Source organism: Agelaius phoeniceus, chromosome Z, assembly GCF_051311805.1.
Source record: "Agelaius phoeniceus isolate bAgePho1 chromosome Z, bAgePho1.hap1, whole genome shotgun sequence".
In the NCBI taxonomy this organism is placed as follows: domain Eukaryota; kingdom Metazoa; phylum Chordata; class Aves; order Passeriformes; family Icteridae; genus Agelaius; species Agelaius phoeniceus.
In genome coordinates this window covers 18746946-18891124 of record NC_135303.1, presented here as the reverse complement: position 1 = coordinate 18891124, position 144179 = coordinate 18746946, and positions in this window count along the sequence as shown.

Genomic DNA, 144179 nt, shown 5'->3' with positions numbered 1-144179 from the left:
TGACATCTTGCACCTCACCACCATGAGCCAGCAATTCCAGAAAAGCTGGTGGGGAAGGTGCTGAAAACAAATTTTAATGCCTGGGGAGTAAGAGTTGATAAAATGGATTGCATACATTGACACTCAGTAAATTCTTGAGGTCCTGAATATTTCTCAAATGAAGGAAATCAAAGAAAATATTGCAGAGGTGCAAAATGTAGAAAAAGCAACAATATTCCCAGACTGATATTTTATCATATATTTTTGAAAATTTTCAATACTTCTAAGCCCCAAAAGCTAATTAAATCACCATCAATAAAAATATGTATCTGTGCAATATGTATCTTCTCCATCATGTTGATGGAGAAGAGTCAGTTTCTGGTATGAGCTACCAATCCAAAAGCTCAGGTATTCTCTAGCATTTCTCCAGAGCTACAATTTTATAAGTAGCAAAATAAAGTATTTAGACTTATAAATAGAATGTGGTTTTATACTCCATTCAGTATTGTTTTTCACCATTTATACTGGATAAATACTGACAAGGATCAAATATAGGTACTTGTTTAGAGGCAACAGTTGCTTCTTTATGATAAGTTCTGCCAAGAGATACTTAGGGAAGAGCAAATGACCAGCAGATACAGAGTTGGAATAACTGGGCAACACTCAGCATAGTAGAAGAGAATATTAGAAAGATTTTGAGGTAATGAGACAAATTCACTCATACAAGAATCTGAGCACTTTTATCTCATTACTTATTCAAACTCAAGAAATGTTCAGAGTTGCAAAGTAAAAATTGCAGTAGAATAGCTAGGACCAGAAAAAGGCAATAGATAGACATATATATTTAAATATGTACATAAGTAACCTGAACACCCAGCCATCCAGTCAAATAATTTAATTCTTTAAGAATAAGAAACAAAAAGAGAGATATTTTGCTACAAACATGTAAGAAGCAATATGTCAGGAGAACTTACTGTTGCTGCCCTTCACAATCAGACAAATCACACAGACAAATTATTGCTGCCCCTTCAGCTGAATTTGGCCTTGCATATTAGTCCTCATATTTGTACTGTTGTGCTAATGAGTACTACCTCCTTCTTAGGTATAAGCAGATTTATAATGGCAGGGCACCCAGTAATGCCATTTCAACAGCCTGCAAATGACTTGTCAAAGGATAAAATTGCTGTCTTTCCACTATTGTCACCTCTCAAAGGGAATCAATAGGCTGTTACTTGGTAGCACCAGGATTCAGGGAATCAACTAATTCGCAGGTTTTCAATACTCCACCAGGTAACACCACACCACATCTAGAGAGTACTGTTAGGTGCTGTGTGGTAGACAGGAGCATTATTCATTTGTTGGTTTCTCTCCCCTCTTCACGTAAGCGGAAAATGCCAATATTTGTCAGGGATTGGCCTATAAGGATCAATCAATTTCCTCTATGCCTCTCTGTACTGCATTCAGTGTCCATGTGTTTAAATTTCTTTTCACAGTATGGTGCTGCACTGCTGAGTACAGACTGTGTCATAGTTTCATAACTAATACATTAGTTAGTGGCAACCTAAACATTTCACTTATAATTTTTGAGCAATAGATATTTCCTCCAAAACGGAATTATTATATTTTGTCCTAACCCATTTCTCTTGTTTGATAAGGAGAGTACCAAAAAGACTGTTAAACGTGTATGGATTTCACCTCAGATCCTACTCTATGTTTCCTCTCTTCCCTTTCATTGACAAGTCTGCCCAGGTTTTTTTTCAGAGTTTTATTAATCAATATTCTGACTTACAGCATCTGTAACTGAGAGTCATGCTACATAGTGGCACAATATGGGATTTCTCCAGCTAAAAATATTTTCTACATATAGTTGCCCTTTTGCATTGGTATTATTTGCTTATTTCATAGCAAGCATAGCTCCCTCACTGAATTTCTCCATCAGGCGCATACCAGTTGACAATGGAAAATTCACTTGTCTTTATGACTTTATGATAATGTGTCTCCTATTATCTGCTTTATGCCCTGAAAGGGGTCCTGTAATTTTAAGTTAGGCCCTAAGTTAAATTTTTAAGTTAAGTTAGGGGGAAGGGGGGAAGCCAGCGGAATTCTTTTGGCAGTCTGCATTCAAACAGAAATACTATTCTTCTTTTTTTCAGTTTTTTTTCTCAGCAGAGAGAGGGACAGTTAAATTCTTTGCTTGTAGCTAGCTTCTTTTTGTTAGCTGAGGCAAGAAGTTTTTCCCGGGATTGTGGCTGCTTTTTCTGGAGCTGCTCAGCTTTGCTCCCGTCCGAGCACCAGAACATCACCATGAGTCCCAATGCCACGGCCCGGCAGGGGAAGCTGCAGGGTCACCGCATCCTAGCTACAGACCTCAGGAGAAGCCAAGCAGAACTCTCAATACACCAGCTTTCTCCACAGTGAGAAGATTCAAATATTAACACTTATACTTTTTTTTCCCCTGTGCCTGTGTTCATTCTGCTTGTTAAATAAACAGGTTTTTTTTCACTTTCCACCAAGAAATTCCTTTCCTTGCTGAGGTGGGGGAGGGAATGTTGAAACCTGCCTTCTTCAGAGGAGATTTTAGGACACTTCCTCCTGAACTTGTCTCAAAGCAAGACATCATTTAACATTTGGACCATGAGTATGGCCTGAAATCTTCAAGTGTCAATCAGAGCCTCATGATGAAATTTCTTGCAGTTCTTCATGGATGTACACTTCTGATCACAAAACAAGTAACAGCAAACACTGACATTTGAACTGCAGTATAACATACAAATGTACTACATTCTTGCCCTTTGTCTTCTTTGGAGTTACTTCTCATGCTTTGAATATCTTTCAGATCAAGTTAGAATGAATATATTGCCATTCTTTTCACAACTAGGTCTACTTCTTTTGTATGGGACCTGGGACAACTTCCTCTACAAAAAATCTTATAATAGGACAGTTGCTTCAAATATGTTATCCAAATGCAGCTAAAAATAAGACACAGTAGTTAGAGAAACAGTATTTATAGGCAGATCTCACTGAATGTCCACTGTAAACACTTCTACAATAAAATAATCTCAGAGGTTTTTTTCCTCTGTACACCCTGGCATTGAGCTATAGAACCTTTAGACACTTATTTGCTGCCATAAATCCATTACATCTCAAATTTAGACACTTCATATCTGTGCAAGTGCTTCTACAGTTATATCTATGGACTGTGCTAGAAAAGCTGAAGGATCTGTACTCCCTGTTTCATTGCATTTTGTCTTGTTTTCTTTCCAATGTCCAAAATATAGAATTGTATGTTTCAGAGTAAAGGTTTGATCTTGTTCAGATTTTGACAAAGAGGAAATATAATTTCTGTTTAAATCAACATAAAGCAATGCACTCTTCCACTTAGTTCCCACCCATGTAAAACAATGGCTTGGAGCTGTCCATTACTGCTCAAGAATAACACTTTGTATGTATCAAAACATTACTAGAGTGCCAGTAACAATTAAAAAAAAAAAGACATATTGCAGGGGAAACAAAACAGAGAATTCTGTTTTGTTAGTATGAGTCTTAACTCACCCACATTTGGAAAGTGTTCACACAAGAGCAGTGGGGATAATCACTGTCACAGGGTAGTGAGAGGCCAGCTCTTTATCAGCCCTTCCACTAAAAAGGCTCAGGTTGTTAAATAAAACATAAGGATGTGATTTCTCATGTAGCAGGTAGCAGGGATATGAAATGAATTATCTTCAAAAGCTTTTAATGCTAATGACTTTGGTTACCCATATTTTTAACAGAACAGAACCACTGGAGATTGCATTTTAATAGCAATCTTCAAGTTTCTGGCTTACCTTTTTGCTCCATGATAAAGAGAATACAAGTAACAATAACAGGAAGACTACTTGATCCATTACATGTTGCTAAGCCCCCACACTGTGGGGCTAATAAAAACCCTGCCTACAAGAAAATTGCTGAAATAATGAGAGTAACTGGTGAAATACCTGTACCCAGTAATGATTTGAATAAGTAAGCAAAAGTAGCCTACAACACCAATTGCTTCAAAGCAAAACAAGGACAGTGGATTGCTATAGAAATTATAAATCATATGTATTGAACTTTATATTGAAGCAGTGATTGACTTATATACCATGTAAAAAAATAGCTCTTCGTAGTACTACATGTTTTTACAATAAGTTAGACTTTGTGGCCATTTCAATAAATGATAGGTAAACATCACTAGGGAAATGGTGCCAGGCATCTTCCTTTTTACTGGAATTCTGTTTCATCTTTACATTTTAAGCAAAAATTAATCTACAGAAAAGATCCATAGCAATGATGGATGAAAGGCACTACTCCAGGTCTGCCTACTGAAATAGGTTGTGCTGTACGTATGTCTGTACAAAAATCCAAATAGGTGAGTTCCAGATACTTTCAGAATATGCACATATTTATTTTAAAACAAGGATCATGAGATGGTTTTAAATGGTCAGATGACATCTTCTATTCCCTTCAGAGAATACATGGAGCTGCTGTGCAAAGTACATGCTGGAACAAACTAGGAAGAAAACAACAACTACAACAACAGCAACAACCAGAAAAACTCCTAAACTAAAGGAGAAAAGATGACTCAGAAGTGCAAGTCTGAATGCTGCAGACATTTACATTCTCACTTACCTGCTGCTTTGAAAGATACCCTTTATGTTGTATGTTTTTCTGTTTGGCAGATAGAATGAGTTTTGTCCTAAGAAAAAGAATAGGGAAAATTATTGCAGCATACAGATTCTCTTACTAGACTGCACTAGTACCTGGCTATTTCCTAATACATTTCTTCTGAGATTAACAGAATAGAGATCTCTCAGGGTTACTGGTGAGAGTCTTGCTTAAACAAACACATCCAAAAATAAAATGATGATAAGTAAAAAAATAAAATTCTTAAATTTCATCTGTTCTTAAGACCATAAAAATTTTTTATTTCTATGTTTTTACCTAAAACCTATTATCTGTGAACTATGTCATGTGGTGGTAGCTAGTTATTCTACTAGTTGAAGACTAGAAGTTCTTCCAGTGAAGAAAGATCTAAATTTTAAGTTGGTAATCAAAATTAAAATAAAGAAAATATGTTTAGAAATTATAACTAGATTGATAGTGCAGAGTGCTTATAACATTTTAATCCAGCAAAAGTTGATTTTATAACTGATTTAGATTCACTATATCTAGACTAAATTTAAACTCAATTAAAAAAAAAAAAGACAAGTATTCAATCAAAATAATAATAATAATTTTAATTTTCCTTAAACTCCCTAGCAGAAAAGCCTAGAAGAGAAATTATATTATCTTAATATATAGGTAGAGCAGGTTTACAGGTTGTTAAGTATCAGACAGGCTTAGGATGAAGTAGAAATACATCTCTGTGATTAAATTATATGAAAAGACCATTATACAAAAACTTATTTCATCTGGAGCAATGATTACTTATTCAACCATTAACCTGTATGCACATGCTCCACTAGTTTCAGTTGAACAACTCTAGCAAGACAAAAGGAAAGAAATTTGGTGTTGGAAAAACAGTATGCAAAATTCACTGAAGTAAATGTTGACTAAATGTTATGGTTAGGCTGTGTACCTGACAAAAGATTTACATTCTCAAATAACGGCTCCTCAAGGGGCATATTGTACAACGATGCTGGTCTTGTCAAAGGGTAGAATTTGTTTTTAGAGGAAGGAGTAACCAGGGTAGTTACAGTAAGGTGACTTATAAATTAATAATATACAATTTAAATGACTGATAAATTTTCTGCTGTATTTGCTGCTGGTTCTGCAAAGTAACATTAAAATACAGGTAGATGTTTTCTCTACTAAATACTACAGTCTGTTAAACCAAAAAGAAAAAAAAAAGGAAAACCCAAAAATATTTTAAACCCTTTAAAAAATAACTTCAACTCTACATCAGACTTTCTTCTACTTTTTCCCTCTTTCTTTTCCAAAATGGGTGACCCTATTATTTTTTTTATACAATAATAAAAAAAAAAATTAAATGCACTCTTTTAATTCTTTCCCAGTAAAAAATATAGCATGAGAAAAAAATTATTCTGTCAGATACTTTGTTCCCCTTTTACTTTCTTCATCTTCAGTAGTAGTTCAATCCCAACTGATTTTCTCACTGACTTTTTAAGTAGTGGGGAAAAAAATCTAGAATGTACCACTTTTATTAGGACAATTGCATAACATAATTCTACCTTCTAAAAAGCAAAGAATTCAAAACCAAAGACACAGCAGGAGTTTTGTTGCAAAAGAGGAAAAAAGTCTATTGGTTGTACAAAGATATATTAGTAAATTATTATCTACATAGATTAATAGGTTATTATATGATGACCATTTGGTAAATCATTTAAAAGAAAAAAAAGAGGTGGTGGGCTGGTTTTCAGCAGGTCTTTGCCCCATTAGCATTCAGTTCTCATTAAGAAGCAAATTAGAGGAACATATATGGCAGGGGAGCCCCGGAGAACTGTTTTCCGTTGCGATAAATGGCTCTGTATAAAAATAATGACATCTCTCTCACAGTTCAGAATTTCGAATATATGGTGTTCTCTAGGACAAAAGTATAAAAATACTGTCCAGGAGCAAAAAAGTGATTTCAAGAGATTGCAACAGATTACTTGGCTGGGTTGTGTACTTGCTGCCATGGAACACAATAATTGAGGACACATTACAAGCACAAGAGCTAAGAGACCATAATTTGTTAACCTCTTCTGGATATTAGGTTTTTCAGAAAAGCCAGGGAAACCCAGATATCCTGGAATAGGAGGAATAGGAGATCTGGGACAAAGTATAGAGATTCAAAGGTAGTTTAAATATCATTTTGTTTTATCACCTTGCTTCCCATAAAAAAATGGCAGGAGAGTTGGTACAAGTCTCTGACACAACCACTTGGAGATGACCACAGCTAGCCCAATCTCCTGGCCTGTGCCAAGAGCGGCTGCCCCCTATCCGCCCCTTAGGCCGGGCTGGGTGGCAGTAGAGTAGGGCTGCTTAACTCTCAGAGGCAGTAAAGCTGCTCTGTGCAGCTGTTAGAAATCCTGAGTCAAGGAAACCAGAGCAAAGGAAGGAGAAGGATCACTTGTATAGGTTTTGAAGAGATTTTAATCTCCGAGAGGGTCCAGGAACAAATGACAGCAAATACAGGCTTACAATGGCTTAAGTACAGGCAAGGGAACAGGGGGGAGGACAGAAACTTGGACCAATGACAAGAAACTTGGGGAGGAGCACAAGGTGGGGTAGGCACTATGACAACCATTGGGGGCCAACAGGGGAGGAGAGTAAACTAAGCATACCAATGTTCGAGGGGTACAAGATGGACATACAAGTTTCTAGAGATAAATGTAGGGTTTCTGTAATGGACAAGGGAGGAGGGCAGGGTTTCCCTGGGTGGCAGGGAAAGATCTGGAATAAGGTGTAGGTCTTTAGGCAGATGGACAGAGGGATGGGAAAGTACATATCCAGGGCAAACAAATATGCACGGGGGACAACTGGAACAAACCATTTTTGAACTTATAGCACCACAATTTTATAACAAAGGAAGTCTCCATGTGCTTAAAAGGTAGTTTTATTTCTCCTGCAAATTCAAGTAACTCACACTCTACAGACATCTTACTATTTAATAAATATCTTCAGCTGATTTCTTCCTAGACTCCTTGATTCCATGAAGAGTACATATTCTTGCATAAATATATCTACTTCCTTCTACTTCCTTTCTTTTCTTAAAAGATACTTTATATGATATTTTATGGACTTACCAGAAGAAGTTCAGGTAGATGTTTGAACTTCTTTTCTTACAATGTCTACAACATAGACTGTGCCTTACAGTCTTACCTGTGGAATACTTCTTGCTCTAATATGCTGGTAAGACATGGCTGTAAAATTGAATAAATTATCCCAACACCTACAGTAGTAAACAACATTTGTTATAGCATTTTGAGAGCATGATATTCAAATTTATTTATTAATGTGAACAGCTATAGTTAATATAGTTAAATTTTTCATCCACTGTTATTTGTAACACATTTAATTTACAATCTTACCCTTGCTGAGTCAATGGATGTTTTCTTTATTTATTTTATTTAAGGCAAAATGTTTTTAATTTTATCAATAGGTTTCTAAGAGACCACAAGGGGAAAACCAGCCTGTCTTGTCTCACTTTTTCTACTCAGTTCAAGAAGGTTGTTAAGTATAATTAGTCTTCTACACATGAAGTTTTTCCATATTAGGCTCTTTGGCATTCAGCTATCCCCCACATTCTATGCAACACATGCAGGGTAAAAATAGGGGTCGAAACATGGACCATAGTGCCATTAGAAAACAGATGTGTCCGGCTCTATAGGAGTTCTAAAAAATGTAAAATTTCTGAAATTGTTATGAAAACCAGAATCTTTAGACAGAAGTGGCTTAATCTGGGTCTCAGGGAGGACTAATAAAATTTAAAGCTTTAAGTGCCAAGACCATCCTGGCACATTCATAGTCCAAAATAGCATTTCTTTAAAATAGCTTTAGGCATTTTTCTATAAAAGGTGGACTAGACAAGTTATAAAATACTTGCAGAATACTTGCTTCCATAATATAAACTCCCTCTCTCAGTGAAGTACTGATGGCTAAGAAGAAGAAGGAAGCCATTGCAGGAGTGATACCTACTTTGTACTATTTTCTATCAAAGGCAGTTTTGATGGATTCAGGCTTCATGAGTCTTGGGGACAGAGATTTTTGTGATTTTTTTTTTAATTAATCATCAAGTTCTTACTTTTGGCTCACAAGTCTCCCTCCTAAGAGAGTGGTCCCACTTCTGATAGATAGGAACTCTGCTTAATATACATATATGCTGTTGTAAAACCTAAAGATGAGAACAATTCATCTACTAGCACATTTTGTCAGGAACTGATTTATATATTGCTGCTGTCTTCTGAAACCTGGGTTTAAAATATGACCAAATTTCCATTTTATTTTGATGTTCATTACTACCCTCGTTGTAGCTATTCCTCAGGCTTGTAATTTTTTCATTGTCAGCCCTGATATACTGTCACTTCTGTATTTCCAACTCTTGCATTTGTAGTGATAATTCCTACTTACTATATGATTCCTTTTTTTAACTAAAGCCACAATTCTCTAAGTGTAGTTGTGCCCCCCTCACTCAGCTGAAATCTAGCAGTTATAACTGGGATGTATAAGAAGAGAAACAAAGATACCAGATTTCTAAGACAGTTTAACTTGCTCACTATTATAGTGATCAAATTCTAAAGAAACTAATCAGACAAGAATCCCTGTCCTAATCTTTATTACTCAACAACATGGCTGTTGCACTACATGGACAGACAAAAGTGATACTCAGTTCCCACTGTAAAGGTTATTTTATTTCAGAATAAACACTAGAGCTTCTTGATGTGGAGGAAATCATAGACTATTTTTCTCTTCTTTTGGATTAATTTAAGATTTGAGATGTCAGAGTATGTGTTTAAGAGCAAAAAGCAATCATTTTTTAACCACTGGTTGGAAAGCAATTTGTCAGTGGAGAAAGAAGTGTTGCAAGCATGCATTAATCAAGCATAGTTTGACCAATAAATCATCAACAGATATAAACGGTATTTGAAAAGTTTCATACTAAATTTAAACTAAGTTGTAAATTGATACCACAAGCAAGAACAGTTCTAATATCAACTCAAAATTAATCAGCAAAAGAATAACAACTTCAGGGACAGCAACCAGAAGCAGAAATTTCATTAGATCATAATGTTTAGCTGAAAAGCTTTTGTAGTGAAACTGTGTCTGGAAATAAAAAAGGATATGATTTAGCTCATTTTTCACAGCAAAAGTAAAAGTAACTGGATCTCAGCTCAATGTTCATTACAAGATTCCAATTTTTGGAAAAAAAAGTATTTAAATAGAAGAGTCAAATTAATGAAGTTTCATGGTTTGAACCCAGGGGAAAAATTGACCCTAAAATTCTACAGCAATTCTACAATCTATTTAATTTTATTTTAATGGATGATTCCAGAGGTTATTGAAACTCATGAAATACACTAAAGAAAGCATTCCAGACAAGATCCATAAATGTTTGAACGCTATATGTGCCTGCTGTGATTTCATTTTCTGTTTCATAAATTGAACATTTACATTTTTAGATTTTTCCTAATGAGAGGTTACAATTTTGAGTTCAATGCAAGGAAGTAAGAGCACAAGATCTCCTATGGTATTCATTTTTTGGTTTTTGACTGCAAGTTGATAGTTGCTTTTTGGTCAACACTGCAAGAACACAGCTGAAACCCTTTAAGAGAGAGAAAAGTTATACCAAGCATTAGAAATTGAAGGAAAGCCAAAACCATTAGTAGGTCATAAAGAATGAGTTCTTCAGGAGACCTGTGCGTGGCCGCACTTCTCTTCACAGAGAAAAGCAAGGCACAAATTCCCAAGGATATTTTCTGGGAATCACAGCGAGGAACCTCAGAGAAAGAAAAAACAATTCTTAACTCAGTTGCCACGCCTCTTGTTGTGCACAAGTGGAATGCATTGTGGAAGATTATTTACCTGAAGGGAATTGGTAGTTGGATTCTGGTGTGTTTTGATTCATTCACCAATTAAATCCACGTGTGTGTTGGGACTGTTGGCTGATAGTCACAGGATTCTCTTGAGTTGAGTGCTTGAGCAGTTTCAGTTTAGATGTAGTGTAATATAGTATAGAATAATATGGTATAATAAAGTAATTAATTAGCCTTCTGATATCAGTGGAGTCCTCCTCATTATTTCTCCCTGCCATGGGGACACCTTGAATCTGATACCTCTGCCTAAGTAACACAGAGTAGGGGTCAAGAAAACAAATCACAAGATCATTTTAAATGGTTTCAGGTATTAGACATGCACAAAAAAAAATATTTAAAAGCTTCCAAAAAATTTAGAAAGACAAAAAATCAAAGAGTGTGATTTTAACTCTGTTTAATGACCAAAACCCACAAAACTTCATTATTCTACTCTTTTTTTTTTTTTTTTTATGAAATCAACCCTTTTTACTGGGAAAAAAAGTTCATGTCTTTGTAAAAAAATATCCACTTTGAGACATTGTAAATAAGCTTTTGCTTTGATATTTCCTAGAGAAGACAGACTGTAAATATCACTTTAACCTTTTCCCTATTTTTTGTGTGTTCTTCATATTCCCTCAATCACATACAGCAATTTGCTTTTTAGCTAACTTCTTCCTGGTCAGCACAGAGAAACCAAACTCCCAAGTGGAGTTCAAAATGTCAAGAAAATCAGCAAAAGCAGAATTTCTCCTCTTATCTGCAAGCTACATTTTCCTACAGGTTTTTTATTTCATTGCTTATTCTTTTTAAAACAAAATAGCATCTTTATGCAAAGTGTCTGGTTTTGAAATATTTTGATACAATCAGAACTGAAACTGGTATTGCCATAAATGGATTGATTAAATAAAAAAACCAAAACTATTGACTGGTGTTTTTCAGAACACAAAACAGTAGTAAGGAGGCAGTATTGAAAATACACTATTGAATTTTAATAACAAGTACAATTTACTTTATCTTTGACCAGAGTGATATTTTCAATTGTATAAAGCCTGAAGATATCAATACATCAATTATAATCTCTATTTTGACACTCAAGTCAGAAAGGTAAAATGGCAAAGCACGTCAGCAGCACAGATGAGAATAGAAGCCAGACTTCCTTAGCCATTGTCACTTGGCTATCACACAGTGCTAACACTCACTTTTACAAGACCCTTCAATGCTACGTCACAGTGTCTGAATTAACTTGAATTTTGCTAGTTTTTGAAAAGTATTCAAGGCTAAATCCCTTCAGCTCTGAACAGTGAAATTAATATGTGGTATTAGCTTTGCTTATTCTAAAAACAGTAAAAGATCCCAGCAATCCTATGGATGCTATTGTAACCCTGTTCTGAAAATCCTGTCATTGTGGAAGAAATGTTCAACCTGGTTACATTCAGTTTAGAATGAGTCTCCTCCCATGCTCCAGCACCTCACCATCATTTGGCTGAGAGACCTCCAGTCAACTATACCAACATTGAGTGGCAGCAAACTGGTTCTACATCCTCACACAACAACTGGATTTTTAGATAATGTTAAACAGTGCATGTCTTCTGAAAAGAAACCCAGCTCTCTGAACAAAAACGTCTGTGCTTATCCAAACACCATGAGGAAAGACACAGAGAGGTAGCACCATTCAACCAGAGAAAAAGCCCTCACTGCAGGGCCATGCTTATGCCTCAGATATCGTGTTTTCTTCCTGAAGCTGTCACCAGTTAAGGTCACCATGGATGGGATGAGAAGACAGAAGAACAATTAATAGGACAAGCAGTAAAAGAACAAGTGGGAAGAAAATGTATTTCTTATGTTAATGACTGAAAAAAACCTCTTAATGACTTCATGTCATTGAGACAATCAAAATTCCAGTGTCCATAAATTAACTCACTCACAACTAAAATTATCTTTATCTAACATAAATATATTAATTCGCTTAAGACTCTAATTCCCTTCCCAACTTAAAACTTTCAAGTGAATCTGTGCCAATGTCTTCAATGCCTCAACAAATATGTTCCAACAGTTTGGGCTGCTTCTATTGAGTCTTTTGTAGTTATTTGATTATATACTCTTGGATTTAGCTCTTACAAATGTAGAAGTATACACTTTTCTCCTCCTATGAAAAATTTCAGATTTAATCCAAGAAATGTTACCAAAATTTTGATTTATATTGCTTATAAATTCACCCTAGTATTTTTGTTTTCTCACATCTAATACTTCTAACTAACTGGCTCCAGAATGCATAGCATGGGGAAGACTCCTGTAGCCTGAGACAACTAAAACACAGGACTTTGGTGCATATAGCTCTTCCTTTGATCCAGAGCCACTTTGATTTATGTATTGATTTTATAGTAGTCCCTGATATAGTAGCAACAGTGACAGTGGAATTAAACTTTGTGACTGGAAAATGGTTCCCTGCTTTGAAAAGAAATGTCTAATCTTCACCTAAGCACTTTTTGATATAACTTCACTTACAGTGCCTCAACATTTAACCTTCTGTTGGAGACTATTATCTGTTCACTGATCAATTCCACTTGCATCATTCCTCATTTGTGTCAAATAGAATTGACATCAGCCAAACAATCAGCTGGAGGCTAAACTGTCTTTATTGTTATTTGCTGCTCATTGTTTCTTAAAACACCTATAAATAGATAACTATTTTAGTTACAAAATCTGCCAATGTTTCTTGACTGGAACATGCAATAAGATTTCATCCTTTTTAATAATACTTTGGGAAGAAAAACTAAATTTAAAAAAATTAAAAGGAAAATTATTACTGAAGAAATATCTATCAAAAAGATGACAAGCAACCTTTGCAAAAAGCAAGATGAAAACATTTCAAATTATCACAGAGAAAATAATCTGCTCTAACATATGCTCTAATATTTATTGGGAAAATGATTTCTGTGGTTGGGATTATTTCTTTTAACCCTGTTGCATTCCACTGAGGAACTGCAAGGAGTTCTTTTAAAAATAGATGATCTGGAGTGAAATTAAGTCAACCGAGACAAGCATTGTATCTGAGAACCATTTACTGGTAACAAAAAAAAATGAAATAAAAAGCAGTTACCCTATGAAAGACGGCCAGAAAACACAGAGCAGGAGAACGGGAAATGGTAAAGGAATGGGCAGCACCCGCGAGACAGAGGGAGGGGGAGAGACAGAGGGGGGAGACAGAGAAAAATCAGGCATTACCACCAGTGGATCAGGGAGTGCCATCGGCGTCCACATGGTGGAGGGTGAATGGGCTGCCTAGCTCTGGAAAGATAGCTCTGGAAAGCTGCTCCTGCAGCACTGGGCAACAGCACACACTTTGAGTGGGTGCTTGGACAGGAAGTCCAGAACCCTGGACAGGGTGGTGGTGAGGATAGCAGGAACAGGCTGGACTGGAGCAGGAGGGATGAACAGAGGTAGCTCAGGCAGGGATGTGGGGGGTGAAGCAACAGGGTGATGGTCAGGGATAAAGGGGGGGCAGGAGAGGTGTGAGGGCAGGAGAGCCAAAAGACAGGTTGGTGCAAAAGGGGCTAAAAATGGGCTGAGGCTACATCAAAGGAGTGAGAGAGCCACAGCAGCCACAGCACTGAGGAGTCTCAGCAGCCTGGACCCAAAAAGCACAAGATTCAAAAGGTGTGGAGTTTGTGATGCAGTTCTTTTTATGCCCCCTGGCTCCTCCCAAAGTCCACTGCTGACCCGAGATCATTGGCCCAGTCCAACCTTCCACTGCAGTCCATTGGTGGAGACTTTTTGCCATCTGATTGGAGAATGTCTCTGGAGGGTACAGTTTCTCCTGCTGACTGCCTATCCCTTGTGAGGCAAAGTCTTCCAGAGAGACAAAGATTCTTCTAGTTCCTTCCTGCAAGAAGCACATCTGCACCCCTCCTCCACATGCCTCTGACAACCAGTGTGGAGACAAACCAAAACTAAATTGGTTCCTCACAAACCCATTAACTGTTTTTCACAGAATTCATAATTTTGTGCATGTTGTGAATCAGTGTGCATTAAAAATTGTGAGCTTTTTAGCCAGCATAAATTTGTGTCAGCAGTCAGCGTTTTTTATAAGATCAAGAGGAGCTCAGCCCAGGAGCTGTTCATCAAGACTCAGGCCTAAACAGGCATTTCTCAGATTTCAGTGCAGCCCAAGGAGGGCAGATATGCAGGATATGCACCACCACAATGTAACTCCTAACAAAAAAGAAAATAGCTTCAAGAATAGCTACAGAAAATCAGGACCTAATTTTCTTACATTTGTCTATTATGTGCCAGGACATAAATAGTGCCAGGAACTATTTATGTCAACTTGATATCTGAAATTATAATGATATTCCCTCAATCCAAGCCCAGAAAGACACTATCCAACATAATCTTCTGTTATAGGCTAGTTCCATAAATGTACAAATTGAACATTTTTTTGCTTTGTGTATAGTTAGATAGAGAAATTATTGGGTATTATTTGATTATTTCTGTGTATTACTTCAATTTTCCCATGCATTCAGTGTCTGTACATTATTGAGTTCTGAGGATGTGAAATGGAGAGCTACCAGTTAATTTGTTCTTTGTCTCTGCATTATTATTTTGTGTAAATGTTAAAAAGCATGTGCTGTGAGGAGCAATGGAGAACTCTCTGTCTAATTCTGAGAAAAGTAGGTTGAGAGATGTCCTCATTGCTTTCTGCATCTTAAGAAATGGAGAGGGAAATGCTGAACCCTTTTCCCTGGGATCCAGTGACAAGACATGTAGGAATGGCTCAGAGCTGCATCAGGAGAGGTGAAGTCTTACATTTGGAAGCATTTCTTTACTGAGAGGTTTTATGGATCTAAAACAATGGTACCTAAACTTTCAAAGTAAGCAGCATGAAAATGCCTGCTCAGCTGCTGCCTGAGTCTAGTGTTACATAGTGGTGGTTTCTGTCTTTTAAGGAGTCCTTCCCTGGACAGAAGCATATGAGTTTATTCAGTGCAAAGCAGTAGGGAGAATGTGCTCTGCATATTTAGACAACAGCCAGAGCAGTTAGACAGTTAGACATTTATTCTCAGCAGACTCCACAGAACAGTTCATTTTAACCCAAATCTATGCCAGCAAACTGCAGAAGATTCACTACTTGCCACATCTGTGTTTAAAAATGGGAAAAACCCCAAACAAACAAACAAAACCACCAACAAACCAACTTATCTTGTACTTTTTATAGCTTTCCTGCAGATGGAGACCCCTATCAAGCTAGTGAATCTGTGTTGCCATCTTGTTAAATGAAGTAGTGGTTTATTTTAAGCACAACAGTCCAATCTATATGTTCTCCAATCTGAGCGGGAAGACAGGAACACAGTCTATGAATAAAAGCTCTTCTCTGTGGCTCTTGATTGAATGTGATCTATAAGTTGCAGTGTATCTTTTACAATCCCTTCCAGAGAGGTTACAAGCCTACAAAGAGTTGTAAAACTATTGGGAGTTTGGATAATATTTGTAAAGAAAGAAGAGATATAAATTTTTATTTAACATGCACTTTTAACGTTTACAGCAGTTCTGATCCAGCAAGGAAAAGATTTGTTAATCCCTATAGTAATCATAATACTTCATTTATAAGAAGATAAAGGTCTCTAAACATGACACAGAAACACTTTAAATTCTCAATTATATATTGTTGTTATATAACTCAGAATTTTTTGACAGCTTGTCAAAAATCACTGAGGTTCCAAAATAGGGATATCTGCAGCCCAGGTACCCTCACCCTCAGATGGATTGCAGATACAGTTTTTCTGCTTGGACATTATTGTCTGACTGCCCCCTGATCTTCCTAGCAAACACCATGAAATTTTCATGCAACAAGGCATTAGTTCTCCTTCACATGAATCCTAGACTAATATTTTAAAGCAAAGTCTGTCAACACAAGCTATGCATGATGGTTCCAAAATGAGGGCAATGCTGGACGAAGAAATAAGGATGACATAGAGATTTATTCCACTTGCAGCTTTTTCCAACTACCCGAAACCAGTCAGAATAATTTTAAATCAATAATGATTTGTGAGAGAGTTTAACATTACTGCCAAACAAGGCAACCCTTGCTACAGTAGCATATAAATCTTGTTTAATTTTGTCAGACAAAAGGCAGTCCTTTAGAAAGAATTAAGAAAGATACCATAAACTTTTTTTTTCTGGCTTTTTTTTTTCATTCAGCTTTTTCACAGCCTCAGTATTTTCTTCTCATTAGAAAAGAGAGTGTTCATATAATTTTTTTGGATAAGATTTTATTGCAAATATAGGCTAAGTTCTCAGAATAAAGCTTACAATTACATTCTTTTAAAGTAATACCCACATGGGTCATGACAAAGAAGATGCAGAATTAGTGAATTTGTGAATAAGTGTCAAAAAAACTAGTTCAACTGTGATGGTCCTTTTTAAGATTCAGTTGAGTAGTTTCCATGTTACACATTATGTTTAAAGTTGACCTGAACAATATTTTGCAAGTCTGTGCTACCTTCTTTCACCTAAAAAGAAATATTGGACCTATTATTGGATTTCTTCTTACTTATTTTCCCTTTTGACTAATTTTTACCAAGGAATAATTTTAAGGTGAACTAGACAGTGCAGTAGTTTTTGACAATCCTTGCTGAAATTATAGGAGGATTACCACTAAATTGAAGAAAGGACTTAGCCTTAATAAATTAGGCCAAGCTGGACCAAATTTTTAATTACTTATGCCACAGAATGGAATCCAAATACAGGCATTTATAATGTTTCAGAACATAAACTATTCCCTTGAATGGGAATGGTTTATGGAAATGTTTACAGAAATATTTGTAGAATAGTTTATAGAAATGGGATTCCCTTGAAATTCCATCATATGGGCTTTAATTACCAGCTGACCCCTAAGTCCAGAATTTAGGCCTAGAAGTTAGAAAATTGTTCAAAAGATATAATGATGGCAGAGATCTTACTGACACTGCTCATTTTTTATTCAATGCCACGAAGAAAACAGGAAATTAAAACCTAACTTTGAGTCATTCCTTTGGCAGGAAGGAATTAAACCTATGTTTCTCCATTAACTGTAATATCTGAAAGGCTACTAGAAACTTTAAGGGAAAACACATCTTACTGCTGCTGTTGCGATTGTGGAAAAGCCAGTACAAAATTCCCTCTACAATGTTTACTAATTCTTGAGGTTACATCTATTTCAAAGATCACAGTGATGTATATAGAGCTACAAATTCAGATTAGCACACAGTGAGTTAAAGTTGCTCATTCCTTTTGGTGGGTAAAAACCCCTTCACTTTGTTGTATACTTTTCTTCTTAACATTACTGTTGGTATGTATGTTTTCCATTGTTTTGTACTTTTTAGTAAATTGCTATTTCAACACATAGTCTCTCCTTTTTTGTCCCTTCCTTACCAGAAGGGGCAGGGGAAAAAAAGTAGCTTATTTGGAGTTTAATTCCCTGTTGCTATTAAAACAAGCACACTGCATCATATTCTGGTTATGCATGCAGGACTCTCCTGCTCAAAAAGGAGTGGAGAGTTTGGCCTGATACTGTCTCTTAAAAGATAGACCTAAATCCTTCTTTAGATTAAATACTTTATATTAAGTTTCTTCCATTTTAATTAGGCTGCTGTACACACTGCTTCTTTGAAAATAGGATAAATAGGATGTTGGTTATATTAATTTTTCTTTTTTAAAATAAAGACTTTTTTTTTTTTTTTTGCTCAGGAGATAGGACAAACATTTCTACAACAGCCCAGAGATGAATGTCCAATTTTCAGAGAGTGGAAAAGGTTTGGGCACAGCTGTAGTGTTCCCTAAGGTAATTTTGGGCAGTGCCTCTCTGATAATACAAGAAATTATACTTCCCTTTCTAGGAATCCTTTTTTTTCTTGAGTAGGCAGCTTGATGAAAAACTGTAGTTTTTAGTCTGAATTCTGGTGCTTTAAAACAAAGAATTGCATTGCTCAGCCTTGCAAAGGATGTAGTTTCAAAGACTTTACACTTGCATTACAGCTCAAAAACCTTTTGTACTGGTTTTGCATTAATTGATATTTGGTGAGGAGGGAAGAAGCCAGTCACTGAAGAGATTTTCTAACAGAAGCCGCTAGCAGTTTCGTCCCTGACTGACAAAACCAATCAGTGACTAGTTTTGAATATTGACACTTTGTTAAACCACTAGAAAGCTGAACATGCCTTTGCGAACCCTCATGTTACAAACTAACAAACCCTCTTTTTCTTCTGGCCCGAGAGCAGGTAACGAGACTGGCCAGGCCCCCTGTCTTGGTCGGGCCGAGCGGGCTGTGCCGCAGGACCGGGCCCCTCTCCGGGGAGCCTGCCGGGCCCTGCCCCGGCCGGACAGGGCCAGGCCATGGCTGCTAACGTCTTGCCGCCAGGTTCCCTCCCCCCAGCACGGCCTGGTCGGCCCACGGCGTGTTGCAGCTGAGATCTTAGCACCTCCACGCCCCAGCGCGGCCGCAGCATGACATCATGCGGCTGAGGGCAGAGGCGGCCCGGCAGCCTGTGCGGAGAAATCCAGCCCTGCAGCTGGAGTTGAACGCAGCAGGGGCCGGAGACCAGTCATGCGGCTAATCCTGATACAGACCCCCATGGCCTGAAATACATCACTATAGTGCTCTAGCTGCAGCCTGGCAGAGATCGCCCAGCATCATCACCCACAGGCCTGGGCGAGATTTAATTCTTTCACTACACAGATGAAACTTGCAAAGCATTGCTCCTCTCTTGAGTGAAATAAAAGAAAGAGAACACAACATGAGACACTGAGGTCAGTAACTAAGAAGTCAAAATTCCAGATGGGAAGAAGAATGAGAGGATGCCTTAGGTTTGGGCTGAAAATCCCCTTGTAAGGCAATGGAGAAGAATGTAATTGATGCATCAGATGAGATGCATCAGATGCATCAGATCAGATCATACTCTTTTACCCTGTACCTCAATGAAAAGTATGGCGAGATGAAGCATTCAAATGGTATATATGAGTAAAGGCATTTTTGCTAAAGCAAGATGATGTTGAAGTAGCTGTGATTCCATGAGAAGTTTGAACAGAGAAAGAGAAGAGTGATGAAGACCCTTTGGCCCCAGGGAAAGAAGAAGGCCTCTCTTCCCAGAGATGAAGATTATCTCAGAGGCAGATAATGTTTGATCTTGAACAGCATATCCTTAAAATAGTACCCCATATGTTGTCACAGCCCATAAACGCAGCTGTGGGAAAGCTGTGAAAGATGGGAGGGACTCCACGATTGCAGATACCCGGGTGGCTGCTGTTCGTGGAAATTAAAAGCCATGAGAGAACTGTTTTCTTGTGGAAAAGTCTCCATAGCATTAAAAAGAGGGAGTTGTCTCCCTAAGAGAACTGAAGAAAGCCTATTCTAGAAGTGATAATCTGACTGAATTGTTTCTCTATGTTAGTGGGAAAGAAAAAGTTGTAGGCGGAGGAGAAGTGTTCTAAAGGTTTTATTCTGATTCCTATTATTATTCCTTTTAATCCTGTTAATAAAGTTTTCTTTATACCCTTTTAAAGTTTTGAGCCTGCTTTGCCTTCATCCTAATCCTATCTCACAGCGGGAAATGAGTAAATAATTTTAGAGGTTACATGAGCCTTGGCCAGCACTGAACCCACCGCATTTAATTGGTGCATTGGCTGGGAAATTTCATATTGACAAACCAAAACCAGTACAACTTTTAGAAGATACAAGCAACAGCAGAAAAGTATCCATTTCCATGAGTTTATCAGGAAAGGAGACACAAATATCTCAGGAAACTGAAGCAGGACGGAACCTGATACGATTTTGAAGTTTCAGACAAGGAATAAAACTTAATTTTAAGTCCTGAAAAATGTACTAGTAAATGTACTAGTTCCTTCATCTCTCCTTCGTAAGCTTTTCAAAACAAGATGTGAGGCATTGACTCTGTATAGTACACCAAGCTGTTAACCATCTAAAAATTAAGGGCTTAAAATTAAAAAAAAACCCCACAGTATAATAATAAAAAATGATAACTGAGATACTTTGATAAGAAAAAAACCTTCTACATTTTCTCAGTTACATCTATTAGAGTCAAAAATGTCTGCAGGGTATAATGTTTTCAAAAACATAATGGTCTGTTCTGGTTTTGACTGGGGTAGCGTTAATTTTCTAGCAGCTAAATGAGGATATATTTCTGATTTGTACTGATAACAGTACTGATAATTCAGGGATTTTTAAAAATTTCTTCTGAGCTGTTCTCAAACAGCATCAAGGCCTTTTCTCTTCCTCCCTCCACTACACCACTTAGTATGCTGGGAGTATGCAAGGAGATGAGAGGGAATGCAGCCAGGACAGCTGACCCCAGCTGACAACAAGCATATCTGAGACCATGTGGTGTCATGCTCAATACATAAAGCTGAGGGGAAGAAGAACGAAGAGTGATGGCATTTGTACCAAGTCATTCAGATTGATGGCATCTGTAATAAGTCATTCAGAGTGATGGCATTTGTAGCAAGTCACCGTTACCTGTGATGGAGCCCGTCCTCTTATGGAGATATGCCTGCCCATGAGTGAGAGATTAGTGAATTCTTTGTTTTGGCTTGATTATGAATGAATGGCTTTTGCTTCCCTTATTAAACTGTCTTTATCTCAACCAATAAATTTTCTCACTTTTACGCTTACAACTCTCTTCCCCATCTGAGGGGTGTGAGCAAGTTGTTGTGTGGGACATGATTATTGGCAGTGCTTAAACCATGACATTGTCTTTAAATGAAACCTAGATATTTGTCTTCATGGATAATTTTTTTTCCCTGACAGATTTTTTTCATACACAGATTTATTATTCCCATGGATAACTAATACACTCTGAAATTTTTACTGAACTAATCTAATCACATATCACATTTAGGTTATCTGAAGAACATACAAGAAACACATTTAAAATTTTAGAAAACTCACTGCCTGCTACTTGACAGCTTACACAAGTGTAAGACTACGTTTGTGAACCTAAGCAAAGCAAGTGCAAAGTATACATGAAGCACTGTCAACTCCTTCAGCTTACACTGAAACATTCTTCATCTTTGTTTTAACTACATGACACAAGGTGCTATGGAAATCTGTGCCACAGTAACAAGTCCCTGGATAGGTTGGATTCAAACCTACAGGGGTTTGAATCCAACCTACCTCAGCCAACCCTGTTCAAGCCTAGATGCAGAAGCACCACTGGCCAGAGATCTGGATGAAGAGAAATCCCAAACAATCAGCTGTTTAAACCCTAGAGTTTCAAACCCCTTATATAAGCAGGCCTCCAAAATAAACCCTCACTGTTGTCACATGGATTTCTGAAAGTTTGTGTCATCCCTGTCGCCAACCAATGACCCCATGTAACAAGTCTGAACCCAAATTTTTAATATTTCTGTAAGAATTTGTGAGATTATTATGGAAATTAAATAGGTGGTTTTAAGGTTTATGAATTTACTTTTGTTTAATTAGCCAATACTTCCTTCAAACTCGCTGTTTTATCTTTTTCACACCATGTCATTCTGTCACAAGCAAGGACATTTATGATCAGTGACTTGCATAAGACTGGAATAAAAAAGACGTTTAAAGCAAAGCAGTGCCTGAAAACTGAGCTTCCAAATGGCAAGTGACTTGCTTTTCAAAGAGACAGTGCAGGTATGTGGTTCAATCTTGGACATGGCTACAATTTATGTAGCAATGTGCAGTAAAGAACAAATGGCAGCTGAGATCTGGATTTGCAAAAAGCCTCCTGGGATATCTGCAACCAACATATATGTTAACCAAAGTAGCTGCAAAACTCCCTTACAGATCAATGGTCAGGACAAACATCCTCTCTCTTTCATATCTTTGTCCAGTAAGGCTCATGAATAAAATCCTTCTGTAGAGAATCTTGTTTGGACTTCAGCTGCAAAACAAATTAGTTCAGACCTAGCCATTGGGCTGGCTCATCATGTAAAACCTGAGAAACGATGAGTGTAATTATGTTGACAGGCAAAAGCCATTTGCATCTATAGCCTCTTATTTCCACCACCACCCCTCCCGTTTACTCAATCAGTAGAATGAGGACATCCTCACAGCTCTCTGTTTATGTGGCTGCTCACAGGCACTTGTTGTTGACAACAAATATTCATGTTGATGTTTCTTAAGCTGTAGTAGATGTTTCTGTTGTCCCACACCAAATATTTTGCCATTTGAGGGGATTTAGACCTTGCTCAAAATAGTAAAGCTTCATGAGTGCTCTGTTGTCTGAGTACACCAAGACAGAGCTAGGACATTGCATAAGGTCTTGCTCAATCAAGAGCTCCCACACTGCCAAGGTTTTCTCCCTTAGCTCTGCATCAAGAGCACAACTAAACCTATAAGCACGGATTGTATTATTCAGGCATTATGATTCAGGTAGTGAAGGAATTGAAGAGTGTGTTTTTATTTTTCAGGAGCATTTCTTTTTATTCTAGCCAGTGATTATTGCACAGTTGTTGCTTGGATGATTTCTGTTTTCTTCTGTATGCCTCAAAAGAGTCAGTTCTCATTTTCAAGGAGACTGTCTTCCCATTAAAAAATAGTTCCCCGTAAGTTGACATAGCCCATAAATGCAGCTGTGGGAAAGCTTCCTCTTATCCACCCCATGAGCAGCAAAGAGGAAAAACCCCATGTGATCCATTAGGTGCTTACAGAGAGAATATTCAAGTGAAGTGAGAGGTGAGTGATTGTTTTAGCCAAAAATAGTCTTGTAGAAAAAAAATATATTTTCTCCACATCCTCCAAACTGATACAAAAAAACCAGAGCACAATTTTTCTGTGATAGGAATAAGCTTTCAGTGTTGCCTGGAGGAGTTATACATAGGAGAAAATCTAGTGCCTTCTATGCAATATAGGAAAGAGCAAATGCTAGACTAAGGTTTGAAAACTACCTTAATGTGAACTGCACAAAGTGGACAGAAAAACTTTCCACAATGATGTGGCCCTGCATCACCAAAGTAAACTATAGAAAAATAAAACGGTCTTTTCTATTCACTTTTGTATTAGAGCTCTTGTCCATTTCAAAGTACCTATTGTGTAAGTGCTATAATAGCAATGAAAATATTGGTGCAGAAGAGAGTTTTCCAATGTGATTTCATACCAGGATAAATCTCTGTGGTTTGTTGAACTCTCCCTGCTAAGGAAAAAAAGAAGTTTAAACTGGAAGTGGACATAAATTTTTTATCTAGGTAAATCCTGAAGTGTTATCAAGTCAGCATCAGCTTGCAACCAATGTCTTTGCTAAAAGGTTATGTTATCTATAAAACTGTTTTTAGGTTAACTTTTCTACTGAAGTAGTAGATGCCTAATAGATTTCTTCTCCCCCATAAATTTAATAACAAGACTTTGGTTTGCCCTCATATTAGTGGGAGAATGCGTCAAAAGAGCTTTACTTATTAGATTTACTTTATTCCCTTTTTAAAGATAATAATCAGGAAACAGAAGCCAAAGATTTGGCAATCTTACTGGTCCACAAGCATTTTATTCAGCCAAATTGATTAAACAAGAGGGTTCAAATAGACTGCCATTTGGCTGCAAGCAACCTTTCTAAAGTTCAGACACTGCATTAAAAAGAGGATTATAAAGGGTGTCATTAGAATTGAGGAGGAAAACTGTTACTCAGAATTTAAATAACTGAGCTACATTAGTGGTAGTAAGAAAAAATAGGCACAAATTAGTACTATTGAAAAAAGTGATTATTTATATACTGTCATAAAATTTGTAACATTCAAATAAGTTCACTAATCTTTCTCTACTTGCTCAAAATTTCACTTCCAAAGAATTTTCTCAATACAAAATTGTCAACCTCCAATGTTGTCCTTATTAGTCTGATTACAGCTTCATTATCATATTTTGGCACTTTTTTCCTTGCTGTGTGCCTGAGTAATTTATCAAAAGCATTCTCACAATTTACAGTTCAAACCAATAAACAGCAAGGCACCTTCCAGATTTTTAAGAATTTTTAATTATCCCATAGAGACTGTGAGTACTGAATGCTGTATTTACTCAAAAAATTGCTTAGGTCATTCCATCATACAACATGGTAGTTTAACAGTATACATAAAATGATAGTTATGTGATCATCACTACAAAAAAAAGCCCATGTGTTTCTGATATGGTGAGTTCTAGAGATGCTATTGAACATGGATAGAACTTTTATCTAAATAGTAGAAGTTAATAATATTTATCTTCTTTCCTATATCTATGGTGAATAATGTTTTAAACCAAATTATATTTTTGTGTCTCTCTTAAGTGCTAACTGAAAGAAAATGTGGGGATAATGTCAAGAGGAAATTGTGGTTTTCATTGACTGTATTCTCAAAGACTACAGGAGCTAGAGACCAAAACATTCTTTTAACCATGGCTTTTATTTCCCCTGTCTCCTATAGTCTAAGTCTTGCTTTAAACAAAGCAAAACAAAACCACAGTCCAAAAGCTGCAACAAACCAGGCAGCTCATCTTTGAGACCAGGTTGCATTTATCATGGTAACAGAGATATTGCTGTATGGATTTCAGCAGTATTCAGCTGTCACATCTACTCATGTGAACTGATAAATCCATAATGAATGAAAGACAGCAACAGATTTATGAGTTTGTCAGAGTGAATGGAACCACTGAAAATGCACTTATTAAAAATCTGCAATTTTTCCCAAGGACTTGCTTGCCTTAATATATATGAGAATGAGTTTGATTTCACTCAGAATTAATATAGTTTTAAAATAGAAATGAGTTTCACCTGCTGCCTCCAGGAGGTCTGCAGTTGGGTCGGCGGAGGAAGAACAGCACTCAATATGAGTGAACAGAAAATCCCGAAGTTTATTGATAGTTCAAACACATTTATATTGGTGTTAATGAAGCTTATACGTATTGCAAAGCTGAGCTCATTATTGGTTAATTACTCATTGGGCAACCACGCCTACTTCTATTTTCTTATAGTTATTTTGTTATTACTTTTACATTCTTGTGGTTATTCTGCTGAAGCTATCTCCATATTTCTGGCAAAAGATCCTCTCCCCCATCCTCATGTTGCAGCAAGGTCGCATCAGTGATTGGACACTGACTGCTGACTCCTAGACTTGCTTTCTTCTCTCTTAATCAGCGGTATCATGTCTACATGCCCTTTCTCAGCTAGCCAGCTGTCCACAAAGCTCTCCACAGTCTGCTGACATTTTTAGTGTACCATCTAAGCCTACGGGGGAAAACCAAAAGAATATAAGATATTTTCCATATTTTGCACAATTAATATATTTGATGAAGTCAAAATAAATTAGATTTAGAAAAATGCCTAATTGGTATAAAGTGGGCCGAACTATTCATTTTCATACATCAATATCCACTATAATTACTGTAGCTGAAGAAATCTGAGTAATATCTTGATTAAGAGGTAAATTTCTTAAATTCCTGTTCATTTCAACAAACTTCTTCATTCCCTCCGTATGTCACCTACCCACACTGCAACTGAAAAGACAATCTCTGTGTAATATGAGGCTATTACACTAAACACATATACCCTGGATGACAATACAATAGACATACTCCCACCCCCAAAAGAGAAATACATCAAATTATAGAATTGCAGACTTCCACCTGATTTTGCAAAACTGCATGTAACATGAGATACTTACAATAATTGTAGACCAGTAGCAAAAACTCTTTTCTGTGGAAGAGAACAAATGCTTCATTTTTTATGCATAATGTCACACTTTTGCTGAAAGAAATAAAGAAAAGTTATGTTTTTTTTCTTATTTTCATATAATTCAGTCTTAACTTTCCCAATATTGCTGTAGCAACTTTTTCAGATTAAAGAACCCCCAAAAACCAAAAAAACCCCACAGATAAAATTAAGGGCAAATATGAAGGGATGGCTGATCTGAGGTATGAAACTAAAGTCTTGTGCATACTCTGGTACTGAAAACCAGAGCAAAAATAAAATAATCTTTGAAAAAAAATATGACATATCTTTAAGTGATAGCTTCTCATTCCCATAGTATTGTAAGTTTATGTTTACTTTGCACCAAAGACAATTAAGAAGTATTAAGCACAGTTCCTCTGCCATTTTTGTGGTGCACACGGAGACAGAACCAGTAGAAGATAAACAGAATAATCACTCTTGATATTAAATCAAAGCTTAATTTATACTGAAGAAATAAGACTACAAAGGAAATGGGGGAGGCAAAAATAGTCCATAACAGACCAGAGGCATATAATGTCAGTTCTTGTTGGCATGGGGGATAAGAAACCAAGTTCGTATGCCTGAGGTACTAAAATAAGCACTGCAATGAAAAAGACACAGGGTAGTATAGAATTACAAATGAGAGAGATTGCATCCACTTAAAGATTAATATAGTGGAAAAAAGATCTTCATTCATTAGAAGAAATCAGGTAGTATTTGGGCTGTATGCCACCTGAGACCGCAAAATACATAGATCTGGAGGCTAAAATGCCATTCAAAGACTCAATGCAGATACTTTGAAAATATGAAACTGAAATTTAGGCTGCCTTAAATTTCAATGGCTTAAGCATTTTTCGAAGCTAATTGTTGTCTGAAAGAATCTTAGTTATTTCAGTGTATCTTATGGTAGGCCTGTGCTTGGTGTACGTAAACCCTTGATTTGCTGAATGACTGGGTGAGATAAATCCATGTTAAAAGTTGTCTTCTCTTGGATAGCAACTGTCAGCCAGGGAGAAAAGCTCTTCCAGGCAGAGGGAGATTTTTTTATATGCAATAAGCAATCCTCAAAGCTGAAAAAGCCTCCACTGACAGATGTGTGTTCTGTCTCTATACCCTACAGACATTCCAGATTTTCCCAGTAGACTCTTCTTGAGCTTGAGAGGTATATTCAGCACATATAAGCATACATGGGGAAAAAAAGATAATCAAAAGATCTCAAAACCATTATCCAGATTAGCATGAAGACGAGCAACAGGACAGTAATCTAGTCCTTCTGTGTGCTGAAATCTATTTTGTTTACAATGTGAGTTGAGTTTTTATAGAGAGAAGAGCTGTTACCTTCATTGTCATGAAAAACATTCAGATGTCAGAGTAGTCTCTCATTTTATTTATTTTGGCATGGAAGCTTCAGGATCAGTAGGAAAGGAAGATGTATTTTTTTTTCTTTTATTCTGAATCTATTTATTTATCACAAACTTTATATACTAGGTATAGTATTCAAATAAAACTTAAAGCAGTATTTTTAGATTACAGCTATTTATTTTAATGTTCTTGTCTTTAAACTTGTGTGCTTGATTTAGTAACACATAGACTGTGAATATGCTATTGAAAATTTCCATGTATCCCTTGACATTCATGCTAATGTCTGAGAGGAGTTACCTATTCTCTAACATGATTACTCAGTGCACAAACACTATCTGGAGGACACTTCCTAGGTCATAAGATTAAGTTCTTTGACATCACAAGAAATCACAATCTATATTTTAATATAATTATTACCTTTTAAAGAAGTTTTGTGTTTCATTCACACTGCTTTGACTGAAAGATCACTTCAGAATCTCGTTCCCCTGAGGATCACAAATGCCCATCTCAATTTGTTCATTGCTTATTTATCCCTCCCACTGCATTCCTAAATATCTGTCACGTCCCTTCTTCGCCTTTGTTTGGCTAATCTAAACAAGCTGTCCTCCTTTACTTTCCAGTAGACTCCTTTTCCCCTCATCAAGTGGGATTGAATTCATTTTTCATGTGTATAGTATATAGAATTATGACTCCTTGGTACTTTGTAGAATGGTGAGATGGCCCAATTTGATTTTTATGTATATTTCAACATGTATTACACATGGGGTGAAAAATTACTCTAGGGACTGTACACGTAGGGAGAGCCCTGTTCTTGGGAGACTTCTCTGGACAGCCAATCAGGGGAGAGAAATCTTCCACAACTGGGCTGGAAGCGACCCCCTCTTGACAGTTAGGCAGAAGCCCGGATGCCCTGGAAAAAACGCCTGAGAAATCGGGCTATGGGAGAAGCCTTAGCACATAAAAGCAGTTAACTGCAATATAACCAGGGCCATTTTTCTCTGGGTTTCATGGTGGGAGAGGGGGCTTGCCCGGAGGTTCAGCTTGGCCCCCCTTGCCTTTTTCTCCCTTCGGTGCTGCTTCCTTGTCCACACCTGTCTGGCCCTGCTTTGCCACTTGCCCAAGGCAGGTCATTGCTGCAAGCTGCTCCACCAGTGCACCCGTAGCCACAGCAGCCTGTTCTCCAGCAATGGAATACTCATGTAGCCTGCTGCTGTTTGGAAATTATGCTCAACCTGCCACAGGAGACACGCACGCTCATTGCAGCTTGCAGCACACATGTTCTGTCTGCCGATCAGGCATTGACAGAGCACCCTGGCATCCCTGTGGTAATGCTGTCCCTGTCTTCTGTTTCTCCCTCCATCTCTCTTTCTCCCCCTTTGCTCCCTTTTCTATACCCCTTCAGTAGGAACGCTTGATCTTCTTTTATGAATAAACAGTTCTCAGACATAACATTGCCACATTTGTGCTTTATTTTTGTTGGAGAAATCAATCAAAAATAATCCTTCCTTACTCCCCCTTTGACAGCAGAACAGGACAAATGGCTTTAAAACTTCTATGTCTTTGCAAGAAATAGTTTATCTGAGACAGCTTAGGATTGCATTTGCCATTTTCTTATCAGCACTTCAATCATTCTGCATTTAATTATTGTAGCTGTGCTTTCTTCCCTGATATTTTTAACTGATGAACTTCCAGCTTCTGGAATAATTTTTAATTAGTCACAAAGAATAGAACTTTGTGTTTTGTGTTGCTTAATATCATCTACTTTCTACCTCACTTGTCACAGGCTTCTTAAGGTCTTTCCATATCCTTCCAGTCCTCTGAAAAATTCAAGCTCTTTCCTCCTTCATAAAGATTCACTAGGATATTTCCACTTGCTGTTTGTGAAAATGTAAATGAAACTTTTATAAACACATATAACTCTAGCCTAAACCTGCTTCTTACTAGTTTTTTACCCACTCTACAATTCTTCATTACTTGCACTGCATTTATTAATAAATTTTCTAAGTGATATCATAGTAAACACTTCTTGACAAACTAGATTAATTTCATGTTTTTAATCTAAAATACACTAAAATATCACTACATTTCACAACCTACCTACAAAAAATACAGAATGTAAATTTCCACAATTTTAATTTATCTGTACTTAATTAGTTTCCTTATTTGTGTTCAGTTCAAAGTAATGAGGTTTTAGTTACCAGCAGAGCAATAAAAGAATGCAAGCTTTTATGCACTTTCAAAAAATTCTGAGACAATTTTTCCCTCATTGATTTGAGGAGGGTCAGGCCTGAGTTCTAAGTTCCCTTTCTTTTTTAATTCTGTCAAATTTCCTTTTTGCATGTATCAGTCTCATTCTTACGCAATACTAGCTTTATCAATAACGTGCTTGTTATAATACTAATCCTAGAATAAAAGTCTGGATATAAGCAAGATGAGTATTTCCTTGTTACATAATTATTACCACGATGTTCTCTTGTGCAAACTCTGACAACCTGATGCTTTTCTAAGCATCTGCTTCTTGGTTTATAAGTTTCTGGAAACAGCATTAATATTGTAGGTCTGCCAACACATAGTGAATCAAAATATAACATTTTCATAGAAATTTCAAAAATATTTGTCTTAGTTTCCTTTGCTAATAACATACACATTGTTTGAGAATAAAAACCCATGACTACAATTAAAATACAACTGCTTTTTTCCCCCCTAAATCCCAGACTGGAATGCAATAGTTGGAGCTTATTTTCCCTTTTATATTTGGCTTTTTCAGCCATTTAGATGTCATAGAGAACATACTTATGTCTGATTTGAGAAGGACTTTAGTTATTTGGAAGTAAGTGGAATGACATTGTTTGGTTTACAATTTACGAAAATAGTAAATCAGGACTATCAGTACTTGTACTCTTCTATTTTCTCTTCATAAAAAATGTGTCTTAAAATTAAGATGGAAATTACTTAGCTACAATAGTCAAAGTTATAAAAGAGTATCATATTTGATACCTAATTGTTTTTCAGCTCCTTGTAGCACATGAAGAATATGTTTGCTTTTTCCATTTGCTTTGTTTTGGCAGGAAATGTGAAGCATTTTTTTCATTACTCCATTCATACATTGTAGAATAAATTTGACACAATCTAGTGATAAACAGTGCTGAGAATCAAAATAAGTGAGATGTCCCAAGTTACCAATGTTGTTTCACCACATATCCCTGAGCAAGATGGCTATTTTGCAGAGGGCCTGAGGCTTTATGAATGACATCAAATCTACTCCCTTTTGTAGATTCTGAGCAAATTTTCTTTCCATTGTATATGCACTGCAATGGAAATTTGATTTTTTTTCTTAATCTTTTAAATTTGAATCAGGAGATATGATGAATTAATCTTTAAAAAAGTCAGAAATATATGTATCTTCAAAAAGCAAGATGTCTGACTGCATCTAATTAAATTTCTTTCATAATCCTATGCAAACCAGCTACACAGCAATGTGTGGATTTGGCAGAAGATTAAATTAATCCCTGTTTACACATACCAAATAATTCTATCTGCTTTCCCTGAGGGAGGGCAGGGAGAATTTCAGAAGCATGAGCAAGCATGCTAATTTTGACAACAACGATGGAGATTTAGTTAATAAATGCTCTGTGTAACAATAATACTGAGAGAAAGGGCTTCAAGTACCATTCAGAATTCACCTCTTCCTCTCAGCCAGACAAGCAGTTCATCTTGAGTATCTTCATTTCAGACACTCTTCTGGGATCTGAATCAATCTACACAGCCATCTTTTTCCCTCCATAGGCACATAAAAGAACACAAGTCAAAGCCCTCTGTGCAATCTCTGCCAGTAATGCCATCGAATTCTCTGACATCCCCTTTACTAGCAGCTGTGGTTGCTAACAGATGGAAAATCTGGGAGCACAGTGCGCAAACACTCATGTATGCTCCTTGCTCTTGTCATGCTGAGTATCACAGAATCAGAGAAAGGCCTGGGTTGGAAGGGACCTTAAAGATTGTCTCATTCCAATCCCACTGAGTTGGGCAGGGATTTCTTCCATTAGATTAGGATGCTCAGAGTTCCATCCAGCCTGGCCTTGAACAATGCCACAGATACCACAGCATCTCTAGGAAACCTGTTTATGGGCCTCATCACTCTCACAGTGAAGAATTTCTTCCTAAACTCAAACCTAAATCAACTCTCTGTCAGTTTGAAGCCATTTCTCCTTGTTCTGTCACTACATGTAAAAAGTCTCTCTCCATCTTTCTGGGAGGCTCCCTTTAGATTCTGGAAGGTCACAATTACATCCCTTAGAAGCCTTCAGTGTTCCAGGCTAAATAGTCCCTGACCCTTTCCTCATAGCAGAGGTGCTCCACTCCTCTGATCACCTTGGTGCCTCCTCTGGACTCTCTCCAGCAGCTCCATGTCCTTCCTGTGCTGGGACCCCAGGGCTGGAGGCAGCTCTGCAGGTGGGGTCTCAGCAGAGCGGGGCAGAGGGGCAGAATCCCCTCCCTGCCCTGCTGCCCAGGGGCTCTGGGTGCAGCCCAGGACACACTTGGCTCTCTGGGCTGGGAGTGCCCATGGCTGGCTCATGTCCAGCTCTCAGCCACAGCACCCCCAAGTCCTTCTGGGCAGGGCTGCTCTCGATCTGTTCATGCCCAGCCTGGGCTGGCACCAGGGATAGCCCTGACCCAGGTGCAGCACCTGAGCTTGGCCTTGTTAAACCTCATGAGATTCCCATGGGCCACTGCTCGAGTTTGTTCAAGTCCCTCTGGATGGCATCTGTCCCTCAGGAGTGTCAACTGCACCACTCAGCGTGGAGTCATCTGTAAACATGCTGAGAGTGCACACAACCCCTTTGTCTACATCACTGATGAAGATATTAATTAATACTGGGCCCAGTATAGACCCCTGAGGCATACTACTTGTCACTGATGTGCATCAAGACTCTGAACCACTGGCCACTACCCTCTGGATATAATGTAGGCTTTAAGAGAAATTATGACAACTGATTTTACTCCTACTTCATTGGTTTATTCCCCTGAATGCCTGGTATTTAACATCTCAAATCTGTGCCTCTGTAAAAACAATATTCATAATTCTGGAGTGAAACGCTCAAACCATAGTCTAATTCTTTTTCAAAATTTTACACAGCAAGGAATATAGATGTAGTCTGTAAAAGTAAAATAAACCCAAAGACATGAACTTATGGAAATCCTTAAATAAACACAAACCTTAATTGTGTTTAAAGAAATGTCATAAAGTAATGACGCAATTCTCATTAATGCATAATAGTATTTGTGTTCCTAGACTAAATTAAACTACACTTCAATATAAAATTAATTTTCTCTCTCTATGAGGGTAACAATCAAAGGATTTAGCCTGTGTGTGACCTATTTCAAGGCTGTCTTTTAGAGTCCATAAATAGACTCAGTCAGTGTTGGTGAGATGTTCCTTTGTGCACTTTGTGGGCATGCAGAAGTTGGCAGGGAAGAGATTAATATTTCCCAGATATACAGCTTCAGTTGCAGGGGAACCTTGACAAAAGAGTTTTATTCTGTTCTCAACCATGATGAATGAGGTATCTCTTCTCCAGAGTAGAAAGAGGATAAGCAGTGTGTTAAAGATTAGACCCTCTTTGAAAGAGGGAAACTCCTATCAAAAAGAATCACAATATAGCAGTGTTTCATAATCTTCCTGCTTAATTTAGAAGTCAAGGTGGAGGTACCTTCTTGATCATCTCATGATTAAGACTGCGAGAAGGCTGTGCGGCTGTTTCGTGCAGGCTGTGAAAAGTTTGCTGGTAAATTCCTGTTTGTAACCTACAGTGTAACATAGAACTTTACATTAATGACTTAATTAAAGTGGCATGAAAATAAAATCTATTGTCTCCTTGAGGAGAAGACAATGTGCTAATGTCATACAAAATACAAAATTTCAGCCTAACATTCTAAAACCACACAATATCTTTTTTCAAGATGGTAATGTTTCGGAATTCTCATTAGAGAATGACTGAAGGGAACTGAAGTACATGGGAGTCAGAGAGCTTAGGTACAGGGCATAGAAAAACACACATATGTATTTATGCAGATAACTATTACCTCTAGGGCTGGTGTGCAGTAAAATCCAAGGATCCAGACAGTGAATTCTCTTTTTTGATGCCTCACAGATTCCTTATGATGCCCTTTGCTATGTATGAATAAAACTACACGTGGTTCCTCATCCAATAGCTCAACAGGACAGAGCAAAGACTGACAAGGACTTAACAATAATCAATGGGAAAAATAAACACAGTATCAGTATCATAAATAAACAGAGTATCATTTTATTAATGCAGTTAAAAGACATGGGGTAACTCAATGAGTCACATGGAACTAGCAATGGCTCTGCCACACCTGGCACCTAAACTCTTCCACAAGGTTTACTGGTTATCTCAGCGGGCTTTGATCTAAACTCTCATTCTGTCTCGCTTATGGTTTTCTGTCAGTACTTGTTCCCTACTTCTGTTAGTTCTGGTACTGTGCAGTGCAGGCTGGCTATGTAAAAATCTAATTTAGGTTATCCCTTTTAAAGAGGGAGAATACAGGGAAGAAGAGAAGAGAGACTTTGTGAGGTTGGGTTTTTAATATTCATAACACATGCTCAGTCCTTGTACTGGATGTCCATGCCCAGGCTCTGGCGTCAGGGGCCTTAAGGAGATCAGGACTGCACCTATGCCGGACTCAGCTGGCTCCTGCCCACTCCAATGGACCCATCACATGGCAAAGCTGAGCTCCTCAGTCAGATGGTGGTACTCTGAGAAAGTGTACTTCTGAAAATAACAAGAACATTTCACATCACAGAGAGAAGGGATGTGTGGAGGAAAGTGGAAGAAACTACCATAAGGACACTAAGTCAGAGAAAGAGGGGGAAAGAGAAAGAGGTGCTGCAGGTGCTGATGTAGAGGTTTCCTAATGGCCTATGGAGAGAGAATCATGCAAGAGCAGAGACCCATCATTAGAGACACTGAAGGACCCACTTAGAAGCATTATCTGGAGGAACCACAGCTCTTGGAAAGGAGTCAGACTGGAGGAGGGCAAAGCAGAAGGAGGAAGAACAGGCAGAGAGGACCTGTTCTAGACTAACACCAAACCCCCTTCCCCTGCACCAGGGATGAGATGGCAAAGTAATGAATGAGGGAGCAACAACAAACTTGGGCAGAAGGAGAAAAGAGGGAGGTGTATACGATTTCTCTCTTAGCTTCTCACCATCCAGCTCTGCTTCAATTGCCAAGAAAATTAATTCAAGTCATGTCCAGTTTTCCCAGGACAGTAACTGCTAAGTGATCTCCTTGTCTTTATTTTGACACACAATTTTGTTTTCTTTTTTTTCTATTTCCTGTTGAGGAGGGGGAATGAGGGAGTGGCTGGGTGTGGGGGCTGGAAGTCAGCCAAGTCATGTCACCATGGTCCCTCACCTCTTAAACCTGTATTGTGTGAACAGATGGCAAGCAAGTAATAACAGTAAGAAAATTTAATATTCAGGTGACAAAACTCCCTGGATCATACAAGTAGAAATAGAGGCTGTTTATTTTTTCAGGAATCAAATCACCATTAATTCCAGTGAGACTGAATTTTACTGTGCTATCCTTGTTACATTACCCCACCAGTTCTGCAAAAACTCAAAGTTAATAAAATCCATGTGTTCCTGATTATACAATATTTAAACAGATTCTAAGTACTCCAAGCTCAATCAGAAAGCAGATCACTACACATTTCATGTAGAAAACCTAAGTTATTAAAATACATTGTTCAAATCCAAAACATTTAGAATAAATTTAAACTTTTATCTTCCTTTTACTATTCAAAAGAAAACTATTGTTTTCTTTACAATTGGTAGTTTTGTCACTTCTTGTATGATGCCAACAGAAGAACATCCAGAAACAATCTCATAAACACAATTTCACAGAAAGTGAAAGTGCCACACAAATATGTATGGACATAGTTCATAGTCTTTTGGACAAAATATATTTGTCTCTGCAGTCAAAATAATAATTTAAATTTAAAGTAATAATCAAAGTGCTAGAACAACTTGCTGCATGAGCCAATAATGGAAATAGAAATTAAACTTTTGGTGGTAGTGGTTTTGACCATGCATAAGGTAGTTTCTGGTCCATGCAATACACATATAATGAGATAGACACAGATACAGACATAGGCATGGACACAGACAAACAGAGTTTTGCCTTGTATTAAGTATTGTAAACTATTCTTTAAACTAAACTGAGGTAACTTCTACCTGAGAAATTTGAGGATGAATACACTTAAGTTTAATTTAACCTGCTAATTGGCACTGGCTGTCCATAAAAAGAGATTTATGATGGCTAAGTTTGTTCCTTACCAAATAGTATGTTACCATGAAGGTTTCCTCTGGGAAAACAAAAACCAGGAAGACAGAATAAATAATAATTCATAAAAGAGGACTTAGTTTTTTATACATTAAGTCCTAGGAAGAGTGTCTTTCCTGATGGATTTATTTACATTTATCCAGTAGCCCTCTGGATAAAGTACAGACCAAGAAAATTTGCAAAGCCTGGACACTGCTGTGGAGCACACCCTCCTCTGGCTACAGTGAGCACTTGGAGTGGAGCAGAGGGACCTGGGACTGGGAAGAATTCTTGGGTCTGCAGCTCAGGCCTGGGTCCAAGAATCGCTACTGCCCTGTACTCTGCAGCAGCTGATCCCAAGCAGCTGCCGTGATGAAAACAAAGCTGTAACATGAAAACTAACAACTCATCAACACTGTGACTTCGCTAAACTAAAAGGATATCAGTTCAAGTTTTTTCCTACTTGTTTCAAATATCTGTATGGTAAATATTTTGCAATATTGTCTGTTGTGACATGTGATTTGACATTGTTATTTGAATTTTGATATAGTAATTACTTGGGTTACCTTTCAATACAGAAATTTTCCATTTCTATATGCAGTATGTGTGATTTCGTAAGCTTTCTGAGATTAAACTAACACATTTGCTGTTTATTCTTTATAGATAAACTTACTTTCCTCTCTTCACTAGCTTCTCTCTTCCTAAGAGGAAGATGCTGGCATGGCAAATCAAAGCAACAGTCAGCATCTAGGAAGCTGTTTCATATTTCAGAAGAAATGAGAGATTGGGAACTTAGGTTGCTGTTTTTTCAGTGGCATTATATATGAGATTCCTTAGTACAAAGTGATTAAGAAAATGTGTACTAAAAGCCACTATCTAGGTTGCAAGAAAAAACATGCTCAGAAATTGAAGTTCAATAAAGTTGCTCTTGAATTAACATTAATCTTTAAAAACCAGCTACTTGCTGTATGTACTGAAGCCTGCTCTCTTGCTTATAAGGTAATAAGAGTCCTAAGCCACTCTATTTTTCCAGACCAGAGCAGCTGTACCAGTTCCTCCACAGTAAGTCACAATATTTCCTGCACTCCTATACTATCATTATTAAAAGAGCAATGATTGTAATGGATTACAGATGTAGCTTCATCTGTTCTCAGAGCTTGAAAAAGCATCTGTTTTCTGGCTTGTGTCAAGAAAGGCAGTCAAAGTTCTGGAATTAATTCTCTGGTAGGTGTTTAGACCAGCCAATACATATTGCCTGTGAACAGAACTGTGGAAATTTCTTAGGAAGTCAAAAAGTGGCATTACCAGAGAATGAATCATCTCATCAGCCCACAAAGTTTAAAATTTTCTAACTTATCCATCTACATCACAGCATTTCTCATTTGCCTTAAAATCAGTACACAAAAATACGGGTCAATCAAAATAAATGGTCATGATTTTTGTGTTTTAAGGTCAGCCTAGGAACTTGTTTATGAAGAAAATATGTATTTGAATATTTAATCTCTTTCAATGATAATAAATCTCCTTAGAAGTAACTTTAATAGTGACAAGTTGTTTTAGAGCTTTCTCCACATCAAAACCACAAACAATTCAACCTTTCTTTTAAGTCTGGAGCACTACTTTCAAAATCAAAGTGACCTTTACTACAAGATAGTGAAGAAAGAAAAGACCAGGACTGAAAAACTATTCTGCTGTAGAAAAATTATCGAAGAAAGGCAATGATATCTGTACTCAACACTGTGTCAAGATAAATCATAAAAAAATGGCACTTTTTGATTTGAAAATTTAAATTTTAATTCCTAGGTAAGTTAATATATATGGTTCAGTCAATTAAGTCCTGTGTCAACCATGGGTCTATATTTTCCCACATTAGGGAAATTATTTTAGTGGTTGATAGTTGTATAAACACATTCAGAGGCATAAAGGAAATAGGTTTACTTAGAAATCTGAGTATAGATTAGAACCTCCACTATCAGTGAACAGAAATGTTATTGCTTGGTTTGCTTATTCATATTGATGAAGCATTATGTGCTGAAATCCAAGAGTTAAGAATACCACCTATGTGGAAGCAAGCTTACAGGAGCCAGAAAATAAGGATAAAGTTTTCTGTTAGCTTCAGAATAGTGTGAAAAAGTGCTGGCAAATTTGCATCATGCCCATTCAGAGTTATGCTGTGAAAAGGATCTAATAACTAGGTGAAGTAACTATAACTAGGAAAAAAAAAAGGAATATTCTTGGATGTATATGGATCCTGATTGTGCTGATTTACACCAGCATACCACCAAAGTACAAATATATGGAGTCACAAGACATGAAACTTTCGAATCATTCATGTGTTACACAACTGTCAGGTCTCTAGAATAGCTCTTATCATAGTATAAAATGTTATACTTAGGCCACTTCAGAAACCTTCAGTTTACTAAAGAACACTTTTTGATGATAGGAATTGCAATTATAATTATTTCACATAGTGCTAAAAAGAATTCTTCTGGAGGGAGGAAAGAAATAAAAGCTTTAAAATACAAAAAGGATTTTTTTTCCCCCCGTACTGAAGAAGCACTATCAGGTTAAAACAACTTTAGGGAAGCTTTTTTCCTATGCTTGATAATATATGTCAACTAATATTTTACTGTAGTTTTTTCAAATGACTGAATGGAATTATTTGTGATAGGATGTTTATGTGATTACATGGTGAACCAGGAAAGGTATCTTTTCTGGTTTTAACAACTGTATGAACAGAAGAGAGCTTCTGTGCTCTCATGCAACCATGTTGCTCATGCAAACAGAAAAATGAAGAAGAGAAAATTGACTTGCTTCCCTAAATGTGGAATGAAATTAGGTGGAATGAAGTCCACCTAAAATCCCCCCTTTTTAGGTCAATTTAATTCTAAATCACTACTTGTAGAATTGAATAGCATTAATTAATAGCATTGCTAAAAAACAGGGTTCATTCTTTCTTTTTGAAATTATTTCCTTTCAGTTACATTAATGATTATCATACTCTTATAAAACAAGACAGAGAAATGTAGTTTTCCATGTCTTTTATAGCCATTAGTTTTGTCTGTTTTTCTGTCCTTTAGGGACTTGAATTTGATTCTCAATGGGAAAAGAATCCCCTTTTTCACTTTTTAAAATTAATATTTCTCCACTACCCCCATGATTTTATCTGAACTTAGGTTAACCACATCTAGAATATCTGTTTTGAAATTATGTACTACAGACCAGACTCCAAATAATGCCAAGACATTTACTTGCATAATTACATTATTTAAAATTTTCAGTATTACATTTTGTTCTGTCCCTTACAGGTGTTGTCCTAACATAAAAGTTCCTGAGCATTGAGGAATATGTGCATGATGAAAGTGTCAATTAATGCCTTATTAGAGACAAACAAGTAGTATTATTTGCCATAATCAGGAGTGGTAAGCCCATACAATGGATTTTCTCCTTCAAGAATTTTAAATGTAGCACCCATGTGTGCATTGGTTTGATGTTTCTTATTAAAAAAAATGCACCATGTATAATAAAGAAGAATCATGTGCACCATGGTTTTAAGATCCATTAAGATCCATTAGATAAGCAAGATAAACAAGTTTGATGAAGAAAAAAACCTGACTAGTTTAGACTTGCCAATATGGAATACTTTCCAAGAGAAGTTCTAGTTCATAAAAATATGGTTTTGTCATTTGTATCATTAATCAAAGGATTGAGAGGAAAAAGGAGAAAGCCTTCTTTTCTACTGTAGTTAATCTATTAACTCTGTACTTTTTCTCTCCTTTCTTCTTCTATTACACCTCTCCTTCTTCTCTTACACCTCTCTTATTTCCTAATAGTCCACTATTAGGTCAGTCAGAAGGGAAGAAAATTCATACTACTTATTCCATCAGACTTTTATGGATCTGTTATGCTTCAGGTTTCTGTAATAGTTCTTAGCTTGCATTTTCATCAGGCTCATTTTTTCAAAATTTGCATTTTTTAAATTAATTTCCCCTATTCTCTTTAAGGCAAATTTTAGTAGGATTTCCATGAAGGTTATATATAATTTCTGACTGTGCAATAATGGGGGAATTTAATTTGTGCCAGCATGAACTCTAGTAATTATAGTTGGCACTTCCAGTAATTTTTCCGATTGTACTGGGTTTATTTGACCAGGATTTGGTAGGGTGCAGTGGGTTACAGGGGTGGCTTTTGTGAGAAGCTGGTAGAACCTTCCCGTGTGTTCTACAGAGACAGAGACAGCCACCTCCAAAGTGGCTGCTACTGACCAAGTCTGAGCCTACCCATTAGACAAGGTAGTGGAGCCTCTACGATAAAGGAAAAAAAGTTATACCACAGATATGATATTGCCCAGAGGAGTGAGAATACAGGAGAGGAAAAACTCTATAGTCACCAAGGTCAGTGGAAAAGGAACAGCAAGGGTGCTCCAGAAGCCTCAGCTGAGATTCCTCTCCAGCCCGTGGTGCAGACCATGGTGAGGCACCTGTGCCCCTGCAGCCCTATGGAGGAGCCCCACACCAGAGAAGTTGGACACCTGAAAAGAAAATTCTGAACCCATGAAAACCCCATGCTGGAACGGGCTCCTGGTAGGGACCTGCAGACTCACTGATAGAGGAGCCCACACTGGAGCAGGCTTCATGGTAGGAGTTGTGAGCCTGTGGGGTCCCAAGCTGGACCAGGCTGATCCTGAAGGACTGCACACTGTGGAAAGGGAGCCACATGGAGCAGTACATGTAGAACTGTAGCCCATGTGACAGACTCACACTGAAGAGGCTCATGGAGAACTGTCTCCTGTGGTAAGGACACCACATTGAAGCAGCAGCAGAAACAACGTGCGATGAACTGACCATAAGCCCCCTTCCATCTGCCTAGGCCTCTGGCAGGGGGGAGGTAGAGCCTGGGAAGGAGGGAAGGGGAAAGTTGTTTTTAAGATTTATTTTTTTTACTTATTATCCTGCTCTGATTCTGTTTGATAATAGCTTCAGTTAATTTTCCCAAGTCAAGCACATTTTGACCGTGATGATAAGCAGGACAGGGTTCTCCCAGTTTTTATCTTAAGTCATGAGCCTTTCCTTATATTTTCTCTCCCATCCACTTGCAGAAGGGAGTGCTAGAGCAGCTCTGGTGGGTACCTGGCATCCAACAACACATCACATTGATCAAATGTGGAGTTTTATGTAATAGATTGAAACATTGTGAGATTGGCAGCAGTACAGACAAAACAACTCCAGGAAGGGGATTTTGTTGTTAAGTCCTAGTTAAAAAAACATGAAACCAATAGCCCAAGTGTGGCTGCTAGGAGATACAGAACTAAATTTGGCAAACCGCCCAGAATAGGTCATTCAAAGACCTCACCTCTTCCAGGCCATTGTTTAGTAAGCACTACTCTAGAGAATTCAAATAGTACAGGAAAATATATGAGAGGCAAAACTTACACAGTGCTCAGAAATAGAATTCACAAAAGGGCAGTACATGGATCTGCACATGAATCAGCAGCAGTACAATACACTACAAAACACTACTACAATAACAGTATTTGGAGAAACAAGAAAGGACTACAGTGAAATGTATCATTTTGCAAGCCTCAGCAGACCATGCAGAGTGTGGACAAATCAGATAACAGGAACACTATAAGTACCAAAAAATTCTTCAAAAAAGCTGCAAGCAGTGGGGAAGCAGAACAAGGATTCTAGCAAGTTTGGCACAGGTAAATACAGTATGTTTGTAGTGGTGAACTAGTGCTAAAAAGCCAACAACCAAACCAAACCAAACCAACCAAACCAAAAAGTGGGCTGTAGGAAAGAAATAGATGGAACTCAAGGTCCGAAGGCTTGTCTTTCTGAAGGGATTCTATGTCAAGTCCCTGAGGAAGAACATGTATTCAATTTATAACAGCACCGAGGAAAAAGCATCAATTACTGGATTCAAAACTTGTCATGTCCACATATTTTTCAAGAGGTTGTTCTCACTGGTAGAATGATTCTACAGCTGTGGTAAAGTTTAAAGAATAATTGCTCTCAGAAGAAGCAAAGCTGTCAATAAAGTGTAAAAAAGAGCTAAAGGGGCCCAATTTTCTGTCCCCATGAAAATTCTTTTGACCTGAGGAAGGGGAATAAAAAAAGAACTTGGATAGGTTAACTTCTCTGGGAATTGAAGAGCAAGCAGAAAAAGATGAAAAGTCTTTTAAGTTAGTTGGTACTATAGTGAAAGTGAAGGAGGAAAGCGACTAAGAAAAAAGAAAGAAACTTTGGCTTCTAGTGTGCTAAACCACTGCCAAATAAAGAGGTGAAAAGACAAAAGTGTTTCTACCACTGGTAAGTAGAAAGTTCTGGAACACATCTTCCATGCCAAGTATTTTTTAGATTTCATGTGTCACAGTACAATAGGTTGAATTCAAGCATGTACAGGGGACCCTCAGCCAACCCTGCTCAAGCCTAGATGCAGAAGCACCACTGGCCAGACATCTGGGCAGAGAGAGATCCCAAACAATCAGCTGTTTTAACTGGGAGTTTCAAACCTCCTATATAAGCTATAAGCAGGTATCCGTAATAAATTGATGCTGTTGTCACATGGATTTCTGAGAGTTTGTGTCGTCCCTGTCTCCAATCACTGACCCCACATACCATTCATGAATCAGCTGAGTTCTGAACAACGAAACAGAAAAACAAAGTTTCCATTTTTGGATTTTCAAAATTTCTTTTGAGGAATGCTTTCTGCAGGTAAATGTCCAAGGTAAGTCACAGGAAAATATAAACATTATTTAGTTGTATAGAAGGCAGTAAAGTCCACTGAACTTTAAATGTGAAGGAAAAAAAATAGAGGTCTCTAAGCAGACATAAATAAACATGGAAAATTAGAAAAAAAAAAAAGCTGAAGTTTTTGGGCAAAGCTAAACCCCAGGTGTTATTTTATATAGCAAGGTGTTAACATAACAAGCTAATACAGCAAAAGAGTACAGAAGATCCTGCAAAACCTTTCAAGAACAGGCCAAGGCTGACTTAAAAGAGCTTGCTGGGAAGAAAAATTTCATGTCTCGAGCAGTCATCTAAGAATGGTATAATGCAGAGATGTCTAATGAACATGTTGTACAACTGTCAGTCACAAAATTGGACTGGTAGCTCAAAGAGATTTGCCTTTTTAGAGGAGCCTGCAACAAGTTAGGAAGAATCAGTAAGGAGAATATGAGATTTCTACAGTGTCACTGAAGAGTCTTCAAAACCTACATGGGTGCAAAAATGTAGTGAGCATATACACAGGTTATAGAGCTTCTGAAACAAAGCAACAGCAATATGGATTCTTTCTGTACAATCAGAAAATAATGCTCTGACCTTCCCTAAAGCTTTGCACATAGTTTTGAAGTTTATATCTAAGAAGTAAACACGAATATGAAAGCATCTCTTTTTATAACTGCCAGCAAGGGCAAACTTGACATGGCAGTCTTACAATGGAGAGCTACCCAGTATTTTCATTAGTTCTCACTGCAGTAGAAATTGAAAAATCTCATGGGAAATTTTCACTACAGTGACTCCTATGAGTTGTCTTTTGAAAAAAAGGGTTTGACACATGGACTCTTGTCGAGATTTTGCAGCAACAAATTACAGGCTAATATTAGGAAGCCACTGAATTCACCAGCAAACAACTTTTTCAGAGAACTGTAAGCAAAGGCACTAACTGGATACCCAGGTTAAATGAAGATACATAATGAGGTGCAAAAGCAAATCAGAAATCACCATGGGATAATATCTCAGGAGCTACTAGTGTTTTCTTAAAAATTATCTGTCTACCTGACAGGGAAGTTTCTCTGCAGACAGCAGTGATGTTACAAAAGTTTGCTTTACCAAGAATGGAGGCACTGTGGAAAAAGAAGAGAGACCACACTCCCTACCTGACTTCACTTCCCACTTTATGGCATATTTGATGCAACCCATATAGGGTTCTTGATGCATTGGGCTGACCTATCTTAATACAAAGAGAGCTTTCTTCCTGCATTGACATAAGTGACCCTGCTGCACAGTGACATTTCTTCACACTGTTATCACCTTCATGGACATAAATTGTAGATACACCTTTTTTTGGTTTTCAGCCAGGCAGGAGCTGTACAGTACTACAACAACTTTACCCCTATGGCAACTACATAAATTGGCCAAAACACCATACAGCTGTGAAGGCAAAGACAGGGAGAAAAAGGATAATGGGAATGAAACAGAGGCTGACAGCGGCAAAAAGGGAAGTTGGGTTAAAAGCAGTGTGAATATAAAAACATATAGAAAAACAGGGAGAGATAACAGACAGGAAGTCCTGGGGGGGAGCAGGACCAAAAGTGATTAAAAACACAGTCAAGATCAAGGGAACCCCTTTTCTCTTTCCTCTCAAAAAAATCTAAAACAAAACAAAAAAACCCCAAAAAACAAACAGAAAAAAACTCACCCAAAACAAAGCAAGAAGGAAAGGGGAAATAGCAGAAAGGAGGGTATGAATGCTGTGAAAGAAAGGCTCCCTCTCTCTGAAAGCTGGAATAGAGCAAGTGGCTTATATATCTCTACACGCTCTTGTAGCACAAAGGACAACTCTTCTTAAATTGACTGATTCCCAATGCCAGAAGCTTCCCATTAAAAAAGTAATTTCTAATTAAAAACTTTGTCATAAAACATTTGCACAAGGGGCATTTTTAAGGTTTATGGGGATTCTCTCCCAGGAAATTGCCCTGCTCTTGAGTACTTGACCTTAAAATCTTAATATTTTTATGCAATCTGTTTTGGATGCCATGTATACCACAGAAAAAGAGAGAGATGTGATTATTTGACTCCATCAAAATGCAACTACTTCTGTGGTGAACTTGACTTTAACCTTTGTATCACATTTGCCAGATGTATTCTATTGTTATTCATCATTTTCATGCATCAAGTGCACCTTAGTTCCTTTGTATTCACACTCTGGAATGTGGTGCAGACCAGCTGGCCAGCTTGTTCATTTTGTTTATTCAGAGGTCAGAGGAAATATGAACATTTGAAAACTTGTTAATATGCTTAAAAGGTAGGACCATGTCATCTACTCTTCAGCTTACAGTCTGGTTTTAAAATAAAACACTCTTCATCTTGCTAGGAGAGGAGTAGGGCCTTGTTGTTTTGGCTTTTTTTAACTGTGACCAGGGAAGTAGCATTCATGCCTGTCATTCTGAAGGCAAAAGATGGTACTTTGAACCTTTTTTCTACCCACAGTAGGAAGACTTGATCAACCTCTCTAAATAATACGTTGGCACTAATTTCTCTGCTCAGGGCCAGAGGCAAAAAATTCACAGTGTCTACTAATGAAAATAATTTGAGGAGACAGAGAACAAAATAAAGAGACAGTAAGAAATAGTATCAAACTTTTAAAAAATCCTTAAATTACAAATAGCTGTTCATTATTTTCTCTTCATTTGTATAGAAAAATCCAGCTGGCTCTGAATTAGAACTTGATGAATTACAAACAATTGAAAAACAGACAATTCAATGATCAAATTTCCCTTTTTCTATTTGTGATACAAAATAAAAAGTCTCAATTATATTTGGTATTCAAAACTCTTCATGCATTTCTTAAATTTTTTTTTCCTTTTACACAGGAACCATAATAAACATGGTACAAATACCAGGATAGAAAAAGATGTTTTAAATTTGACTTGATATTTGGTCTGAACCAATGATTTTACTGGCTCCAGAATTCCACATTTTGAGTTTCACAGGCCATTTTGCAAGTCCTCAACAGGGTGATGTCTGCAACATAACACAAATTCACTGTAAAATCTGAATTTTTATTACCTTGTACAGACATAATTCACACTGATATTGTGTTAACAAGATAAATATTTCCACTTTAAAAATTCTGGCCAATGCTGGTCACAATGAAATAATACTGTAAAGTACAGTCTGAATGCCTGAATCAAACAGGGTTTGCTTTTCTCCTTGGGAGTGTATACTTGTGGAAACCCTGCTTTTTTATGGTTTATCTTATAAATGTTTTTGGAGCTAAAATGTATGTGTAACTGAGTATTCATTATACCTGTCTGGCCTGTTTTGTCTTCATATAATTTTCTTTTCAGATTTCCATTCTAACCAAACTGCTTTCACATGTTAATGAGCTTTTAACTAAATCACATTAAATTTCACTGGCCTGGGGCAAGGCTGACAAGAGCTGGGACTCTGGATTGTTTTTACTTCTTTCCTGTCTTATTTATTCCCCAAAGGTGGGAGAGACAAAGCCTGTGATTTCACTCACTGTTGACTTCTCCTCCTGCTTTCTCTAGGGTCTCTCTTGATATTGCATCACAGGGAGTGAAGTAGAGAGGCAGAATAGTAAAGGGCCAGTAAGCTTAAAAAAGATTCTTCTTTTCTCTAAGGCTTGCTCCCCATGCTGCTTCCTTTATTTACAAATGGCTCTAGAAGCTTGCAGCTGGAACAGGCACAGGCACCCAATTTCTGTGTCCATGCTGTGTAAAGAGCCAGGAATAAGGAGGAGTGGCAGAGTATTAGTAAGGATAAGGAGGCACTGCTTGTGAACACAAAAAATCTGCCCAAGGTCCAGTGAAATCTCTCAGCCCCACTGCCATCAACATGTTCTTTCACAGAATAGGAAAATTAGTGAATAGAAGAAAATGTCTACTGAAAAATACTGACTTGAGAAATTGCCCCAGCCTGGGAGCTGTGAGCCTGGAAATTAGGGTTTGGAATCAGAAGCATCATTGGAAAGTACAATCGGCCTCTTTAAAGTACAGCTGCCATACATAGAACGTGAAGATATCTTGAGCCACAAAGACTAAGTGCAACACCAAGAAACATTAACCTCAAATTGGAAAAGTGTAACAACAAAAGTACAGCAACATATGAAAAAGTGATAAAGTCTGGAAAAATAAAATTAAATTGAAAGAACAGAAAACATCATCATTGTTGGCTGATACAGACAAAAAGCCAAAATTAACAGGTACCTACTGGTGGTTTAAAGATATAGTACTCTATGACCTGCTATGTCTAAGATACAAAAGGGACCTGATTTTTATCAAAAATGGAACCTATCTTTCTGAGATCTTCTCATGTTGCATGTACTCTTTTTAAGCAGATTTAATCCCACACAAACTTTCTAAGAGATCATGGACTCCCCCCAGGGATGCCTGACTGGCACTATGTTCCTTGATACAATTGTTTTTGAGGTGGGACTCTGCCTGTTATCTTATTGGTCCCTCTCTTCTTTGAAGGTTTGTTTTTCCACCTCTGGCATAGTTAGATCTTCCTTCTAGGAACAGATAAAGATTTTGTTATGGTTTGGCCTCTTCTGAAATCTGTATAATTCACTTGGTACTTTTATATATATATCTGTATGTCTGTGTACATGTCCATATAATTGTCCAAATCCATCCAATCCATATATAATTTATCATATATATATATATGATGTCATAGTCTTGTTAATCTTATCACCAATGATAGGATTGTATATCTGCAATAGTATATGCCTAGTATTTACCTAGTTGTGTACTACTACATCTTGTATACTACCTGTGTCCTACTGCTTCTAGTATTATATTCCTAACTGGCTGCTGCTCTTATGTTAGATGTTGCTGTTTTTACTACTGGTCTACTATTGATTGGTGCTGTATTTGATTGTTGATAGTAATTTATGTTAGCATTATATATAAATGTATACACTTTAATAATCATAGATATACCTGCTACTGGTGATTTTTATGGTTGTTTAAATGCTAGAGTTATTTTTTGTTGTATTTGTGGTAACCTGTAATAAAGTACAGAAATATACAAAGTCTCTGTTTCTTTGTGTATTATGGAATTCTATGGAGCTACAGTCATGATCTCTACCCTCCCACAGGCTCGATAAGCCTTTAGGTCATGACACTGTTATTTGACCAAGTTATTGCCAGTTACTCTGAGATCTAACAACTCAGGAGTCCTCTCTTTTGCTCTGCCTTCTCCTTCCCTGTCAATACCCCACTCTCCTTCCTGTAGTTAATTTGCCAACAATTCATCCTTTCTTTTCTGCCAGGTTTACCAATCAATTTTCTGAAACATGAACAAATGTTCTTCCTCAATCTGTCTTCTCTCTATCTCTCCTAGTCATTACTTTAGACTATCACCTATGTAGTCTGTGAAGCCGACAGTGTTATAATTTAACCAGCTCCACTGTAAAATATCTCATCTATTAATTAAATCTTCAAACCAGAATTCTTATTATTTTTATTATCCAATAAAAAAGACTAAAATATTGGCAAAAATCTTCAAGGTTTTACATAAACTTACTTCATTAGAACTAAAAAAGCATTCTCTGTAGTACCACGTGACATTCTGAATTAATTCTACACTTATTACAGGAATGGATTACATGTCCCAGGACTAAATGTGTAAGGAAGGCATTCAGTACATTCTCTCATGTTTTGGCATTTGGACATCACATCAACTAGCCTCACATATATGTGGACATAAACTCATTCATCCTGCAGCCACAGGAACAATTTGCTGAGCTATAGGTCAATAAACCAAGAATTATCTGGTGCCATAGAAAGCAACAAGAAGTCACTTTCTGTTACACAATTTTTGGCTAAGGAATTATCATCTGTTTAGCAGCCCTGTTTATCGATTTATAATCCTCTGTCAAGGATTGAAAAAACTGGGGAAAACAGAAATACAAGACAGTCCTTTTTTGTATATTTTCCTCAAAAGAAATATGTGTTATGGAATTAATAATTTGAGCTTTTGTGTGTAGTTTGACAAAACCAGCTTTGTCAAGAAAGAAAGTTACAGAGATTGTTAAATCTCTGAGAAGTTACAGAGATTGTTAAAAAAATTAAAAGCTTTTTTTTCTCTGCTGTTAAGTTCCCACTGGAACAGTGTGTGTCTTACTCTTTCAGTTCTACATACTGAGTTTATGAACAACTGAGGTGGCCATTCTCAAGCAATCAAACCAGTGGGAGACTGGCTGATGAAATATCGCTGGGCCTTCTCTTTGCTTCTACCTTTCAAAGACTTACAAAGTTGAATTGATGGTGTAATTTTTTTATATGACCAATTGCTGAAAACCTTGCAGAGAGATTAATCAGAAAGAGAATGGTCTACAAGACTGTGACTAGGATAAAAGGTGATCTAATATGCAATCTCTCTACTACTCTAGCCTGGTTAAGAATTACAGACATGAAGGGAACTTGGAAAGTACTGAATTTCATTAGCTATCTACAAAGGAAAATGAATTAATGTTAAGCTCAAGTGAACTAATAGTATATACCCACTTTTTATTTTTACCATTTATTACTCTATTCTTAGAACTATAAATGGAACCATACAAGAAAGGTTGAATAGGACTAACAACATAAATAAAATGAGCTGTACAACATACACTTGACTAAATGAGACTTCAGTGTCTTTCTGTTTCTCTTATGCACATTTAATAAATTTTTGTGTTGGGAAGATAAGCTGAATACTTTTTCACACTTTCTGCAAAGACCTTCATGTCACAGCCTTTTTGTCAGCAGTCTTGAGGTTGTTTCCACTATACACTTCAGAGCTGGCTGACAATACCCATCTTGAGCTTTATCTTACTCTGACACAACAGCACTGAATATTGTAGAGTCTGAGTTCTGGCAAACAACACTAATTTGCTGGATATTCAGGATACTGCAAACTATCTCCAAATATAATGAGATCTGAGAGATGTCAATCCAGAGGAAAATTATTATAGATAATAATTTTCCCCTGCATTAAAGAAAATGTCAAAAGTTAGAAATATCTAAACTGGAAGTATTTTCCAATTTATGGGAAATTCAGACAACGGTATTCCTGTTTACTTCTCAGGTGAAAGAATGTCTACTCTTACTAAACAGATTGTATTATTTCTTTATAAGTATATTTTCTTGTGTAAAAACAGGGTAAGTTTTCAGGTAAACAGAGGCAAGAGTCGAGGTGTCCAACTGGAGTCACTCAGAGAAGTGACTGATGCACCAGAGGGTTGTGCTGCCATCCAGAGGGACCAGAACAGGCAGCAGAAAGGGCTGACAGGAGCCTCGTAAAGTTCAGTAACTCGAAGTGCCATGTCCCATACTCAGGGAGGTACAACCCCAGGTGCCAGCACAGTCTGGGAAGCAGCTTGGCAGCAAAGAATTTGGGAGCCCTTGCAGGCACCAAAATGAACACATCCACGTGCCCTTGCTGGACAGTAGGAAAACAGTATCCTCAGTTGCACTAGGGGATGAGCTGCCAGCAAGTCAAGAGAAGGAGTGATTCTTTTTTACTCAGCATTGGTGAGCACAGACCTGGAGCACAGTGTTCAGTGCTGGGCTCCCCAGCATAAGAGGTGCAGGCATACTGAAAAGCTTCCAACAAAGGACCACCAAGATGATGAAGGGACTGGACCACATCTCCTGTGAGAAAAGGCTGAGAGAGCTGGGACTGTTTAGCTCGGGCTAAACAGCAGGCTGAAGGGGAGCCTCAACAACGAACCTGAAAGGAAGGTGCAAAGAGAGGAGTGTCAGGCTCTCTCCAATGATGTCTAGTGATGGAATAAGAGGCTGTTTTCATTTTTTCTCCAACTCTTTCTTAGCAGCACTCCCCATTATTTCTGGTTCCTCTTGTCTAGTAGAAGTCTTCATGAAGAAATCTTTTAAATCAAAAAATGAGAAAGGTCAAAGCCAAAGTATATTGTGGTCATTTTACATTGTTTTTAATCTTTCAATAAATACTTCTATGTATTTTCTGTTTTCTTAATCAGAAAGAAGCCTGCCAGTGTGATTTAATTTGGATTATGACTCATAATTCTAGTATAACATGCAAACATAGTGGGACCTAATTTGATTATAAATCCAGAGTAAAAACCTTTGTGTTCCAAGGTGTAGCACAATTAGTACCTCTTGGATTTCACAGTCTAGAATCCTTAACTGGAAGAAGCATGACTAGTAGGAGCTCACCTCAAGGTCTACATATTCTCTTACAAAAAGTTATTCCCTCATATGTGATATAATGCACTTGCTGCAATCCTTCTCTGCATCCTAATTTGTTCTTTTTCAATACATCAAACATGCTGCTGTCAAAAGCACATTATTTTCCCGCCACATGCAGTGAGTTAGTTCTTCTTTTACAGCCAGTTCCTGGTTTCTTCTAGGAGAAAAAACTGATCTTTTTGTTCTCACTTTAAAGACTTGTCACCACAGTGCTTGTTCTGATCTACATTTCAGTTCCTCTGTCCTCCTACACACCTCACGAGATGACAATACTTAGCATAATTTTTTTCATCTATTGGGCCACTTCTTTTTCCTCCCTTTTTACCTTGTAAGAACATAAAACTGAATCAGAAAAGGATGTAACTAGCCCAATATCTGACTTCCAGCACTGATAAAAAAGTGTCTGCTTCAGGAGTTAAAAAGTGCACAGGTAAATAATTCCCCTCACAAATCTCTACCCCCTTTGAGCTATTCTTATTCTTGGATTTTCAAAGAGTTCTGTATTTTATTTCCCATCCACATTTGTCTTCCAAATAACTGTCTAGTCTCCATGGATAATCATGTAATTGTCTTGTACATGTAACTGCTTTTCTCTGTGGCATACAGGGTCTATTCCTTCACAAATAACTGTCTCCTCTGGAGCCTCTGAGCCAGGGCTGCAGTTCCATGGGTAGTTAAGAGGAGTGAAAGCAGAATCAAGGATGGGTGGCTCCTCACCGCTTGTCTCACATTCACGGATAACGTCCTTAGCTGGCTGGGGTTGTCCCTCTTCCACCCAATCCCTGGGTGGGAGAAGCCAGCCCTGCCTGACTCTGACTTTGTGATATCCCCATCTTCTCTCATCATCCCCTGCTTCCCTGTTGTGCCCTTGTCCAGGCAGAGATGTTCTTAGAGGCTTTGTCTATAGGTCCCACTCAGAGTATAAGATTATGGTCTTCAGAAGGGCCCCCATGCACCCCAAAGGGTACCACAGATGAGTGTCAGCCCACTGCCACCTGCATGAGAGACAGTTTGGGACACTTCCGTCAGTCATGAGCATCATTCTGCACAGTGCCCCCATTTTGGTGTGACTCCCTCCTACCCATCCCTTCCACCCTTCTCTTCTCAGGACCACGTTTTCTTGGGAGGTGAGTGCATCTTTCTGGATTCCCTGAGGTAAGCGCCCTACTGTCCATGATGCCATTCCAATGCCCTACAAAAGGACAATGTGCCCTCCAACATGGGGAGGAAAGAGAACCATAAATACTCGCAGTTGTCAGCTGCTTCTCTTTCCAAACACTGCCGGAATGCTCCTCATATGAAATCCATCCCTGTGGGTTATGGAGCCAAGGAGATTGAGGCAGTACCATAGTGCTCCTGCCATTAGTTCCATTACTCCTGTGTTATGGGAGTAACTAACTACTAGATGTAGTTTCAGGTGTTGTCATTTTTTGTGTTCACACCACCAGGTATGCTTTTTCTTCTAGTGAAAGTAGCCTCTGTTCTCTGCTCACTTATCAAAGAGAGCATAAGTTATGTCAATATCTAGTACAGAGACATTTTCAGTCCTGGAGGAATCTGCTGGTCCTATTAAAGGGAAATGAATGATTTATATCATGAACTTGAAGTAAACTTCTTTGTATTCAGGATCAACATCCCAGGAAATTGAGTAAAGACATCTCTTATTACTTGCCCCTCTTCCCTGTCTGTCATTTTTTGTCTTTTTCTTCAAGCCAGACTGTCCTACAGACTCCAGTAAGAATGCTCAGCTGGTGCAATGATAATTCAGCTGCATACTCACTTGGTTTGGCTGTCACTGCTTGTTACAGTCAAGTGCTTATTACTGTGAAGAGCAGTTTCCTTCAATCTTCTGGGTTGTTCAGGGTTGGTTTGAGTTAGTGCGTCATCTGAAGTAAAAATCCCAGCCCTGCAAGCAGTGTGGAGTCCTGTTGATATAAACAAGACTGTTAAGATTGTGGTTTTCCTTGCCTGGTACAGCAATGCACACAGAGCTGGAGAAGCTGGGAGATTTTCTTTTGGTGACTTCCTCTTCCACTTCCCCTTTATAGACTGGGGTGATGTGTGGCAGTAGTTGCCTACTTCTACAGAAAGCATGAGGATGCATGACCCTGGTAGTGCTGGAGCTTTTCCAGCATCAGTGCGACAGTTCTTTTGCTTCAGTCTTCCATCAGGTCCTCAGCAAGGAATGCAGCACACTAAAGAGGGCTGGAACATTGTTCTACAGGCAACACACAGGGTCAGTGAGTGAGATGTGGCTGCAGGCTCTTGGTCCTGACATTTGTCTGGGATCTGTTGCACTACAGATTGGGTACTGAGACATCTTCCACCCAACTAGCAGCACCCTGAGGAAACAATTTCTAAAAGACTTTCTGGAATGGGTATTTTAAAATAATTCCAAGAGGACTTTTGCCAGGACATGCTTGAGCAGTCCTGATCCCATGTGCATGTGGGTGAATACTGACCTGAGCCATTGTGACAGCATTCTGCATCACCTCTTCACACAAGAGAAGGGTGATACAAGAGAACCTGTGCTGGAATTTGTGAGGCTGCTCATTTACCATCCTCCACAGTTCAAGTTTCTGTGCCCCTGATCTCTAGTACACTTAGACAGAGACAGAGAAGAGAATACCTACAGCATTTACTAGAGAGCTGGCCTCCTCTTTAGTCTGGTGTACACTGTCACGCCAGTTCCTAGCATTCCTACACACCCACAATCCTAGCTTCTCAGCTTCTTTGTAGAGTCTTGACTTCTCAGCTCTTGGTTTTTCTGTGCTAGCAGTGCTAGGAAGTGTGCAGCCAAGAGCAACAAGTATTCACAGTGCTGGCAGCTGTGTTCCAGAGACTACTTAAAGAGGACATTGAAGAAGAAAGCAAACCCATGGCCAGATTGAAATCTTGCTCCTAATTCTGTAGCAGAGCAAATCAGTAAGGCTGGGAGCCTAGAGTCTCCCCAGAGATGCATTGCCTTTCTTCTTTGCAAGGATCACCATTCTCCTCTTTCCTATTTCTGGAACAAATTGAGCCAGGCCAGATTGGATTTTCTCCTCTTACAGCTCTGTTGTTGCCTTTTATTTGCACAGTCCTTTAAAGAGATGAATCTGATTAAACACATCCTGGACATTGCTGTTAGAGCTGTCTTTATTTGGATGATCTTGGTATCTCTGCCAGCTGGCATAGAGCTGAGCAGTTCAACACGGTGCAGGGGAGAGGGGTAGCCTTCTGCCTGGCTGGAGTCACTTTCCTGTCTTGGATATTGTGAGAGACAACTGCTCACTTTTAAAATTTAAAAGGTTAATTAAATTTTAACAAAAATACAACAAAAGAATACATAAGGAAAAATTCGCAGCCCTGAGAACTGCCCTCGTAAGTACTACATGACCAGTTCATCTTCAAGATGGATGGGTCTTTTATACCCCTAGGTGTTGCATCAGCCGCCCAAAGTCTGTCAGTCAGGTCTTCTTTGACATTTATCACTGGAGACTACTTTCTTGTAACTTGAGTGGAGATCAGGTTGCCATGCTGCACCCCCTAAGCTACCCCCTGGGCTTTTCCATTTCCAATTGCCCCATGCAAGGGACACATGTGCATGCCTTCTCTCTACCTGTCCTAGACAGCCCCAGCTGTCTGATGGCAACAATACAGAGGGGGAAAAGGGAGCTTGGGGAGAACAGAGGACATCTAAACTACAATAACATAACTATACATCACTAAAGCTTTTCTTAATATTCATACAATAGTCATCCCTTAATTGTGAGAGCCAATCATGTCATTATCTACAGATATTTCAGGGTGGGAAGATGGCAGCTGTGCAGGTGGTCAGCCTACAGAAGGTCATTGGTTATGTAGTTGCCTTCTCCAATCAGCTACCCAGGCAAGTGGACCTCAGTCTCCTTCACTTGTTTGCTAAGCATCACATACCAGCTGGATAGGTGGAGCAAAAGCGGAGCTGCAGAGCAGCTGGGGGGGCAGATGCTTGCTGGTGGCTTCTGCTTTCTGCTGTGATTTGCAGGGGTCTTTATGACTTCCCATTCACATGTTTAGGGCTCCAAATACCATCATGCTTTGAGGCCCTTTCCTCAAGAAGTAAAAGCCTCCATCAAGTGACTGAGACTGTGCTGTCACCAATGCTCAGGGATGGTACTACTACCTGGAGCTCCTTGAACTCCTCACCTGCCCTGAAGGTTTCTGGGGTCTGTTTTAAGTCGGGCTGAGTGAGCTGGTGAGGGGGCCCCAGTGGGAGTGCAGGTGTCCTGCAGTTCCAGGCAGATGTACAGAATGTTTTCTGCCACTCTGAGCTTTGAATATTTGCTCCCCAATAAGGGAAAGCTCCTACATTAAATGCACAATTTTCCTAATTTTCTATTAAATGATACTTTGTTTCAGTTTAAATAACTACTAATCAGTTCATTAGAGCACTCTATCAACTGACATACATATGCTTTGAATTTTTACTTTGAATTAGATAAAGCAGCAGGTCTTTTATCCTTTGTATCCTCCAAAAAGAGACTTCTGTTACAAGAAACAGTAGTTGCCAATGAGTTAATTTTTGCCAATGAGTTAATTTTTGCCAATGAGTTAATTTTTTAATTTTTGTGAATACTTGCCTTTAGTACGCATTTATGATATCAGATTATATTATATCTGTACAGATCCAATGCTGGCAATTAACAACTTTAATTAACAGAATTTTATGATGACTTTTGGAATTTAATTTATTTTACCTTTGCATGAAGTTAGAAGGCGGGGTGTGGGGGGGGGAGCCTGTGGTATTGGCTGTGCAGCTGGATTTTTTAAAGAGAAACATAAGAAATAAACAATGAAACAAAGAAAGTATTTTAAGAGCAACTTCAGCTCCATTTCTTACATTTTTTTGGTGCTGGTAAATGATTTCAATAATAGGTGCTTTTTGGTAACATCTCTTTTTTTCATCTTGCCTTTGTGATTATATTCTTTAGGTTTTACAAGGTGTTTCTCCTCACAGATGAAAGACGAATTAAGGTATAATCAAACAACACAAATCCTCCAATTCTGCTTTGCCCATGCATTCTGATAGAAACACAACCACGTAGCAAACAAAGATTACAGTTCTATGTACACTTCAAATGTTGCCTCAGGGTAGTAATGCACATAGTTATTTTACATTGATCAGCAAAAATGGATCCCCTAATCAGGCACAAAAGGACATTGGAACTGAAATAAGAAAGCAAGTGGCCTCTTGGGGATACAGTCTCAGGATGACTTGCCATGCCTTTTATCAGTCTTACAAGTCTGAAATTTCTGAAAGTCACATTCAGAATATTGTTTATTTCACCTTCCTGTGGAATTTAATAGAGTATGCAAAAGGTGAATTGAAAGGCTTGTAACCAACCAAACCATTTGTTCAAGTTCTTTCCCCCCTTTAACAGCTGAAACTATTTTCTGAAGCAGAAACTTCCAAACTTTGTAAGTTTGAAGAAAAAGACTATATCACTAATAAGACCTCTCTATAATCTCTATTTGAATTTCATTGCTATTTTGGGGAAAATTTTTCTCTTTCTCAGCCTGTGTTTCTTACATGTAGCATATGGTAGAGATAATTCATGCTATTTATGTATAAAATATTGTAAAATCCAAGCTATGTCTTTTGACCGCCCCGGCTGGGAGCGATCTTATTTTTATTCAGTTAGTTCCCAGACAACAACTGTTAAAATAATATCAAGCCTGTAAACATATGAATGGAACCTTCCTGGGCCATGATCACTGACTTCCCTGGAATGTCCGGGCCACTCAAGAGTGATCTGCTCCTCTAAGATTGCATCTACTACCAGCACCACCCTTTACATGTGAATGCCGACTTCTCCGGAGTGCTCTGACATCATCTAGACACCTGGAACTGGACTTTTGTCTAACCCTGCACATGTATGGCCCCAGTTCTGAATGTGAAGGGACATAAAGGAACATTCGGTCATTTCTGCCCCAGGCAGAATAAACTGTATATAAGCTCGCTGCGAGAAGCAGTCGGGAAGTCAGATCCATTTTTTTACCCAGCACCGAAACCCGGGCTTGACGCTGACTCTTGAATGTGGTGGTCGTTTTTCAAAATTTTATTTTGCTGACGATCTAATAAATCTTTGCTAAATTTTCTTATAAATTTAGCTTCCAATTTGATCATTTATAACATTGCACACATACAAAACTGTGCAGAGAGGGAAGGAGAGAAACAGAGAGAATAGTATCTTTTAGGTAGAATAATTACCTTTAGTCAGTCTTTTGCCTGCTAGAGTAGATGGACAAATACAGTACCCCACAGAGAAACCAAGTTTCATTCTGCTGTGCTTTCTATAATAGCATTGAAAATAACCTGCAGCCAGATTATAAAGACTCAGATGCTTACAGTGGCAATTGAAATACCTGTAAATCAGTGATCCTCTTGGCTAACTATAGAGGCCTTGTAAACACCACAACTGGCTGCATTATTTAACTTACCTTTTTCAAATGTCTACAATATCACCTCTTCACATGCTAAGAAGTGCCTCTGTCTGGACAAGATAGTTCCCTCCTGTTGAGGCACTTCTACTGGGCTGATTTGTCTGCTTCAGATTTCAAGGAAAAAGAATTGGCACACCTTCAAGGGTGGATTACTTTGAATAGATACAGATAGTGGCAATCATTAACATACACTCAATATTTCTTATTTGCAATTTGAGAGAGCTCCCTTCTCTGAATGCTAAATTATTTTATAACAGCATGGTAAAGCTCTTAAACATGCACTGGCTAAGAAAGGTACTTGGGTATTTTACTCTGGGATGCGGACTCCATTATGAACAGAGGAAACATTGAAAGATAAACATCAATTGAAGTCATCAATGCCATCGTATCTACGACACATTATGAAGCTGATTCTATCTCCATGTGTTATAGTAACTAAATCAATTTCACCAGCTAAGGAGATTTGGGTTATGGGAATGTTTTCTGACATGCACTTTTAGCAGCTCTTTATTTTACGTTTGCACTTACTACTTTAAAGTCAAAACTGCATTTCAGTGAAGTAGTTTACCCTCTGTCCTTCCTCTGTGAATTGTAATTCTTGGGGGTTGAGTTTCTTTCTTTTTTACTTATAGAATTTTTTCCCATAAGGTGTTAGGAAACTAACTACTGGGTACTTACGGGAACTTAAGAAAAACAAAAGAAGTGACAAAGGTGGAGAGACGAGTGTAACATCTGGCTACACTTTTTCTCTTGAGTTTCTCTCCAAGAGAAGAGACACCGCGCGTTTTGGGGGCAGGTAAAGAACGGGCTGGGGGCAGCTGCTCTCTCTCGCTCTCAGTATCAGAAGGAGGACAGTCAGCTGTTGCTTACTGTGAGGAGAAGTCACTCCTGGAGTCGCAGCCGGAGTCCAGTCCTGTACTGCTTCTTCTTTCTGTGGGTGAGCCTTTGCTGGTAAGAGCAGTTGCTGGGCTGGAACCTTATGAACACCCACCTCACTAAAAGAGGAACGTACCCCACCTGCTCTGGTGCCCCCGGAATCCTGAACTTGGCCTCTCCCTGCCCTGCTCAGAGCCGAGCTGTGGCTGTCCCGTCCCCACTGTTTCTTTAGCACTGCTCTGGGTTCCCCACACCGTAACCCGCACCTCCTGCCCTGCCGGGAGGCCCCGCAGCTCTGGCTGCCGCTGCGGAACTTCTGATAACTCTCCTCCACCAGCCCGGGGTTTCTGCTCATTCCTGCCGTTCCAGCTTGGTGCTCCTCAGAATCCTGCAGAGGCACTGGAGTCGACTGCCCCAGGGTTTGGTGAAGCAAAGCCTCTCTTCCATCCCTCCCCATCTCGGCTGAGAAGGCTGTCACAAGGTTCCTGGTTCTGTTTGTTGTTAGTGCCATAGTTATTGTTGTTTTGTTTGCCTAGTTATACACACTAATAAAGGATTGTTATTCCTATTCCCATATCTTTGCCTGAGAGCCCCTTAATTTCAAAATTATAATAATTCGGAGGGAGGGGATTTACATTCTCCATTCTAGGGAAGGCTCCCGCCTTCTCTAGCAGACACCTGCCTTTCAAACCAGGACATTATTGTTTACAGTCACTTAAAATTAACCATTAGTGTTTATTGCCCGTCATGATGGCTCTTTCTTTGCCAGAGACATTTCGCTTTCCTCTCAAGAGAAATTGAGAATTTATTTTGAATTTAGTAGATCAAAACACAAATCAGATTTGTGTTTAAAGTTAAAGCCTTAGTTATGAATGGAAAAAGAGACAAAAAAACGCCAACAGCAATAAGAAAAAACTCAGCCTGAATCTTGGAGGCAAAAGCAGCTCATAATACTTCTTTCTTGTCACCATTATCATGTCTTCCTCCTCAGATTATCATAGAGGAAATCATATGTTATTTCATTTTTCCTAATGAATAATTTTTTAAAATATATTTGTTATTTTGCATGACTTCAAATGGAATGTTAAAAAATAAAAGTCACTCCACTGTAACAAGAATGTTCTTTGTAGTACGCTTACATATTGTAATATATGTTAGAAATAATTCATGCTATTAAAGAATGTATTTTATAAAGATTGTGAAATCCGAACGTGTCTCTGACCACACATGGCCAGAGAGCAGCTGTTTATTCAGATTCTGAGATTCCTGGACAGGGCTAAGATAACGATCGATACTTTAGCGTAAGAATAGACGCACCCAGCAGGATGATCACCGGTATCTCAAGTCAAGTCGTCAGAAACCACCTAAATCACTTGTCTGAGAAAGACAGGAAATCTTAACTGAATGTTTTGCAAAGCACTCTGTAGTGTTTATTGATTACCTGACATTCAAATGTCTCTTCTTCAGTTCTTTCTTCCTTGGCAATCTCGTGGATTTAAATTTCTTTGTATGTTAGCTGATATTAAGAAAGACACGTATTAATATATCTGGTAACAAACTGGATGTATACAATCTTTGTCCTGCAGATAACATCAATCAAGATAGCCAGAGAAGACAGGATAATACATGCGAATACACAGCTTCCCGAAGTCAATCAATGCCGGCTATCCACCGGGAGACGATCTTTGTCCAGCTCTGCAAGCTGAAAGAACTAACTATGAATGTGAAGAGTGGTTACAAAAGAAATTGGGACTCCTTCACCTCAGGCACAATAAACTGTATAAATCCTCTGTATAAATCCTCGTTGCTAGAAGCAGCTTGTGTGAACGGGGCAGGGGGGGGCGGGAATCGATGTTATAGAGGTTGGATCCAGGTTCACCCAGCGCCGAACCCGGGCTCAACACCGTCTCTTTGGCTCCGGTGGTTTTGAGGACTGTATTTCGGTCCCGCAAAAAGATAAATAAATCTTTTCGCATTTTTGATAATTTGGCTCACGACTTATCATTTATGACACATATTATTTTAAAATACAACGTAACCCATATTTAAAGAGATGTTAATTTTAATTAACAAATCTCTGATTCCCTTTATTGTGCATGAAATTTATTAAAATTTAACTTATGTCATCTCTTGTCTCAAACAACAGAAGATTCAATATTTCTACATATCTCAAGATTTCCACTTTGTTTCCAGAGGAGACAATTTACTGAAGAAAAGTAATAATGCAATCTAAACTATAAAACTTGAAGTACTTTGTCAAATTATATATAGATGGATTAAACAAAACCTTATCTAGCAAATTATGTGGTTCTCAGGTACAGTATGGCCTGGTTGTTTCATATTTATGGGGGTTTTATTCCCATAAATTCATAATAATTCATTTTGTGGAAGTCTAAATTATGAAATAAAATTCTTAGACATACCATATATTTAGGAAAATCTGCCCTTGAAGAGATAATTCTAATATCATGTTTTTTGACATTTTCACAAAATATATTTCATGTTATTTAAAACATATTTCCAAAACCATTTTTTTTAATCTTTCATGAAGACATTTGCATGAGATCTCTCTGTATGTGTTCTTTGTCCTATATATGTTTTCCTTACAGCTTACACTGTCCTTAAATCCAGTGTGCCTTTAGCTTTCCTTAAAAGTTTCTTAAATTGTATTTTAACCTTCTCGTCAAGGCATCTAAATTCAAATGGAATAGTCCTCTAGAATATGTGTAATAAAAGCAGAAAGGACTGAATTAATCAAGAAGGAGGTTTGTTTCTACATTGTTGCTTTTTCATTTAGAAATAGCTCTTATTTCTATATATGTTTCATAAATTATAAATCTATTATTCACACAGCAGAAATGGAAAGAAAAACAGTAAATTATTTCTGCTCTATTTAGATACCTGGTTTTGGGGGTGTAGTCTCAGCTTCAGACAAGGAAAGCACAGTGCTTTTAAGAATAAAAACTATAAAATAAATAGCTGAAGCCAAATATAAAGTCTAAAAAGAATAAAAGTTTTTACTACAAGCCATAAATACAAAGAAATAAGGAACTACCTTTTTAAATATTCAGTAATTTTCCAAGGTCTTAAAAAACCCAAAAAACCAACAAAGCAAAACATTATAAGCTGACAAGCTAGAGTGAATTAAACTCTATGCCTTTCTACTGATTTTTGTTTTCATTCCAGAAAAAAAACCCAAAAACCAAAAAGGAAATCCTGATTTAGTAAAAGTAAATAGACATAGGCATTCTATACTAAAGAGAAGATTAATTCATTATATCAGATTAAGCATTTTCTAGGCACATGTGTATCTTTTCACATACTATATTTTAAAACAAAATTCAGATGAAGCAATCAAAAAATGTAAGGGAACAGATACATGGAATTGCTCTTAAAAAATAAACCAAATATTAAGCAACAAGTCCATCTACTATAACATTTTGCACCCAAGCTATTTAAAAAAGCACTGCTTTTAACATGATATTAGTTCAATCACAGAATAAATAAATAATCATATAAAGCAATTATGACTATGATCAGCAAGGCTATTATCCAGTTTTACCTAATTTCTTAACTCTTGATTCTGCCTTGATGCTGGACAGCCTTCCTTAGAAACATGTTAGTCATTTTTCACAAAGATATCACTTGTCTGAGACAGACAGGAAATCTTAACTGAATGTTTTGCAAAGCACTCTGTAGTGTTTGTTGATTACCTGACATTCAAATATCTCTTCTTCAGTTCTTTCTTCCTTGGCAATCTCATGGATTTAAATTTCTTTGTATGTTAGCTGATATTAAGAAAGACATGTATTAATATATCTGGTAACAAACTGGATGTATACAAGGCACAGTGACTTAAAAACAATTCACCAAAATGATGGTGAAGGTCATCACGAAAGAGAAAAAAAGAAAAATTGTGAAGGAAAGATTACACTGATCAATGATCTGGGTTAGGGAGGCAAAAGCCCTCAAATGTCATATACACTTCTATCACAGCCTGTACTGGTTTGAGACAAAATTTGGGAGGAAAGAAAATAATGTCTCCTAAAAGGCAGATTCCAGCAATCCTTCCCCAACTGTTCTGGAAGAAAATCTCCTTGGAGAAAAGTGGAAAAAACTGTTTATTTCACAAGAAGAGTACTCACTGACATGAAAAAATGAATAATATTAAACAATAAAAACCTTTCATTGCTGTGAAGAGATGGCAAATTCAGAAAGTCCTTCTATGGGTGTGTCTCAGCCTTGCTCAGTCTTGCTCAGTCGCTTTTTCTCCAGGGCTTGGGCCTGGCGTCCAGGTTGCAGTGCAACTTGGGGTGCCCCCAGGTGATTATTTTGGTGTTCCCGACTGGAAGAAAACTGAACAGTTCAAGAAGAAGCCACAGTCTTGGGAAAATTTTTCTTGCCTTAGCTAATGCGAAAAACCAGTGAAAAAAAGCAAAGGAAAAACTCTTCATCTCTCTCTCTCTCTCTCTGCAGAGCTGAGAATTCAGAGAGCACTGCACTCCTCATTTCTCTGTGTTTTGAATACGAGCAGTGAGAAATTTCACTGCTTTCCCCCGCATTCTGCGCTCTCTCTCTCTCTTTCTGGGCCTAGCTTAAAGCTACAGGACCCATTTCTAGACAGAAAAAACAGACAATGGGGATACTGGACCATATAGTCAACCCAGGAAACAGCTCTATCAGAGACAGAAGACTAACACTAAAATAGTTTCATCATGTCTTGGAGAACAAATGGAAAGACAAGTAATTTTTATCTTAAACTGAGCACAATACTTATACATAGCACAAGAAGTTGGAAGTTTGGTTTGGGTGACTTAAACCCAAGGAGGATAAAAAATAGGGCTGGGAAGTAATGGCTGCCAATTTATCTGGCTTAAACATCAAGACATTTTGACACAAAATATGAAAGTGCAATTAAAGCTAGGAGACTGAAACAGGAAACAGTCATCTCTGCAATGAGTAGAAAGGGGTTTTACATGTAATGATTGGGCTAGCCTATTATTCCCTGCTGTCTTCTGTCCTGCCATTCCAAGGAAATTCCTTTACAGTGTAAAATGAATCAAAATCCCAGTACCAATAATAGCAGATTATGAGGAGATGATAGTTTCAGCCTTCCTATTTATGAAGTACCTTCATACACCATCATTAAACAAAACATGTTAACGCTCCTGTATTTCATCCGTTTTCAGAAAGCACCAGTTGCTTGTAATCCTAATTGCTATACAAGCCAACATGTTTTAGAATACTCAACAATATATCAAATGTACTGTGAATTAATCAGTTCTGTACAGTGGACACTACTGTAGTTTAACAAAGGTATTTCTTTAATTTTCCTTATGTTAACTTATTATGTTCTCTCGAGTCTTCTGTTCTAGAAATATTAATTTTAAGGATAAGAGGTTGGTTGGAATATCAGAAGATATTGACTTTGCTGATGGCACCTGTGCCTTGCAGTTAATGATAAATGAAATGCAATTGAAGACCTACAGTCTTCAATTAGTCAGAATTGCTCATGAATTCTGACTTTATGACCAGTAAGTCAAAAATAAAAGTTTTTCTACATAAAATAATATCAGATAACCCCATCTCTGAAAGGTATAGCACTGCAGAACTGTTCCATTTACTTGCCTAGGCAATAGAAATCTGGTGGCTACTTTTGTAAGTGCAGAAGGCAAGCTCCATTTTTAGAAGCACAGTAACAGGCAAATACTAATATTAAGCAATGTTATCAGCATCAACCTGCTATGAATAAATCTAAATCATAGAATACCAGCAAACCCGTCCTACAGCTAAATTGCCTTCAGTACAGATGCGAGCAGCATACATTCAGAGTCAGAAGGCAAGATAATCAGAAGTGTTATTGGAAAAATTATTTACAATTGCACAAATGGCAGAAAGATTTGGACATACAGCAAAATAGGTTTTTTTTGGGAAAAGAAAACTAAGATGACACACAGCAATTTTTGGAACCAACTAAATGTTCTAAGCCAACCTTACAGCCTTGTAATATAAAGAAATTGAAGGGATTGGTCCAAGATAGTCCTGGTTAGCAAAAACAGAAATTTGCCTCCTGTTCTTACTGATGTCTCTTATGAAAATTGATTGTATCATACAGCCGTCTCACTCCTCTGAACCATTAAATTAGAATAGGCAAAACATTTGCATTTCACTCTTATTCATATTAGAAAGTTACACCTCTTGGAGGACTGAATTTTTTCTATTTAGAAAATTTAAAATATCCACAAGAGATGTAGTTGTGTTTTGAGCTCTCTTATTTGGTGCATCAGTTACCTCTTCTGTTTCTTATGGATAGAACAAACTATATAGTTGCAAGCAGAGAACCAATATCTTTACCTAGTTCTAGTGAAGAGATGGCAAGCCATCCTGATATAAAAATATAAATATGTACATATTATTGGATTTTAGGGCTCTTATTTGAAGATGAGTGCTATGGTATGTCTCCCATCCTTTCCCCTGTGAAATGGATCAAGTTCTAATGTAACTGTCCATGACCCAGGCAATGAATTTGCAACTTTAGTTCACTGCTCATAGTAATAAGAGTCAACAAGACCTAATTTAAGGTAAGCTGATTGACCTACCATAGCCACTAATAGATATCCCAAAGCTAAAACAAAGTCTGATAAAAATGTATTGTAATTAGAGAACAACAGTTTAGTTAAAAAGTAAAATAAATTGCTAGCAAATGGTAGATTTTCCGTCTTCTGTTGTTAAACAGTCATTTTTCCCATCTTTGTTTTTACTTTAATATTTTGTGTATTTGTATTAATATAAGCTAGGTCAATATACAATCTAACTGAAAAAGTATGATATGCAAGGCTTATGTTGCACAGTAATGAAGGGAAATTTCTATTAATCTTGTTTGAAATTTAAGTTTAAATCATATCTACAAATGTCTATTTTCTTGTATAGTCACTATGTTGGCCCTATAGCCTAACTTCATTCATGCTTTTATATTTTTATTGATTATTTCCCAGGATATGCGTTATTTTTAATCAGCCAAGGTACTCTGTGCTGCTTGGTTTATGCCTCTCCTATGGATCATATTCTCCTTTGTGCTGTGTAATTACTGGTGTCCTTGTGGTTTATGAAATATTGTCATGGGAAACAAAAGTTTTATCATGCTGATAAAACTAAGCCACTTGGCATATGAAGACTACTTGCAGAAATAAATAAGTTTGGGTTATCTTTCAATATACGTGTAAGGAAACTAACTGTGGTTCCAGTTTTGTTTGTGTTTTAGTTTGCTTACAGGGAAAGAAAAACTGTATTTCATAAAAACCAGGCTATAGATGAAATTCTGAAAGACTTAATCCTATTTCTTCTCTAACAGATACCAGGATATAGATTTAGGAAAACTGTTCTAGTTTCATGACTTTAGCAAACAAAATATATTATATTACATATATAGTTATTTTAAAATATTGAACATTGCAGTATCAACAACACTGATGACAAGTTAGAAAAATACCTGATTCAGAAACAATCCAATCCAATATGTCCTCCAAATATCCTATACTGTGTCTTCACTTAACCCCAAGGAACACAAAGCTAAATTAAATCAGTCTTCCAAATGTGCCTATTAAACATTTACAAGTAACACCAAAAGCAAATAACATCAAATTTTTGCTATAAAGGTATTTTGGATTTCTAGCACTTGTGCATTTCACTCTTATAGGAGATAGCTTTTCACCTGTCATTCAGCTGACACAACAGCAATATCCTTCAAATTGGATTCAAAGGATTGCTTCAAAGCTCTCTCTTTTTGTCTAGTACTTGAAAATGAACATTACCCAACATAAAATGTCTCTGTAATGTCGATGCAGCTGATCTGATTTCATTTGCTGTGCACTGCTCAATATATTTGTATGTAATGTTTAAAGTTCTATATTGTGATTATTTAGCCTTTTTATTTTCCTATCTTGCACATTTATGCTTAAATACCTGGAAAAAGCTTAGGTCCCAAACAATAACCAAACACACAACACAAATGTACAATCAAATCAATTAGTAGTTTTTTTTCACTGTTTAGTTCTGTTTTAGTTGTTTATGGGACACATATTAAACTATGTTCTTTGAAAATTAGCATCAAATAATCTAAGAATATTTAGAGTAAGATCATTACACTGTTTTTAAGGTTTCTCCCTTTTCCCATGTTAGTTTATTTCAGCTTGTGATTTCACCAGTTCAAACAGATATTCTGTTGAATATAGAAATACCATTAGCTAATATTCCTCTGTCTTCCAGCATCTCCTTTTGATTTTACACTGAGCAGAAGTGACACTGCCCAAGAGAAAGTCATGGCCTGTAACTCCCTTGACTGAGGAATCCAGAGGTCCTATCTGCTAAGCTGTATGGTAAAACCAGGTTTTCACACCTACAGACACACTGAGAAAGCCCCAATGAGCCACCAAATGAGCCCAAATGAGCCCTGCTGGGCTACTCCCATGCCTCTTTACAGGAGCCACTGACCCATCAAACGTCCATGTCCACAAACCTGAAGAACTGGACGAGTAGTCAACCAAATCAAGGACTCAGAAAGAACCACCATCTTGTGGACATGGACAGATTTGAGTCACTCCATAAATCTTAAAGTTGTTCAGCAGAAAAGAATACATAGTAGTATGAATTGAAATATTTGGGGTTTTGTCTTCCATTTGTTCAATTTTTCATGTACATATACCCTGCTTTTCCAGAAATCCAAAAGTTCTTAATCTCATGGATTTTCTCCTTTCTTTCACTTTCCAATACCATCATACTGTACTCTCTGAAATAGCAATATATATGAATTATATACAGTTTTTATATTGTTTTTAATATCTATAGTTTTTATATAGTCATATATGTTCCATACGTATGAAATTACTACCTCTATATAAATTCAAGGGTGAGTAAATTTAAGAGTAATTTCTCTATACAAATTTGGGTTACCTTTTCTTCCTTTTTATACGAGCATTTCTTTTTTGTCCTATTCATGGGGAAGCTAAAATACTCACCCTCATTCCTCATAAGGAAGAATGTTGTAGATGTTAATTTGGCTGAAGTTTAGTGGGTCAGTGGGGACTTGGTATCTGAATGGCTGAACAATAGAAATGACTTATCACTATGGATCTGCAAAGGAGTCTGATTGGGTGAAAAGCTGATATGCCTTTCTAACTGCAAAAACAGATATTAGAGGAATATTTAGTCATGTAAACCCTCTGTCCTTTTTGACCAAAATCTTTACGCTAATATTTTCTGTTGCTGTCGCAATTTCATTTAGCTTAACGAATCATAGAATCATAGAACCACTTGGGCTGAAAGGAATCTGAAAGACCCTCTGGTTCCAAATCCCCTGCTATGAACACAGATGCCATTCATTAGACCAGGTTGCTCAGAGCCCCATCCAATCTGGCCTTGAAGGCTTCCAGGGATGGGGAATTCACAATTTCTCTGGGTACCATTTTCCAGCTCCTCACTAACTTATGGGTAAAGAAACTTTTCCTTAAATCTGAGCTATACATCTCCTGATTCAGATTAAAAGTGTTCCTCCTTATCCTACGTAAAAAGTCATTCTCCCTCTTTTTTAAAAGTTCCCTGTAAGTACCAGAAGACCACAATGAGATCTCCCCAGAGCTTTCTCTTCTCCAGGTTGAGCATCCTCAACTCTCATGGCCTGTCTTAACAGGCGAGGTGCACCAGCCTCTAGTCATCTTTGTGGCTTCCTCTTGCTCAGGCATGTCCACGTCCTTCTTATGCTGGGGCCTCTGGAGCAGAATAAAGCACTCCAGATGGGGTTTCACAAGGGCAGAGTAGAGTACACAGTATCATGTATAGAAACGCATTCATTTATTGTCAATTAGGTCATATGACAAATGACTAGGCAAATTCTTTAATATTTAGTTAACTGAGTCTCTTAATATTCTTCAAAGTATTCTGTGTCAGTGACACTATCTTCAGTTTAAAAATGACATACTGAAGCCCAGACAAGTTAACAACTTATCCAAGGTTTCCAAGGTACTTGTCTCAAATAATGTATTGAGAACACCTCTAAAACTCCAGATACTGTCCTATGTTAAACATCCATTTTTAGGGAGCATAAATTCCCTTTTTTAAGTCAACTTCTATGTGCCAGGCAAGGAGTAAGGACATAACACAAACATAGAGGTCATTCTTCAGTAATCAGAAACTGCAGCTACAGAAAACTCTCTTCAACATGCCTTCACCCTCTGTAAATCAGCTGAGGTTTGGAGAAATCTGGACATTAGGTTAATGATAAGAAAGAATGTCTCCTTCCTTGTAAGAATAAAAACATGGAAAAAACCAGCCTTCATACTTCAGGCACAGCTTTCCTTAATAGATCCGACTCTGATGAAGCACTTGGCATCAATTGCTCTGATGTAGAAACCACACTAATTTAGGAATCCCCTTGATTTGCAATAGCAATTCCTTTATTTCTCTACATTCCTAGCAATGTAACCTCTGCCTTTCAAAAATGCTCTCTATCTGTTCCCTACTGACCTGATATATAGCCTAAGAGACATGTTTTGGATTATGAAAAGGTTATAAGAAGTTTCCTAATTTCCAAGTCTGTCCACTGAAATGAGTCTCATCTCTTCTACAATGACTTAAAGTATGTTTGTTCATGCACACACACAGAGGTGTTCTACTGTGTTCACTGCAACCTGCCTCATAATTCCAAGTCGTTTTTGAAATTAAGCTTTTGTCTGTTTTTTTTTTTTAATATCCTCATAAGTGCACACTTTCAAGCATCTATCCCTAAGACATAGGTTTTCTAATTTTTCATAGTTCATGTTCCTGGCCATTCAACAAAAATATCCACATTATTCTAGGGTATGAATTACTACTTTGAGCAAGGCATAAACAGACTTCAATTTAAAGTATTTTTGATTAAAATCCCCTTAAAAGGCCCCAGGGCTTTAAAATTAGTTTCAAAAGTTCTTTTATCTAATTTCCTTAAGATCTCTTTTGCTGAAATCAGGCTAAAGATGACCCCTTTCTATAGGCATGCAGTATAATGAGTAGGAAGGTGAAGGGGAACAAATATGGGGTCAAAGCAAATTCAGATACAGCATAGGAGGCACTCTGGGTGAGAGACCAGAAGCTAGCTGGGCACATGTTTCTGCAGTTTCAGGTTCTTATTTGTGGGAATAAAAAGCTAGCTCACTGTGCAAAACCCAACAAAATCCAAAACAACCTAGATGCAGTGTTTGGAATCATGTTCAAATCTCCAACTACCCAGGGTGCTGGAGGGAGATTTGACTGTAGCTTAGGAGTGAGACAATTTTGAATTTTGATCTGAAATGTATAGGTTGGGGAAATATATATTTTCCCCTGCAGTTGACTGTCCTACAGAACAGTCAGTTGAAATGGTAAGATTTAGTACTTGCTAGTGTGCTTACTAGGTGATATTTATCCTTATAAATCTGTTTTACAGATGGTTTTCCAAACAGTAGACTGAAATAACTGTCTTGCATTGCCTAAATGCAGTGTAATGACATATCACATGGGGGTTTCTCATGTAAAAGGCAACTTATAATCTCCTAAAAAGCTGTGTTCTCTTCTTCTAAAAATAAGAAGCCATCTTATTTTTATTTTCTTCTTCTTAAAAAAAAATATTCAATACATGTTTTTCTTACTTTTTACTTTCTCTTTTTGATTTGTTTCCCAAGTTAGCTTTTGACAGTTTAGAAAGCATTGTGTTTGGAAAGGGTTTCGGGAGGTGGATTTTTTTCCCCAGAAGGTGAAGTCAAGGAATGCATCAGTCACTCTTTTTGCTTTCTGACGGTTCAAGTCACCAGAGGCATTTGATAAACTTTAATCACTGTCACAACTGTAAAGATCAGACATGGGACCAAAAGCATGAATCAGCTACAATGCTGAGACATAAGTAAGTGAGAAGGGAGAGTGTGCACACACAGCTATGTGCATGTGAGATAATGCATTTTGCAAAAACACTTGCAAAAAATTTATTTTCAGTTTGAGATACCTGGAAGGTATGAAGCTCTTAAATGCTTTTTTTTAATATAGCATCTTTTTTTTTTTCATTCCCTTTGAACATACTGCAATTACATCTGGAAAAGTAGTACTTTTTTGCACGCCTCTAAGAATAACACATACCACACAACTGTTATTTTTTCTACTACATGAAGGATTATTAACTTGAATAGAAATCCCAAAATTTGAATCTACTTCTGTTTTTTAATAATAGTAGGCATTTTATAAAAACGACTGGAAATTTTCCCTCAGATATTCAAGGAATTTGGGTCTATTAATATGGTAACCTATTTTGGGATTTAAAGTTTCTGAAAATTCAGAAGCTAAAAGATATTTATTTGTAAAAACTGTAGTATATTGAAAAATCAGGCCCAATATGTCTCACAAATATGTTTAAAACAGGAGGCTGGAACAGATAAGACTGTCAGGCCCCTTCCAACTTGATTTCTAGGATGCCGTGACTGTTATTGATAAACTTTCTTTCTTTATCTCTAATATGATTTTTTTTCCTTTGTGATTTTACTACTGGAGTACTTGTAATACTATAACATAACAACAACCTGATCTCGAGGTAGAACCCACTTGTACTAAGTAATCTACAAGTAGTGTGTGGTCAAGAGATGGCAACAGACAGGTCTGGAAAATATAATTTAGTAGGATAGTAATAATCTGTATGATAGGCAATAGGCTCAAAATAATCTCAAGCAAACTGTTGCCAAATATATGTAGATGACCACAATTAACTTGTGAAGAATGAATAACTGAACATTCACAAGGAGTTGTCATGCAATATCATACGCTTATCTGCTTAAATGAATTGGTGTCTGCAAAACAGGTAATTCTTCTTTCACAAAACTGTTTCAATTAGTTCCTAGAGGAATTATTTAAGGTATATATACTTTAAAAGTAAATTATGTTTTCATATATAGGAAATCTCAAGTGTAGCTTTCACCAAGGTCTCCATAAAATCTTGGGTGCTGGGTAAATAGCTAGATGTGAATGATAGTGGTCTGTAGGAAGTGCTTTCCTTCTATCCAATGCAGTCTCTTAATAAGAAAACTCAGTCCATAGCTCATTGTATACAGACAGATTTAGTGCTATGATTACACACGCCCTCAACAATACACAAAATGACATCCCCCGATCTCCTGCACAAGAAGACCATTTTTTAAAAATAAGGTTCTTAAATTCAATATAATTTTCAAATGGCATTGCTACATTCACTGGTGCCTAGAGTATATCACATTTATCACATGAATAGTTGTCTTGGTTCAGGGCAAATTTGGGCAAGAACCCCCAAAGGTGCTCCTCTAGGAAAGCAGATTCAACCAGCCCCTCCTCCCAACTAGTCCGGGAGAAAACACTTCCTTGGAGAAAAGTGGAAAAAAACTGTTTATTAAACAATAAAGCCTAAACAATATTAAACAATAAAATCCCTTGCCACTCCAAAAGAGATGACAAACTGACAAAACCCCCTCCCCGGGTTGCAGCTGAGCTCACTCAGTCTCTGATCAGTCCCTCTGGTGCTGGAAATGTCGCAGGCCAGGCCCGGCCTGGTGGGCCATAGATGCTAGCTGATGGTGCTCTTCTGGGTGTTCAGTCCAGAGCAGGTTTCAAGAGGTCCAAAGAAAAGGGAAAAAAGAAAAAAAAACCACAGTCCAGGGAACTTCTTTGCCTCAGCTAGCTAAACTAAATAAAAGGAAAAGAGAGCTCTGTCCCGCTGTCTGTCCATCTGCAGACAACACAGTCCAGGAGCAGGAATGTAGAGTGAGTGCAGTGTCTGAAAACAAACTGTGCGCTTCTTCTCTCCCCCCTTCACTCTCCAGAACAAGGCTTAAAGGTGCAAAACTTATTATTCAGCATAAACAGAATGAGACGATTGGGGATAAAAGCATCATATAGTCAACCCAGGACATTAGTACACTCTTTAGGCATATATGCCACATGTTATTGGTAGAGAGCCATATGTGATTTAAAATAATTAAGATTTAGTCATACTATTTCTATATTTGTTGGTCATTAAATTTTGAAAAGTAAATTCAAATTCTTCACCACTTGTACAGTTTTAACAACCCTTGTGGTCTCCCATTCATGTGACTCTCAAAAAAAAAGTTAGTAGAATTATTCATGATAGTTTATAATGTTTGAAGAAATCCTAACATAGTTAACAGTGCTGTTCACACACTACAAGCATAGGATTTGCAGTACAATCTTCAAGGTTCAAGTGGTACCAAAGGGCTGGCACAGGATATATGTTATCAGCCTTTTCCTTGCCTAAAAATACTATGAAATTTTCCTAATATTGATGCAGGTATGAGTAATTTTTCCCAAAACATAGAAGAGTCCCTAAGTCCACATGAAGTATATAAGATCCATCTATCAGCTCAGGAATTTAACCAGCATGTTATGAAAAGACTTGTCCACAAATTTAGTGTTTTCCAAGGTAGTTCCTATTTTTCTAAGTACAATAAAGCTTTCTGAGGTATTCAGCTCGCTCCCTCTTCCTCTTTCTCTCTCAACCTCTCTCTCAAATATCTGAAATGTTTTTGAATTTCATTCCTCAATATGAAATGTCTTTGGTTATCTTAAAAATAAATTTGCTTGTATTAATTCTAAAGAGATGCAACCCTCCATTCTACAATGAGGGTCAAAGGGAAGATACTAGAATCAGCTGCCGCATATTTTTATGGTTTGAGAGAGAGCATAAATGACTGAGAACTTACCTACTCCCTTACCTATCTATTACTTACTAGAACTTACCTATCTACTACTTTTAGATAGTACCTCTCCAAGATTTTGAGACAACATAAAGCCAAGCCCAGCAAAGAAAGTAATTCAAATCTTAGAAATCTTGCAAAGCTTACACTGGAAGTTCTCCAAGGTAATTTTATTGCTCCTGCTTTTAAATAAGAAAGGATATATATACCAGACCAGACATATTCAAATTTTGCAAATATGACGTAACACACCTCGAGGGCCATCAAAAAAATATGTAGAGAGATATTTAAAATTTGTGATCACCAGGGAATATGAACTCCATATTGAGTTAACTAGGAAAGAATTTTACAGAGTTTGTTCTTAAATCTTTGGAGGGATCTTCATTGGTCAATGAAGACATGATACATCAACTGGGTGCCTTGAACTTGTGACAAAATTACAGGGATTTGCAATATTATATTTTAAAAAAAGGCAAAAACCCTAAATGATCTCACAGCATCAGTCAGTGGAAATTTACAGCTCTCCCACAGTAGTATCAAGACCTTGTTAAGAGCTGCAGGCTCTTTTCTTCAGCAGCGCATCTGAAATTTTAACTCTGTAATTCCTAAAGAAAATATTTATACATCTATCACTTTTCATTGAGTTTTTGAAGAAAATAATTTAAATAAATTGAATAGTAAGCTTTAATATTTAAGCAGAATTATATTTTGAAAGGTTACGAAGAGTTTTACAGAAATCTAATATTAGCAAATAGATGATGATTATGATGATAACTTAATACCTGACATGAGATTTTACAGTATTTTGTATGTGCAACCCTGTAAATGCAAAAGCCATAGGATTAATGTACTTCATAAAGGAAAAGCCACCAAGAAACAAAGTTAAATGTTTTAAAATAGACTAAATTAATAATCTTATACATTTGGATACTGTGTCTTCTCAGCTAGAAAGGATGAAGCAGCAATTTATCTCTGCAAATGTTCAAGGCATAAGGTCCTAAGGCTAAAGATAACTAGCTATAAGCCTACCTCAGACAGAGGGTATGAATTATGTTAGGTTTAAAATACATATAATTTGCACGAACATTTATTTTATAGTTGAATTTACCTCAAAACACTTGGGTCTCTTCTGATGGCGATTCTTATTTTCTCAATAAAATTTCATTCATTGCCCATAAACCTTGTGGAGCAGCCTTATTTTTATTTTCCAAGCTTCAAAACATATAGAAAATTATTCCTATCATTCCTGCCCTGTCCGATCACAATATTCAGAGACACAACACAGCCACATCATGCCACAATTTATTTCAATGTCAATGTAAGTAAATACAAGTAGATTAATTATTTAACTAAATTTAAGTAAAAGAACCAAGTTAATTTGGTAAATTTAAGTTAAGTAGAGAATCTATTTTTCAGAACTCCAAAACCTGTTCTTACCTCCCTCACTTTTAATCCTCACAACTTATAGAGAAGAGAGAATGTAAAAGGAATCATCAGAAAGCAAAAGGTGAGGACCCATGTTTCAAACTTTTCTGCAAGCAGATAATAAAAAAGTACTAGAATTATCATATAACTTATCATTAGATATGACCCAAGGTCAGGCAAGTTACCAGACCTCACATTTATGAAGATTTAAAAAACTATCTCTCTTTTTCTGTACTGCTGGAGTATCAGGTTACTGAAAATGTAATTAAAAGTTCATCATCAAATGTATGTTTGACCTGGATACAGGTGAAGAAATACCTTTGCTCTTTCTGTAATAAAAAAAGCATGCATCCTATATGTCTTGACATAGCCATTTCATTTCATTGCCCAGGGGACCTCCATACTTATCTGGATAATTCTCCAGATAAACCTATTCTGGATACTTCAAACAATTTAGCTTTGTTCAAAATTTACGCTAAATTTACTCACTAAATTCACATTTTAACTGATCTTTTTCTAATATAATGCTACCCTAATTGTCTGAGGTCTCTTTACTTGCTCATGTTTTTACTCCCTTGTCTTCTAAATGAAAACAATAGAAGCAGAATGGATGTGCATTGTCCCAGAGCTTTGGAATCTAAAATAATTTTGTTCACGCCTATGGAGCTCTTACTCTGATAATGTATTATTATGCTTTATTTATATAATTATTTAATTACCAACCCAGACAATTGCTAATATATTGCCCAATGGATTATTAAATGGCTCATCATGCTTTCTGAAGTTATCTAAACCATAAAGCTGGTGAATGGCTGTCTCGAATCTGAACTAGTGTTCCAAAAACTCCTGAAATGTTTTTTAATAATATTTTTATCATATATTTAGAGAATGGGTTTTTTTTAAGAACAGGAAATTGGATGGAGAATTAGTAATGAATGTACTTTAGTTTTCTAAAGATCAAATAATGGCAACTTGAAAACCCTGACAAAAATAAATTAGAAATTAAAGTTTAAACATGTGACTTAGTTTAAATACATGCATGCAGAAAACAATGATGATAATTATAAAAGTCCATCTAATTTCATGTGAAATGAGCACTTAACCCACTCTTAGAGCTTTACCTATCACAAAAACCAGCATAACTTAAATTTGTACAGAAGAACAAATACTAGACCATTTCTTCATGTTTTATGTCTTACAAACCAATACTGTTCTTGACTATAGCCAAATGCCTATGCTTGTGCCAGAATCTGTCATGATGTTTCACATGTCCACATGTAGAAAAATAAGCTAGGTAGATGAAGTTGGAAGCTTTCATTATTCAGTTCAAATAAAATTAGTTTAGGGGAATGGAGAGTTGGTTTTATTATCAGTTTTCCCACTGAAATATCTAAAAGAAAACATGCAAATATTTGCACATGTGATCCTTTCTTCAAGCAAAGAAGCTCAGACCACAATATTTGAATTGGCAAGTTTTAGTGGCTGAGAAGAAAGAAGACAAAAGGAATCGGGGTGGAGGGGAGGGGGAAAGAAAACCGATGGAGAGAAAATTAAGAAATTAGGTGTGGGTGTTGTTTTAAAAAAAAAAAAGATAAATGCCAATGACATCATTACAGCCTTTTAAAAACATTAGATTTTGTAATAAACTGTCCAGCCTAGACATATTTGCATGTAACCTCTTCCCATGTCTGTATCTCAAACCACCAACACATTAAGTATGGGTAAGGGTCTCCATCTCCGTTCCATGTCTGGTTACAAATGAAGTCAGAAGCCTTTTTGATTACTATTGCTCTTTCCCAGAACTTATCGCAGAAGATTTTCTTCCAAGAAATATCAACCACACACAACCTCAGGAAGAAAACACCTTGAAAATTACTACACTGTCCTGTAAAGTCTTAAAGGTTGCAGTTGCTTTTATCAAATACTGTTTAGGCCACAGAAGGATATTTGCCAAGAAGTAAGCACAGAGTGGATAGGATGGTTCTAACTTGAAGCCTGGTGGAAGCAAAGTCTGTTTATGTTAGGTTTAGCACACCCTGGGTGCACACACAGACCAAAATTACCACTGTGATAGACTGTAAAGAAAATGCTTGTATCCATATTTCTGGTCAAAGATCCCCTCAAGTTATGGAACAGACGGCATCTGGGATCACCAAATCCCCCAATAGAATATGCCTCTTTGGTTACCTGAAACTTGGACTGTAAGTTAAGCCACCAAGACAGGAACTTGAGATAAAGGCGTTACTAAAGGCATTACTATCGTCCATTATCTCAGGCAAAGGTGGATGAAAACAAAGCTGAGGAAGGTGGATGTATCACTGATAATGACAGAATTTATGTGCCATGAGGAAAGCCAACTCAGCAGCTGTGCTGGAATCAGCTTGAACTGGGTGAAAAGTAATTCAGGCAAAAGGAGATTGCAACCACTGACCCAAAAAACCCACCAACTCAAAAGAAAAAAATGATTGAACATGGGACTAAGTAGCATGAGAGGTGAGGGAACCATTTAACCAACAGAATAAGAGAACAGTATTAAAAATGAACATTATTTTTCTTTATTTGCTAATATATATAAATAATGAACAATTTTCAATGACTTGAGGATCCCCACTGTTGAGAAGCCTAGGCTGAAGAGGGACTAATGGGATGCTGCTGGATCTATGTCTGATGACCCTGTCTGCTTAATTTCTCTCCCCGTCACACTCTCACCCTTCACTCTTTTATATTTCCTTCTCTCTCTCTCTCTCTACCTGATATTTACTATTAAATAACATGCCTACTTTTGACTTCAGCATAAGATGTTCTTTGCACCTTGATTTGGGCAGAAGCATCTCTCAATAATAGGATCTTAGCATTTAGCAAAATATGCCCTAATGGATATCATGCCCCTATTATTAGAGCTGTATGTATCCACTCTTCCTATTTGAATTTTTACGCATCAAAAAGAATCCTAATAATCTAGAAAATGTGTGCATCTGCAGCCTATAAATTCTTCACAATTTCATGTTCTCAAACAGTATTCTCAGAGAATTCTTGCAAAATCTTTCCCAGTTTCGCAAAAAGTGGGGGGCCGTTGCCTTCTTTTCCTTCTCCTCATTTTCTACCAGTTAGGAGAAAAGGGATTCATAAAGTCAATTGTTATGAGAAAAGATAGCAATTTCAATTAAAACAGCAATTTTCATAAATACAACATAATGTCCCAAGACACTCGAAAATAATATATTGTAAAAGGACTGGGTTATTTTTAGTGCCATTTTTAACTGTTGTCACCTACTTTACAAAATCACTTTCCTTCTGCATGCTTCACTTGGAGTATAGATCATGCACAACTCTGCAATTAACAAATCAGAACAGGAAGACAGAAAGAGCAGCAGTTTTTAATTCATTAGCTTTTCACCTCTGAAGACCTGTGCTTAAAGCTTACTTCATCTCTGCCTGCCCCAGGCTCATGTTGATATATCTCCCTCTCTTTCAGAACCTAAGCCATTGTTAAATGCAATACTCCAACCATACACTAAAATTAAAAAAAAAAAAAAAAGAAAAGGAGGGAACAACAAAACCTTGCACTTTTCACTGATCAGATTTTCAGTGCTCTTCCTTTTTTATGTCTATTTTAGTCTTCACTTCTTTGGGAGGAGGTATTTGGGAAATTAAAAGTGGTGCTGTATATTGGCTCTCTTTCTGAACTGACTTCTTTCGCTTGTCACTAGTATAGGTTACTGGGTATGTCAGCTTGGGAATGTTCTGGAGTGACTGTCTCTCTAAATTAGCTCTGAATGATTTCAGAGCTCTTCAGAATTCTCTTCATCATGCCAGCAATGTTATTGATCATACTGAATTTCTACACATCAAATATAACCAGCATTTGTTGGTCTTTCACAATTAGGGGCTCCTATATTTCTCATCAGAAAATTCCAGTGGAAAGTGTGTTGTACATTCTGGACACTGTATTTATACAATTGAAACACAATGCTTATGCAATTGGCCCTAACCAAATTGTAAAAGAGCACAGATCCTACAGTGTCGAAATGCCTTATCTTCAGCAAACTCACTCAGTGTCAAATCAATAAAGTAGTGCAAAATATTATGCATATAAGTGGTTCAGGTATCCAAAATTCTCTCTTGTGTCTGTTGTCAGCCCTACTTTTCTGTGGTTCCAACTAACTGTGGAACTATTGAATTTGCATTTGCAACTTTCTTTCAATAAGGTAATAAAAGGGGTCAGTCTTTCTTTTCGATGCTTTCATGATTTTACAGTCACTAACAGATCTTAACTCCTAATGCCTTTTAAAGGATGATCCCTATTTTAAAGAGCAGAAAGTGAGGTAATTCAGACTAGTCTACCCCACACTCACACAGACACACACACACAAGTGTAAAATGCAAATGTTTTCACATAGGTGAAAGCTATTAATTAAAATCTAGCGTTCTATTTTTTGTCCTCTTTATTCCTCCCCTTCTAATTGCTCCCCCCTCACCCTCTCGCCCTATTAGGGATTAAAAAAAAACCCGAATAAGAACAAAAAACAGAGTAACAACAAATAAATCTCCCCCCAAAAATCAACCAACCACCCAACAGTGATTCTTTTAGCTTTATTTTGCTCTGTCCCAAATTATTCTGTTCTCCACCATTAACACAGAGTTACAAAGCACTATTGCTTCTACAGCTAAGGGGCCCTTCGGAGAAGAGAGAGGAAATTGATCTATGTTCAAAGGTTTATCATTCTGTGTTGCGTGTCTCTCAGATGAGATATAAAGAGTTTTCAAAAATTTTCAAAAATTCCCCTTTTGTTAGTTTATCTCACCCTCAGACACAAATTTTGTAGCTCTCAGATAATCATCACAACAACACCCTGCTCTATCTCCTATACTAATATGGGATAAGGAGCTTCACTGATAGAATGTGAAAAGTTTACCTCTGCAAGCATACATGACATCTCACAGAGGAATTGGGGCGCAGGGACAGGAGGAACAGACATCTCTGTGAAATGATTTGGACTGAAGCAGCTCTGCAAATTAAGCAAATGGTGAACTGTAGAATTCATATATTTTCAACAGATCACTAAAAATCCCTGTATAAATAGCTCTGATATTCAAGTTCCTATTGAAAGTAATAGTTGAATAAATTCTAAATAAATATGAGGCTGCAGAGCTGGAACATGCAATCAGCTTTGTTTATTTTTTCCAGCAAATGTGGGCAGCCTTTCTGCCAATTTACACTTAACAGCAGCAAGAATGTGGACTGCAGAAAAGAAGGTGTCCTGTTCCTAAATGCACTACTTATTAATGCTGGGAAAAGAAAAAAAACTGAACATCCAGAATTCCCTACTGCAGCTGAAAGATCTGACTTAGGAAACAAATAAATGAATAAATGTAAGGCTTGGAATCAATTGTCAAAACATAAAGGAGTGAATTTCTCTCTCCTTAGAGTTTTTGGTAAAAGAAAATAGCAAAAGGTAATGCTGTGCCAGGCATTCACCATGGGGAGCTCCCTTTACAGAAATTTAAGAAGGAACTTAATAATTTTCCTTTTCTTCTTTACATGCTCTTTTCATTATACTCTTGCTTGTTCACGTCATTCTCTGTTTTGTTACTTAGTACTGTTATCCCCTGCCGGAAGTGCCACAGTGGAACTATGTTGTTCATCATTACATTAGCACAAGATGTGTCTAACTTTCCCTTCATGCTTTTTTCTTTCCCTCCTTGTCAAGGTAGACCCAGACGCAGTAATAAAGGGATCCATAGGATAACTCACACTGTTCTGTGTACTTGTCTCATCAACTTAAGAGATTAAAACATAGGTAAAGACAAAGGAGAAAAAAGCAATATTGCAACAGTAATAATTTAATGTCCTTGATATAAAATATTGTATCTTTTGCAACATGAAAATATTTCAAAGGTAATACAACTAAACCAAATGCTTGTATATTTGTATAGTTAAACAGAAAATTAAGAATTTATGTGATGGTCTCCCTGCAGGTTTGAGACTAAAAGACAAGAACTGAAAAAGTAAATCTGTTGAGAAAAAGCAGAAAATATTTCCTAAGGATTTTGTTTTTCCTTTTTGGTCCAGAAACATTCTAATGTGAATTTGAAATAATTTTCATTATTTAATTGAATTAACTTGAAATCATTTTCATGTGGAAAGGACTCTAAATGGTCTATGCCAACTGGGTTCATAAAAAAACCTCTGGGCTTTGCAGCACTTATGCTTCATGTTAAAAATAATTTATAAAAGAAATAGGAAAAATTTATGGATAAATAGCTGTGGACCACAAAGGCCTATCTTGCACCTTTGTAAACGAACAACTCAAGGAAGCCAATTATGTTAACCTGGAGTAAAACAACTCTGGGTGAGAAAACATAGGTACCAAAGACATATTCAGAAAAGTCCTAGAAAATCACTTGGCCTGAAACCGAATCTTTTAATATTCCTCAGTCAGAACTTGTGATTTTTACTTTCTGCTGGAGGAAGAACTCACAACAGAGATGACATTTTCCTTTGCTTAGGGAGCTGAGGACAATTTTTTTTCTATTTGAGTTCATTGATTATGAAAACAGAGTAAGGACAGCTATATGCGAAAAAGAGAAAACATCACCCCAGAAATAAAGGTCATAAAAAAGAGTAATTGAAAAGTTCATGATCATAAATAAGAGGTGAGAAGAGATACATGCATACTTGTCTTCTGACTAATACATAAAAGATATCATTCTTTTCCAAGAGAGAAGACATTCTGAAAAAGGATCAGTCTCTGAAGGGACAATGAATTTCATCCAGCTGCTGTCTAGAATAAAGCAATCTTTAAAAGCAAAGACAGGGAGGGAGAGAATATTTATAACCAGAAATGTTACCAATTGTTCCAGTTTGTCTGACCTTCCATTTTACAGAGGAAAACTGTCTGAAAACTTTGCAATGACAAGCACAAATGCACAAAAGATAGGAAGCTGTGTGCTACGGGCATGCTTTCCAGAAAACTGTACACAGACATTTCCTTCCTTTGGATAAAAACAATTTGGAACAAACCGGAAACATAAGCCAGACAGATCTTAACACACATTTAAATACAGATGACTCAAAAAGCACTTGAGATCGCCTTGGCTATTTTGTCATCTTTATTGATTTTCAAAAGCAGTAGCTTCACCTGTACAACTCTCTATTACAATTAAGCAATTCTCCAATAGCCTAGTAAGGCTTTTTCTGCCTCCTGCCAGTCCACTGTGATAACTGCGTGTCTAAAGATCCTAATTAAGGCATACAGATGTGAGGCAAAGCAACCAACCTGTTTTGTGATCACAAATTTTCGAACAATGTTTTGTGTGCAGCAGCAGAGATGACACAACTGTTAATGAGCCAAGCACCCATGATCTGTCTTCATGTTTTCAGTACCATAAAGAAAGACCAATAGTTATATTGTACTGCATAAAACAAATTGATTCAAATGACACTTCTAAAATTTCATGGGTTTGGAATACTACAATTACTTGTTAATTGTATTTTTCAGCTATGTCTCTGAGAACAATATTAAGAAAATTATACTATTTGAAGATTATAAATTATTATTGATAAAATATTCTCTTCACTTTATTTTGTTGTTTGATTTTCTACAACTAAATAAATGAGATTTTCTTGGAGGTCCTCCAGGATGAAAAATTATAAAATGAAAATGATCACATTATTATTTTAATTATTCTGATAAAGATACTTAGAAAGCAAACATTTTAACATAAAATCATTTAATTCTGCAGACTTATTAAGCATGAAATGGAAGTTAAACAAAGTGTTCTGAATAGACATAAAATTATGTGGATAAAACAAATTATTTCAGAGACCTTTCTTGTACTTCAGAAAAGCACAATTACTTTCTAACTTAAGAGATATGGACAACTATTTGAGAACCAGATGTCTCCATCCTACAGACCAATAGATAAAGATGTGCATAAGCAAATTGTTAACATTTGTTTCTTTTTAATTTAAAAACTTTGCATTGATTCATAATATAAACAATCAAGAGAATATATTTTGCTGACACATAACACAGAAGTCAACAGATGTGCACCAGTTGAGAGCCTGCTTTACTGTATGCAGTCAAGTACAATTTCATGAGAACTATAATTGATGTTGCAGTGATGTGAAGAATTAGCAAAACACAAATTAGAAGACGTTAATTTGTCCATTTTATCTTTAGAAATTATGTACAATCTTTGCTAAAATTTTCTTAAGCAACACAGATATGCTTTTTATATGCTTTTTATATGTTTTTAATAATTTTTATATTTTTTTTTTCTTTCAACATGTTGACCCATGAAATCTATCATTACTACCAAGACCAGGACATGAAATTTGCAATTTTTTTTTTATTATTAACATAGATCCTAAGACAATATAGATTTTTGCTTGTCTGAATACCTTCTTAAACTAAAATATCTTTGAAGAGGTTTCTTCTTCCTGTTAGAGACAGTTGCTTTTCACAAATATTTCAAGAATTAGCCTTGAATTAGCCTTGAAAAATTCTAAATGTCATAGACTAGACAGAAAGGTCTTCTAACTGCTTCATGTTCCAAATATTTTTTTTTTGTTTTCATTTCATCTTTCAACATACAAACTCATCACTGAATATTCTCAAAACTTGTCATGCTCACTATGGCAAATTCTTTAAAGAGTTTAAATTAACACAGCATATTTATTTACAGTACCTTCCCTCTGATTTTCTACTTTGGAGTTCAGTGCAAATTACTTTAGCTGCAGGTAATAGGTTAGCTTGGTCCCTGCTGTGCATCAAACTGCAGTCGCAAAACTGCTGTGGCTTTCTAAGCCAATTAACTTACTTTTGGTCCACTTGTTTTTACATTTTACTGCAGCATAAATCTAATGTAGATACAGTTTAGCATATCAAATGGAAGCAGCTCAGAAAGTGACTTTTTTCATTTCAACTATAATAGAACTGTTTTAATAACAGCAAGCAAGAGGTTTCCTATCAAAATTAATTGACTTGATTTTAAAGTGGGAAAAAACAACAACCCCCTCCTGAAAACAGAGACATTGAAAGAAAGCAGAGCTGGGGGATTTAATAGTTCCCATTACATGAATTCAGGAAAAGACCTGCAAAGACTTGTTGATTGGCTAGAATTGACTAGACCAGAATCTGTAAACAGGCACATAGGAAGTTGCAGGAACTCTTCTTCTATGAGCAGACATGGAGGAGTCCTCAATACCATATTCCTGTTTGCCTGAAGTAGGTAAAGAATTTAATCAGAATTCAATTATGATAAACTTGGTACAGCTCTGAATTATCTCATACAGGAAACCTTTTTATCAGATTATCAGGTTTTGAATATCAATTCCTGAATTCTAGAGATTAATATAAGGACTAAGTTCAATGTAATTAAAAGCGAAAAATTAAAAAACATTCTAAATTTTGTTCTTTATGTATTTTAAGTATTCCTCTTTTTAACTGCAGTTGCTGTTCCACTAAATCTGTAATTACGGAGTCAGAGATGATGAATTTTGTAAGAAAGAGAAATCTAGCAATACTCATAGAAGAGATAGGCATAATTCTCCTAGCACTGAATATTCCAGCTGGATTTAAGACTCATTTTACTGTTTTGAAGTTACTTCCTTTTTTATCTTTTTTATCTTCTTTCCTTTTTTTAATCTTTTTATCTTTCTTTTTTATATTTTTTCATCTATCAGACTTTTTGTACTGTAATACCAAAGATCTATGAATTGTAATAGTTGGACTCCTGTCCCTCTGGTGAAACGTTTTAAAAACAGAAACAGCCAACAAACTCAACATCCACCTCCCAATTTATGCTTGAAACTTTCCAAAATATTTCTTAGACTGGACCATACCTTGAGCAAAACCCTGGGCACATTTAATTCCATGGTATCAAGTCTGACACTTACTTACCTCTAAGCCTGTCAATAACTTGGTAAAAACAGACTTATGAACCTGCATATTTAGCACAGCAATACTTTTGCAGTTTAAAAAAGTAGTTTTGGAGATGTATGTTTTTTACTCTGTTTCTTTTTAAGCACTTAAAAAAGCACCCTCAGCCCTGGAAATTAAACCATTCTTCACAGATTGTCATCACCTGAAAGAAATGTGCAGGCCAAGAGCCTCACATCCATTATTCCATTGTAAATTCATCCTTTATCTTCCTACAAGTATGCCAGCCAGGAAAGGAAGGTCAAAGAAATCATACCCTCCCTGATAAACAAGGCTGGCAAAGTGGTGGCAATAGATGGGAAAACTGGGGTATTCAACTTTTTGCCTCAGTCCTCTCTGGTAACCTCTCTGCCCTTATCACTCAAGAAGACAGATTACAAGACATGGACAGGGGGTCCCTCCCATAAGGGAGAGATCAGAGATTCCTGACCATCTGAGGAACAGGATGTCATGCATATAAGACATGCATGACATGTGTGGAGCTTTCTAATCTTCAGAAGAATACAGAAACACATCACAATTGATTTAATGTCTATTTCTGGTAAAAAAATTTATCAAAAATTTGCTAAAGTATCTGGGTATACTAACAACATCTATAGATCTTTGTGTAAGGAGGACTTTATTATTAGTTTATTCTGAAGTATAAATAAAAATAAAAAGTTTATTAACTCTCCCAATATTTTGATTCTCAAATAAAATTAGGCACTAATGAAGGTTAGTGTTATGGAATTTCTTAAGGTTAGGAAACAAAAGAAATATTTCACATAGTAATGGCTGCTAAGTTTTGTACAGGAAAGCAAATCACGTAGAGAATGTGGTAATTGCCAGACCTCAGATGAAAAACATAGTTATTTCCAACTCTGTGTAGTACATAAGGTCAGACAGGCTATTTAATCTTAAACATACTTCTTAGAGGCTGCTTTTCCAGGATATCACTGTCTCCTTTGTATCTCTACCAGAGCCCAAAAAAATTTGAAAGGGCAGCTTTCTACACTGTCTTTGACACACATTTTCAAAAGAGTATTCAAAATTTCTACACTGTCTTTGACACACATATTCAAAAGAGTTCTAGGATTACTGCAACATCTGAAAAAACCTGCAACTTATGCCCATAATTCGATCCACATTTTTTCTTCCTTATATAAATATTACTAAAATAGGTAGGTAACTTCAGACATTATCACTGCATCTCCACTGTCAAAAGGAAAAATAAAGCACTCAGAAAAACAAGATCCTAAATTTAAAAATATTTCTGAATGCTTAAGGCCTTTAAAGGAGAGACCACTCTAGACTTCAGTTATGCGTAGTCTTCCCCGGTTTGAAATGTTGCCTTTTACAGACATTATAGGGAATTTTTCTTTTACATGACCAAATCAGTAATTTTTTTCTAATGCCATATTAAAACTATATTTACTCTTTATATAAAGGAGCACTCTTATGTTTATACATGCCTTCAAATTCTTAATTATAAATGTATTCTAATTTTTTTCTCTACTGTAAACCAGTAGAGAAAAACTCTTGAGTAGTATACACCAAAATTATTTACCTTACCTAATTACAAAATAATCAATTCCACTCCCAAAGCCTCCCTAAGTCAGCTAATGTTAGCAGGAAAATCAGGAAGGTGTTAGTTAGGGTGGTTGTTTAGGTATTTTTTTCATATAAACAGAATAATTTGGTCAGTTTTATATATATATATATTAGATAATCCTGTTTATTTACTAAAGAGCTGGGCAGTAAGCCACTGAAGAAAGATAACAAAACATTATACTCTACAAAAAATACAACCGTGATGTTCTAGCATTGCAACTTCCCAGACATTCAGGATAACATTTTATCCTATTGTATCTTTCATATGTATGTCAAAATACTTTTCTGACAGAAAATTTTACTTCCAGATGCAACTATGTAATATTCTCTCCTGAGAATCTGAGAACATTTGATACATACAGCTGGTATTATGCTTCAAAATGTTACCTTGCAACAACTAAAGAGAACAGATTGGAATCCCAGGAAAGTTTTAGGGCAGAGATTTGGAAAATTTTAGTCAATAAAGTATCTCAATGTATAATGAAGGATGAGACATTAGTAGGCGAGAATGTTTAAAATTTCCATGCTTCAGATATTTTTTAATAAGAACTTTTCATCCTTCCCTTGCTACTTTTTCAGACCGCTGCTTTTCCCTTCTACTTTTCAATGGAGATTCACTTGGCAACCTTTTATATTCTGAGGAGGAGAGAGATACAGAGAAAAGCCACTTTCTAGAAGGACTTTTGTTTTACACAATGGAACTCACATTCTGAATACCAATGAGAAAAGCACCGTGAAGAAAGGTTTTATAACTTTCCAAGAGCAACTGATAGCACATTATAAAATTTTATATCTGCTCTAATGTTGGTAAAACTGAGGTGACAGGGTATTGGATGGACCTCTGGTAAGGGCACAACACACTGAACAGCTCTAGTATTCACAGTGAGGGCACCATGGTTGAGTTTTTATTGACTTAGCAAGAAGCAACTTTACTCAAATTTTTCATTTTGATCAAAATGATGTTTATATGGAAACACTTAATTTCACTTTATGACAAGCACATGCTACTGTCACCACCATTAATGTCAAGTGGGTGCCACCTGAAGAGCCATCCTTAATTGTTTTCCAGCCATGCTTATCCCACATCAAGAGGTATGTGCAGTCCTGAAAGCCAAGTAATGTGTGCAATACAGCATGGCACTGTACAGAACACTGCAGAGCAACAAGAGTCCTGGGGTGGACCACTGATGCTTGAATATACAACAAACTTCCACTTAGGACCACTTAATATTGACTTGTCTAAAGAGGATGTACTCCACTTAGAAGCGCCCACCTACACATATGTAGGTGTAAGTTGTGTAAGTATAAGAATCTCAGGCTCAGCATTATCACCAAGACATCCAACCCACTTCATGAAGATATGAAAGGCTAAAAAATATGAGGTTCTCAAAAAATAAGCTAGTCTGGAGTAAAAAAAAATTAAAATCTCAGACTTATGATTGAGAAAAATATTGTACAGAGCAGTACTTTGGGGAGAGCTGGAGAGAAAATTCTCCCTCTCCCTGTGGCACCTCTAAAGTCTGTTGGCTGTTAAGGATCCCAAAAGAAAAGAAAATCTGCAACTATGCAAAGGCACAAGAAGATGCACACAATGTCATGAAAGATTAGGATTTTTTTTTTAAGATAAATCAAAAGCTTTTCATTATCAGGATAATTCTAACAGACAAGAATATTTCTTAAGTAAAGGCAAAGACATGAAATGACAACTGCTGTCCAAATGTACAACTGCCTCCTTTGTGTCCCTTTTCTACTTGAGTTGCCTGTCCATGCGAGTTTTGGAAAAGGCAAAACAATTTCTCCTGCTAGCTTCTGCACAAACTAACAAAGACTGAACACTGTAATGTCCTTAATGTTTGTTACAAAAAATGAGCTAAAATTAATTTTAAAATACTTTAAAAATAAACAAATTCTGCCTTTCCACCTGTTGTGACAAATTTGTAGAGGGTACAAAGCCACCATGGTTGCACTCTGCTGGTGCTGAATGTAACCATGAAGACAGAAAAAACTATAATATTTTAGAGAGCTTTGTAAAGTTCCAGTGGGAATGGCCCAGTCTATCTCCATCTTCTTTCTGCTGACTCATTTAGGAAGAGATAAAATCTCTTTGGAGAAGCAGCTATGTATTTTTGTTATCTGCTTTCCACAGGTAGACCATGCCTACTTTATGATGCTACAGTGCCCAATTAGCAGTTTCTATCAGGTGAATGTCAGAGCAGGAGCAATTATATAATAGAAAGTTTGGCTTGCTGTATTATTTTAGCTGACAATGTCTAACACTCTTAGAGAAATACATGGTAAAACAGCAGATGTAATCTTGTTGTCACCACAGAGAAAGTACAGCAGAATCACAACTACTCACCTCTGTATAATAGCGAAATATAGGAAGAAACTTGAATGAGTTTTATAACCTGATCTGACTAGTAAAATGAAAAACAAAAAATCTGTGGTATCTTCTACAGCAGCCAAAACGAAAAACAATAAAAGTCTTTACAGATTCAGCTTTCATAACTGCAACAAATAATGTGTGCAGAGCCAGCTATATCTATTCTAAATTAAATGCCACCAAAAAAGGGCCTTGAATTCAAGAAAAGCATTCCATTCCATGCTGACTGAAAAGTCAGCATTTTCCATGCCAATGATATGGTCTGGTTTGGAAAGTTATTAGAAATGTCTCTGCATTGCTGTGCATTTCTATCTTAATTTGAATTAAGGTGGGAACAAGACCATATGCCAAAGTCAATAGTATGGGTTTTATTTAATAGTAAATATGAGAGAGAGAGACATAAAGGAAGAGAAAGAACTGGAAAAGAGGTGGGGGGACAGAAAGAGAGAGACAAAGACAGTATCACCATTCTGTGGATCCCACTGGTGTCCCAATGATACTCTCCAGCTGGTCTTCTTGGTGGAGAGCGTCCCCCCAAAAGCACAGAACCTGATGGATTAGTACATGTTCAGGCCAGGTGAGAATGCCCAGGTACCTCTCCCAGGGAAGTTGGTGCAGTCTGACAGTCTCTTGCAGCACACTCTGGACCTGTGCATCATTTTGCATCACATACAGTCCTGTAGTGCAAGGCCTCAGGAATGACTTTGAGGAGCAATTCAGGTGTCTTTGATGGATTACGACACTCCCTCAGCTGCCACCCACATGAATGTCCCATGGATGTGGTATTCCAGGGGTTGGGGTTTCACAGCTGAACCGCTTTGTGTAAGGGAGGATGGGTCTTCAGTACCTCTGACCAGAGGTTAAGGTCACACATGAAACCTCGTGCTCCCATCTCATTTTGGGGGGGAAATCTGTGTAAACCTGGACTCTGTGGTCTGTGGTGTTCCCCACTCCAAAGACAGTCAGTGATTATTCTCAGTGCAGATATTGGGTTTGGTTGTCTTACGGATGCATTCTTTTCCCTCAGCTTGAGATGATTGAACATTAGTGCCCACTTTAACTAATCTAGGTGGCTTAACTTGTAGTCCAAAGTTCCAGTTGGGCATCTTCAAGGAGGGGTGGGTATCTCTGCTACAGCTTCTTTGTACAGTTTTTTTTTTTGTACAGCTAGAATGGGAAAAACTCCTTCATAACCATATTTAAAGGATAAACCATTTCAGTCCCTGACAGTCAAACCTTGTATTGTTGTCCAGGTTCTGTTTCTTAGTAGTTACTATTATGAGTAATTTTGCTAGTTCAGTAATAATAGCTTTATCTCATATTTCATTTAAGCAGTAGTGCCATTTAATTTTAATTATAGTTTGCTGGAGGATTCAAAGGAAAATGTGGAAAATATGTATACATATTGCCTAGTTTTAGGTGAACAATAATGGAGGAATGTACATTGGAATAAAATATCTATAAATCAAAAACCATTTCATTTTCTATGGTCATGTAAAAGGTAGCACTGTTTGAATTTGTGATTCAGATGCATAATCTCTTAGAGACATCATTGAACTTCCCTGCAAACTTCTGTCACATAGAAAACAGTTCTAAAGGGACCACATTAAATTAAATTGCAATGGTGATAGCCAGTTACTTGTAGATAATTTAGCCCACTTTAACAAGTACTTACCCATGAATTGTACTTTTTTATATTTTTATTCTTCACATTAATGTAGCATAGTGGACATCTCTGTACATTATATGTGTATAAAAATTGCATACCTCCACCATGTTTCACATATTTCACGAGTGTAATCTCCCAAGAGAACTATTATGATTCTCTCACAGAGATTTAGATCCACATTTTCAATCAGTAGTGAACAGACTATGGACTAATGTTTCCATAGAGTAATTTAAATCAGTATTTTTTACTGGCATACCTTTGACATATTTGGGAATAAAAAATTCCTTTAAAAACAATAATTGTCAATAAATAATGTAAAAATCACTTAGCCAACTACCACTCTACAATTTATTATTCTTATAAGGTGGTGAATTTTAGCACTGGAATGAGAAAAAAGAATGGCATATGATCTAAATAGACAATAAGTATTGAGAGATTGAGAAAAATAATACTAAGAAGTTTTCCACTAAAAAAGTCTAGTTATCCCATTTTGGACATTTAGAATTCTATTAGGTTACAATATAAAGATGTATTCTATTCCCATCCTCAAGAGCTGCTGAAACCAGAAGAGGCATTGTTTTTCCTTATCTCCTGTTAATGGGCCCATCAATGCCTTGTGGCATGACTCAGAGATATCTCCCTCCAGGACCCATGTCTATTTAATGGGTAATCAAGAACCCACTGCATGACTCAGAATGATATCAGCCCATTGTGAGATGCTCTGCCCAGGGGGGAGGAGATAAGCATCCCCACCTGGATATAATGTGGGGTTTGGGACAAACAAGCTCCCCTTACCCACTGGCTTCCAGAGGACAAGAGCTACCAGATCTTTTCTATGGGATCGCCACGTCAACAAGAGCATTTAATCTGGACTGCAACCACCACCCTAACTAGCAGGGTGTCAGGTTGTATTCTGACTCTGTCAGTGGTTTTTCTTTTGTACTATTGCATGTATTTTGGGTTTCTTTCTCTTTTCCTAGTCAATTATATTTATGACTTGCAGTCTCTCACTGGTTTTGCTTTTAAACCAAAACAAGAATAGAGAAAATACCATAAAAAGGATTCCTGACTACCTAAACATTGTTTAATTGATTCTCTCTCACAAAGAATGGAGTAAAATAATATAAACACAGCACAGGAAATCAGAATGTCTACTTTCTCCTTTCCTCAATCAGAAAACATTATGTGGAGCTGTCCCTGCACATAGTCCCTGTGTAGACAGTTGCCTCTAACTTCTGAAATTTTATTATATAGCTACAACCAGAATCACAGCTGTCAGAAATTTTCATGGTAAGGGATGGGTAACTTCATCATTTTTCATAGTTATACAAATGCTAGAATGTGATTTGCAGAATCACAGACTGTGGAATTTTGGAAGAGTCTAGAGTGGGTTATCTGGCACAACCTCCCTGCTCCAGCAGGATCATCCCAAAGCACATGGCACATGTGAATTGTATCCGGATAGTTCTGGAATGTCTCCAGTAAGGGAGACTCCAAAGCCTCTCTGGACAATCTGTTCCAGTGCTCAGTCACTTCGCAGTAAAATGGGGAACATCCAGTGCATCAGTTTTTGCCCATTGCCTTTTGTTCTATTCTTGGCTACCACCACACAGAGCCTTGTCCATCCTTTGACACCATCACACTCTGTGATTATCCCTTCAGATAATCATATACATTGATGAGGTCTCCTCTCACTCAACTGTTCTCCAGCTTGCACACCCCTAGCTCCCTCAGCCTTTCCTCGCAAGAGAGATGCTTCAGTCATCTTCTTTGCTCTTTGCTCTGGACCCACTCCAGGAGTTTAATTTCTCTGTTGCACTGAGGAGCCCAGAACTGTGCAGAGTACTCAACTACTACTCTGCTTTGCAGAACTACTTTTTATTGCTCTTTATTAAACCATCATTGGTTTCCTCCTTCAATTGAGAAAATTTCATTTAATTTTGTAAATTAAGGTGGAAGAAAAAAGGAAGTCAAACAAGACATTTTTATTTGTCTCAGTTTTATTATCTTTTACAGATGCACAATCTTCCATATTGTCATATTCAGCAAATAAGAACAAAAGAAACTCAAAATATTTAGGGGTTTTCTGGGAAAAGAACATGAATCCCCTTTTATTCTATTTGATTCCTAAGAGAAACAAACACACTATGCTTTTTAGAATCATTTCGATTCTGTGACTCATTCTGGACTGTAATAAGCAGAAATTCCTATGGAATTAGGTCACTTCACCTTCACTTTTTTTAAAAAAAATCAAAATATCCCTTTGTAATTATGTTACAAATAAAATGTCTCTGTATTTACCCATCAATGCAGGACACAGTGTAGAAACACAAGTATTGAAATATTGTACACCGTGCATGACAAAAATTTTATTTTAAAAATGTTTTATGGTTGTGATGTGACTGGTCTTCTGGGCTTGAGGACATGACTTTTTATGCACTTAGGCATGATAAATGCAGATCATTTGAACTGCAGTTAACTTCTAATTTTTCATGTTTCCTTAGCATATTTTTGGGGAAAGCTGGACTGTCAATATTAGCATTTCTCAAGTAATCATTTGCTGGCTGAATTTGGGATCAAGCAATGATGCAAAGTTCAAGAAAATCTCAAGGATAACTGTGTTTTATCCTGATCATTAAATAGCTTTGCAGAGAAGTGAAGACTATAGAACAAATATGATTACTAAAGCTGTAGGGGGGGAAATGGAACACCATTAAGAGTAAGCTATGGAAAGTGTGGAATGAAAAATGTAAATGCCACTCCCATGGCAGTGAAAAGAGATTTTTTTGTAAAAGCAAGGGTTTTTAATGGATTTTAAAAATAATTTGAAAAGCTCCTCTGTTGCCTCTAATTTTTTTTTCAGATTTTAAATAAAAGGTGAATAAAACATTGTCTTTGGTGTTATTCATCATAGTTAAACAAGCATTATTCACCACAATAGCTTTGTAGTGCACTTGATGCTTCAAGAATACATAAAAACAGAGGAGAAAAGAACTTTCAAAATTCAAACATTTTTAAGTCCTTTGTAATTTGAAAGATGCTATCAAGAAAACTCCTACAAAGGAAAACTGAAATTGATATGGGAAAAAATTGTTTGCAAAATAGATTTTTCACATTTACCTAGCACTTTCTACATATACAGTCTGTTGTGCACATGAGGTCTACCCACAGCAACCTCAAACAGACATTTATATAAAAATTGTGTTGGCCACCTCTTTAGTCTACTTTATCTTGAGAATGTGCTGTAGCAAAGAGGTGGGAAAAAATACTGAGATTATAAAAAAATATGGGTTTTATTAATAACTTTAGGACAATTTATGCTGGCTGGCTGACTGACTACATTGAAATTTTTAGACTAAAGAATTTACATAACCAAGATCTTCTGAACATCTCAGCATCTTCCACTATGTCCAGGCTTTTAGTATAGTCCAACTCACATCCAGAGCCTCATAAAATTTTATCAAGAATAGCATACAGCCCCAGCACAATTCCAATTTAAGTACCTAGATCTTCATACAATAGCTGGAGAGGTCCTGGCATCTCTGGAAATATTTACAAGTATCAGAAAACCGAGCCATTTTAACTTAATAGGCCCAACTGTCTTGGTGTTTCTTTCCAAAAGAGATGCTCCAGTTCCTTAATATAAATTCATGGACCTTTGCTGGACAGTCTCTGAAGTTCCATGTCTTTTGTACTAAGAAGCCAAGAACTGAACACAGCATTCCAGATCTGCCTCACCAGGACTGAGCAGAGGGGCAGGATCACCTCCCTCGACCTGCTGTCAAAGCTCTTCCTACAACACCCTAGGATACTATTGTCTTTCTTGGCCCCAAGGGCACTGTTGACTCATGGACAGCTTGTTGTCCACCAGGACTTCCAAGTCCTTCTCTGCAGAGCTGCTTTCCAGTAGGTTAGCCCCCAGCCTGTCCTGGTGCCTGGGATTGTCCTTCTCCAGGTACAGGACCCTGCACTTTCCTTTGCTAAAATTTAGCTAGTTCTTCTGTGCCCATCTCTCCAACCTGTTGAGGTCCTCCTGAAGGGCTCTTGGAGTATCACCCAGCTCTCTGGAGTATCAGCCACTCCTCCCAGCTTTGTGTCATCAGTGAACAGGCTGAGAAGGCACCTGCCCTTTCATCCAAGTTATTGATGAATAAGTTAAACAATACTGGGGCCAGTGTTGACCCTTGGGGACCACCACTATTGACAGGCCTCCGACTAGACCCTGTGCCATATAATAGAATCTTCTGGAATCTGCCATTCAGCCAGTTCTCAATCTACCTCACTGTTCACTCATCCAGCCCATACTTCCTGAGTTTGTCTATGAGGAAGTTGTGAGACACAATGTCTATAACCTTGCTAAAGAGGAGGTAGACAATATCCACACTACTCTCCCTTCATCCATCCAGGTGGTTGTCTCATTGTAGAAGGCAATCAGGTTGGTTGAGCATGATTTACCTTCAGTGAATCCATGCTGACCATTTCTGATCACCATCTTGTCATCTGCATGGATGAGATGCCCTCCAGAATGAGGCACTCCATCACCTTTTCACGGATTGAGGTGAGCTGACTGGCCAGTTGTTCCCTGGGTCTTTCTTCTTGCCCTTGTTAAAGACAGGGGTGGCATTTGCTTCTGCCCAATCCTCAGGCACCTTTACTGATGGCCACAACCTTTCAAAGATATTATGAGCTGACTACTTATTGTTTTAGCCACCATTCTCAGTAGTCATGCTGAGAATCAGAGCTCATTGACTTGTGGATGTCAAGTTTTCCCAGGTGTTCTCTAACTCAATCCTCTTTGACCAAGGGAGAGTTTTTCTTTCTTTACCCTTTACAGAAATGATAATGGTCCATCTAGGATTTGATAATGATGATGTGCATAGTATAAAATATTCTACAGGATGATATACCTCAAAAAAATATTTGCAAATATTTTAAATTTTAAAATCCTAAATTCTAAAACCTCTGTTCTCAAAACCAGCCAAGTTACATGTTAGGCAGTCAAAAAAGCACAAAAAATACTATTTTCCTGTGAGTTAAAGTTATTAAAAGCCCCCTGCACTGGCTTTTCTGTCAGTGCTTCCAGTTTAACTTTGTTTCTCTTCTTTACAATGCAACCTATGTCTCCTTCTGCTTTAAACTATTTTATCTTACTTTACTGAAAGGCAAGGAATAGGGAATGGTGACAAACTTGACAGCCTCTCTGTTTCTCCAGAAAGTATCTCTGTACCTTGTTTTGATGGGGTCACATATGTCAGCTATTTTCATGACTTGGTGGACATGACTGTTATGTGCTCTGCACCTTCTCCACATTTCTACAGAAATCCTCTGAAAGAAATACTCATCACTTATTTTGCTATGTGGAAGTTCCTGAAGATGGTTTATTTGTCTTTTGATTCTATATTATCATGAGACAGTTGATCACCATGCAGCTTGGAGATGTACCCTTTATTTATTATAATTTATGGATTTTTTTCCTGTTTGAGGTTTGTGTTTTTCCTCTGGATGCATCTCTTATAGTTCCAGAGGACCCATCACAATACAGAGGCCACCAGAATGAAATCATTTAAAGAGCTTAATGCACCAAGCAAAATCTAAAGAAAACTGAACCTGATTTTGGGGGGGGATTGTTTTTTTTTTTTTTAAATTAACTGTAGATCTTATTTTGCCATCTTTTTATTTTTTTTTTACTACAACTCTCACTAGGAGAGAAAGGAAAGAAATTTTCTTATGAAACTATGATAGTATTGTGCCTTTAATTGTCCTGGAAAAAAATTAAGGAAAGGAGTTTCTCTGCCAGAGGTTTTAACTTCAAATAAAAATATGTTTGCTATAGAATCCAGTAAGAGTTTTACCTCAAAAAAACCAGAGCGGGATTTAGTGCCATAAGCAGCAAAGAGTTTTGTAAATCAAATAAAATAACATGGGTTTTTTATTGCCCAGAGAAACAATTTAGTTTTTTATTCTATAAGGACAGAATTTATTAGCTAAATCCCTAGGTTCAAATAGAGGCATTCTGAATCATATTTATGGTAACAGAGAAAACAGTTCTTTCAGTATTTTAATCTTCTAACTTGGATGTATCTTCTGAACTATTTCCACTTTCCAGAGTAATTTTGAAATTGCAGTTCTGCTGAACAATGTTTCAATTTTACATGAAACTAGGGAGAATTTCACTAGTCCTATTACTTCTGTGTATCATTTTCAGATATTCAGGAACAGTCTGGGGGCAATTCTGCGTCATGAGCTCTAGGGAGACCCTACCCAAGCAGGGAGGCTGGACAAGACAACCCACTGTGTCATTGACTTATGTCTCTCCCAACCTTAAACCTTCTGTGACCTTTTTACTTTTGCCCTCTTTAAAACAGTCTTTCCCAAAATTTCAGTCAAGTGGCTCTTCCACCATGCTTTACTTTGCTTTGGATTATAAATCTCACAGATTCTAATTCAAATTAATAATACTTGCTGTATATTTGCATGTATCTAATTATACTGGTGGCTAGGAGTACTTCTGCCAAGCAAAGAAGTGAAAATTCCATTTCTTTTTTGGATAAATTCAGATTTAGTTCGGTTATTTGATATCTTACTTAACAGATTTATATACTTATTTCTGCACTAAATTTATAAGAAAATAAATGCTCTCTGATTCATACCAATATAATTTCTCGTTTGTGACTCCACTCTTCCTCCATTAAAAACATGAAAATTCACTAAAATTTTTTGAGGTATGTCATGGGAAAGTTCTTGAGCTTCCAAGCTAAAGAATATGTTGTTTTCTGAATTATTCCACTGGTAGAAATAATGTAGACTGATAAATCAGTTTTTCAGAAGTTACTAAATGAGAACATCTTACTGGATAAAACGAAATGCAATCAATTTTCCTAACTAGGTTCTCTCTCAATTCTCTTATTTCCTTTGTAAAATAAGAAGCACTTATACATAAAAAAACCCCCAAACAAACAACCAACTTTAGATTCTTCTAATATTATATATATTACTGTGAGGGGAAACCAGTTATATGTTATATGACAGGAATTGCAAGTCACTGGAAAGAAACTCTTCAAAAATATCCAAGCCCATTTCTCTGGCTGACATAACTCCTGTTATGATCAATAACACTCAGTTTCCCTTAGGCTCAATTAATTCTATCAGTTTAGGAGGTAAAAAATATTATTTTTATTGGTTACTAGCAGCTAGTCATTTATTCAGTGTAGTAATTTTTCCTTTTTTTTTCACCACGAAATAAAACAACAGAATCCATTATAACATGTGAGATAACACTTGCAAGAGGCTTTCTGTTATTAAAGCCTGAAAAGATAATTTCAAGCTTCTCTGCATAGGGTTTGCCTCCACCAATTTCCTCATCAGCTATCAGAAGGATCATTCAGATTCAGCCCCAGGTCACAAACACCTGATGTAGATTACAGAAAGCATTTCAGTACATTATTAAGGCAACTCATAAAAGTTTCATTTTATGGTCTGTAGGTAACTGACTGATTTTCTTACATGAGTCTTCTCTGCGCATGTAGCACGCAGCACACATAAATGCACAGGGTATACTTTTAGATTACTGTCTCAACAGAATTTCCCTCCAACGTAGGCTAGTAATGTTTCTTGTTCATATTACAAATCTTCCCCTTTCATATCGTGAGGTGGTTGTAACAATATTGTTATCAATTTCAGGTTTTTCATCTTTATGCAGAATCTACAGTCTTTTTTGACACCCATAAATTTTCTGACACTGAACCATGTAAGTCTAACTTTATATCTAATAGGTGCAGTTAACAAATTAGAAAAATCTTTTTCTTGTTTCACAGTCAGACTTGTACCCTGAAGACTTGCTTCCTGACCTTTTTCTCACCACATCAGTATCAATAGATAAATCATCTAGTGTAAGTATAGATGAATCTTGCTCTCCCCATGAATATAGTCATAATGAAAAACACATGTTTACAAGGAATATGTACAGATTCTTATATTTTTGGTTCTCACTGTAATGCAGGTTGCTTGAATGCAGAAAAGTTATATTTTTCATGAGCTTTTTCAAAATTGTTTTTTTCTTTCATATCTATTAATGTTTTTAAAAAGTCTTTTTCAATAGATTCTTTAATTTTGTATATGATTAACATTTAGTAGGAAACCATCCTTCTGTTCTCTTCATAGGCTTGTTTTGATGGATAAAAAGATGCCTGGATGTCGTATATGCTGGATTCTTTACAGTTTGCTTCTCTAAATCAGGTACACACAAAATAATATTTCTCTTGCATTTAATTAATAATATTACCTGTCACTTAATTCAGTCCTTTTTTATCACAAAGTATTTGTGAATGTCACAGTTTCAAGTGGGTGTCATTACTCTCAGTGGAGACTCTTATGTTAACAAGGGTCACCCCCACACAGGTTAAAGGGATTCCCTCACTTCATCCAAACGGTAGCTCAGAAGTGTAATGCCTACTGCCAAAGCACATTAGCTGCTGCTTCCCGAGCTGCTAGTATGCCACATGGAAATGTTCATTAATTAGCTACTTTCAGTTACTCCAGCATGTGCTTTTGATCCCAATTTGACTTGATTCAGCTAGATATGTCTAGCCTCAAAGCTCAATCTGCAGTCAGACTTACTGCTCAAATGTTTGAACTTCTTAATGACACAATGACACACAGCAATACTCACACTGAATGATGTTTTTCTGGCTGACCACTGCAGTGATGTCCTTCAAGTAATAAATTCAAAACTATTAATGAAGTTATGAGATTTATATAAATACATTAGGGGGGAAAAGGGGACAATATTTGAAAATGCATTAAAATTATTAAAATTATTTCCAGATATCAGGATCTTCTCCATATTTCCTAAATTAGTGGAAGATGTAAAACCCATAGCATAACCACAGTCTTGCAGAGCTTGCACTTTAAAGAAAGCTTTTTGGAAAATGTTTTTGGGAAAATAATTGTCAGAAAGAAGGTTTTTTTATTGAAAAGAAGAACTTACCCCAAAGTCTATATTAACACCTTTAACTGAGCTAATACATTATTTCTAAATGCTTGAAATGGAAAAGTTACTTCTGAGGTGACATATCAAGATCTTTGAAATTGCTTTACCTGCTAACTGAACTGTAAGCTTCTGCAACAATAGATCAAATCAATAGATCAATATTATGTTTGACAAGCCCTTCTATCACTGAAGTCATGGAATTATGTCAAAAGGTAGATGATAAAACAATTTGAATTTCAAGTCATGAAAATTAACACTAAGAGAATTTGCAATAAGCCTTGATTAATAAAGTCAGAAGAGCACAGTATCTACAAGTTATTTTGTGCACATAACACATATAAGAAACAATGATCTAAGAGCTGAACACTGAATTGATAATGTGTGTTCTTTAAAGGTTCCAGTGTTCTTAAGTATTTAACAACTGCCCGATCAAGAAATTATTTATCTTTGGCAGAAAAAATTTACCTGATATTTCATTGCCTTCCTTACTTTCCAGAACAATTGTTTGGTTTTGTTTGTTTTTAAACACTAGGGCTTTCTACCTATGTACAATGGAATCACATTTGTCCCTAGAATATTTTTCCTGATTACATTTCTCTTAATCAGGTCAGCCTGAAAACTCTTAACTCCTGTTAATAGAAATAGAAAAGTGAACCTAACCAATATCTCAGGTAGGAAGTTTTTTCATCCTTTATGGTACTTTTTTTTGATTATAGTTTGACTCAGGTCTTGGAGCAGGAGACCAGCATTATCAGAATTCTCTGAAGTGAATATATGCACAATCATAACCACGACCAGACAAATGATAACATGACACCAATATTTACTGTGGAAAGAAACACAACTAGACTCAGCAGACTGGTCTCTCTTGGAACACCATACTGTGTTACTGAATGTAGAATGTATTTAAGATTTTTTTACTGGTGTTGAGATTAGTGAGAAGCATTTTCTAAAGTAAATTGGAACACCTTGAAATTCCACATGACATTAAGCAGAAGTAGGGGGGTTCCCTTTGCAGATCATTCATTTCTCAGTAAGCATCCATTAGACCCTTATTGTCAGCCTATCTACAAATATTTTTATGCACTATTTAAACTTTCTTATTCATACTGTTTGTAAATGCAGTATGATTTTTTTCACAAGACAAGTAACCTTGTTGAAAAGGAGCATTACTTCAAGAAATCATTAAGGCATTGAATCTTGCCAAACAATGACAGTAGAGTGGAAGCAGAAATAACTTGGAATTTCATCACATTAAAGACCATTTCGCACATGCATCTGTAGATGCAAAAGATGCACACACCAGAATTTTGATACACAGAATGCTTTTTTGAATCATATTAGCATGATTAAAATAATAATAAGACAATACTAGAACCAACTATGTGTTTAGCTTTAAACATGAATCCTACTAATTTCAGCCAAATCAATAACTACTGATATATATGCCTGAATGGCATATTGTTCTTAATGAATCAGAGCCTGAGGGAAAAGACAGGCAAGGGTTTCATTGGCTTCCAACTAACTTCTACATTTAATTTTTTCCTGACTTCATGGCAGTACTACAAAAGGTAATGTCTTCATCTCATCTTACTTAGTACCCTAAGGTCAACAGGAGCTAGATGCTAGTTACATAAAGGAAGTACAGGAAAATATTTTAACAGGATGTGAGTTATTACTTTGTAAAAGTCTTAACTCACATCAAAAATACTTTGTAAAACCCTGAAGCTTAGGATTTTACTTTCCATCCTATAATAAAATAATAGGATAGTTTGGGTTGAAAGCTAATCTATTTCAAAACCTCTGCAAGGGAGTGATGAATTGAGGTTACTCAGAGCCCTAAATAGGCACAATGTAATTTTAACAGGTCTGCATCTTTAATCAGATCATTTTTGTAATTCTTGGGGGGTTTTGAACTTTTTCTACACTGGCCCTGGTTGTTTTTTTCTAAAGTTGATTAAGAAAAATCCTAAAAACATATTGGCATTTACCCATCCACTGAGATACCTCTTCCCCCATAAAATCTTCCTTGATAAAGATGCTTACATTTTGCATCAGACAGAATATAAGTAGATTTGCCAAGGCAAACTCTCTACTTGTCTTCATATGTATTCATCACTGGCAAGGCCTTTGGCTATTTACTGTACTGGAGCATAGAAAGTGGTTGGGTGGTATGGTAATAGTCAGGATGCCCACAGTAATCTTCATACCTACATAGCATCCAAATTCCTTCATCTGGAGCAATTTTCCAAAGCAATCTGCTGTTTGATCCCCAGAAACCTGGCAGCTGCCTCAAACACAGGGATTACACAGCCCCCTAACTGCCATATGAGCTTCCTATCTTTAGAGGTAGCTGACTCCTGAAGCAATCCAACTTCCGGACACTGGTGACATGGTCTAGAAGTCCAGGATCTTCTTGAGCTTTAGACACAGAGCTTCTCAGAATACCTCCAGGATTACCGTAAAGGTAGGGATTCAGCAGGGATTTTGTCTTTATATCAAAAAGGAGACCAAGTAACGTGCCTGTTCAGGAGTCTCAAATACTGGAAAGCAGCATGCCCTTACAAAAGATTTTTGTCTCCTTAAGTGATGTGATCTCTCAGATTGCAGATAGATTTTCAGTCTATTATGCCTCAGGTCCCAGCTAAAATTAAACCAACTATGGAAATATCAAAATTCTTCACAATGCACAGCCCCACTTTTAGTCCTCTCCTCTTGTTTCCTCTTCCATATAACAATTCTTGGCTGGAGCCTGATTAACTTTTAAGGCTTTTGCTTGCTAACATAACTTTTTTACTATGTGGAACATCATCTTCACTCAGTTTGGACTTACATCTATATCCAACAAATGTCATTCTGATACCTTAAATACTGTATGGAAATGATATTAATTATGTTTAATAAAGAATTTATAGAGATGCTCTATCAAAACACCATTTGGGCTAAAGAAAATCTTTATGGCATATGGACTCCTTATCTCCTGTAAAATACAATAAAAGCGCGTATGGGGAAGGTGTATCTAAATGTTATAGCAAGATAAATAGTGAAGCTATTTCTTAATCTGGAAGAAATATTACATGTAGATTTTGCTTTTGCTACAAGAATACATATGCCTGAAAAACATTAAACTTATAGGATTAAAAAAGATTGTAGGCTGCCTTACACTTAACAGTGTAAATTATTTGTCATTTAGTACAGACCCAGATATTTAGCTAATGCATTCTCTGTTCATAAAAAAAGCATATCACCAATCCCTACTTTGGGTATCTTTTTATTTCCTAGTATGCATTTCTACAAGGAAGTAGCATTCATCTAAAAACATGGCCTTTTTCTCTCATTGTAGCAATATTATTATAAAATGTTTTCCCGAAAATGCAATGAAAAGAAAGTTAGCAGTTGATATCATTTTTGTTTTACATAATCTTTCCAATAAAGTCTTCTGATAGCTATACAGAAGTCTTTTACTCAGGTATGACTTGATATCCAATGCAAGGTAAAGGTAAAGCAGTTATCTGCATAATGCTAGTAATATTTGCTTCAGTTTTTGTGTTGTTTCTCAAGATTTGCTCTCTATCAGGAAAATTCAGCCTGTAAGGTTTGCCATGAACCAGCAGCAATCAAATAATGAAGAAACATATTGAAGCATAAATCAAATATTGGGCTAAAGCCACTATCATATCAGTTCCCAGAATTCCAAAACCAACTTATATAGTTAAAACCAGACCTCTCCTTTGTTCCAGCTGTATTTTACTACAACATTGCAAATGCAGCAATTGCTGCAAGAGATAGCAAGATATTAAATACTAGGTATCTATCTTCCTAGACATCTTTTTGAGTTGTTATTTGTGACATGCATACAGATTTCTATTAAACTGAAATTTCAATGAAATTGAAAATTCATTTTCAAATCTCTTATCATGAAGGTGTAAAAGACCAAGAGATTACATGACATCTCTTAGTGATCTTGCCACCCAATTTCATTTTCCTAATTTTTTTTCATGCTTTATTATTCTTGTTGGAATAAGCTGTGGGAAAAAACCACCAAAGTAAAGGAAAAGGAAAGAATTTGTTGCAGAATTTAAGTTACTTGTAAGTTATCCTCAAATGCTTAAATTGTCAATTTTCAATTATCTGAGCACAAAAGCAGAGTCATATTCAATGCCACCTCACACTATATGGACATCAGCCATCTGATACTTTGGGAAATTAACAATAAGCATTTCAAAAGAGCTTTATAGCCCTACTAGTTCAGCACTTCTACTGCTTAGAAAAAAGAGGTGAAGAAATTAATTTGAAACTGCCACAACAGACGGAGCGGTGGTAAGAGTGCCACGATCTTCCTGAAGAAGCATCCTGAGAAGGATGGCTCCGGGGCACAGGCACATCCTTCCCTCACACCGGCTAGCTGTTCAATACTTCCAGGCAACAGAGAGGGACGAGACCAGAGCCTTGTATGGCATTCCACAGAGAATAAGCCTTTATTAAGAGCCTTGTATGGCATTCCACAGAGAATAAGCCTTTATTAAGAGCAGGGCACTCTGCAAAGGAGGCCAGTAACATCAAAGGAGGCAGGGGAAATCAGGGGTTTGTATGGGAAAGGCATGGGGCAGGGGAAAACATGGGAGTGAATGGGATGAGGTGCAAAGACAGAGCAAAGGGGAAGGGCCAATGGGGTAAAAGAAATCAACCTATGGTCGCAAAGGACTCTGAGGCAATTTTCTTGCTCTCCCTGACTGCAGGGTTGTAGCTCAGGGGTTGGCCCTCCAGAGGAGTGCAACAAGCTTTCCCTTTGCCAACCCTTCAGCCCTCACAGAAACCAAGAAAATTTTATTAAAAAATTATCCCTAAATCTGTCATGCTATTTGGAGCAGCAAATGTTATTTGAATTAATGTTAGATCTACTTTTAAAAGACTGAGTTCAATTTTGCTGAATGTTTGGTGACATAATTAAATCCTTGGCTCAATCTGGTTCCTCATTTGCTCCCCCTCAGCCTTCCTCTTGATACATTTTTGTATCAAGGGTCGTTTAACAGGTCAAATTATGGTTTGATAATATCAGTGATTTCAGTCTCATTTCTTAACTGATATTGAGGACAAGATCCTAAACTGCACCACATAGGCACAGTTTAACTAAGTTCACTGAAGCTGATCTAATCACAGGAGCACCAGAACTGTCTAGGCCTTGGATATAATCTTTCTTCTTTTACTCCTCTTCCATTGAGCAAAGAGAATCTAAGATGGTCTAATGATTGATACCAAGCTGACCATGTGACCATCTCAGAATATGTTCAGTTTATTCAGGATAAATAATCCACCCAGTTGCCTTAAAGAAATGTATGTGTTAAGGAAACTTCCTGGTCTGACCATTTGGGAGCCACTCTGCCAGTCACATTCCTGCCACCCAAGACTGTCAATGGAATGGAAGACTCTTCACAATGGGTGACTCCAGTAAGCCAGATGGGCACCCCATTTGACTCCCTCATCACACCACTCACACAGTCAGACCAGCTTTCCTCCCTGATTTGACTCTGTTTCCCATTTTAAAGTATCAAACCTCTGCATTGTCAAATTAATTTAATCATGGTGCTGCAATATCTGGAGTTGATGCCTCTGCAGGAAGGACATCCTGAGCGTTTATACCCTTGCAGGCCAAACACATGGAAGTTCTAGCTCTTACTGCTTGAGTCCTCAGCTCCTGCTGTGTATCTGAGTATCTCTCACCTGGCTGTGACCTGTGCTTTGTTGTGCAAAGGGTCAGTGCCTGTTCACAGCCCCTTGTCTCAGGTCCTGCCATCCAGAGCTCCATCTGCAGTTCCACTGTAGCTGTACCCCAAGCTATCTGCATTGAATGTGTTCCTCAAGAGTAAAGAACAAAATTAAATTAGAAGTTATGAAAAAAGACACCTCCCCTGCCATTCTGACCAATGCTAATTGTTTTCCCTTTTATCTATTTTCTTCACTTTGTAGGACATTCTAGAACAGCTCATTCTTTCATGGTTCCCATCTTTCCCTCACAACTTTCTGTGTTAAGGTCTTATCTGACAATGAATGCACTGTTTTCAAAATTCTTTTTTGAATGCAGTTATGTTTCTCACAGCAGGGGCTATAAATACTGCACAGACTGAAAAAGGTGTAAGAAGACAGGGTGTATTGGATTCATATTCCTGTGGATGTCACAGTACTCCAGGTAATGTGTCTATATTATAATTTAAGACAGACCACCCAGTTTCCCCAAAGACAAGCAGTGTTCCCTTTAGTTAAATAAGAAGGGTTCTTTTGCATTAGAAAATTAAATTCAGTGTTGGCTTTCACTGAAAGAAACAGCTGTTCCATTGAGCTCAAAATTATTTGAGATTGGATTTAATGCTTTCAATGTCAGGCTATTCACTTTCATTGAAGTTCAAATCTGAACAGTATTTTCCCCCTTTACTTAAAATGCAACTAAAAAATTGTAAAACAGTGTGACTTAGAAGATCACAACTTCACCATGATTTCAACACCCACACTTTCTAACATCTCTCCTGTATACATATATGTCGCAGACATCTTTCATGAAAAATCCTTTCTTAGGATTTTTCCTTGTGAGAAGCTGCAGTTTCAGCAACCAAAGTAAACAATGGTTATCTGCTGCTGTGGAATGCAACAGGTAGACCCATGATTGGTCTCCTGTGGGTGTTTGGATTTCTTGACCACTCATGGCAGAGCTGGCTCTTGCTCTGAGACACAGATCTTTGTTATTCATTCTTTTCTATTCTTAGCTTAGCTAGCTGCTGAAGAAACCTTTTCCTTTCTATTGCTTTTTAGTATAGTCTTAATGTAACATATATCATAAAATAATAAATCAAGCCTTCTGATCATGGAGTCAACATTCTCGTCTCTTCTTCATCCTGAAAACCCTTGTGACCGCAGTCACACATATATTTGCATTGCAGAGAGGCGAATGCATCCTAACAAGCTCATGCAGCCATGTGGAAACAAAACCAAGTATTTTTTGCTTAGCACCAAAAATTTTGTGGAGGATCTGAAAAACCAAAAATAGGAAAAACTATTGCAGAAGATAATCTGGGAATACCTGGAAAGGCATTGCTTTAATATTTATGCAATATTAAGAATGCTCAGATAGTCTCATGAGGAATGGAAATGTTTAAATCCCATGATAAAAGTACTGCATTGTTAAGAAAACTTTGACAGAAAAGAGGGGGATTTGGGTTACAAGTGTGTTTGTGTTTACAAAGTAAGGTACAAAATGTGGAGTCTGTGTGTAAAGCATGATTATAATCTAATTTTTTTTAAAGCATATTTCCATTTTTTCCTATTGTATTTTACTTTGCCCATTCAGTAAATACTAATTTTATCCTTGTCCCAAGCCAACAACTAAGTACCATGCAGACACTCACCCACCTCCCCCCAGACCCCAAGTGTAAATAAAAAAAGTAAAAAAAACATGTGTTAAGATAAGAACAGTTTAAAAACTGAGAAACCACAAAACCAGGATTTGATTTAAATGTTTAATTAGGCACACTTTGTAACTATTGAAATAAGAAAGAAATAGGACTTTGCAATTTCTTTTTCAGGCTCTGAAACTCATGGTTTTTAACAGTAGACATTCTAAATTAACTTTTTGCAGTAGTTTTGTCTACAGAGCAAAAGCTATCCATCTAATTTATTACTTGCCTCTTCTACGACAGTTTCTGCTCTGGAAACCAATTTAAATTGTTCTTCCTATAAGAGAGTTGAGAATTTGCCACAGCTTATTTTCACACATGCACTTTCACACGTATACACGCACTTATGTGTGTGGTATGTGATACAAAGTGATTGAAAGAATTTAGCCCTGTAAACATCTCAATTACATTATAAGAATCTTGGTCTCTTTAGAACATGAAAAATTGCTCAAAATCACTTTGGTATCATATGTTAAACAGATTATATAATGCTTATCTAGCTTATTTGTGCTCGCTACTTCACACAAAAGCATACTAAATACTGTGCACAATTATAAATTATCTTAAAAGTGTAATTTAATGATGAAACTATATTTTTTCCATTATTAACCATAAGTATTTATAGTAAGTCTGTGTGGACAGAAAAGTTCAATAGAATACCCTTCAACATTTTATTTCAGAAATTAATTAGGGAATAGATAGGGAAAGGTGACAGCCATAAGATATCTTTAGAGAGACAAAGCGACAGCATCAAACAGTGGTGAAATTTGCATGAATGCCAGCCATGATGCCCCTGAAAAGCCATAAAACTGTATACTGATGTCTGCATTGCATCAATGCAGACCACAAATGCTCTACACACCAAGTGTGAGGTCATGTTTTTTAAAATCAATCAAAGCACAAAGAAGCTCAAAAGAAGTAGGGAAAGCAAGATGGGGTGGGGGGGGGGGGGTGCTGCTGTTGTTGTTTATATTGACAGTAATCTGTCCCAGGAAAGGCATAACTTTGATTACTCTCTGTTTGCTGAAGTGGTAGACAAAATTAGAAAGTTTACCCAGACTTCATTATATGTCTGGAAAAACTAAAAGAAGCCAGATGCTATACTGGTTTGCACACATTAAAAAACACCAAAATTTGAAGTTACAGCATTTTTTACAGTCTCTGGGACACTACCTGAGGTCCTGAAGGACTATATCCATGTCTTCAACATTTTCACAGTCTTCAGAAAAAGTCTTTCTCTCAGAGTTCTTAAATACCATGATAACTGACGGATTCTGTGCATCTGGCGTATTCCAAATGGCTGTTCAGTACAAGTTTTTCCTCATCTGATTTTAAATCTCAAAAGCTTAGTGGATATAATCTAAAGTAATCATCTAGCTGCTATATCACCTCTCTGTAAGATTTCTACCCTGTGACAGAATGAAAGACCCTTGAAGGAGTCTCTTTTTCATACAGCAAGATGACTGGCTTAAGATAAAAGGCCCAACTTGCAGTCAGCTTATTTCACCCTCAGAAGGAACAAGATCCAAGTCTGCTTTGAGACTTTGAGGTAACATATTTATCTAACAGATGTTACTGTTTTATGTGACTTTTCATGTGAAGAACCCTAATATCTTGTATAACCATTCTTCCCTAGAGAGAGAGGTGACACAACACTCAGATACTGCCTTTGCATGTACTCAGCTTTACCAACAATTTCCACTGATATACAAAAAGTACCTTTAGGATTCCGTTCAAAGATAGATAAGTAAAAAAATATTCCCATTCAGTCTTTGCCTTCTGCACTGAAACCAGCTGTAAAAAGGCTCACTAATGTAGTTTCCAGAGGTGATGTCTCTTGACAATATCTTGTGGTGGTTTGGATTTGCCAATTTTTTTTGTTTCCTGGCCAATGCATCAATTATGTAGTAGGTCTAGTGCTGGGCAAGTGCCAGTGCACTTACTAGAATGTATTTACTCATTTTCCAGTTGGGAGATAAGCATTAGGAGGGGGACGGCAAAACAAGCACACACTTTAAAGGATATAAAGAAAACTTCATTAACAGAATTAAGAGAAAAATGGTAAGAAAAATCAAAATAAAACCTTCAGAACAATTTTCTTCCCCCTACGCCTCTTTTTGTTTCCCACTGACAATGTTAGAAGACAAAACTGGCACCTTTCAGTCAGTTTATCACCTCTAGAATAGTCTTTCTCAAGTCCACTTAGGGAGAGGATTCTCTCTTGCCATGCTATGAAGACTTTTCCACAAGAAACAGTTCTCTTATGGCTTTAATGTCGCAGCAAATCAGCTGTCTGGGAAAGGAAAACTGCTCACAGTGTGAAAAGTCCCTTCCATACCTTGCAGCTATCTCACAACTGCTTTCATGGGCTATGTCAACCTATTGGGGTGCTATTTTAAGGATGAGCTGTTCTAGCATAAAACAAAAGTTATCTTCATCTATCTCTGGGAACAGAGAGTCTTCTATTACTATCATTGGGGCAAGGTTTCTCAACTCCCTCTGTTCAAATTTCTCACTGAATCAAAATTACTTCAACATCTGCTTACTTTAGCACTGGTGCATCTGTTCATGGCTGTGGTTAAAACGCTATATCCCCCCAGTGCATTTTCATAAGTTACAGAGAAACAAGAGTCTGATGTATCATAGTCTATCACTATGGCTTACAAGAGAATTTCAGCCTAAGTCTGAGGCATCTCCTCAATCCTCTCCCCGCCTATTTAGAATTTGACTCCTCCTATACTGACCTCAGGGTTCATGTTGCTGTCTCTAAGTGTCCTCATCTCTCCTTTTTCTGATTCAGGAGAGAACTGGTCTTTGTAGGTTTATATGTTCTCAATTTAAACAGTTTTTATAGAGTCTTGCATTGTTGAAAGGTTGCTCATGTCTAGGCTCTGCAACTGAGGAATCGCTGCGTCTTTTGCTGCTTATCGTGTGGCCCCCACCATCACTGCACAAGCCGCGCTGGCTGCCAGTGTCACCCTGCACTTCTCCTTCATGCGGGATGCTGGAAGAAGGAACAAAACCTGCTGCCTCTGCTTTTGTCTTCTGCCTGCAGCACTGCTGGTTAAAAGCAGCCAAGCAAACAAAGTCCATTGCGAGTCATGCTGAAACAGCTGTGGCCATGTTGTGCTGCTCAGCTGCACACTGCTGCCCTGGCCATGCATGGATCCTGGTCACAGGCCACTCTCCGCACAGGTCCCAGCTGTGCAGTTGCCTGTGGTGCTGGGATAGTGCTGATGGTATGGCCCAGCAAGAGTAGAAATCCCAGCCGAGCTGCACACTGACCTGGCTGAGTGGGCCACATGGGGCCAGCACAGCTGGGCCCCACTGCATGTGGGCCTGGCCCGGTCCAGACTGTTCAAAAGCCAGAGGCCAAGAGAGTATTTTCCTGGGCTTTCTTCATTTTTAAATGTGCTTTTCCACAGGGGCATGCTCAACTCGTTCAAATGGTCCAACCAGGTGCCAATCCCCAAGCTTAGCCAGCTGATTGCCCCTTCAAAACCAGACAGTTCACTGGCTCCAGCGGGTCCCCACAGGGAACCATCCTCCCCCCACCAACTGAAAATGAGACTTTCATCAAACTACTACACTTCCCCACTGGAAGATCACTTCATTTAACTTTACTGTGTACAAGTGCTCAGGTCCTGGCAGTGTGGGACTGCAGGGATTGCTTTTGTGAGAAGAAGCTTTGTACCAGAAACAGTTCTAGACTCCAACACACACGCTCAAGGTGATTGCAGGTCCAAGACAGTATTTTATATAAAGCATAAAATGTCAGCAGACGATGAGAGAGGAATAAAGAAAACAATATGTAAGAAGCAGCCTCACAGACACCAATAGTGGTGAAGAAGGTGGGGGAGCAGGTGGTCCAGGCATCAGAGCAGATTCCCTCACAGGCCTGTGGTGAAGACCAGGGTGAAGCAGACTGTCTCTGTGCTCATGGAGAACTGCAATGGAGCTGATATCCACACTGGACCTGTGTGCAGGATGCCATGCCAGAGCAGGTGAAGATGCCATTAAGGAACCTCTAGTCTAGTCTAGAACAGCAGCATGTTCTTGTGAGGAGCAGTGGCCCATAGAGAGAGTGAACAGAGGAGTGGGTTTTCTGGTGGCAAAGTACAAAGGGTTGTTGAAGAGCTTCCCTGGCCTTTGTTGGGTATCACTTTTAAATTGTGCAGCTAATAATTTGTTACTTTGAGAAAATTCAGCTACCACTGTTCAGAGAACACCAGTGAGCTTGGGTTTTACCCAAACTGTCTGACAAAAACAACAGATTCAGCAGCTGAACCTCCCTTTCTTGGTCAGTACTAGCAAAACTGAGGTATTTATATATTTTTAACTATGACTGATATTGTATACAGTCACTTAATTTTACATACAATCTTTTAATTTTTCTTAATTTCTTCAATACTTTGACTGCTATGGTGACAACAAATCCTGACCAAAAGTTAATTGACTGACATATCACTGCCTTATCTCATACATACCCTAAATTAAGTCTCTGAAGATTCCAAATGTGAAGCTATTCTTTCTAGTAAATTACAGGAACAATTAAAGATATTTTCCACACAAGAGAACTGCATTTAGCAAATGCACGTATCTTTTAGTATTAGGATGTATCAATCAATCCTCATTTTCTAAAAATCTTAAATGATACTACTGGAAATGAGCTCCAAAAACTCTCTCATGCATCTGCCATCAATATCTAGAACACTTGCTAACAAAAAGATACATCCAAATTCCATGCGATGAAAGGATCTTAGAAAAAATATCTACCCTGCCACTAGAGATGTGGACTGAAATCCACTGATCTATTCCTCTAATCATAGTTACTCTGCACCAAGACAGTGACTCTGAGAGCAAAGTGCACAAGATCTTTCTTGTACTAACTCCATGTCAGCTTTATCTGAGCTCTGGGAAAACAAGATTGATACTTTTTCCTGTGAATATGAACACATTCACTGCTTCAGAGGAAATACACAAAATCTAGTGCTTTCCAGTACTAATGCACCATACATGCAGTCTGTCTTCAAGCAGTAACTTTCCATATTAAAGTATATGTAAGCGGAGGTGTCAGCACTTTCCTTTCCTGGGCTGGAAAAATTCGAGTGGCTCCTTAGTGTATTCTGCCAACCATGATGTAATTACTTTTCATAAGTTAATGGCACAAATTTAATTTAGGAACAAACACTTCTCAAAGAGTTATCACGACAGAAATAAATAACTAGACTAAAAAAATTACTTTCCACAGAAAGTAAGTGATATAAAAAAATTGACCTTAAAGACTTAAAGAAATGCATACAAAAGTTTAAAGGAATATTTTTTAGACTAGATTCAATTCAATTATTGTGACATTTCTTCTTAGTTCTGCTTTAAAACACAGAATACCATTCAGAAAGGATGTTAGATTTAGTAGCATTCATAAACAGTTGGTTCCTATGCTCTTTTTTCTAGTAGATTTCTGCCAGCAGAACACTGACTACCACAGAGACATCTGAATATGTCCCTTGAAAAATAACTACTGAATCCCCAAAAGTTTTATTACCTCATAATCAGTTAAAAGGACTCTAAATGTCTTTGATGGGAAAGTCAAAAGCTTGCCAGAAAATGGGGAGTAGCAGTGGCATCATGTTATGATGCCATGACTCACTTCATGTTTTGTTTTGTCAATATCAACCTATTTATATTCTTCTTTACATTATATTTTAAACCATTTTGAGTCAGAAATTGTTTGGCTTTCAGGAGCCCTCACTCAAAAAATTGTTGAACACCAAACCTTGAAATAAGGCACACAAACTTCTGTGTGCTAACAAAAATATTTGTGCAATAAAATCGACCTGTTAAAATACAATTACACTAAAGTTGTCTGCAAGTGTCCTCTGACTTTAGGACAACTGGCATGTAATAGCTAAAGTGCATAGCATCAAAACCCTCCAAGCTTTCAGTGCAGAGGGACTATGTGCAAACATGTTGCAATGTGTCCTAGATTATGCTAATTTTTGAAGACTAGCCTCAAAGTACCTGTAAGAATGCTGACTAGTAAAGCAAAACACATGCCATCCCAGAAGTTTAAAGTATAAGCACGTGATTTTTGATAACTGCAGATGTTCTCTGCCATTGTTCTCTTTGAGAGGATTGAATGTCACTGTAAAGAAGAGACTCGAATGTTGTTCTTCTCTAAAACAAGTTTCTCCCAAGTGCCAAGAAAAAAACGTAATGAAAGAGTGAGAATATCCATTGACGTTAAATTGAAACACAAGGGTGGAAGGAGCATTTATATTGGATTAACCGAGTTGGTTTAGTTCTGATTATTATTCAGCATGTTAAAAGTAGATTCTGTCTATATCAAAACTGGCGGTGTAGGAGTTGCTGTTGTTGCTGCTGCTGTTGTTATTGTTATTATTATTTTGAGATAGAAGAGGCATCAAAACTGGTGATTAGCATTTGAATGTTTTCGTTTCTACACTTATGTATTTTGCAATAAAAACCCACATATATAAGTAAAAAAAATCTCATCCAGCATAGTGGGACTCAGAGGGAAAGAAGAAAGTGAATCCTAATGTCATCAACTAAACAGTTTATGAACACTGAGGAAAGTACCATAATTTTGTAATCACTATGCTAACAGGGTACAATGAATGCTGCTGTGTAATGTTTACGTGGAGAGATGCGTCAAGTGATTACCTCTGTAATACATAGTATCTGATCTAAGCTTCTCAAAATCTGTGTTAAATAAGGAAACAGCCACTCTAATTCTAAAATATGAGAAAAAACATCCTTTCCAGGATCAATGAGGATGCCAGTGGGCCCTAGAAACTCTCTTTGGTTAAAACAACAAGCTGTGCAGCATCTCCCCATCCCCAGACAACAGAAATCCACCAACATGTAATGGTGGAAGGAAGAAATGGAGAAAGGAAGCTTTATAGACAGCAGCAAAACTCAGAAACAGTGTGTCACCTAGATTATCAACCAGAACAAGAAATGAAGGGGCCAATCACAGATTTGATTTATGGACCCTGCTTCAGTGTTTCACTCTGACTGAAACCTGAGAAATGCTGTGTTAAGTGCCTTCAGAAAAATAATAGTTGGAGAGGCATCTCAGAAATCGGTATAGGAAGTAGCAGAAGTACTTTCAGCTTAGAGCTATTTTACAAACAAACGAACATGGATAAATGGTACTTCTGAAATAACTCACATCGTGTATTCTCAGTGTAACCTCCGTATCAGCATGTTTACAAGATTTTAGTGGAATTCTTTTGTTCAGTGCTGAATCTTTGTACTACTGTGCTTTGCAAGATACTTCTACAGATCAGTTGTTGTCACAGCAGTAATTTCAATGCAATTAAAAGTACTTCGGGTTATGTTAGGAAGGACATACATACCTTTAGCATAGGTTCCATAACACCTAAATTTCAAGTCCTCTAGCTTAAAGTAAAATCCATGACATTGTATTATCAGTACTCTCTATAGTGCGCAGGACATCAAGTGTTCCAAAATTAAATTCAAAATTGCAAACACTTTTTCTAGGGTGCCCAAACAATCATGATAATACATTGAAAATAATGCATCTAAATAACTATCACATAAGAAAATGTGGAGGCCAAGGTTCCTAGATCTCAAATTTTCTAATTTCAGCATGTCTTCTTCCACTACAAGTGAGCTGTTTTAAAAGAAGGTGCCTATCTCTGTTATTCGACAAACTCTAAAAATCCTGTAGAAACTGACATACTTTCAAATATTTTAGTGGTTGTGACACTTCTGGGAACTTTAAATACCAGAGTTTCTCATGAGAAGAGAGAAAGCTTCTTATATGATAATCAAATTACAGAGGCTATACACAAGGAGGCACCAACACTACTATTTATTCTTCTGGCTAGCTTTTAAAACACATGCCTGGTTATAAGCCTAATGTTTGAGGAGTTGGATTTTGACAGTTACATACATTCTACAGACCAAAATGTTTAATCCCACATTTGCCACCTCAAAGGAGAATTTCCCTTGGCTAGATGGGGGACATCCTCCAATGAAATGAAAAGCCAAAAGCAGTAAGGTGTTATTTTAAGACATAGCTATAGGTGTTTATAATTTTCTGCTGTCTTCTCTTTGTTACTGGAAAATTTGTAGCTTTGTGGCACATACAAATATGTAAATAGATAGTTAACTGCAACTGGAAATCATCTGCCTCAAGAGGATAAAAATTATTTTGTACTTACATGAATATATTTACCCACTTAAGTAGTCACTTTATGTCTTTATTTTTCAGTTAGTTTAAATAACTTTATGCACCAATTCATTAGTTTGCTTTCAGTGTTTTTCAACTGTAAATCTCAAACTTCTGCACTTAGGTCCAATTACTTATTTGTAAATTACATAATACTGCAGCTCAAAAATTAGGATACATCAGACAGAAGACATATTCAGAGCCTGAATGGAGAACAAACTTCAGGCTTCACTCTAGCTAACAGAAAAGAATCTACAGAAGTAGAAAACAGACAATAAATACACAAAAAGGTGAAATTAAATTAACTGATTGCTACTATTAAATCAGAGCTTTGAACAACTGTACAGAATATCTATTTATAATGAATACTTCAAGCTTAGTAGCAAAGCAGAAGTAAAAATAAAAACCAAGATATCCTCTATTATGAGATACTGCTATGCATCATCGAGTAGCACCTCCCTTGGAATATGTGCAATGTAGATTGGAAGTGATGCAGACTCACCTCTTGTTTTTGCAAACTGCTTGTCTAGTGCAGAGTAACTGTAAGCAGAGTAAGCTAATTAGTTTGAATTCAGTCTCACTTCCATTCACCACAAATCTTCTAGTTAGATGCAACAAATAGGATTATGTCTGCAATATCCATGACACGTGGACTCAAACCAGTCAAGCTAAATTATGACAGTGAAAGCCAGAGCAATTTTGAAGTGTAAAATTTGAAAGAATGCTGGGAAACACCCAGCATCATCTAAAAGGCAAACTGACAAAAACATACTTCATCTGTTCAAAGAATAATTTGATATGCAGCAAAATGCCAGTTGTACTTCCATTAAGGCATAGATGCATACCATATGAGCAGGTAAAAATGTGTCTGTAAGGAGAATGATAACCATCCTGCAATCCTCAAACATTCTCTCTCATTGCAACTCTTTCACACACAATAAAAACAGTCTAAAATATATGTTTGGGTAAATTTAAAGTAATTTCCACTAGAACTGAAAAATATTCATTATTGCTTCAACTTGTATTTCAAAGCAGTTTTAGAAACAGTCACAAGATTCACATGGATAATACTACAGTAGTGGTTGACAAATCACAGATGAAAGCCTAATGGCAGCATGGAATACAATGTACTTGCATGAAAGAGGTCCTATTTACTGAAAGAAGCATTGCTATGAAATTTTTTTTGCTTGTTTGCTTTTTTGCTTTCTTCTCTTCTGTTGCGGGTGCAGCTAGCTTGTAGCCGCCAAATAAATCTGGTCATACCAGACTTTCAGCCTTGGCCAGCCTAGAGGTAAAACAGCTCCTCAGATGAGGCAGGGATAGGTTGGATTCAAATCTACACAAGGACTTCACCAATCACATTCCATCCTAAGCAGCAGACATCACACTGTTCAGGAAGCTGGGCTGTGTGGGAATCAGACCAATCAGCGGTTTAGACTGGGGTGTGTCAAACCCCCTACATAAACTAAACTTGAACAATAAATCTTGCTGCTGTCACATAAAGCTCTGAAGTGTGTGTGTTGTTCCTGTCTCCAACAACCGAACCACAAAACATGTGGCTCCCCCCAAATAATATTTCCCTTCCCTTTCTACAATGCAGATGGAAAAATAAGTAGGACAAATCTGTACTATGTGCTGTGTGTGTTGTCCCTGTCTCCAACCACCGAACCACAAAACACGTGGCCCCTCCAGATACTATTTCCCTTCCCTTCCCTCTCAACAATGCAGATGGAAAAATAAGTAGGACAAATCTGTACTATGAGCAGGAAGTTGCTAAAAATATTGAAGCTTGTCCACATGAATTCAGAGAGTTTATATGCTATATAGTTAGCATCTGCTATGGCTATTGTTATTGTCTTTTCTCGTTTTAACGTTTCTTATTTTATTTGATCCCCTTTGGTTTGGATTTATATTTTGTGTTTTTTCAGGCGAGTAGTCCATGCCATTGGGTTAAAGAATTGTGACATCATTGAAATATAGAAAATGTGTTGAAAATTAAATAGAGACAATTGTGTTGGTAGCCTGTCATGTAGTAAAATGAAATGAAATCCATTTTCACTTGTGCCCAGACAATCTGAACTTCAATACACTTTATTATGAAGACACCTCCTTATGATCCTGCAAGATAAGGGCAATACCAGGCATACTCTAGTAGTACATGGAGAGAATTTGGGAAAGTATTTCGACTAAAGCTTAGAAGGCCTAAACAGCAAATAATGTCTTTTAAATAAATTCTAGATAATTTTTATGTCATCAAAGAAAAAAAAAAATCACTTACAAAATCTTAGACTGCACCAACATTTCTGTTGTCAGTTCAATTCACAGTTGACAGTTGTGACTAAACTAAATGATAAATGAGAAAGAAAAATTTCCTAAAGTTTGTGACAACAGAGAATTAACATTTGGTACCTTTAGGATCTTTGGCAATACTAGGGGCACATTTCTAACATTGTCCATCTAAAATATACTGGACTTTCATGAATGCGGTTTCTCAGGACAGATGCTATTAATTGTTTTTGTCAAGAGAAATAAGAAAAGAACCCTTACCTCTCTTCTAAGTGTCTGGTCTTTGATCAGTTCCATTATTTAAATATATGGAAAAGAAATTAGGATAACATCTCTACTTCCAATAACTATTTCATATGAAAGACTAATGAGGCTGTCAGGTTTAAAATGAAATTGGAGTTTACTGTGGGATGCTGTTGCTCTTGAGCAAGATGAACGGAATCCATTTCAAGAAAGAGAGAATTATATACTAAACCAAAACATATCATACTATTAATACATTGTAGCAATTACAAGCATCTGTCTAATCTGTCTGTCTTCCCATTTTAGGTCATGTTTTTCTGCAATGATATCAGGCTGTCCTGTAGCTAGAAATGTGCCTGTTTTATAAAAATGAGCAAAAATATACCTTTTAGTCCTTTATCACATATTTTTTGCTGTCATCATATTGCAAAAGCTCCTATACCTTCTTGGTGATTTCTCATGGGCATCTCCTTACAGCACTAACTTCTTTTTCTTCACAGCATAGCCAACAAACTCCAATGCTCTCCTCTACCAGCTAACTCACTCTTTTGTAGCACTCGTCTTCTTATTGGACAGAGCTGTGGCCTGTTAAGGGCAGGCCTGTTCCTAATCTTTGGTGATTAGTGCAGCTGCAACTCCTCAGGGGTGAGATTGCTTTCTGCACTATTCTCTTACATTCAATCCCCCCACATTTTTCACTGTAGAAAGGAAAGGCTATCACCAAAACAAGGCATTTGAGAATGTTATGTATATGACCAGCAGGGGCTAACCACTGGATGGTGTTACCCTGTTGTGTTTTATGCTTGTTTTGTACAAATTCAGTTTTACCTGTTTGTATATTGAGCAAATATGGTTTCATCTCTTTTATCTCTTCCAGTTTTCATAAGTGCAGCAGAACTACAAAACTGTGGTCCAATTAATTTTTATAATTGCTTAATCACTTTACAAATAATCAGAAATGGTAGAAGTTATTTAGGTTTAACAACGTGAATAGGTACTGAATAAACCAATTTTCTGACAAACACCATTCTTATTCTATTAGTTCTTTAAGCAAGTTAGATAGATACACAACATTTTAGAACAAACACAACCCCCTGTCATTCATTGCATGAGATAAACCCCAGCATTCTTGTAGGAACCTCTTGTGACTGTTGATGACATGCAGTACATAGCATTGCAGAAGTAGGTGAGCTGGATAATTGACATCCTCTGTCCAACAACCTTTGTCCAACAATAACTCTCCAGAGACAGACTTAGCTTCATGCTCACAACACACCAGGTATTGAACATCAAACCAATTAATAACAGTTGTACTTCTAGGTAACTATTTACGTAAGTGTGGTGATAATAAGGCACTTGACCCCTACTCATGATAAGTACAGCAGAATTACAAGATTTTAATGCTACATTGTCTACCCATCTTTTGTGTTATTTCTTAGAGCCAACAGGAAGCAACACCATACTTTCTATTTTTTCTACTACCTGCTGCTTTTTATTTGCTGTTTTCTTCCATCTGGAAGAAAACCCATATATACTGAAAGTGTAAGATTGCTTTTCTCCATTAGAAAATAAATCACTGTCCTTGTCTGGAATGGGAGGAAATTCAGGGAAGTGACAAAAGCTTTGTGTAACTGACAGTCTGTTGAACCACTGAGAAGCTGGACACGCCTCTGTGAAACACACATGTTAAAGACAAAAAACCCTGGGAACTCTCCCCTCGCCCCCATCGGCACTGGTCTGGCCGGGCTGGGCTCCAGCAGCTGCCCGGTAGGAAGGTGGGAGGGGCTGCCGAGCCCTGGCTAGAGCACGGCTGGCCTCAGCTGTGAAGACCTGTTTGTCTATTGAGCAAATCATCATCAAATCCTCTTCCTCCAGTGCAGTTGGGAGACCAGAGACTCTTGCAGCCCGTGCACAAAAGCAAAGACCAGTGAAGCAGATCCTAACACAGCCCAGCTACAGCTCCCCGCCACAAGCTACCGGCAGGCCAGGCAGGCCTCAGGCGTGGTGTTAACCTTTTCAGTGCTTCAATCCTCCCTCGACTGAGAGAAAGGAACAAGATACAAGTATGTAAAGGAACAATATGAAGATATTAAGGTTAGTGAGGAAGAAGTTAAGTCCCAGATAGGAGGGGGAGGAGATGCCTTGTTTTTGGAGCTGAAATCCTCTTGTAATCTATGGAGAAAGAACTCTTTTTCCCTATGACACATGAAACTATGGGGAGATGAAAGTGTTCAAACTGATATCGAGCAAAAGCTTCCATGTTAAGATAAGCAGATGTTGAAATAGCTGTGATCCCATAGTTTGAACAGAGGAAGAGCGAAGAGTAGTCCTGGGCTTCCAGGAGAAGAAGATCTCTGTTTCCCAGGATAAAGATGATTTTAGAAATAGACAATGAGAACTTTTGCCTTTGAACAGCTCATCTTTAAAACAATACCCTGTAAGTCGACATGGCCCATTGACAAGCTGTGGGAAGGCTTGCGGAAATGGGAAGGATTTCACAATGGCAGGGTATCAGTGAAATTTTGCCTGATTGGTGGGAGGAATGATGAGGAGGACTCCGTGATATCAGAAGGCTTATTAATTACTTTATTATACTATATAATTCTGTATTATATTACACTTACCTAAACTGAAACTGAACAAGAACTCAAATGAATAAAATCTCGTGACTGTCTCCTGACCGACCATCAGGACACAGGTTGCAGAGGTTGGTCAAGAAAACAAAACACTTGCACCAGAATCCAATTACCAAATTGCTTCAGGTAAATAATCTTCCAATACATTCCACATGTTCACAAAACAACAGGAGCAGCAAATGAGATAAGAATTGTTTTCCCTCTGTGCTTCTCAGGAAAAAAAAATGAGGGAGAGAATTGTCTCTCTCTGTTCAAAGACTGTGAATCCCACAGCAGGGTTCACCCAGGCAGCTGCTAGTCATGATGAAATTGAGAACCATGAGAGAACTGTTTTTTCCTCTGGTGGAGAAGTCTCCATAACTTTAACAAGAGGGACTTCTCTCCCCCAGTGAACTGAAGAAAGCCTATTTTAGAGGTGGTAAACTGACTGAAAATCTTGGGTATGGTTTCTTTACGTTGTCAGTGGGAAAGAAGAGATTGTGGGGGGAGGAGAAGTGTTCTGGAGGCTTTGTTTTGATTCTTACTACTTTTGTTTCCTTCTAGTTACTTTTAATAAAATCTTCTTTATACCCTTTTAAAATTTTGAGCTTGCTTTGCCTTTCTCCTGATCCTATCTCACAGCAGGAAGTGAGTGTTTTGGTGGTTGGCCAGCACCAAACCCGCCACATTATTGTTGCGTTGGCCAGGAAAATCTCAAAATTGGGGAAATCTTAAATTGGTGAAACAAAGCCACTACAATCACCTAAGAGAAAGGTAGGTATATGAAATTAGGGGCAGAAATTGTGCTATCTAATAATTTATTAAAGCTTTGTTGCAGTTTTGATTCTGAATCCATTTCCTATTTGCATTCTTTATTTATGCAACATTTCATTTGGTATCAGTTGATGTTATTGCAGTAGATCATCAGTGAGAGAACACTGTACATTGCAAAGAAATCAAATTAACCTAATGTAAAACAGTAACTGCTATCCAGGAATTGTTCCCATACATAATCCACAGAGCTACATTTTAACAAATGATCAGTTCCTATTGAGTTCTTAATTTAGGGAAGAATCCTGCATTCAATTAAACCACATGTTCTGGAAGTATTATTTTTTAACATATAAATATACTAATTTGTGGTAGATGCTGGGGCAGTACATTAAGTTATATATATATATATCATCTTATGTTTGTTACAACACAAAAGATTTCTTTCTTTTCCTTTACAAACAGACAAAACCCACCAAAATAAAATCTTAAAGGAAGATTTCCAACTATTTTTGAGGGGAAGTTAACTGAGCTACAAATAACATAAGATTTGTATTTCTGAATGATTAGTTTTAAATAGAAAACTAGAAGCACACAAGAAAAAAAATACAAGAGGACACTCATGGTTTGTTATATTAAAGCCTTTAACCCAGATATTTAGAATCTGACATATCAGAATTAACAGAAATATTTTTCACTGTAGTAGATTCAGAGTCTCAGTTGTTTTCCCCGATAAGTTCTGGACATCTGGATGTCACACCTCTGGGAAAAGTTTGTTAATTGTCACAAGGTTAAGAGCCTTAAATTTTTTCTTTATTGTCTTCATAATTTTGAAGGGTTCATAATTGTGGGTTTTTTCCCAAACAATTTTTATTAACATATTGATTATTTATTAATTATAATAAATATTCTCAAATTGTATTTTTTCTTAAATTATTAAAATATATAAGCTGCCCAGAACTTTCAATATTGCTAAATGTGTTTCACCTGTCTATTTAGGGTGGAAAATTGTCCATTTTACTTGCTTTGGAGAAGAAATTCTGGTCTTCAAACTAGTGATAAATTTTCAATATAAAAGATTCTCCTGCAGTTGTGCCTGCACAGCCATTGTTTTTTGTTCTATTTTGATACTATTCTTCCTCTCCTTTCAGGGTAGTAACTTCCATGTTTGCTAGAATTTCTGAGGTTTAATTCAGACATCTTTGATCATTGCACATTGTTTTTTTCCTGAGTATTTTGGACATCCTCTGAATTACAGGGCTTATGAAATAGCAGATGTTTACACATTCTCTTGCTGCTTTAGACATCAAAGCCTACTACAAAAAGAAAAGTGTGTGGCTTCAGGGTAAATGAAATTGTGAACAATGAATGCAAGCAGCTACTAAGTAGAACATGGTTTTCTACCGCCTTGAGAAGATATATATATATATATATATATATATATATATATATATATATATATCTGCATTATACTCATTAAAAAAAATAAACCTTTCCAGGTCTTAAGATGTTCTCTAAATGCTTACACTTCTCATTCCCAATGGCCTAATTTGTAGTATTTGCACTCATTTCTTCTATCTTCAAGGAAGTAATCATACTTTGGATGCTCATTTCAAAGCATGTTAAAATGAGATAGGAGATCCCATGCCATAATAATGACTCATTTGTGACATGAGTGACTTGATTACAAAGCAAGAGAGTTTCACATGTCCAGTGGAAAACTGTAATAAGAATAAGAAAATTAGTTATGCCTATAACATGTTTTCATAAATTATGGCAAAGTACACAGGACTAGAAGAAGCACGGGAAAGGAGATTGTTTACTGACTGTTGTCAAAAAGGAACTCTTTCCCTAGAAGGTAATGGGAAACAAAGGTCTGTGCAGAGCCTATGTCCTGATGTAAAATCTTATGAGAACTATCAACCATATGTATCTATATAGTCTTCGTCAGTACATTAGTCATCTTCCCTTGCAGCTCATAAACCTGACAACTTGATGTAATACTAAGGATTTGGATTTGCTGATTCATCTTATTAAATTTTTTCGTACATGCAGCTTGGAACAACTGACACCTACAGAGGAAGGGCAGACCACTCCCTCCCCCACAAAAAAACACTTTCAAACCACAGATAATCTCCACATATCAACAGAATAGCTTCTGAGAGTTTGAATATATTTTCTGATGTGTTCATTATAGAGAACTATTTTATTGAACCTAAGGCGTTATTCTCAAATAAATAAGTGAGTTCTATGAGAAAATAGGCTCCCTCAGAAGTGCTGGCATTAAAAGATAGAAGATTAAGGTGGACTTCAGCTCCTAGAAAAATGTTTTGCCAAAGCTAAGCAAACAGACAGTCAGATTCCCCTATTCAAACTTCTTTATGAATTTTAAAATGCTTCATATATGGCATCAGAATTAAAACTTCTCTTCAACAAAAAAATCATTTCATCTTAAGATTGAATTCAAATGAGAGTAATTCACTTACTTGGAATTAGATAATCAAATTACATTGTATTGTATTTTAACTGAGAATACAGTACAGGAAACTTTGAAAACACATGCTTATGTTTTTATGATTATGATCCATGTAATGAAGTAATTTATCATCCTCATTGGGTATGCAGGTGAGACAAAACATACAAAGTCGGTGCACCAGAAAACACAGCAGTGCCCTGCTGTGTGAGCTGCCACCTGATGTGGCAGAAGCAGTTTATTGATACTCATGCAAGCCATTGCACGCTCAGTGGCACAGTCCCTTGGGGTTGATCCCAGCTACCCATAGTGAAAAAGTTTTCTATTAAATAAGGACATATTTTGTCATGGCAGATGAAGCTAGAAAACAGCCAGATAAATTCAAAGAAAGGCTTTGCTCTTCTTCCTCCCTATAAAATCTGGTGTGACATGGATGGCAAATTGCAGAGAGGAACAGTGATGTGTATCTGTTGGAAGTATTTTTTAGGTGCATTGTGCCTCCTTAATTTATTGCCTAATTTATTGCTGAAATACTAGGTATGTGCCAGAAAATTATTTATTGAAAAGGTGCAACTTAAGCTCAGTAGTTCTGTTACAGTACTGCTTAAATTATGCAGAAAATAAAAGCTGTTTTCCATGACTACTTTCTCTTTAGCTAAGTTTTTTAAAGAAATTAATCTTAAAAACTTGCTTCCCTGAATTTGCCTTTTGAGTAATAACACAGCATACACAAAGTTCCTAAAGATTTTGTCTGATTCTTTCATGTCTGATATATTGAAAGAAAACTTCTACACAGCTTTCTCCTAGAAAGTATAATTATTTTTTTGCCTTTGCCTTTGGTCTATATTTGTTTTCCAGTATGTCCATTCAAATCTAACCTGTTTGTCAATGAACATAGGTCCATCAGTCAACTGCTTGATTTGAATAAGCAGAAAATACATGAAATCTACAAATTTATGGAAGAAAAAGTAGGGGGAAAGAATGAAAAATAGAGAATTCAGTGAGTGATTTAAGAGATCTTAATTGAATTGCACTGAAAAGGATATTTGAAACTTTAGGAACAGCTTTTTTTTTAGTGTCTAATTTAGAATTACCCACTATTGTCTTCTTTTTCTGCTGCATTCTGTACATTGCTAAATGTTCAGAAGTAAATATGTTTAGAACTATTACAACACTTGCACTGAAAATGTAATTTTCTCTTAATGTTTCAAGATTATTTTGAGGTTATTTCTTTTAATTGAAACAATAAATTTTAATGTTCCAAAGCTGCCACTAGTTTATTTAAAAAGGTAATTTTATCCTGTAACAGGGATAAAAGCTGCTTCGTGCTGTTTCTTCCTGCAATATACAAGATGAAATACCCAATAGCAAGAGAGAATGGGAGCTGAAAGTAACACAGTTCTTTGTTTATGGATTGCATGATTCTGTTTGGAAGTGTACCACAATAGCTTTTATAGTTCCGATTTTCATGATTATTAGATCATTACATTTAGCTTAAACCAATTTAGGTTTGTACTAGCAAGAACTTGTGATCGTCTCTCACCTCTGACCTTTCTGTTAATAAAAAGTTCCTCTGTCTAATTGCTGTGGCACTCTGGTGTGTAATTATTATCTCTGGAAAATTATATTTAAAGTTTGTTTTACATGAGCAAGTAGAGTAACATTATTTCTGCACTGAGCAGTAATTATCTCCCTCCTAGCTGAAAATACATACTGTGGTTGAACTGTGTTCATATAGTAGCCTTTGTTTATAAGGCAAGTTAATTAAAACAGGAATGTTGAGAAATATGTCTGCCTACTGAGTTCTGATAGAGTAATATTATTACTTTATAATAAAGCATTCTAGACAAACAAACAGAAAAGTTTATATTGCTCTGAAGATATGGATAAAAATGAAATTAGCATCATGATTATGCACTTTGATTAGAAGAAAAATGCAGCCATAAAACAAATATCTATCTTCTCTAATGGAATAAGAAATGCCCAAAACTCTGTGTACTTGATACTTATATGTATTGATACAGGCATAAAGTATTAACCCTGAAACTTACATTTTTCACCTAACAATTTTCTGTATATGATAGGGAATTAGGTGTTACATATGTGTTCTTCCACTGCTACTTTAATGAATGCAGCTATATATTTTAGCATTCATAAAAGTTTTTATTAAATATTTATTTAACAGGACAACATTCACTGTGTGACAATTACTTTCAATTTCAAAAACTGTTTTCATATATAGCATAGGACGCACTGACCTTGATTTGCTATGAATTGCTTTTGCAATTCTACATAGGGTTGAAAGAAGGATGTTGCATGAGCCATCAACCTTGACTTTGTTTTCCCCATCTTATATAAACTTTGCAAAGTATCAGTTGCCAGTTATTGGAAGAGAAGCTATATACTTTTATTTGAAATAGTTCTCTTCTATGTCTTTCTCTACAGGGACAGTGTACCTTTCTAATATTAATCAGTAACTGGATTCAGTTTTACTTTCTCCTTTAAAAAATTCATGTTGAATAACTCACTCCTCACTAATATGTCTTTATCAGTCTCAACATTTACATCATACTGTGGACAAGATCTCTCATTTTAATTGAATTGGTCTAGTGCCTCTCTAAATTTGCAAACAGATTGGCAAGCACACACTTAAGAAAAAGTCTGGGGTGACTTTATGATGCTCGTAATCCCCATTTGTCTGCTTAGCCCAGAAATAGTTTTTGCACCCTTAAGATTGGTTCTAAGAGCGAAGTGGGGGAGAGTAGAAGTGTGCAGTTTGTTTTCAGACACTGCACTCACTCCTCCACATTCCTGCTCCTGGGCTGTGTTGTCTGTGGAGAGACAGACAGTGGGAGACAGCTGACCTTTGTTTTTAGTTTTTAGCTAGCTAAAAGAAGCTTAGGGGGAAGTTCCCTGGACTGTGGTTTTTCTTTATTGGACCTGTTTAAACCTGCTCTGGACTGAAAACCCAGAAGAGCACCAGGAACTCCCACCTGTGGCCAACAGGATGGGCCTGGGCGATGGCATTTCCAGCACTGGAGGAGCTGATAAGAAACTGAGTGAGCTGAGCTACAGCCCACCAAGGGAACTTTCTGAGTTTGTCATCTCTTCAGAGCGGTGAGAGGTTTTATTGTTTAATATTGTTCTTTTTTTTTTTTTTTTTTTTGTGCTGGTGAATGCTTTGCCTGTTAAATAAACAAATTTTTCCACTTTTCTCCAAGGAAATCTTTTCTAGAACCAGCTGAGGGAGGGGCCACTTGAATTTGTTTTCTAGAGGAACCCCTTTGGAAGTTCCCTCCCAAATTTGCCCTAAACCAGAACTATTTTGCTTGGATTTCTCACATATGTTTGATTTTGCAATTATTTAAAAACATATATATTTTAGTTTACTTGGTTTATTTTTTAAATAATTTTCCCAGTAACTATAAAATTTAAGTCTGTCATTAAATTCTTTGGTGTAATTTCAAAATAAATAAAATGCAGCACAGATGCATAACATAACGATAAGCACTCCTTTTACATGAGATAGAATTCACAATAATGATATAAGTGATTGTAAAACTCCACATTTAGTTCAAAAAGAATTAAAGCCTAGTCATGCTATATCCAGGATATAATTTCTTTAAACTTCTGGTAAGAAAAAACTTCAAAATAAGCACATTTGCTGATGTAAGGTATTTTTATAAGCTCTTAACTGCATCTATTTACTCCCTAAGAAGTTAACCTTTCTACACATTTTGACTACTAGGGGAGGAAAGTTACAAATAGATTCTTATGGTAAAAATATAATAAACTGCTTAGAGAATGGATGGCAACACTTATATATGCATATTATAGGAGGTCAAGAATATTATAAATGGTGTGCCAGAAAGAAAGAGGCATATAATAGGATTGGATATATAATGTGGATGGAAAGCAAACTAAAAATTACAAATACCTTACTCATATAGATAAATTAATTTAGACTGTTATTGCCAATGCAGTTCACAATAATGCTTTAAGGGGTTTACATAACACTTTCATTTCCACAAAATGAAAGTATTATATAAACGCTTTTTAGTTTTAGTTTTTTTTCCTTTGAATTTCCCAAGACACATACATCAAAGATGGAAATAGTTCCCTGAAGATATTTTCTATATCAACAGGTTTTTTCAGGTTTTTAGCTGTTTTTATTTTATTAGGCTGTATATAATTAAAATATTAGTTCCAATTCACTCAATTTCATCTTTAACGGCGAAAGAAACACCCAAATCAAAATTAATCAACCAACCAAAAAAATCGGCCCATTTATTAGACTGGGTAGCTTTTTATATTTTACTAAACAGAGGATGCAATGTATCAGCAAACATTATAAAGCTGCAGAGGTACTAGGACATGCATTAAATCCTTGATTGCCTAAGAAATGCTGCACAATATATTAACTTATGAAGGACCTTGAAAAAGGAAATTGTAAATCACAGTCCTCCAATTAAAATTATGGACAAAAACTATGCTACCTTGTATGCTCTGTAAGTGCTTGTATGTGTAATTCTCAGAGAGTTCTGTAGTGTCAGCTGCCTCACACAACAAAGAAATGTGCCACAAAATCCTAGGGATTTTCATTGAAACACTTGAGTATATTTAGAAACATACATGTTAAAAATATAAACATTATTTACAAATATATTGGCAGATAGAATCTTTATTTGGATTAAAAAAAAATCATACATTCGAAATACCAAAAGGTATTTGGTATAACCTATAATATTTATCCCTGGAATCACCTGTTGCAATTATAATTGCTTTAGTACTACTTGCTGTTAAGCATAGTCCATCAACAGCATTAACCTTGAGTAATGGAGTTATTATTTGAGAAAACCAATTTACAGATGTTAGCTTACATCTGTTCTTAACCCCCCCCCCCCCCCCCCCCAAATTTGCAGGATTAAGCAGCACATTCACAACTCACCAGAAGGCAAGAAAGACACTTGGGTCATGATTAAGTTTAGGCAGGGTTTTGAGATTTAGAGCCAGAAGTTTTTATTTTAATAATAGTTTATATAATAAGATAATAATAGTTAAATAATAAGAATAAAAATATTAATATTTTGTAAGGTTGGAAAGAGTTTTGAGAACTACAGTCCTGACAAAATCAGCACCTACTACCTCCATTTTGTTTACAATTTTTGTAAAATTGTGCACATAATAGCTTTTCATCTTTGATGACATTTTTCTTGCTCAAGAAACTAAGAACAATCTGGACACAAAAGAAAAATAAACGAAGTGTAAGTCTCCACTGCTATAAAATGAAGGTTCAAGGATTTTACATCACTTGTGAGGGAACAGATTGTTTTAGTTAGTTTAGTAAACAAAAAGTAACAACTGTAACTATGTATTCTCCTATGGTAGGTTCCAGATGGCAGTGCTTCATATTCCAAGCTTATTCTTCCCACAAAACATACTCTAGACATAATTTTCAAGTACAGTAGCAAATGATCTGAAAATCAGAACAAGCCTTGGCCGCACTTTTTTAAGCTTATTTGTGTGCAGAGAAAGTATAAGTGACAATGAGTTTCAATCACAGTTCAGATTATGGTAGCTATCAGGAAAATTGGGTAAGGGCTTAAAAACAAATACATGAAGTTTGAGTGTAGTTTCAAGGAGTCAACTGCTGTCTCTGACAAGCAATTACAAGTCCACACAGATACCCGAAATCACATAAAGCAAACTTAGTGTTAGATAATAAAGGCTTAGCTATCTAAGGAGCAGCTAATTTGCCAGATGTATTCCAAAATAATTCTGAAATGGCTTGCATCTATGATGTAGATAGAAGAGACCACTTGGGCAAGGGCAACAAGGCAGCAGAAAATTAAATTTGCCAAAAATGTATCGGAATTTCATTTAGTGATGTTATGTTGAAATACCTGAATAACTTGGGCAGGAACAAAAAAATGTGTATATAGAGACCTTAACAATAACCTTCAAAAAAACAGAAATTCTCAGTTGAGAGAAGTGGAAGACAGTTCACAGCAAATAACACTAAGATGTTGTTCTTTGTATTTATATATAAGCCATAAACCTAGAATGCAGAGGAAAAAAAAACCCAAGCAAATAAAAACCACTGGCCCAGGGCCAGGCACCCATGAGTTGTTTGCTCACCCTCCCCTGCCACAGCTGGGCAGAGGAGAGAGAAAAAAAAATTTAAAGGGTTTATGAATTGAGATAAGGACTGGGCAAAAATACTTCAAGGGCAAAAAAACAGGCTCAACTTAAAGTTGTAAAGTGAATTTATTACCAACAGAATCAGAAGAGTATTGTATTTGGGTTGCCCCCAGATGAAGGAAGGAATGATGAATCTGACTTCATGTTCTCAGAAGGCTAATTTATTTTATGATACTGTATTATATTAAAGAATGCTATGCTAAACTACACTAAAGAATACAGAAAGGATACTTACCCAATACTAAAAAGATAATAGTAAAAACTTGTGACTCTTTCCAGAGTCTCAACACAGTTTGGGTCTGATTGGCCAATGAGTGAAAACAACTCACCAGAACCCAATGAAACAATCACCTGTGATAAACCATCTCCAAACACGTTCCAAAGGAGCAAAACACAGGAGACGCAAATGAGATAATCATTGTTTTCATTTTTATCTCAGGCTTCTCAGCTTCCCAGGAGAAAAATCCTGGGTGAAGGGATTTTTCAGAGAATGTGAATGCCACAAAAGAGGATAACAAGAAGTAAAATAAGCCCTTAAAACACCTTTCTCCCCCCCGACCCCTCTCTCCCTTCCCACTGACAGTGCAGGGAGACAGGGCATGGGGGTTTTTGGTCACTTCATCACCAGAAATTTTCTTCCACTGCTCCAGGAGAGTTCTTCCCCTGTGAGGCCATGGGGTTCCTCCCATAGGAGACAGCTCTCCATGAACTTCTTCAGTGTGGGTCCACTCTCATGAGCAGCAGCCATACCGCACATATTGCAGCATGAACTGTTGCCATGGCAGTTAGTTACTCCTCCCAAAACTGCTGTGGCATGGGTCACTCCAGGGGGTGCAGTCCTCCAAGGCCAGGCTGCTCCAGCCTGGAAGCAAGGGCCCTCTCTCCACTGGGTCTCTCACCAGATCACAGCCTCCTCCAGGCATCCATCAGCTCCAGCATGGGCACCTCCCCCATGGGCTGCAGGTGGATCTCTGCATTCCCTGTGCACCCATGGGCTGCAGGGGCACAGCTGCTTCACCATGGTCTTCACTGCAGCGGAATCTCGGCTCCAATGCCTGGAGCACTTCCTCCCCCTCCTTCTCCATTGACCTTGGTATCTCCATGCTGTTTTCCCTCACATGTTCTCACCTCCTTCTTTTTTTTGGCTAGATGAAAAACTGTGTCAGCTTTGTTTTGTTTTTCTTCTAAAATGTGTCATCACAGAGGCATTATCAACCTCTGGGCCAGCAAGATGTCCATCTTCAGAGCCATGAGGGAATGGCCCTGCTGGACATGGTGGAAGTTTCCAGCAGCTTCTCACAAAAGCCACCTCTGCAGCCCCTCCCCCCCCCACAACCCCCCTGTCACCAAAAACCAGGCCATGCAAAAACAGTACCTCAACTAAATAAACAGAATAAACACTGAGTGCTCTCCCTTTCTCTCTCTTATTTTTTCCCCACATTGATATTTTGCCGACATAAAAAATTCACCGCTCCAGAGCCACACTGTAAAATCCTCAGTAATGCTATGTAGAGCAGCTGGATTATTATTTGTCAGGAATTAAATTATTACATTTCCTTGATACTAAAGTATTGTTTTTAATAGAAATTTAATTAAAATTTTGGCACATCTGAACTGGGTAAGTGAACTATTGCTAAACTACAGTAAGTTGATAGCAAAAAAAAACCAAAAAGGAAAATAAATTACACTGTCATTTTCTGTATCTTTCAGTCCTAATTAATTGTATTCACTGAATTGATTAATTGATTTTCAAGTTTCATATCTCTTCTCTATTTCCAGTACCATATGTGTATATAATCAGATCTTGTGGGCTGTAAGCAGCAAATTTCCTTCATCTATTTAAAAAAGAACTGATTGGATTACAAATTATTTTGCTTTCTCACCAATTCATTAGTTCATTCTTTAATTATTATTTATATTCAAGCATTTATTTACCTTTCAAAACATGAGTTTTCAATGGCATGTGTATACAAATAAGATGTGATTGTATTCACATCTGTGAAGATGTGAATACAATCACAGACCTATTTAGTAAACCTACTTCTGCCTTTCTGATCCTCACCATCTTTTTATTTCTTCCCACTCAGTTAACTCACTTTTCCACATGCTCATTTCAGTTTTGTTTCAAAGTCTCCAGCACCATAGAAGCATTTAATACCCTCTCTTAACCCAGGGCCCTAAGTTGCTCTTTTGCTGTCTGCTTTTCCTGTCCACCAGAGAAGAAAACATTTTTTCAGTACATTTAGTTTTGCAGAAGATAGGAGATTTTGGGGTCTCTGAGTAACTGAGTCAAAAGCAGAAACAATGGAAAAAAGTAAGAGGGGTGGCAACAAAGAAAATTGATACAGAAAGACATCCTCACTCTCTAATACCACAAAAGCCACAATAGTGTTGCTCATTTCAAAAAGACAACTGAAGCACCATGGCAGTTTCTATTTATGTCATTCTAGAATGGGAAAGCAACCTTGATAGCAATGAAACTTTAGCCTTTTCTCTTTATTCTTCCCCCTCTGTTCAGCTGGCAGCAGTGGGAAGTCAGAATCTGATCTAGCCAGCTACAGGCCCATTTTCTCCCCTTAAGTCACACAGCTTCAGTTAGCATGGGGAAAGCCAGATGGAGCTAACACAGGAGCACTGGTGTAACTAAGAGGGAAATTTGGACCATGCTATTGGTATGAGTTTTGGACAGTGGCAGAGAGAGGAACACAAAGTAGAGTGATGTGGGAAATGCAGCTGAGCCTGAACATGTCTCATTCATCTTTCTCCCTGCTAATTACTCCTTCTCAAAAGCTGCTCATTCAATGGTGTTCTCTGATTCTCTCACGTGAATAGTACTGGTTGTGCTATTGGAGCTGCACTGCAAACATCCCAAATTATCTATTCCATTAAGTGACTTTGATCACATTTTCTTACTTCAAGGGTTATGAGTAAATTCCTCACCTCCTGTGGTGTCTCATGCCTCCTAGTTGCTGTTGGTGTGAGCTCCAAGAAAATTCAATGCTAATGTTAAAGGCATTGACTGAGCAAACTTCAATTCTGAAAGTAAAGGGGTCAAAGCCAAAACAATGGACCAGCTGTTCCTACTGGAACAGCAGGAAAAAAAAAGCTTCTTTCTTTTCAGATGAATGATAGACAAACTTTTACTGGGGACACCAATCTGCTCTCAGTTATAGCTAAAACAGAAATTTTTTATTGTAGCTCAGATGCCAAGCTTACTGCTGGTTCATAAATATGATACCAGATTGCATACAGTATCATTGCAAATACGTACCACCAGGTTAGTGATTAAGTGAAACAAACTTTCTGGAAGAACTGTCCTTACAGTTCATGCACACATGAATAGGTAGGGGTCTGCACAGCTTTTCTTGAATAAAATGGTGATTTAGAATTTAAATTGCTATCTTAAAATAATTTGAAATATTTGAAAATACTTCTGTGAATTTTTTTAAAAAAAGGAAGAAAACTCTACATAAAACTATGATTCTTTTTACCCTCATATTTCACTGTGCTTTCTTTGTGAAGGAGTAACGAAGTGTAATATTATCCTATAACTCCTGAAACTACTATGAAATATTAGAGACTGAAAGAAGTAAGAAAAGACAAAGAAGGAATAAAAAGTCTTGTCTATGCTTAATTTTGTGAGACTTATTTAATTCCAACAGACTTTGTGAAAAAAAAAGAAAAAAATTCAAATCCACCCAAACACATCAGATTATTTTTGTATTTTTAATCTACAGGTACTAATGTATAATTAAAGTTGGATTCCAGCTTTAAATTGTAACTTAATAATTTTGCTGTCTCATCTCAATTAGTATTTTTAAGTAAAAGTTACACATGGTTGGATTAGTTCTCTGAAGGGACCTTTACATTTTAATTACTGAAGTGGCTGCAAAATAGCATGTCTGGACAAGTCTTTGCTACTCTCAGCTGCAAAACTCAATGATTTCGTAAGAGTTGAGGCTCCTCCTCCAGTCAGATAGTTTTTCCAGAGATATACTTGAAAATGTTTAGGAAGCCACCACTTGTTACATTTGGTTAACCTCCAGAGGTGCTCCACCATGGCTGATTTCCACACCTATCTTAGAGCGCAGCATCGACCACATGAGCACAACCTTTCTGTTTCAGAATTACACAGGTCAGTTTAAATCAGAGAGAGAGCAGTCACTCTGAGCAGAGGAGAAGGAAGCAGCAGTGGACCGAGTCAATCGTAAGCATTTGTCCAACTGTAATCAGCTCACACTGTTGATTGCAGTACCTCTGCTGAGAGGGCAGCAACTCAGCTTAATAGCAGTAGTTTCTTAAAACACTAAGAATATGAGTACTCTGTGTGATCCCTTAAAAGGCTACAAATGACAGTAGTCAGATATGTAGGGAAAGTAAAAATTTATGGTCCAGTCTTACAAATCAAGAGTGCATTTACATAGAGCAATACATGAATGCATTCTGTCTCAGAGGATCCTAACTGATCAAGCTTGGCACATTCACTACTAGTATTGCACTATTTTCTTCTCCTGAGGATTTTCTTTCTCTTTTATTAATGATAATAAAAAAAATGTACCTACTTCCTAGTCAGCTTTACATCTCACAATATCATTTAAATTTCTTCAGTAGCTACTCCACTGAGGTGGCTCATCTGAGCATGATTTGAGGTGTTAAGACATAGAGGTTCAGCAAAGAAGGGAGACATGTCTGGGGATTTGTTCCAGATTGTTTGTGCTTTCTGAAAACTCATTGTGTGCTTACTTACACTAACAGAAAAGTGTCATGAAAGGTCAAAGGTGTCATTTTTCCAGATCAATACTAGAGTTTTACCAGGATTATGATTAAATTCAAAGCCTATTAATTCCTGTTTCATCACCTTTTTGCTGCAGTCACTCGCCATTGTTCAGCCTTTTCCTCAGCTTTGACTCAGTCATCTTTGTAAACCCAGTAAATTCTGTTCTATCTTCATAGACCGAACTCATAAAAAAAATAAGAGTCCTTAAAATCTGAGGCAATCCCACTCTGAGCCCTGATCTCAAGGAAAATTAACTAGTGATCCTGTTGACATTTTCACAACTTTGCTGGCTTGAAATACTTGAATTCTCACAGGATATAATACAAGTATTCCAACAGTACATTTTGTTTTTCCATAATTTAGAGTTTAAGACAGTTATCATAACTTCAGGTTTAATGCTAATTACTAACACATGCAAGTGATTGTAAGTATACAAGTAGCACAGTGTTTTGCCTCAAAAAGACTGGAAATTCAATGCTGATACGTATTGTTAAAATCTCCCACAAGGACAACTAGAACTGTTCCAATGCTTGCCTGCTTGCCTCAATTTCAATACTATTTTATTATTTTTGTTAGTGGCATTTAAGTATATTATAACTATTTTGTTATGTAAATAGTATTAAAAAAACTGATACTGGTCATGTGTTAAGCTATGCAAGAGACAAGGTAAAAGGTAAACGCTGACACATCTTCCAGAACAGTTGCTTGAATTTAGTAAAGCAAATTCAAACCATTAATTTCTTTTGGAATTAAATCTAAACATCCTACCATTTGGGCAAAGACTGCCATTAGCTTTCCAGTAAAACAGGTGTTCAATGTCAATGTTTTTCTCACTTGCTAAATATTATGTCCAGAAACTAAACCTGGCATTAATTCATAAGATAATGAATTAATTTTGAAGTCAAACATATGGTCCATTTACCCTATGTGTGTGAAATAACCCATCATATGATTAGACATGGAGATTACATTTCTGGTTATTGGACACACATGAGTGAATCAATAAATAGTAAATACTGTCAGTATTTCTCAATGTTAAAAAAAAAAAAATAACAGTTCAATCTGTCCTTGTCCTTCAGGTGTCCTGTTTTCCGAAGTTAACTATTTTGCCATTTTGAAATGTAAAACCAAATGCTGCCTGGTTAATAAACACATACTTTATATAAAATCCGTATTACTGAGATGGGATTTTTTGACTGTTTAAAAATACCTTATCAAATAAATATCGTTCAGGTTTTGAATGTTTTTGTACTTGAAAATTTCTTGTAACTACTTTTCTACACTCAATTAGAAATCATATGAAATTGCCATAGCCCACCATAATCTGGGCTAGCTCTGTACACTCCGGTAGCCACGAGAGGAGTAAGGAACAGCTGGTGACTGGAGTTTGCCCACCGCTGAACCTGAGGAGCTGCAACCTCTACGGTGCACTCTACTATAGCCACAGCAGGGACCAGGCAGAGGAGGAAGGAGGAGGCTCTTCTCTCTTGACGATCCATGGGGAAAGTATATTTCAGGCAAAAGGAACAAAGACACAGGGAGCCACAAGAAACTCAACACATGGGGTTAATTACAGTTACAACCCAAGGGGTGGATACAGAAAATCAACCAATAGGAAAACCTCAAGGGTGGAGCAAGGGGATTACATCATTAATGTGAGACCAATCACAGTAGGGGGAGGAGAGGAAAGGTCACATGGGCCAATGGGGTGTGATAGATTAGGGGATTTACAACTGGTGTGTCAATCAGGTATTGGCCCAGGGAATGAGTGGCAAAGAACGTTCAGGAAAAAATGGGCAGAGTCGCCTTGACAGGCAGGGAAATAGGGGCAGGGTCACGTTGACAATCAGGGGAGGGACAAGAACAAAGGGAGTGGGATAGCTTGAAGGACGGCTTAAAGGGAGGGTACAATTTAGGGATAAACCAACTTAGGAAAAACAGTGGGGGGATAGCAGAATGAGCCATTTAGTAGCAATTTAACGAAATAAACATGAACTGCAACACAAAATCTACTTAAAATTGCTGATACTTCAGATTATCTACTTCCTAATTATTTCTTGTATGTTTTTCTGTGAGGTGAGCTATCCCTATGTAGGACAAAAAACATAGAATATGGATGAGTGAAGTTGCAAAACAGCATGTAAAAGACAAAGTGCTGGATGTACAGTAACTTCAGAGGCACCTATTCAGTCTCCTGATTCTTCAGGTGTAAAATTATCCTTGTGATGTATACATCTCTTGCAATTTTTACTGAAAGTATAATCTACATTGAAACTATATTGGCTTTTTTTTTCAGGATCTAAAATGGAGGTCATTAATACCTTTTTAAATTTGCTTGTACTTGAAACTAGCAATAGAACAACAAGCATTATTAGTCTAAGAGGTATGGAAAAAAAAACCACAAACCTTCTTACCCTGGAAAACACTGAACATTTGTACTTTAAATATCATTCTTCTAAAACAAATTCATCTTATTAAAGAAATTGACTCAACAGGAAAATATGGTTCTTTCTCTTGATAGCATTGTCAGAGACGAACTCTTACAAAGGAATTTGTCTATTACTGATTATCTTCTAATATATATTATCACAGAATAAGCAGTCAAAAACAGATAAAAAAGGCAGGCTATTCTTTCTACTTACTTTTTATAACACCAGACTCAGGCAAAAGCTATTTAATCATATGGTATTCCAGTAGCCAGCTTTGCAGCAATGAATGCAGAGTCCTGCAGTCTCGTCCCGCGGCCACTGGAGCTGATGGTGTCGGCTAGCCGCTCCTGGAGTGACTGGTGGAGACTACAAATCCCGCCACTCCCAGGTCCTCTGCAAGAACCCCTGAGTAGTGGCTCTGTCTGCGGCGTGATGACACAGGCGAGAGCAGGACTGCGAAGCACTGAGGCGAAGGAAGGAAGGAGTGGACACGCGTTTGGATGCCAAGGTGCTTTATTGACCCAGGTGGGCCCAGTGACGGTTCAGGGAATAACCATTAGGTAGGCACTGATAAAGGGGAAAGGTGTAACGGACGGGGACACAAGGGACCAATGAACGAAGCCCAGGGGAGGAGCAAGGGACACAACTGAGCCAATAGGAATGGCCTAGGGGAGGGAAAAGGCTCAGGAGACAAATTATATGATGATCATATGATCAGAACATGCCAACACCTTTTGCTTACAGAAAAATGTGATGAGAAAAAGTTTTCAGAGACACAAAGGGTTGATGTATAGTAATTATTCTGTTTTGTTGCTATTTTATTGTCATGTAAATGGAAACAATAGAAGCAGAATATAATATATTGCTGAATTGGAGACACAGTATGAGTAAGAAGACAACGAATAGAAAAGTATTTTTATTTACAGGTAAGGGAAGATTGACATAGAAATTTCTAGAAATGAAAGGGTGTTGGTTACAATGATGGACAGGTAACTGGTGGAAGGAATGAACCATTATGAGGGAGAACATGGGAGGAACTGAGGGTCAAACCAAATTCTTAACTTATAAAAAATAACCAACTTTACTATAAACCCATACAGGACACACAATGCTACAGAGTCCTGCACTGCAAGGCTCTCGATGGAGCAGATAATCAGACATTAGTCTTCTCAGTTCAGCCTTCAAGGTAGGCCTTTGGGCAACAAAAATAAATCCAGTCACCTATGTTTAAATATTTCTCATATTCATTATTTCTCAGTTCTATCTTAATTTTGTCATGACATATTTCTCTGGTTTTTAGTCTAATGATATCCATATTTGGTCCTTTTTTTTTTGGTTAAAAAAAAAAGAAATCATGAATGATTTTTTTAAACAGTTTTCATTAGAGGGCCATCTTAGATCTGTCAAACCATTTTCTATCTTAATGTTATTCTTCTTTCTGAAACACAGTAAGCTATTATTTCTGTATATCTTTTGTAGCTAAGCTAACATATTGACAATTAAACATGTCTGTGAGCTGAGAGTTTTAAGAGGTAGAGCAGCCTGTAATGATAATTGAAAAAACACTACATAAGCAAAGTAACTGGCATGTTTTATTGCTTTGTCAAGTAATAAACATAGCTTTCTGAGATTTTTTTCTTCATAAGAATGATCAGGATCTGTCCCTGACCTTCTATCAAACTAGACACATGCTATCTTTTTAAACCTGCACTCCATTTCAAAGATTCAGCTTTATCGGATGGTTTCAACTTCTGCCATTGACTTGGATATTTTATGGGCCAATGCCTATGATTCTCAGGAATACAGATCTCTTGATCTTGAGGCATAATAAAGCTCAGCCTAGAAATTAGATCTTATAAGGGCAATCCAAGGGTCTAGTCACAGTATGACTGTACACATATGCATTACTGTAAGTGCACTTATATTTTCATAATAACAATATATTTTTTCCCAACCACAGATGGAGATTTCATGTTCCTCCTCCTTACTGAGAAAGTTGTAATTGTTGTAGAGCCTTGTTAACCCTTTGAACACGTATTTCCCTAGTAGGAATGTATTCCACTGGGCAGTGGAGTAGGTTTGCTCTTGCTAAACCACAGTGATATTCACAGGTATTTGGGAGTTCTAGTGGTACTCAATAGAATATTTTTGTTTCAAAATGTCCTCAATTTTTGTGGGACACTGCCCACAAAAATCTGTGTAAAGTCTGCCTCGTACATCTCTTGTGTTCTGTTTTTTTTAGAAGCTTTCACTTTATGTTTATATAAAATAGAAATCTTATTTCACTTGGTGAGTAATAAAGACTTGGTACAATATATCTTCACTGGTCCTTCTTAAGGTAGCATTGACAGAAATTGCCCATAAATGCAGCTATCCATTTAGATGGGTTGTGTCTTTGTTTTTAAGGCTTTGCATTTAATGAAGGTGAATAGCAGTTTGCTGTCTAAGGGCAGATGTTAAATGCCTGAAGTGAGTAGGAAAATTTTACATGTATAAAGACTTCTGAATCACAGATAATATTATCTAAAGAGTAAAATAATGATGTTGTTCTTATTGCCTGAGGATCATCAATGTGATTCTCATTGTTCCTCAGAATAAAATAATTGAAGCATTTATTCTCAAAACATATGCCATATAACTTTATCTATTATTATTGTACGGAAGTATAGTAAATAAGGCTTTGTGCTAATTTCAGCAGCACAGCCCAGTATGTAGGTGAATGATAAAAATTATGATGCTTCTTCTTCTGAGACTAAGGATCCCCCTCTGCCCAGAAATATTTCTGACTTATGTTTTTACCCTGTAAACCAAAGTGTTCTACTAAGATCTGGCTGGCTAGACCATATGATATAATGCAAATGACTTATGCAAATCAGCTTTTCCCTTAGTAGAAGGTATGTAATTAACATTTCAGCTATATAGGGATATTTTGTGTATTTAGTTCACAATATGACTGTATTAACAAGGGAGTGCTCTAATTTATTGTTTTTAAACTACAGCTGAAAGTTGGAGCTGAACATTATCATTCTTGCTGAGCAAGATTATAAAAGCACAGGAAAATCAATTTTATCATTACTATTATTATGGTTCTACCTGGTTCTTTTTCAGTTTTTTCAGACCTGAATCAATTTGACTAATATGGTTTTGGATGAAAATAAAAAACCTTTCTTGACAAAGGGGAAAGAAATGAATGGATCAGGACGTGAGATAGGGTGATAGAGCAGATACATGAGAAAATGGGAAAAATCACTAGGATGCAGAAACTGTATGTGCACTCAGGGATATGAGAAGGATCGATTAGGTGAGAGGTGGAAGGTAGGACAGGAGAGGAAGATGGGGATAATAGAGGGCAACAAACTGTTTCTGTTTTAATGTTGTGAGGAGAATGGAATGAAATAGGAACCTGAAGAATCATGAGCAGTTGTCACTATGATGAGCTTTTTTGAATACAGAAGATATTGCTTGTTGTCCCGGTTTTTGGGTGTGCACTTTGCACAGATTAGTTATTTGTATGAAAATCACTGGCATGCATAAGAATCTGTAAACTGTAAATGTGGATGGCATGCAGAAAAAGAATTCACACAGGCTCATGGAGGTATTGATGAAAGCAGTTCCTGTAATAACTTCCCCAGCTGCTGGCAGAATTGGTTTTGGCTGTCATACAGTCTTAGGCTCTTTGCTGTTATCTTTACTAATCATTGATTATTCCTGTTAATCCCTGATGTGAATAACTGAAATAGACTATCTATGTATTACTGATCACCATATCCATAGGATCTAAGAAAAGCATCTTAGACAAGAATCCTAGACAAGAATTTCTGTGCAGAAAGAAAAGAACCAAACTGTTAGACCTGAAAGTTATTGAGATTGCCCAATACATCAAGAAGGGGAGGTGAAACACTCATTACTATCAGTCTTCAGTGAAAGAGGTAAAGTGAGAACATGCCAACACCTTTTGCTTACAGAAAAATGTGATGAGAAAAAGTTTTCAGAGAACACAAAGGGTTGATGTATAGTAATATACATATTAAACATATTAATATAGTAATAAACATATTAACATATTCTGTTTTGTTGCTATTTTATTGTCATCTAAATGGAAACCATAGAAGCAGAATATAATATATTGCTGAATTGGAGACACAGTACGAGTAAGAAGACAATGAATAGAAAAGTATTTTTATTTACAGATGATGTGAAAGAGGAACACAGATATCGTTACATCTTCACATGAAGAAGTGAAGCCCACTTCTTCAGTATTATGTGGATTTATTTTACTGTTGAAGTTCCTTATGGGTTGGGGGGTTTTTGCAAGCCGTTATTTCACAAACCGGCTTCTCTTCTGCCAAGTCATGTTCTGTAGGTTTGAATTTGCAACATATAGTCTACATTAAAGAAAGACAATACTACAGTTAAATTTACTTTTTTTTTCCGCAAGAAAAAATGGCTACATAAAGCCAACTTCTCTACTTAAAAAATACATAGTATTGGTAACTAGCAACCATTGTTTTTGGAGGCCAAGCCACCTTCTAAATCTGAATATTTGGATTGCAACTACAATTTTTTTTTCTGTAAGTTCACAATTTAGCAGTATGTCAGGAGATTATGTTTATATTTGTCTAATTTGGGGATTTTCACACTGTGGAAAAGACCTTAAAATTACAAGACCTTCATCTCATTTTCTTCTTTCTCTCATTCAGGTTTTTTTCTCTCCTTCCTTCCTTCCTTCCTTCCTTCCTTCCTTCCTTCCTTCCTTCCTTCCTTCCTTCCTTCCTTCCTTCCTTCCTTCCGCCACTTCCGCCACTTCCGCCACTTCCGCCACTTCCGCCACTTCCGCCACTTCCTTCCGCCACTTCCTTCCGCCACTTCCTTCCGCCACTTACACTACTTCCTTTCCTTCTCTCTTTCTCTCTCTCCCTTTGTCTCTCACATGAACATTTCAATAAAACCCACACAATTGGCTTTGCCACATGGTGTCCTTTGCACCTTCATTTGGGCACAATCCTTTCTGGTCATTTACATCAGCAGCTCAGAATAAGAGGCTGCAAGCCTCCAAGCCAGGGGCTGTGGCAGGCCACTCCCAGTGCCTTAGGCTGCTGAAGGGGTGCTGGAATGGCCCTTTGTGACCCAGGCATCTTGTGTCAGGGCCCTCGGGACATTGTGGTGCCCAAAGTCCTTTGGGACATGCTAGAGCCTTGCCCTGCCTGAGGGTATATAAGGCACACTGCAGCACCCTGGGCTGGCCAGTTGCAGGACAGCAGCTGTGTCACTGTGTCCCCAGGACCTGTCTGTGCCAGAGGATGTCAGACATGGAGAAGGGCAAGGCAAACCCCAACTCCCAGCCCCCTAGGCCCTCGCCTGGCCTGCAGAGAGCCCACACCTTGAGTGAGCAGCAGGAGGAGGCCAAGAGGATCTCAGTCGGGCCAAGGAGAGGGAGGAGGGGGGCCTTGGATGGAGACCTTCTTTTTGTCCGGTTTCTCATTGAGGAGGAGTCAGAGTTCTGAGGGGAAATGAATGAGAACCAGCAGGAGACTCCAGGGCAAGGCTGTTCTGAGCCACAGAAAATCTTCTGTCCCCAGGAGATGCTTGTAGCCCCCAGGAGCTCTTGGATTGGGATGAAGGCCTTGAGTCAGGGCTCTCCCAAGAGGAATCTGGGAGCTACTGGGGTTTCTCAGACTGGGAAGAAGGCAGAGGTCAAGTGCTCCCCAGCAATTTTGAACTGGGATGAACGCAGGGAGCAAGAGCTGTCCCAGGGAGACAAAGACCCCTGCCAAGAATTCTTGGACTGCGAAGTGTAGGAAAGACATTTTGTGCTGTTCTTGTAAGCTAGCAAAAGCTTCCTGAAGATAAGGAAAGCCCTGTATCTCTCCTGAGGAAGACACCAAGGTTGTCACCATGGCAATGTGATGAAGGAGAGGAAGTTAAAAGATATGGACTCTAGCTGGTTCACAGAATGACATGGCTCTTTGTTCGCCTACTGAGAACTTTCTTTCTTACAACCAATGGGCAGTGAATATGTCTGTTAAGTAAACGTAAATGCTATTAAAAATCCTTCTCTTTTGCACCCTTCTGACGGAGTCTTGGTACTTTGCACTGTGTTGCGCTCTATAGTGACAGGGAAAAATCTCCTGAGCAGCAGCTGTCCCCAGGGACAGGTACAAGCCACTGGGGACTCTCTGAGAGGGATGCTTGCAGCAAACAAGAGCTGTCCCAGGAAGAAGCCAGGAGCCAACAAGAAATTTCTTAATGGGAAGAAGGCATGGAGCAAGGACTTTTTGGAGAAGAATTGCCTAACTTCCCCAAAGTGTCAGACTGGGAAAAACAGACCAGCAAGGGCTGTCCGTCAGAGAGGCCGTTAGTTACAAAGAACACTCGGACTGGGAAGAGTGCATTGGCCAGGAGGTGTCCAAAGGCAAAGGTAAGAAAAGATCCTCTAAGCAGTCCAGCTGGGAATATAACAGTGACCAAGAGCTCTCACAGCACAGACGGGAATACAGTGGAATTCTGAGCCCCTGGCTCAAGGCCTGGCTGCAGGAGGACAATGACTGGGATGAAGCCAGTGTACTGGAGCTGCTTGAAGAAGATGAAGAGACCAAGCAGCAAAAACTGGCAGCTTTTGCCTGAGATGGCCTCCCCTTGCCTGTCCCACGGCAAGGCAAGCAAGCTCTTGAGCCACATTGCCAAGAGCGGCTGCATGCCAGGCCCGGCCCTGTGGTGGCCCTGTGGCAGCCAGTGTGGGATATGCATCTTCTCCTGGGCAGCTGGTGCCCTGCAAGAAATGCTGCTCGCTCTTCAGGCAGGTGCTGTGGGAGCTGCAGGGGCTGTTCCGCTGCCCTGCCTGGCAGCATGGCCGGAGGATTAGAGCCTGCTGCCAGTGGCACCGGGGCTGGAGGTGGTGGCAGGCCCATGGCCTGCCCAGCACCCTGAGGGAGCTGCACGGGCTGCATTGGCCTGCATGTGTGCCTGCAGGCTGAGCCATCCCCAGCTGCTTTGGACCACCCCCAGTGCCTCTCCCCAAAGGCAAATGTCACCCCTGTGGCCAGCCCCAGACTTTTGTTGTATTCCTGGAATGAAAAGCCCCACATTTTTTATAACACTTCAAATACATGAACAAAATCCTTTGAATAAATCAAGATACAGAGTCTAGCCTGAACTCATATACAGATACAGTTGATAAATAATCTGATTCTTAGCTTATCAGATTGACATCTAGAGTCCCATTTTTTATATATGAGTGACTTGATTTTTAGTATTACTAGGCAAATCACATACTGCAGCTTCCCCTGAAAGCATCAAATCATTGACATACTTGCAAATGTTGTATTTATAAAGAAATTAAGAGTGAAACAAAAGAAATTCTTGCAAAAAATTTTCCACTATATAGGTTTTAGATTTTCTGCAAACATTTTTGCATTCTTGACAGTCCTCATGTCACACATTTCTGGCATAGAAGAAATGATGTAGCAGTTGCAGCTCATATTAAACCTAGTACAGAGGTGAAATGTGCAGCAGCTGAACAAGGACAGTAAGCAAAGAAGCACAGGAGTAATCACAACTGTGAAGGATAGAATTATTCATTATTCATATTCTTTTCTTTCTCATTGATATATCTTGAACTCCTATTATACCATTTATATGATGGACAAGGACATATCTGACTAATTTTCAGCAAATTATGTAATGTTGAGCTAGAAGGTAGGTGAAATTAAAACCTTTTTCCTGAAAGATCATAATGGGGGCAACTAATAAAGCACTTCTTC